The following is a 134,744-nucleotide window of genomic DNA, read 5'->3' as shown; positions in this document are numbered from 1 at the left end:
CAGATTTGTGACATCAGTGCCCACATGCTGGCTGAAAAGAACCCATGCCCCCCAGTCTCAAGTTATAACTAAGTGATTATGTGAAAGGGCACATGAGGCTGGGATGAGGGTCCCCCCTGTGCCTCTCAGTTCAGCTGACTCAGACCGGCCCCGCCCACCAGGCACTGATAGTCCGTGGGGCTCCCAGCTAGACTGGTACTGGCCTCAACTTGGCCTCCCAGAGTCCAGCCTCCTCCTGCTTTGTCCTATCCTCCTGCTTTTAAGGATAACTCCTCCTGTCCGAGTCCTGTTGTTCCCAGTTTCCAACTGGCCATCCCAGCCTGGACTGCAGGCAGACCTCTGGAGCCCGGAGCCTGTCAGGCCCCAGGGATATGTCCCAGCCCATCCTGACCCCTGAGCCACTCTGAGCTCCCTTTGGTTCCTTGAGAGCACCACGCTGTTCCCTCTGCTGAATGCTGCTCATCCACTAGCTGCAGCACAGAGGACACTGCCTCTGGGGGGCCTTCCCCGACTCCCCCAGGGCTGGGCGAGATGCCTCTTCCATATGCCTTCCCCCCATAACCCTGTGAGGGCAGGGCCCTTTCCGCCTCTGTGACCCCAGTGCCAGGTACAAAATAGGTGCCAATTAGAGCCAAATGAATAAGTGATGGGTGACCACAGCCTCGCTCACCCAGGGCAGCCCACCTCAGCCTGGGAGCCTGCAGTGATGTCCACCCACTGAGCTGTAGGGGCCAGGCTGCGTCCTGGAACTGATTTGTGTATTTTGCGTCCAGCGCACACTGACTGCTGCCTGTGAGATGTGGAGCTCCTCTGTGGACCACGTGGAGAAAAGAATGGATGGACAGACAGATGGACTAATGGGTGGGCCATGTGTCAGGGCCACAACCTCCCTCCTAGGGGCTCCCAGTACTTCTCAGCTCCTCTTGCCCACCCACCCCACCATGGGAATGGCCAGGCCAGGAAAGTGACCAGAGGGTGACCAGGAAGGTACACAACCCAGCCTGGGGCTGCCCAGCATGACAGAGCCCAGGACCCAGGCACAGTGGGAAAGGGCAGGATGGCCTGTGGGGACCAGACCTGGCACCCAGCCACACAGCCCTCAGTGGCTGGGCTTGTCTGTGAGTGTGTACACCTGGTCACCTGCCCCCTGTCTGCTCACACCTGGTGCCTGTCTAGGTTTGTAGCTGGATCTGTGTACATCTGCGTCCAGCTACATGTGTCCAAGCATGTGAGTGGGGCAGGAACCAGGCAGGTCCCGCTTTTGGGTCAGCCTGTGTGAGGGCAAATGTATGCCTGACGGCAGCGTGTCTCCACCTGCAGCTGGTCCCCACGCAGTGCAGATAGCTCTGCTGTTGATGGTTGTAGAAAAGTCAGCTCAGCTGAAGAGATATGGCCCTTGAAATAGCCAAATTCAGTTTGCATAAAGTACTAAACAAACACAAATAAGGACCGCTGGGTAAAAACTGGGCCAGTAGGACTTGAGTTTTGACAGAGGCCTCACGTATTGTCAGTGTCTGCTCCCCCTCCATGAACTACCTCAGGAGACACTGTTACATTAGGCAGGCCTTACTGTGGGCAACTTGCATTTGTGTCTAACTGCACAGAAGACTTAAGCCAGGGCTCTCTCCATTAATTTTGACTTAAGTGGTCTCTTGGGTAGAACTAGCGCTTTACTGACTAAGGGAGGAAAAACTTTTCTTCTTACCCTCTTAGGTTCTGTAAATGGGTCCTGCAAATTAAACTAACAAAAGACACATTAGCAGGAGAAAAGGCACACAATTTTTAATTTATGTGTATGGGAGCTTCACAGAAAAGAAGTGAAAACCCCCGAAGCTGTTAGACATGGGGGCTTATATTCCATTTTAATAAAGGGTGATATACTGTGAAGTTACTAGACAAAGAAGAGGGGTTTGGGCTCCTAGGGCTATAAATTGTGGGAAGGTGACTTGGAAATGCATGGTAAATAAGGATTGTTTAGTGAGGTCTGTCATGCAGGTTCACCTCTGCAGTCTCCAGTCTTCTTGTTACAGCAGAGAAAACACCTTTACACATGGAAATTTATGTCCTGCTTTTTGGCAGAAAGGGTAAGGGCAGAGAGCTCTTCCTGTGTCTGCTGTTTCTCACTTGCCTTCAGCTCAAAAGAATCCTTATGCCAAACTGGCATATTTTGGGGTGGCATACTTTGGACCCCTTCAACTGCATTAGCTGAATAGATCACTGGAAACACCACGTATTTTTGGCACCTTGTTTTTATGTGGTATAAAGCAGCTAAATATATTTGGGTCTATGAATAAACATGAAAAACTGTATTTTAAAGAAATATTTGCTTCTGAAGATTGTGAGATGATCTATGTTCATATAGTTTGCTAGTCTGCTCAAAGGATGCTAGTATGTGACAGTTTACTATTGTCTGCTTAGTTTCCTCTGGAAAAGAAAGTTTATAAATGGTTAAAAATTATAACCAATATACATAATTAAAACTACTAGAAATAATAAGAATGAAGGGAAACGATTATGGATGAAAAGTATGCAAGAAAGTAGGATGTGTTTTTTGATAAGGAAAGGTATGAGGTATGAAGGGTGTGTTTTTGTTAAGAGTAACTGAATTCTAAAGTCGTGTGACTGGTTTTTCCAGAATGACAAGAGGAAAACAAACGCCTGAATGAATATGAGAAAATTGTAAAAGGCTTGCAGAAAAGAGATTTTATCTCATGTAGTCAAGCTGAATAAGATTTCAATGGATTTATTTTAAAAGTTTACAAAAATGAGCCTTAATATCAAAAGTACACTGGTGCAAAACTAGAATTTGCTCTTCTGTCAGAATAAAAACGATGTCTTGGGTTATTGGTCTGCTCTTAATAAGAAATTGTAAATGATCTTTACTTTTTAAGTAGTCTGTCCGGGACACCAAGATCTTGTGTCTTACTAGAAAAATTTCCCATGCTTTATGCTAACCTTTATCACATCCTTGATTATTTAAGAGAACCAAGACTTCTCACTTTTAAAAGAGCTGAGGTTTCCTGTATTTTTGACGATTTTGTCTGCCCAAATCAAATTCTAAATGAAGTTTTTCTGACCTCTAACTTACTTTGGGATTTCCCAGGGGGCTCCTGGAAAATCTCAAAGGCTTTGTTCTTTCACCTTGTAAAAAAGGGAGACGTTAAATTAATTAGGTTTGTTTGGTATGCTACATTGCATGAAAAAGTATTATCAAATAAGAAGAAATGCTTTAACCTTTCCTAGGTTATCTTTGTCTGCGCAAACATTATTACTGTAACTATTTCAGACGTTGTATAACGTTCACAGAAATTTGTCAATATCCTGCTATCCATGATACGTCCCGGTAAAGTGCTATCAGTCATAACTTCTGGTTATTCTTTTTGTTGTGTCACAGAAACAACCAGATTTTCTCATCAGATAAACTCTCATCAGATCAAGCTAGGATCAAGAGTTGATTACACGGGAGTGAATAAATGATAAAGGGCGATTATGATTGTTGTTTTCCAGCATTGCTGGTTCTTTAATGTTCTATCTTCCAGACACAAGGACTACCGTTCACTTAGGCTACCTGTAACCTTTAACAGTTTAGCAGCTTATTACTTGTTAGCAGAAATAAAACGTTTCTCTTTTCTCCCTACCCGATCCCTCCAGAATTCAGAAACTCTTGAACATTTTTAGTTTCATGGCAATGTAGTTATCTGCACAAATTCAAAAAGAATCTGTTCCCCTTTTAATGGGACGTAATTGGAATACGGGTTAAATAACCAAGCCTTTGAGTGGAGTGTCATATTTCAGAACGATGCACAGGGTCAGAAAGGACCAGACAGTTCTAGGGAACCACGGTTGACTTCGTGGAGACAAGGCCTACAAAGCCCTCTTGGAAAAATTGGCTTGATACCTTGTTTACAGGTGAGTAAGGAAGGTCACTTCCTGGAGGGCCCAGGAACCTCAGGCTGTTTTCGGGACTCAAGAAGAGAGGAACACATCCAAATCTACAAGGGCTGCAAGGAGAACCTGCTACAGGTTCCTGGATTGGCTTCCTAGCTGCGAGATGGTTTTAAAACTTAGATTTCTTACAAAAAGTTCCAGCAAAGCAAACTCAAAACTGCCTATGTGGCCAATTATCATTCTTGCTGCACTTAACATAAAAAGTCAGACCCAAACTAAGGAGACCAGGTTTATTTTGTAAATGAGGATCAAAAGGGGGTGACTGTAGAGGAAATTTTTGTTTCAGTGGAAAACTATATTGCACCCTTGTGGGATCCACCTTGCACATTTTTCCCATTCTTACCCAATTCTCAATTTTTCTAGTTTCCTTCAATATCTGGCTACAACTCTCCAAACTAATGTTTCTAATTTGTCTCGCACCCTACTGATTTGGCATCATTAAGAATGGAAACTGCCCTTTTCCCGATGCCCTGCCAGCTATCGGGACTCAGAAACTGGGTTTCCAAACATTACCCTTTGTTTTTCTTTCATTTTCATAAAATCCTCCTCACTAGGTGCCCAAACGCTCGCACCATCCAGCAAATATCCTGCACTGCTCAGTCCAAACTGATAGTGCAGCTGAACCTTAAGGAACAAAAGGAGACGGAGGAGGAAACGGACTGATAGCGTTTGGAGGACAGAAGAATGTCTCTTCTTTCCTTGGACAAGAGGAGGAACTGACGAAGATTCTCTCCCTGACCAGACTCTAATCAGGCTCCCCTGAGCTCGTTTCAACTAGGTCTTGACTTTTGGACTTTCGTGTTTGTCTCTGCATTGTCCAGTTTTAGCAAGAACTCTGCTAAGTCAGTTTGGCAGAATCCCCCAGCCTCTATATCCGACCAGGTTTCTCACCCTCCACATCCCCCAGGTGATGTCCTGTTAGGTGGGTAGCCAGAATCCCCTCTACCTCCACCAAAAGGTTTCCTCTTAGTAATTTTCAATCCACGGATCCCTACCCAGCTCCTTGGTTTTAAATCCCCACTTGCCCGTGCTGCACTCAGAGCTGAGTCCAATCTCTCCCCCACTGCAAGGCCCCGCTGCAGTGGTCTCGATACCCTCACCCAGGGCCCCCCTTGAATAAAGTCTGCCTTACGGTCCTTTAACAAATGTCATAAATAAGTGTCTCTCTGACACTTCTTTGTCTTCCCTCTGAGGGAGGGACCCCCTTTGGTTCTTTTTCCTCCATTCCTGGGCAGACCCTGGTGCCCCAACCTGGGGAGGACACCAGGGGAGGAAAAGTGTTCCAGTTCTAAGTCAGGGGCCTTACATTCAAGTTCAGGAAAGGATTTTTTTTTCCCCCCCAGAATTCCTTCAACTTTAATCATGAGGGAAAATCAGGCAGCCACTGAGGATAAAATGCAGTCCCTGGGAGGAACTGCAATGCTGTTTTTTTGTAAAGTGGACATGATAAGAGTTATTTTTTTATGAGCACAAGTGGTCAGACTTAAGCATCAGTGAGTGGCACAGCCTCGGGCCTCTCCATCCACGGTTTTCTCCCTTTTTTGAAAGATACAAGGATGTCCTGCTCTCCCGGCCCTGGGCTCCTCCTCTGTGTCATACACAGAGAGGGAGCGTGGCCTCCTGGTCCAAGGCTGGCTCCCAGGAAGAGAATCCAAGGCATTCGCACAGAGGTTGCAAACTGGCAACCCCCGGGCTGATTCTGGCCCACGGACATGTTTTAATAGGTCTGCACTAGACCAAGCAGGGAATAAGGTTGCCATTAAAAAATTGGAAGGTTTTCCATATAAAACTGGACTTCCAGCTCTTCTTAAAACAAATTAAAAAAAAAAAAAAAAGATTTGGCAACATTGGGCTCTGATTCTGGCAACAGGTGTGTGGAGCTGAGCAGTGGCTGCCCTCAGTGTCCCCACAGACCCCTTCAGCCCAGGCACCTACCTGACAACGCTGTCACCCTACTCAGTTGCACTGCCCACCTGGACTCTGCGGCATCTGAGTTTGCTGCTCCAGCTGGGGCCTGGGTTGGGGCAGCAGCACCCAAGATCCTCGAGGAGACGTCCCCTTGGGCAGGGGTTTTGGAGCCCTGTGGCCGCCCCGCGCCCAGCGCTGCCGCCTTGCTTTGGCCAGAGGGTGGCAGTGCAGTGTATGGAATGGCATTCTGAGTGGAGGCACAAGACAAAGGGTTCTCCACCCCATCCCTGGTGGCGCGTGGCCCTGGGCAGGCTCCTCACCCAGGCTGCAGCTTCCCCTCAGGTGAAAAACAGTCCTTGCTGGATTTTTAGGAACAGCTTTGAGGTGTAACTGACAAACATTTCACTGCATATATTGACACTGTGCAATGTCACACGTATACACCTGAATGATCACGTCAAGATCGTGAGCACAGCAATTATTCCGTGAAGTTTCAGGAAACTTCTCCCTGAAAGGAAAATCCACCCCAAAAGATCTGTTGCCATTTTCTGGAAACTTCTGCATGTCTTCCTTCACTTGCCCTCATTATTTTCAGATTCCTCCATGTTGTTCTTAAAATAGATCATTCCTTCTTATTGCCTCGTGTCACTCTTATGTGTGGATGTACTTTAACTTGTACTTCACAGCAACTTGATTAAGCTTCTTTGTCAAAAACGTTGTAATCAGATCTTCACCTTTGCTTTTGAAAGTCTTTCCCCATTCATAGGCTGTCAAGCGGATGCTTTGCAAAACTGCTTCCTCTTCAGGAAGATTCAGAGAAAAACTTTTTGACAAGTACAGGATTCTTTTAAATCATACTGCTGAACTGGACAAGATATTTAAAAGGTCTAATGGAAACTGATTTTATAAAGCTGCTAGCAAAAAGAATTCATTACACAGGATTGAGGAAACTGATGAGTGTGCTTGTAATTTTTTGGAAATAATTACTGACTTTTAATCTGTTTTCCATATTGAGGGAGACCTTTCCCCTTAAGCCAATTATGATTTATAATAACTTGGTAAATTTTACCTTTGGAAGTAGAATTGAAACATTTACCTTTTCTCTTGACCTGATCCCTCCAGAAACTGGAAACTCTTAGGTTCCCAGTAAATCAGGAAGGCCACTTCCTAACAGGTGCAAGAATCTCAAGGCATTTTGGGGACCTCGGAAAGGGAGGAATTCACCCAAATCTGTAAGGCAAAACCTGTGACAAACCCTTGGTGTGGGTTTCCTGATCTTGAAAAGCCTTTTAAAAGTTCAATCTGAGATTTTTTTATGAAAAGTATCAGAGCAGCCAGTTTGAAAAACCCCACGTTATCTATTAACCAGACTTATTTTGCAAACAAATTAGCCTTAATTTGGCTATACTGGTAAAAATGAGGGTAAGTACAGACAGAAAAAAAGACTATGTTTTAATGGACATTTAAGTCTAGTTTTGTTCATTGGGGTCACAATTTACTGCCTAAGACTCACTCCCTAGAAGGCTCTTTGCTATTTTTTATATTATGGTAAAGTTTGGATATGCTAACTTTGTTTCTGAAGCTTATCACAGTGACCCATCTCTGGATGAATATCAGATGCCCCCGTGACCTGCAGCCAGGGAATTAGGCATGCTGGAAAAGGCGTCATTTAAAGGAAACTCCATCGAACTGACTCTTGGACTCTTATGTCCCACTTGAGAAGGGCTTCTGCATCGAACAGCTCTGTAAGACCTAATTGAACTGTTTACCAAATGTTTGTCTCCCTATCAGTACTTAAAGTTATTGTTTTACTTTTAACCACACTGCGTAGGACAGGAAGAGAATTCTCTAACAGAATTTTCACACAGTAGGACTACTCATAATGCGTAACATGTCTTGCTTTACGTCTGTGGCTGGGAGCACATGTACAATGTTTGCATGACAACAAGCTCCAAGACCCCTGAGGTCCAGGGGCTATGTGCTCATGATCATCAAGTAGTGAATTTCTTCCATTTGGGGGTGGTTTCAGCAGCTGTCAAACAACTCAGGACATGTGCATCAGATACTATTATCCAGGTATTTCAGAGAGGAGCCACGGCAGAGGATATGGGGGAGGGGTCTGTCCCGGGATGGCCCTCCAGGGTCCCGCTTGGTTACAGTTCCTCCCTTTTCTTTGATACTCCTCAGTCTTGAGAAGAACAGGTGTGGACAAGAAATGGAATAATGTTTTGGACAGAGAGTTTCACCATAAACTCGGCAGAGGAACGCGGTTTTAGCGGGGGACTCGGTTTCAATCCCTAATCCTGTTTCGTCTTTCCCCAAATCCTTCAGGAGATGGAATGATGACTGCTCTGGCTACTTCCTGCTGAAATGGGGTGTAGTCCTACCTCGATCTGGGAAACGGACATTGAGTTGGAAATATTCCCGAGCTTTAAGTCCTGGATCCGAATCTTGTACGATTAAGATCTCAGTCCCTTAGTCCACCCTTTCGGTGCCAAGAGACCCAATTAGAAGTAGTTACAACCAGAACTTTAATAGACAAAACAGATCTCATTCCCTGAGGAATTCAGGAGATTAAGCCTGAAAACCAGTCTGGACCTGGCACTTTGGGGAAGACTTGTAGCCAGGTAGCCAGCTGTCTACTTTTATCTAAGTAGGTTTTAATTTCCGATGTAGTATTAACACGTATATAACAGGAGCTATTAGCCACTATATTGTCACCTTTTTTCTGCTATCATCTCATCTAAAACAACTTTGTTGTCTAAAAATGTAAGTTACAAGAGGAGACTTTGAGGTCATAAAGTTGCAGCTGCCACCTGCCAATAGACACTACTTTAAGAATGGCTGGTGGCAACCCCCCCCCCCAAAAAAAGAAAGAAAGAAAAAAACAAGTTAAAAAAAAAAAAAAGGCTGGTACCACCCTGGGTATGACACAGCTCAGAAAACTAGAGTTCTCAGCAACACAGGAGCATGTCTGAAATCACGTCCACAGTGACCACCTCGTTTTACCTTGATGTCTGAACCACGGCTACTCCACTTTGACTTTCAAATGAATTCCCCTCTTCAAGGCCAAAGCCGATGTACAACGCATGTCCAAAAGACCATAAAACAAGCCGCTCTGGTCAGTAAAAGTTTAAATTAAACCATGCATAACCCAGAATGTCTTCCCTATAGCCCAATACGTGCAGATTTTGGCACCTAAGGACTGATAATGTTAACCCCTGTAACACTGCCCCGTGAACCTCACCATCAACCAATCAGAACTGTGCACGAGCTGATCGCATACCCTGGGACTCCTCTCTATCACGTTGCCTTTAAAAACGCTTTGCTGAAAACCTTCAGAGAGTTTAGGGGTTTTTTGTTTTTATTTTTTGTTTTTTGTTCAGCACTAGCTGTCCTGGACTACCTGTCAGGCACCTTATAATAAATGCTGCACTTTCCTCCACCACAACCTGGCGTCAGTAGATTGGCTTTCCTGCCCACGGGCAAGCAGACCCAAGTTTAGTTCCGTAATATAACGAATTTCAGTTTACATAACCTACACGCTCAAATTGAATATCATAAACTACTCAGACGTATCCCAGAGCTTTCCCAAACCTGTAGAGCGGTGAAAGATTCAGCAATGTAAGAAAGACCAAGTGAATCCATCCCAGATTACTAGGAGAGGTTCCAGAAAACTTTTAAACCATATTCAGGCACGACACCTGAATCCCTCTAACCACCAAAATGATCCTTTGCTTAACTCCACCTTTTTATAAGGCATAGATGAGGAACTGACTAATTAAAAGACAGTTTAAGTTGGTCCGCATTGCATACAAACGCCCTTGTCACACTGGCCAACCAACTTCCCAAAGCCATTAGGAGGGACAGGAATACATCTATAAAAATTATGAAACTTCAACTGTGCCAATTAAGCAATCAAGGTCGGTCAGTGGTTAACAAACCCCCGTTCAATCCACGACTGACAAAGAAACCTAGCATTTGCTTTTACTGTAAAAGACCAGGTCATCAAAGGAGGACTACAGAAAAATGAAAAAAGATTTCAAGGACAGACTAGATTTCAGACCAGAATACCAAGTTAAACAAGAATAGGGCTGCTCGAGGGGAACACCGGACATCTTTCCTCTTCTTTCTAACACATGGGAGAAGTAGAAATGAGAATACAAAGTAGAAATGAGAATACAGGGAGTAACAAAACTGTAATAGACACAGGAGCCACCCTGTCCGTCTTAAACCCTACCAAAATCAAAGGCTCTCTCCTCAGAGTAATACTTGAACACACATGGTGGGGGTTGCTAACGTGCCTCAAGGCTTTTAAGTCATTACCTTTAGAATTTTACTTAGAAGAACTTAAAGGAAGACACTCGTTTTTCTAGTGGAAAGTGTCCCTCTTCACTGAGAGGTAGAGCTGTGTTAGAATCTGATGAAGCCCCTATTTCTTTTACTCCTAAGGGAGAAATGCTTTTAGACCTGCAGTATCAATCAGATTTCCTTCATCACATAATGTCTGTGACCCATGCTGAGAGTGATGCAAAACAAGAAAAAAACTGCTAGGCTCAGTACCTGCAGAATTATGGGCACTTGATCCTACAGACACAGGGAAAATACATTCTGCACCACCCAATGAAATGACCATAGATTGAAATAAAACCCCTGCCCGCTATTCGTCAATACCCATTGAGGCAGGAAGCCACAGAAGGAATAAAACCTTTGATATCAGCTCACATTAAGAAAGGGTTTATCCTTGACTGGGACATGATGCTGTACGCCAGAAACTGACACATTATAACTGACTATACTTCAATTAAAGAAAAAAAAAAAAAAAAGGCTTAACCTGCCTTGCACCAGCCCTTGTAACATGCCCAAAACCTAACAGCAAAGGTCGGAGATTCGTACAAGATTTGAAATCTATCACTGCAATTATTATTCCTCGCCATCCTGTAGTACCCAACCCCCACACCTTACTGTCCTGCATCCCTAAAAACAATGACTTCTTTTCTGTGACAGACCTCTGCAGAGCATTCTTCAGCATCCTTGTACATCTGATGACCAGCATCTCTGTCTTCCCTTGGCATGAATGACAACATACGTGGACCGTGATGCCACCGGGCTGCACTGAAAGCCCCTCTGACTTTTCACAGATATTAGAAACAGACTTAGACGATCTGGTTTTTCCTCATAAGTCTGTTCTGACACAGTATGTAGATGATTTGCTATTGTGTTCAAATTCTTTGATAAATAGCAAGACAACCTGTACTTGCTTCAGAAGTTTGCTTCTAAGGGACATAAAGTATCCAAAGAAAAATTACAATTTTGTAAAGCTAATGTAAAATATATAGGATATACTATATCTGAAGAAGGACTTTTAATTGCTCTAGACAGAGTAACGGGCATTTTGGCTTTCCCTGCCCGCCTTAAAAAAAAAAAAAGGCAACTCAGGGGGTTTCTAAGCCTTACAAGCTACTGTAGTAATTGGATTCCAAACTTCTCTTTAGTGGCTCAACCATTATATAATTTACTTAAACAAGATCAACCTGAACCTCTTTGCTGGGAAACAGAACATTCTAAAGCCATGCAGACCCAAAAGGGCGTCCTGGCAAAGGCTCTAGCCTTGGGGCATCCAAATTATGATTTACCCTTTTTTTCCCCTTTGTACGTGAAAACAAGGGTGCTACACTAGGGGTATTAACCCAACAGCACGGTGTTACTACAGACTAACAGAATATTAGAGCCGGCGGCTAGATTCAGAGATCCACCCCCCTTATCTCCAGGCTGTCACAACAACAGCTAGGCTGTGTCAAACCACAGAAGAGACAGTTGTGAGTCACCCTCTCACTATTCCCCACTCCGTGGAAACTTCGCTAAACTCTCATTACACACATTACTCAGCAAGCCGTTTAATTTCCCATGAGATTGTCTTGCTCTCACCAAACATAACTCTCCACGGTGAAACAAACTTAACCCAGCCACCAAGCCAGCTTTAGGACAAATGTTCAAGGAACTTCTCTAGGTAAAAAAAAAAAAAAAAAATTGATAAATCTTTAGTCAGACTCATTAAGAGAAAAAGGGAGAGGGCCCAAATTAATAAAATCAGAAACGAACAAGGAGAAGTTACAACCGACACCACAGAAACACAAGGGATTGTAAGAGGCTACTATGAGCAACTAGACGCCAACAAAAAGGACAACCCAGGAGGAATGTACGATTTCTTAGAAAGGTACGATTCGCCAAGACGGATCCAGGAAGAAACAGAAAATATGAACAGACCAATTACCAGTACTGACATAGAATTGGTAATTTTAAAACCGTCAACAAACTAAAGTCCAGGACCAGAGAAGGGTGAACACCGATCCTTCTGAAACTATTCCAGAAACCTGCAGACAAAGGAACACTTCCAAACTCATTCCACAACGTCACCACCACCCTGGTACCAAAACCAGACTAAGATATCACACAAAAAAGAAGATTAAAGGCCAATATAACTGATGAACATAGATGCAAAAATCCTCAACAAAATACTAGCAAACTGACTCCAACAATAATTAAAAGGATCATACACCCTAACCAAGTGGGATTTACCCCAGCGATGCAAGGATTTTTCAATACCCTCAAATCAGTGTGATAAACCACATTGACAAATTGAAGAATAAGCACCATATGATCATATCAATAGATGCAGAAAAAGCTTTTGATAAAATTCAACATCCATTTGTGATAAAAACTCTCCACAAAGCAGGTGTAGAGGGAGCATACCTCAACATAATAAAGGCCGTATGTGAGAAACACAGCTAGCACCATCAGCGGTGAAAAGCTAAAAGCAAACATTCTCTCCAAGACCAAAAACGAGACAAGGATGCCCACTCTCACCACTTTTATTCAACATCGTTTTGGAAGTCCTAGCCACAGCAGTCAGAGAAGGAAAAGAAATAAAAGCAATCCACATTGGAAAGGAAGAAGAAAAATTGTCACTGTTTGCAGATGACATGATACTATACATAGAAAATCTTATGGATGCCACCAGAAAACTACTGGAGCTCACCAATGAAGTTGGTAAAGTTGCAGGATACAAAATTAATATACATGAGTCTGTTGCACTTCTATACACTAATAGCAAAATATCAGAAAGAGAAATTAAGGAAACAATCCCATTTACCACTGCAGCAAAAAGAATAAAATACGGAGGAATAAACCTAAGGAGGCAAAGGACCTGTACCCTGAAAACTGTGACACTGATAAAAGAAACTGAAGATGACACAAACAGGTGGAAAGATATACTGTGTTCTTGGATTGCAAGAATCAATGTTGTTAAAAATTATCATACTACCCAAGGCAATCTACAGATTCAATGCAATCCCTATCACGTTATTAATGACATTTTTCATAGAGCTGGAACAAAAAATGTTAAAATTTGTATGAAAACACAAAAGACCCCCAATAGCCAAAACAATCTTAAGAAAGGAGAATGGAGCTGGGGGACTCATGCTCCCTGACTTCAGACTATACTACAAAGCTAATCAAAATGGTACGGTACTGGCATAAAAAACAGACACATAAATCAATGTAACAGGATAGAGAGTCCAGAAATAAACCCACGCACTTATGGTCAATTAATCTATGACAAAGGAGGCAAGAATATACAATGGAGAAAAGACAGTCTCTTCAACAAGTGGTGCTGGGAAAACTGGACAGCTACCTGTAAAAGAGTGAAATTAGAACAATCTCTAACACCACACACAAAAATAAACTCAAAATAGATCAAAGAAGCAGGGCGGATGCAGCTCAGTGGTCCTGGGTTCAATCCCCAGTAACTCCATTAAAATACATACATAAATAAAAACCGAATTATCTCCCCCCAAAGGAAAATAAAAAAGATTAAAATGCATTAAAGACCTAAATGTAAGACTGGATACTATTAAACTCCTAGAGGAAAACAGGCAGGACACTCTTTGACATAAATCACAGCAATTTTTTTTCAGATAAGCTCCTAGAGTAATGGAAACAAAAACAAAAATAAACAAATGGGACCTAATTAAACTTAAAAGCTTTTGCACAGCTAAGGATACCATCAACAAAATGAAAAGACAACCTACAGAATGGGAGAAAATACTTGCAAATGATGCAACCGACAAGGGACTAATTTCCAAAATATACAAACAGCTTATACAGCTTAATATCAAAAAACAAGCAACACAATCAAAAGTGGGCAGAAGACCTAAATAGATATTTCTCCGAAGAAGACATCCAGATGGCCAACAGACACATGAAAAGATGCTCAACATTGCTAATTACTAGAGAAATGCAAAACAAAACTACAACGAGGTATCACCTCAAACCAGTTAGAATGGCCATCATTAAAAAGGCCACAAACCATAAATGCTGGAGAGGGTGTGGAGAAAAAGGAACCCTCCTACACTGTTGGTGGGAATGTAAATTGGTGCAGCCACTATGGAGGACAGTATGGGGGTTCCTTAAAAAAACTAAAAATAAACTTACCGTATGATCCAGCAATCCCACTCCTGGGCATATATCTGAAGAAAAATATAATTCAAAAAGACATGGGGGGAGGGTACAGCTTAAGTGGTAGAGTACATCCTTAGCATGTACAAGGTCCTGGGTTCAATCCCCAGTACCTCCTCTAAAAATAAATGAATAAGCCTAATTATCTCCCTCCCTCAAACCCCCCAAATCCTAAAAATGAAAAAGACACCTGCACCCTAATGTTCACAGCAACACTATTTACAATAGTCAAGACATGGAAACAACCCAAATGTCCATCGACAGATGACTGGATAAAGATGTTGTGGTATATTTATACAATGGAATACTACTCAGCCATAAAAAAGAATAAAATAATGCCATTTGCAGCAACATGGATGGACCTGGAGATCGTCATTCTAAGTGAATTAAGCCAGAAAAACAAAGAAAAACACCATATCACTTATATATAGAATCTAAAAAAAAAAAAGACAGAGATGCAAATCAGAAACAGACTCACAGACATAGAAAGTAAACTCATGGCTACCAGGGGTAACGGGGGTGGGAGGGATAAATTGGGAATTTGAAATTTGCAGATACCAACTATTACATATAAAATAGATAAACAGTAAGTTTATACTGTATAGCATAGGGAACTATATTCAGTATCTTGTAGTAACCTATAATTAAAAAGAATATGAAAATGAATATATGTATATATATGTATGACTAAACATTATGCTGTTCACCAGAAATTAACACAACATTGTAAACTGACTAGACTTCAGTTAAAAAAAGAATGAAAAAAAAAACCCCACCTGGAAGCGGGTAGGAGAGACTGAGACACAATCTTGTGATAACCTACGCCCCCAGTACGGCGACCCACAAGCAGGAGGGAACTCAAAACCCAGCGCTTCTCCCTGAGGAGCGAAGGACTTGAACCCCACATCTGGCACCCCAACTTTTAAGACCCGCCCCTGAGAGACGAGGCCTCCAAACATCAAGCTTCCAAAGCCAATGGGGCTTATGAGCTTTGCAGTTACAGCAAACAGAGAAATGGTTCTTAAAAAACTCCTGTGTGGACTCACCAGCATCGGGGAACGGAGCAGAGCAGGGGCAGCCGACTGAAAAGTGTGCAGGCTTCCTGTGAAAGACGTCTGTTTGCTGATCTTAAAGCTTTGGCCTGAGGGCAGGCATCTAATTTAACACACCTGGGGCCAATTGACATACTCTCCAAAGACAGAGGCCTGCACACCCCATCCTTGCGGGCTCCCTCTGCCTCACTCCAGGTAGCTGGAATCTTCTAACAAGAGTTTGTCTCTTGCCTGGTGCCCTGGTTTTTGCAGCTGCTGCCCAGGGGATGATCCTTGATTGCCTGGCTCCTTTCTCAGGGATTACTGATGTTCACTGCCTGCTGTCCAACATCTTGAAAAACATTGTTTTACATATTTTGTCTGGTTTTTTTTTTTTTCCCCAGTTGTCAGTCCGAAGGGTAATCTAATCAAGTCCTTGTTACTCTTGGAAGCACCAACCACTAATTGGTTTTAATCGGGACAACTAGGCTTGTAAGGAAATCATTCCAGGTGCAAATGAATAGCCCTGTTGGTCACGGAAGCCTTCTGTGCTGGGAATCAAGCCTCCAAGGCCTCCTTCTGTTCCATCTGCAGTCACTGCCTCCTTGAAGTTCAATTTCAAGGGCTCAGTAATGCCAGTGTTTAAGATTCAGAAATGAATCTGCATGATAGCCAACGATAGCTAACATCAGTTTGTTTTGATTCTGTTACCAACCTGGGTCCTTAGATTCTTTAATCAACAGAAATCTGTAAGAGGAATTCAGGAAAGGCTTCTTGGGGCTGCTGCTGTAGCAGGAAGGAATGAAAACAAGTACCTTGCTGGCTCCTTGAGGGCAGGCAAGGTGGCGTCTTAAATGGAGTGAGGGTAGGGGCGGGTCAGTGGGTTGGGCAGGAGGCGGAGCTTAGGTGGTCCGCCCACCCCCTTGGTGGAGCTGTGCGCAGGGATCATGCACGGGGCCCTGCCTTTGTTCTTGGCTCCTTGGAAGTGGCAGTTGGTTTGTGGCCGCTTTGTATCTTCTTGTTCATAATTTGCCCCAACTGCGCATGCAGGCAGTTATTTTTAGGCCTTTATAGTTTCTTTGTATTCTGCTGCTCCAGGAGACGTTCGTCCAGGTGCAGGCACTCCTGTAAAGGGTCCGAGGTCCGAGCCTATCTCAAGTCCATTCCTGTTAGAATTTTCACATGGACCCTCACAACATCCCCAAGGTTTAGGCCCTGCTATAATCTTTATTTTCATTTGAGAACACTGAGCCTCAGAGAGGCCATGTAATGTGGCCAAGTTACATGGCTGGCAATCCCAGATCTGCCACTTCCTAGCCGTGGGACCGTGGACACTCTCCTCACTGACCTCAGTGCCCTCAGCTGTGCAGGGACTTGATGACAATGGTACAAGCATCATGGGACTGTGAGGACACAGCTGACTCAGTGTCCGGCTCATAGTAGGTGCTCGGGAAATGCTGGATATATTATTACTGCGTGTGGCTGAAGGATCGAGCCCATTAGGTGGCCTGTTGGACTAAGGGGGCGTCTGTGCTGTTTGAAGGAGTCCTGCGGAGCCTTGCAACCTTGAGTGAGCCAGTGTTCCTCTGGGTACCTCCCTCCAGGACGTCAGAACCATGTTCTCTTCGCACCTTTTCACTCCCGTTTCATCCTCATGCGCCCCTTGAGGGTTCATTGCCCCTCCCCAGTCTAGACACAGCCCACACTGCTCTCCTGTGATCTGAGTCCCTTGCTCCTGGGCCTGACGGCCTTGACTGCCCTTTGAGAGCAGCTTCGGCCCAGGGCTCACTACATCTGTTCCCTGGCCAGCCTTCCACTGGCCAAACTCCAGTCTCAGGCATCCTTGCTGCTCGGTGCCTGGCACACAGGAGTGGCCTTCATAACAACGTTACTGAACAACTCAGTGGGCACATACGCACTGGGCACCATCACTGCTGGCTTAAGTCTCATGGTCTCATGGTCTCTGGGCCCCCACCTCCCCGATGCCCCTAACCTCCAGCTGGACACTTCCTCTGCAGCCAGAGCACTCAGCTTAGCAGAACCCAAGGGCAGGGACCCTGTGCTCCCTGGTGGACAGTCATGCTCAGCAGGCACTCTGTAGGAATGAAACTAGGTCACAGAAAGCACATGACTCCCTTAAGCTTCTGGGAAAGGGTCATGTGGGGTACTTAGCAGGGTACCTGGGGAGGCTGGTGAGAGGTCCAACGATCCTGGGGTGTTCCTGGTGACATTGCTGGGACACTGCCTCTGCGCTGTCGTATTCCAGGAGGAGGCTGCCAAGGAGGAGTGCCAGGCATACAAAGGACTTTGTAGTCTGACCCTGTGGTGAAGGCAGGCCAGGGGAGGGAACCCGTTACAGAAGGGAAAATGCCACGGCCTAGCTGTCATTTATCCAGGGCCTGCCCTCCTTCCTCCTTACACTCCTCTTGACCTTGACCTTGACCTTTGCCTATAGCTGCAGCATTGGTGGCTGCTGCTCAACGTGGATGCAAAGGGGGCTGAGACTGGGACAAGGTGGGGTTTCACTTCCACCAAACCTGCCCCTGAGCTCCCCCTGGGTGGGAATTGCACTCATCTCCAAGGGCAAACACCCCTCCCTGGGAGGGATACTGGTGGCCATGGGGGACGAGGGTCTCTCAATGAAGAAGGCTGTCAGAGAGGTGATGGAGGCAGGCTTACCGACCCCAGCTGATTAACAAGGGAAAGAAAGTGCCAGGCTGATGAAAGGCAGGGCATTTCTCTTATCCCACATCTGGCTCCTTAATTCCAAGGACTTAGTCCTACCGCAGGACGATTTATGTCCCACAGCTGCTGCATCAATCCCAAGGACACACCCCAGGCATCTCTTTCTTTGTTCCCGCGGAAGTTTCTGTTTCACGGCCGAGCTCCAGGGAGGGAAGAGCCTGTAACAGAAAGTAACCAGCACGACCACTGGAACAAAGCTAATGATGGCAGAGCCTTCCAGTAAAAGGCCCTGCGGCTGGAAAGGGCGGCTGGAGCTGTCTCGGCCGGCTGCCTGGTTGACGGCTTCCCGCTCGAATGTTTTTTCTTTCCCTCTCTCTGAGCAATAAGGGCAGCTCTTTTTTCACTTTGTCCCTCTGCCTCGATTGAGAATTCTTTCTCAGGCAGTGGGCAAGGACCCACACAGTTGGGAGGTGGGCTTTCCACTTTAAGGGTCCCTCTATCTGCTAACAGCTGGGCACCCATCTTGTTTACCTGCGGTGGGTTCTGACGCGCAGGTCTGCAGCGCAGGGAAGGACCCAAGAGGTTCCCGATGACCCTGCACGTGTTTTGGCTGCCAGGGAATTTAGAACAGAGGCAACAACAGGAAAGGAAGCAGCTCTTTCTCATTCCTGTTATGAGATTATTATTACCTGAGCAGATGAGGACATCACGAGACTAGAAAATGATAAGCCTCCTTCACTTATGAACATAGATCATAAGTCCTAAATAAAATACAGGTCCACAACCTGTTATCCAAGATTCTGAAATCTAAGAAGCTCTGAAATAACCACCCTTCCCATAAGTCATTTGGAGGCAGAACCTGAAGTAAAAAGAGGCCACTTACAGACCTTATTTATCCCACTTAGCTTAATATTCAAACGTTTGCAGCAGAAGCCTCATGATGTTTGACTACAGAGCTCTTCCCCAGACTCGGGTGATAAGAGATTATGCGGTGCAGTCACTGTTTCCCTTTGTAAAAGCTGAAAAAGTCCGAATTCCAGAACAGTTCTCCCCCACAAGTTCTCAGATGAGGGCTGCAGACTGACCTGCATCTCCTTCAAGTTCATATGTTGAAGCCCTACCCACCCCCATGTGACTGTATCTGGGAGTGGAGTCCTTAGGAGGTGATTATGGTTAAGTGAAGTCATGAGGGTGGGGTTCTAATCCGATAGGACTGTGGCCTTTTAAGAAGAGAAAGATTTCTCTGTCTTTCTCTCTCCCTCTCTCCCTGTCTCTGTTTCTCACAGTGAGATTCTTCACTTACTAGAGTCTGCAAGCCAGGAGCTGTGTCCACACAAGAGACTGACACTCTGATCTCTAACTTTCAGCCTCCAGAACTGTAAGAAAATACATTTCTGTCATTGAAGCCATCCAGTTTGTAGGTATGCTGTTATGGCAGCTGGGGCAGACCAAGATACATATCAAATTGTGTTTATCCCAGGAATTCAAAGATAATTTGGTATTAGACAGTCATGCCCTGTCAATCACCCATGACCAGACCACAGACCTCAGCCTCAGAGGGCCACCTCTGCCAGCCTCTCTGCAGGGACAAGGAGACATACCCCCACAGGGGCCAGCCCCTGGACGCTGGAAGTTCAAGCTCACACAGCCCCGTGCCTGCTGCCCAGTCCTTGCAGCCCTCTGCTCAGCATCCATCCTCCGAGGTGGACTGTGCTGCCAGAGGACATGTCCCTGTGCCAAGGGCCGCAGTTTGCAGGGTGGATGCTGTGTGACAGTGAGTGGGCTGGGTGTTCACATACAGGCATGAGGACTCCTCATGATGCAAGATGGAGTGGGGAGGCTGGGCCGTGGCCAAGGGCTGGGGCCAGCTCGCCCCACCCCAGCAGGTTCCAGTAAGGAAATCCAAAAATCCTAGATTGGACCTGGCCTTCCAGGCTGGCTGAAAAGGCATATCTGTCAAGGTTGGAGAAGCATGTATTTCAACAACTTGTCAGCTAGATATAAACCTTCTATACCGAGACTGAGGGCGCATGGGCCTGGGCCGCACAAATGTTAGGAGCAGGGCTGAGCCCAGGAAACTAGTATGGAGCCCAGGCAAGTTATGGCCCCTTTCTGCACCTCAGCAATAACAGGACTGACGCGTTGAGAGGACTGGGTTCATTTTCATAAAGTGCTTAACATGGTGCCTGGCACAGGGCAGGCTCTCAATAAATGGTCCTGCCTGATGGTCCCAGTGAAACCTGAGGCCAACCCGACCCCCAACTCCCAGGGACTGCACTGGTGGGTATGGGACACTGCCAGCCCAGGTTCCAGAACAGTCTCATACGGGACAGCTGAGAGGAGGTGGCCACAGCAAGGCTGATCAGGGGCAGTGCCAGGACAGTGAGGACAACATAGCAGCGTGTAGTTTTATTGAGAATTTTTACTTCCTGCCCTGATCCCTTCTGGCGGATGGCTGGTGAGCTTTCCATTCTCTGAAATGACAGCCTCAGTGATGGACTAGTCCCAGCAGGCTGCTCAGTGGCACCACGCCCCCCACCACAGGGACCCACTGCCCCCCGCAGGCTCGGAGGATGTACGATGAGAGGCACTGGTCCCCTGGGCCAGGACATCCTCCCCAAAGCTCCTGCTAATATAGTGCTTTATAGCCTTTGAAGGAGACGCTTACAAAAGGTGTTTTGTACCGATAAATACAGTCAACTTTCATTGTTCACAGTAGTTCTATCAAGTCCCCATGAACATTGAACTGTTGCCTTGACAGGAAGTACAAGGTCAGGTTCCTGCACACACGTTTTCATCAGCTGATCAATATATAACTTTGTTTGATGTGTGCTTTGGTGTGGAGACACCTTATCCAACACATACCTGATTAACACTGGATACACGGCCAACTGCACCTTAACTCACATCTGACAGATGATGATCTAACACAAGTATTTTCTCCGGGAGGCTGACCCACCCCAGCCTTCCTGAACTTAGGAACACTAGAGGGCACTTTGGCATTACTCTCGGGCTACTTCAAACAGCAAAATTACCAACACAAAGTATAAAAATGTGAAAAAAAACATAGCCCCAAATAGACCACGAAAAGGACGCTTGTTTATAGTCTGAGCTGAAGCAGGAAGGTAGAGCACTGCCTGGTTCAAACTCCATCTCAAATTTTCACCACTCTGCATGTACGTGTCCACGTAACACGCACACACCTTTTAAAGTGATTTTCAGAGGCTGGGTCTGGAGGTGAGGACAGTGAGCCACCTGGAGGGTGGAGCTCTCCGCACCCCACCCAGGATATGGTTGGCCTGAGGGAGACAGAGGAGGGCTGGACGTGGCCGTGATGCAAACAAGATCGGCGGCAGTGTTTGGTCCTGAGGGAAATTAACACAAGAGCAGGAAGGGAGTCTCGCCTTCCGGAGCAGAAGCGTGGTGTAAGGCTGCGGCAAGGGAGACAATGTGGTGTTGGTAGAGGAACAGACAGACCAGGATGATGACGCAAAGAACAGAAATAGACCCAGTCTTGCAAGAGCCTGACGGATAATCACATGTTTTGCACCCAGTCTCCTCATCATCCAGAACCTAAGGAGGCAGGGCAGAAGGACCAAGGTTGGGGGTCCTGGAGGCAGGGCTGGGACCCGGGGTCTAGGTAGGTCTCTGCTCGGGGTGAAGGGGAGGCTTCATTGATGGAAATTCCTCAAGATTCGTCTCCTCTCTTGGTTCAGATGATTTGTGCACTAAGCGACCTCCTGGAACCTAACTCACCTTCCCAGGTTCTCTGATTGATACCAAGCTGGTGCTCAGGGGGGGAACAAGCATAGAAAGACATGCTCTCCCCTGAAAACTAACACCTGGCCGGGTGGCTAACAGGCCTCACGCTTGGTATGACTGATCGGCCTGGACTCCCTGACCCAGCTGACCGTGGGCGTGGGCTGGGTGACTCATGTGGGACCTCAAGGAGAGGGTCGAGGGAGGATTAGGGCTCTCCTTTAGGAGTGAACTCAGAAAGTCCTTCAACTCTTCCACCTGCAAAGCCCCAGACAGCTCACGGCTCCAGCGCCCGCGCTGCCGGCCCAGCCCTCAGGGGTCCAGCAGGCAGCCATCTCCCGGCATCTGCCGGAGGACATCCCCTCCTACGGTGTCTGGGCCCTTTCACCCCAGGCTGGAGGAACTCCCTAGGGGCTGAGGGGTGGAGGGTTTCCTGGAGGAGAGGAGCCAGAGAGGGGACACAGGGGCAGAGGCCAGAGCCCCTAATTTCCTCATTCCTGCCTCTTGGGGAGTGGCAAGGCTCAGACCCCTGGTCTTCCCAATCCCAGCTTAGAATGAAAGAACATAAAAGCAGAGGGGCCCTCACATGCCCCGCCCTTGTGCGATCACCCCTTCCTTTGATCAATGGGACACGGGGCCCTGACATACGATCTACAAGACCAGGGTCAGACAGGGCTCTCCCTGCCCAGTTAAATGGCTTTCTGGGGTTGCTCCCACCCAGGGCTGGTAGATGAGTGAAGGACATCGCTGGAGCATGCTGGGGAATGGGCCTACCTCGACCCTTTTAAGGCTCATCTAAACTCTAGGAGCCAGAGCTGTCGGGGAAACTGAGGAATCGGGGAGATGACTTTTTGTGTTTTTTAATGCATACAAGCGCATACAAGCCCATACAAAAATACCTTCTTACTTTTCCTGTTATGACTGTGTTCTATACATTGGGAGACACACACAAGCATATATTTTGGACCTTCTGATGTGGTTCTAATTTCTCTTTTCTCAGTTTATGGCAAGTGAAGCAGAACCAAAATTTATATCTCACAGTGACAGGAACATTTTGGGGTTCGGTTGAACAGGGAATGTTCCAGAAGCTAATTATGGGAATGCTGAAGGCACTGATGCACTTTTTGATCCAAATGCCTCTCCCTCTCCCCTAAGTGCATATGAAGGAAGCAAGTTCCTAAACAGAAAAAGATTTCTGCACAAAGAAGGCTAATTGCAAGAGTGGAAGACAGCTGCTCGCTGCAACGCAAATCCAAACACTGGAAAATTGGCAACAGTCTTAAATTTCAACAACTACTTGGGGAGGATTGCTGGAAGATGCACAGACCACTGTTCTAGTTCAAGGTCAGCCAACACCCCAGTAATGTTGGTCATACGAAGTCTGGAGAATCTAAAGTTCACAGCCAAATCCAAATCTAAGAGACCCACATCCAGGGTCCTGCAGTTACCCCTGCAGAGCTGCTACCCTGAGCCCCTGCAGGCTCATGCCCCGGCCCTAGCTGCCTAATCCTGGAACATGAGATGCTCGAAAACATCTGCTTAATGAGTGGAGTTCCCGGTACCAGTAATTAGTGTCCTTTTATTAAGTCCTGTGGGAGAAAGTACTCTCACTGCCAGGCCCTGGGAAAACCTGCGACGAGGGCACTGTGGAAGGGGACTGGCCCAGTGCCACGGGCACAGCGGGGGCTCCTTCCTTCCTCCTGTTGGTCCCCAGCCCACCTGGCCGCCTCACCTCCTGGCCCTGGGCATCCCCTGCTTCCCTCCCCTAGAAAGCACACAAACAAGCTTTTCCCCCTTGTTTCCTTTCAGAGGACTGATGCCTCTGACATGGACTCGGTGCAGAATTCACAACTAGATCATGCCCCCAGCTCCCTGCCCTGCCCCAGCCACCCAATCTCCTCCAATTATCCTTTGCCAGCTTTTGTTAGCCTGAAGGACCTCAGAGTCAGGGAAAACCTCAAGAGAGATGCAGACACCAAGACAATGTCAAATATCTAAGGGAGGTGTGATCCCCTGGACAGAAAAATAGAATTAAATTTAAAAATGGTGCTGATAGGGGCTAACTCTATGGCAGGTACCATACTCAACGCGTTACACTGGTGGACTCTTCCCAGGGTCCTGTGAAGGAGGCATTATCGTCATCCCCTTTTTTAAGATGAGGAAATCGTGGTACAGAGAGGTGAGGCGATTTACCTGTTTCCTCATCTGTAAAATGGGGATGAGGATTGGCCCTCCTGCAGAATGTTGGTGTGAGCATCATATCCACGAACGCCTGTAAAGCACTTGGAACGGCTAGTGGGCTGGAGGCGGACTGAGCGCGAGCATCCTTCTGCAACGCGCTTTTCCCAATCAACATTATATTTTGGAGCCTTGTCTAGGTGACACCCGTAGCTCCAGCTCATCCATTGTGTGATCACAGCACAATTCAGCCATTCTCCTGTGAATGGACATTGTGGTGGTCAGGTCCGCCCAGGAGCAGATGCCAAGACACAGACATATAAGGCATTTATTGGGGGTTCCCCTGTGAAGGATAAAGTGGAGTGAGCTGGACCAGGAAGGAGCTGCTTCAGAGGTGATGCAGGCTTGATGCCTTGTGATTTGATGATTTTAGTGGTATGTTTGCTTCCTTTGTCTCTTGGTGTGTTTATATCTATTACAGATTTTTGGTTTGTGGTTACCATGAAGTTTATACACAACAGCATATATATGTATATAGCAGCATATATATACACATACATATACAGTAAGTTGATAATCTCTTAAGCATGAATGCATTTTAACAGCCCTGCATTTTTCACCTTCTCCTGACATGTTTAATATTTTTGACATCATATCTTGCATCTTTTTGTGTATCCCTTAACTGCTTATTATGGATAAAGATGATTTTACGACTTCTGTCTTTTAAGCTTCCTACTAGCTTTATAAGTGGTTGATCTAACTACTTTTATTACATATTTGCCTTAGTCAAGGGGATTTTTCCTTTCCTAATTTCCACATTTCTAGTTGTGGTCTCTCTTTTTGCTTAGAGAAGTCCGTTAACATTTCTTGTAAAGCCGGTCTAGCAGTGCTGAATTCCTTCAGCTTCTGCTTCTCTGTAAAAATTTTAATCTCGCCTTCAAATCTGAATGATAGTCTTGCCAGGCAGAATATTCTTTTTCTGTAGGTTTTTTCCTTTCATTGCTGTAAATATATTGGGCCAATCCCTTCTGCCCTACAGTTTCTGCTGCAAAGAGAGCTGATAATCTTATGGGAGTTCCCTTGTACATAACGAGTTGCTTTTCCCTTGCTGCTTTCAAGATTCTCTCTTCAGCTTTAATTTTTGCCATTTTAATGATGATGTGTCTTGCTGTGGACCTCTTTTGGTTCATCTTGTCTGGAACTGTCTCTGCTTCCTGGACCTGGATGTCTGTTTCCTTTCCTATGTCAGGCAAGTTTTCAGTTATTATTTCTTCAAATATGTTCTCTGATCCTTTTTCTCTTTCTGGGACTCCAATAATGTGAACGTTAGTATGCTTAATAGTGTCCCAGAGGTCTCTTAAACTATCCTCATTTTTTAAAATTATTTTTTCTTCTTTTTATTCAGCTTGGGTGATTTCCACTACTCTGTTTTCTAGCTCACTGATTCGTTCCTCTGCATCATTTAATCTACTGTTGCTTCCTTCCAGCGTATTTTTTATTTCCATTACTGTATTCTTCAGCTGTTGGGTTCTTCTTTATATTTTCTGACTCTTAGTTAAACTTCTCAGTGTGTTCTCCATTCTCCTCCCGAGCTCACTGAGCATCTTTACGATCATTACCTTGACCTCTTTATCAGGTAGACTGCTTATCGCCACCTTGCTTAGTACTTCTGCCGGGGTTTTATCTTGTTCCTTCATTTGCAACTTACTCCTCTGTTGCTTTATGCCGCCTAATTTTCAGAATTTATTTCTGTGTATTAGGTAGATGTGCCATGTTTCCTGACGCTGGAGAAGTGGACCGATGGAGGAGACGTCTTATGAGGCCCAGCAGCACAGTCCCCTTTGGTCACCAGAGCTGTATGCTCCAGGGGTGCCCCCTGCGTGGGCTGACCACTGTGGGTGCTCTGGGACGCAGAGCCAGCCCCCAGCCCGGCTGCCTGCCGGGCCCTGCCTTGTGTGGGGGCTGCCCTACTGCTGGTGGGTGCAGCTGGGCAAACTGCCCCCCTCTTGTTGGGAACTTTGGGGTATAGAGAGTTGGTATCTACTAGGTGATTTGCACTTATGTCAAGCCGTAAATGGCACAGCGTGAGGCAGAGGAGTCCCTGGGTTGGGATTCAGGGTCTGGGATCTAGTCCTGACAATTCCATGAACTGCTGAGTGGCTTTGGGCAAGTCAGACGCAGTCTCTGGGCCTCGGTTTTCTAGCTACAAAATGAGGATTTATCATCTGTTCATGCAGACCTGTCTGAGCCCCTCAGGCTGGCTGCACCAGAGGCTCACAGAGTCACCACCTCCAGGCTCATGAGGGGACCCCTGCCTTCTTCTCCTTCAAAGGAAGGGGCGGGGGGAGCAGGGCAGCTGTGAGACAGGACACTGCTCTGGCGTGTAGGACCATGGAGGGATGGGAGAGCACCTTGTTCTCCTCCCCCTGACCCAGGCTCAGGGATTATCCCCCTTTGCTCGTGGACTTCCTCCAAGTGGAATTTCCTCAACAGCTTCCCAACAGGCAGGTGGTCTCTGCTTGTGTGTGGGGGTATTAATCAGGCAATAATGCTTGGGGGGACCCCACTGAAGGCGGCATGCTGGGGCCATGCTGGAGGCAGACAGACAGGGGCCTGGTGGACCTGGTCCCTGGAGGAAGGCCTCGTTATCCCCCAGGCTGACGTCTCACACCCCAGTGGGTCGAACAGGAAGCTTTACCTGGAATTCACCTGAGCAAGGAATTTTTCTGGGTCTCTGGGAAAGCCCCGTAGCAAGTCCCTGGACCAGGTTGGCTTCCTGCTTAAGCAAAACACACGCTGACAATCCTTTTACTTTCCGTTCACTGTGTTATCCTCGTGATAATGACTCATTGCACACTCCGTCTGCTTTGATCCAGTGACTTCTTACCACCACAGCCTGTAAGTCTTGGACTTCTAGGAAAGTAAGACACAGCCGCAGTCGTGTCTCTCCTGAGGTGTCTTACAAGCAGAGCACGTTAGACTGAGGTGACAGATGACAGATGAGCCCTCCCGCGGCCAGCCTGCCAGCAAGGGTGCCCCCTGCAGCAGGGCTCTCCACGGCCAGCTCCAGCCCACCTTCCCCCAGGGCTCCTCTGCGCCTTCCTGCTCCTTCTGCTTCGGCCAGTATGACCTCTTCCTAATTCCTGCACTTGTACCCCTCTGCATGTGCTGCGCCCACTCTGTGGAGGACCTTCGCCCCCTCCTCTCTGCCTTCAGGACAGCCATGTGCCCTGTATGGCTGTTCGAACGTCACTTCCTCTTCAAAGCATTTCCTGCTCCCGGGGCTAAATGTCACCTTCCTCTTCTTCTTCCACCAGCACGTCTTTATTCATGTATTTTGGTGTGTGGGTATTTTTCCATAATTTAAAAATTGAGATATGATTCATATACCATAATATCCATCCCTTTAAAGTGTGCAGTCCAGTGGTTTTTATTTTGTATTCACAAAGCTGTGCAACCATCAGCCAAATCAACTTCAGAACATTTTAGAACTCACCCCCAAAAGAAATCCCATGTCCCTTAGCAGTCACTCCCTGTTCCTCCCTCCCCACAGCCCCTGGCCCCTACTAATCTACTTTCTGTCTCTATGGATTTGCCTCTTCTGGACATTTCATACACTATGCGGCCATTTGTTACCAGCTTCCCTCTTTTAGCATGTTTTCAAGGTTCATCCACGTGGTAGCATGAACCAGCACTGCGTTCCTTTTTTACGGTCAAATAATATCCCATTGTATGGAGAGACCACATTTGTTTATACGTTCATCCGCTGATGGACATTTGGACTGTTTTCCACTTTGGGGCAATCGTGAATAACTCTGCTATGCATATTTGCATTGTACAAATTTTTATATGAATGTATGTTTTCGATTCTCTTGGGTATATACCCAGAAGTAAAATTGCTAGGTCATAAGGTAATTCTATGTTTAACTATTTGAGGAACCACCAGATTGCTTTCCAAAGTAAATATTTTGGGTTTTTTCTTTAACCAATATAGATACTTGTTCTCATTGTAAAACAAAGTTCAAACATTGTAGCTAAATTTAAATTTCCTCTCAATCCCATCTCCCCTACTTTAGTCCTTTCCTTATTCCTTAACCTCTCTTATTCTTCCAGACCCTTTGTTATGTATTTACTAACACACACATTATTTTATACATATTTTTACATACATGAGATTCACTATGTATCACATTATGTCAAAAATACAGTGATCACTTAATTTTTATTTTTTTATTTTTATTTATATTTTTTTAACATTTTTTATTGATTTATAACCATTTTACAATGTGTCAAATTCCAGTGTAGAGCACAATTTTTCAGTTATACATGAACATATATATATTCATTGTCACATTTTTTTCTCTGTGAGCTACCATAAAATCTTGTGTATATTTCCCTGTGCTATACAGGATAATCTTGTTTATCTATTCTACGGTTTTGAAATCCCGTCTATCCCTTCCCACCCTCCGCCCCCTTGGCAACCACAAGTTTGCATTCTAAAAAATACAGTGATCACTTAATCTTTGTAACCACAGCACAGCGTTCCACACCCTAGTTGATGTAACTACTTATTGGTTGGTGAATGTACAGGGTATGTGCCCAAGTTTTTTTCTGTCACACGTACTGGTTCCGGGAATGTCCTTGCACACTCGCTCGTCACTCACACACTCCCTCTATTTCAATCCAACAACTTCCCATCCCACTTGTGTAAGTGACTTTCTAGAGTAGATACTTTCAGGGTCACAGGAGATGAATACTTTAAATTTTAGAAGTTAACGTCTACAGTTCTGTTATTGTTGTGGCTGTTCAGTTTCTATTCTGTTGGTATCACATTGCTGCCTTGATTTGCATTTCCCAGACCCTGGTGAACAAGATCACCTATTCACGTTTGTTGGCCACATGGACAGATTTCATCACATGTGATCTCAGCCGCTCTCATGGGGAGATGTTTGTGCTTTCCTTATTGATTGGAGGAGTGAGTGCCTCATATCCATTCTCTGTTATAAATGTTAAGAGACTCTACTTCCTATCTATTAACTTCCCTTTTAGTTGTACTTCTGGTATCTTTTGGTAATACAGAAACTTTTTTAAAAAAGTATATGTTATCAAAATTGTCAGTCTTGCTTTCATGGGTTTGTTTTTTGTATCTTGTTTTAAAAAGTCATCACTACTCTGAGGTCAAATGCTTTCCTATATTGTTTTCTAATTTTTTTTTTTTGTAGAAATGTGAGACTGTTCTTCCAATGTATACTGCAAAATATCTTGAACACATCAAATGTAATCCATAGGTACAAGTATACAACATCATTGTAAAAAAGTCATTCCACCAGTCAAATAAAATAAACTGTATCAGGAGACATATATTAGACATTTGCTCAGAAAAGTATATAAAAATAAATTAGTTGAAGTTTAAATATTAGCTATCAAATGGAAAAGTCATGTGTTATAATTCTGTAAAGATATAAACGCTAAGGAAATGCAATCTTCAGTAATAAGTGAATCCCACGATTTCAGTGGCTTGGCACAACAGAGGTTCACTTCTCAACCATGTTGCAGTCCAATGCTGCAACTCCTGGTCAGCATCGCCTTCTGTCTTATGCTTTAACCAGCCCTTAGAATCTCAGCACCCTCTGCATCCAGAAAGTAGATGGAGTGGAATGTGGGGAGCCTCAGCCTAGAAAGAACACGTATTGCTTTCGTTCACATTTCTTTGGTGAAGGTTTAACGAAATGTAGTCCCAGGCTGGGGAGCTGCTTTCCAGCAGCAAGTCTGTATTTCTACTGATTTCGAGTCTCGCTGAATACCCACACATTGTTGATCTGCTGAGTTCTATGCTGGTGGGACAGTGGGAAAACTGTATGTGAATGGAGCAGCTAGGAATGGTGGCCATGCATAAGGCGCTCACCTCGTGCTCCAGTGCCCCACTGACCTCACCATGTTTCTATTCTTTCCCTCCTTCTTTCCTCCTTTCTGATATTCCAAGAGTCCTTTTTAAATTATTCACTTCCTGTTTGGAAAACCTCCTTTAGCCATTCTTTAAGGTCTGCTGGTGACAAATTCTCTTAGATTTCCTTTGTCTGAAAAAATCCTGGTTTCTTCATTACTTCTAAAGGATAATTTCTCTGGATATAGAATTCTGAATTGACAGTTCTTTTTTTCCCCCTTGCTCTTGAAAAATGTTGACACTTCCTTCTGACTTCCATGGTATCTGATGAGAAATCTGCTGTCATTCCAATTGCCTTTTCTTTAAAGGTAAGGTGTTGTTTTTCACTGGCTGCTTTTAAGATGTTCTGTCTTTAGTTTTTAGAAGTTGATTATGATGTATCTTGGCCTGGATTTCTTTGGGTTCATCCCGTTTGGGGTTTACTCAGCTTCTTGAAGCTATAGCTTTACAACTCTGTCCTAGCCTTCGCTTCCTGCTTGCCCAGGGCCTGGCAGTCAGCCAGAGTGAGAGACTGGGGATCTCTCGTGTCTTTCCTGAGCATGCATGAGGTCTTTTAGGGCCCCAGAAACATGTCAGAACTTTTACGGTTTCATTTCTCACATCTTCCTTTGAAATTTTTGGCCGGGCCTTCGTTTGTCTCAGCTGGTATCACAGTCACAGGCAGCTGCAATATTCAACAACTGACACTGATTATGTTTGACAAACGCCCTGGGAATAGGGGTTTTCCTGTGGAGAGAGCACTGTGTTGGGTTCAATAATGATGACATCCTATAAACGAAGATTTTTCCAGGGAGCTGTGGTACAGGCCAACTAGTGATGATGCTCTAGTGACAGAGCTTTCTAAGGAGCTCCTGACCCAACCTGTTCCCTCTGGTGGCTGAAAAGTTGCTGGTTTTCAAGGCTACCCTGGAGCTGTGGTTAGAAGATGAGAGTAGGCCAAGTTAAAACACCACAAACCCTGTGGCTTTTACCAAAATTAAGTTGTTCTCTTGGATAAACCCTCTTCAGATTGTTGTTTGGTCAACATCCAGAGTTCTGGAAAAGCTGAATTTGATGATCTTGCCAAAATTTTTTGTGGCTTTTATGAAGAAGTGGATTTACAGAGATCCTTACTCCACCATTCCAGAAGTGCCCACTCCAGTTAGAGGTCATTGCTGAGATCAGGCCTGCCGAGGTGCTAACTAATAAGGAAGTATTCGCTGGAAAAGGGATTAAAGTGCTGCCCTCATCCTGGAGGTATCTGGGTTAAAAAAAAAAAACCACTTAAAATGAGAAAGTTGTTTTAGGAACCACAGGAATCATTCCAAAATAGTGGTGATGTGGGAGCCTTTAGTAAAAGTCAGTGAGCCTGGTGGACTCACACCCAGATCCCTGAAACCCAGCCCAGTGACCTTTTGGTTGCTTCCCCTGGGAGATGCCTTTTCCAGGGACAGGAAGCTACCACACTTTAAGTACTCCCTCTCAGTTACAAGTTTCATTCATACTTGTTATCCTCACAACACACCAGCAAAGAAAATCATCTCCCACTTGACAGGTGAAGAAAGTGAGGCTCACAGAAGTCAGGTCAGATGGCCAAGGTTAGAATGCTCCTGGGTGGCAGAGGGGGCCCCACTCAAGTGAACGCTACTCCAGGGTCACCAGACCCAATGTCCTGACCCTCTGGCTGACCAAAGCGTGGGCAGGGAGGCAGTTTGTGGAGGTGCCCATCATCATGATTCTGAGCACAACAGGGTCAAGCTCCCTCCTATCCCTCTCCCCACCAGTCACAAAGCAGGAACCACAGCAAAGTAACAGTATGGCTTGTCCTCCCCATGCCCCCACCACAAGCACCTGCTGGGCAGGGGGCAGGTCAACCCCTCCCTTCACTCAGGAGCCAGAGCCTCCAGGAAGTCCATCCAAGCCAAGCGTTGTGAGGGCAGAGCCTGGTTGTGACTTCAGGGCTGGGAGTGTAGGACATGCTCAGCAAAACAGAGTCCACAGGCCCGAGTGTCCCGGCCCTGCTGAGTCCACTGTAAGCCTAGGGTGTGTCTGTGGAGGGCAGGAAGGCATGTCCCCACACTCCTGCATCCTGACCAGCCCCCGCATGCTCACTCCCACTGACTGCAACAAATGGGACATACTCATTACAAAATCATTCATAAGAGACACACTTTATTTTGATATCTCAGAAACTGACAGGATATAAGCACAATGACAATGACAAATGCTCATGTGTTGAATCACCTTCAGATGCACAACCTCACTGGGACCTCACAGCCGCCTGCAAGGTAGGCAGGGCAGGTAACTGCTGATCCTCTTTACAGAAGACTTGTAGAAGTGACCCAGCTTTCAGGCTGGGGGCAAGCCAGCCTACCAGACTGCTCACACAGTCAGCCCACCACAACAGAAGGACCCACGCAACCCACTCAGAGGGAACCCCTAGAGCATAGAGCTTGGGTGACAAGAGGGGAGGGCACTGCTGGGACACAGAAGGTCACATCTCCAAGGTCAAGAAACGTAACCAACCTACCACATACAGAAAAATACAAATAGCAACTTAGACAAAATGAAGCGGCAGAGGAACGTGTTCCAGATGAAGGAACAAGATAAAGTCCCAAAGAAGAGTTAAGTGAAGTGGAGACAGGAAATCTACCCAAGAAAGAGTTCAGAGTAGTGATCATAAAGATGATTAAAGAACTTGGGAGAAGAATAGATGCACAGAGTGAGAAGTTAGAAGTTTTAACAGTGGGTTAGAAAATACAAAGAACAACCAAACAGAGATGAAGAATACAATAACTGAAATGAAAAACACACTAGAAGGAATCAACAGCAGACCAAATGCTACAGAGGAACAGATCAGTGAGCTGGAAGACAGAGCAGCGGGAATCACTGCCGCTGAACAGAAAAAAAAAAAAAAAAGAATGAAAAGAAATGAGGACCGTTTAAGAGCCCTCTGGGACAACATCAAACACACTAATATTCGCATTATAGAGGTCCCAGAAGGAGAAGAGAGAGAGAAAGGGGCTGAAAACACATTTGAAAGCATAATAGCTGAAAACTTTCCTAACCTGGGAAAGGAAACAGTCACCCAAGTTCAGGAAGCACAGAGCATCCCATACAGGATTAACCCAAAGAGGAACACATCAAGACACTGTAATTAAAATGTCAAAAATTAAAGATAAAGAGAGAATCTTAAAAGCAGCAAGGGAAAAGCAACTAGTTATGCACAAGAGAACTCCCGTAAGATTATCAGCTGTCTTTTTGGCAGAAACTCCGCAGGCCAGAAGGGAGTGGCAAGGTATATATTTAAAGTGATGATAGTTAAAAACCTTCAACCAAGAATACTCTACCCAGCAAGGCTCTCGACCAGATTTGATGGAGAAATCAAAAGCTTTACAGACAAGAAAAAGCCAGGAATTCAGCCACCAAACCAATCTTACAACAAACTAAAACAAAAACAAAAAAAACTTCACTAGGCGAAAGCGAAAAGGCCCCAACTAGAAACAAGGAAATTACAAAATGAAAAGCTCACCAATAAAGGCGAGCATACAATGAAGGCAGGAAATCATCCACATACAAAGCTAGCAGGGAGGTTAAAAGACAAAAAGTAGTAAAATCATCTATATTCATAATAAGCAGTTATGAATTAGATGCAAAATATGATGTCAAAAACAGTCATACATAGAACACAGACTTGTGGTTGCCGGGGGGGAGGAGGGTGGGAAAGGATAAACTGGGAGTTCGAGATTTGCAGATACTGACTGGTATGTATAAAATAGATAAACAACTTTATACTGTATAGCACAGGGAAATATATTCAATATCTTGTAGTCACTTATGTTGAAAAAGAATATGAAAATGAATATATGTATATCCATGTATGACACTGTGTTGTATACCAGAAACTGACACAACATTGTAAACTGACTATACCTCAATTAAAAAAAAAGATCACAGATCACCAAAACAAATATAATTATAATGAAAAAGTTTGAAATATTGAATTACCAAAATGTGACGCAGAGATATGAAGTGAGCAAATGCTGTTGGAAAAATGGTTCTGATAGACTTGCTTGAGACAGGGCGCCTCAAACCTTCAATTTGTAAAAAAATGCAATGTCTGTGAAATGCAATACAGTTAAACACAATAAAAAAAAGTCATATATATATGTGTGTGTGTGTATATACACATACACACACACACATACATATAAAATATAAAAATCTAATGGTAACCACAAACCAAAAATCTATAACAGATATACACCCAAAAAAGAAAAAGACATCCAAACATAACACTAAAGATCATTATCAAATCACAAGAGAAGAAGGGAAGAAAAGAGATCTATAAAAACGAACCCAAAACAGTTTAAAAAGTGGCAATAAGAACACATATCAATAATTATCTTAAATGTAAACGGACTAAATCTCCAGCCAAAAGACACAAAGTGTCTGAATGGATACAAAAACAAGACCCATATATAGCTACCTATAAGAGACTCACTTCAGATTTAGAGACACAGACCTTAACAATACATGCACCCCAATGCTCATAGTAGCATTATTTACAATTGCCAAGATACGGTAGCAACCTAATTGTCCATCAACAGATGAATGGATAAAGATGCGGTGCGTGCGTATGTATACACACAAATAAATTAAATTCTTTAGCCATAAAACCAGGGGTCAGCTTGCTGCCGCCCCCTCTCTACACAAAGGCCCTTCTCAGTGACACCCATGGGTTCTTGGGACTCCTGGGACTTAGTCATACCAGGGGTGGCTAGGTCCACGGTGGCTGAACCAGGTGGCCAGCCGAAAGCTTTGCCAGGCACAAATGAACCGAGAACTAAGCAGAGGGGCCAGAAGCCTGGTGGCCCAATGCTGAGCCACTTTCTCTAGCCAGGCACCCACCAGGGAGACAGTCCAGTGTGGGCAGAAAGGGGCGCCTCCTTGCTCCACTGGCCCCAACCTGCCGAGGAGGGGAAGAGTCACTGTGGCTCTGCCTCCCTCTCCCCACCTGGCCCTTGCTGACCAGCCTTTCTCTTTCCCAGAAAGAGGGCGGAGCTGCACCCACTCCCTCGGCCTGGGCCCGGCTCAGAGCTAGGTCCAATCTGCCACCGAAACCAAGAGGCCATCGCCAGTGCCCAGAGCAGGACGGCCCCGAGCCAGGGCCACTGCCTCGATCTCCCAGCGACACATGGGGCATTTGGCCGTGTCTCCGAAGACCCGCCAGGCACAGGAGCTGCAGAAGTGTTTGTGGCCGCAGGGGACAAAGCAGGTGTTGGCAGCCCGGTGGAAGCAGATGACACACTCCTCTCCTGCTGTGGCTGGGAAGGGGGACAACATTGGTCAGGGTCACTTGGGGGAAAGGGGTGGGCAGCTCACTCATGATATAACTACAGCATACAAGGCTATGCGGTTGGATTTTGAAGAATGTTACTTTGTTAGAAAATGCTTACAACATAATCAAGTGAAAAAAATTGGGAAGAAAATTATAAGGTACATACGTATATATAATAAAATTCTGATTTAGAAAAGACGGAAAACAAAGCACAAAAAATGCCCCATACATATACATGACTACAAAATACTGGGAGGAAATCCACCTAAGAGGTTATGGGAGATTTTGGGTTTTTTTTTTAACTTCCTTCTTTACCCCTTAATATTTCTTTTATTTCTATTTGGCAAAGCTTTTACTATGAACATGGATTGCTTTTTTAAAGTAGGGACAAAATAACACCTGTTCGTGAACATGCCCTCCACGAACCTGTTAAGTTAGCCAATGTTCTAGAAGGCAGAGCTGTTAAGTTGCTTTTAGGTTTCCAGTGGCAGAGTCTAATCTTTTTGGCCTAAAGCCTGTGGGAGACTTGATGGGACTTGAATAGACAACTGAGCTCCCAGGGCTGGGGCCTCGCCCAGCTGCCCTGGTGCTGGAGTCCTGGGGAGTCCCTGGTGCCGGGGAAGCCACTCACCTCCAGGCTCAGGCAGGATCTCACCACCAAGGACATGTGGCATGGTTGTGGGGAAGGTGCTGGCTGTAGGATCTAAGGCAGAGAGGGAAAGTCAGGGCCTGGGGAAAGCAAAGCCAGGGTGCTCCCATTCCACCCCTCACTTCCCTACACCGCAACCCCTGCCCCTAAAGCAAAGTGTCCGTCTCCTTTCTTTTCTGGGTTGCAGTCTGGAGCTCCCAGCTGGTTGTACAGCCCTGTCCTGACCACCCCTTCCCCAGTTTAACTCAGCAGAGGATTTGTGGAGCTGCAGAGTCCTCTTCCTAACCCACCATTCCTTCAGACAGCTCCTCTTTGCCCTGTTGCCGCTGCCTGAGTGGAGACCATCAGTGTGGCTCATGGTCCCAAACCAGGATGTGCATTAAAATCCCTCAGGAGGTGGGCAAAACAGGTGCTCGGGCCCCACTCCAGACCTGCCAAGTCAGGTGCTCCGGGGCTGAGGCCTCACAGCTGTGACAAGGAATTTTAAAAACAAAGGCGCTGGGGGGAATGGAATGCTCGCACAGGCCCACAGAGCACCACGTCAGGAATGCCAACATTTCCTTTTACGAGTGTTCCTGTATCTCGAAGCTCCCCTGAAACCCACTCTCCTTTCAGGTGGTCCTTGTTTCCCCACCCAGTACCTGAACATCTCACCTTTGCTTCTCACCCCTAGGCTGCCTCCTTGCTCACCTCTGACCCTCACACTTGTGTTCCTGTTGTTGCCACGTTGCCACCTTTGTCTCCAGCAAACTCCTACTTAGACTGCAAAGCCCAGTTCCCCAATTTCTTCTTTTGTGAACGCGATCAGCCCTCCAACAGATGTTTGGGGTGCTGAACACGCCTACTTATCATTCTTTAGAGACAAGGCTGCCCTCGACTGGGTCTTGTCCCCAGTGCCCATCTTCACACCTGACACCTGGCAGGATCTGAAGGAAAAACTGACCAAATATGAGCTAAAGAATGGCTCGCCCTGCAGCTCCCAATGAGGGTGAAGTACCACCGGAGTCTCCACCGACCCCCCCACCTCCCGGGGCGGTGCTTGGGTCCCCGCCCGTGGCCTCACCCAGCAGCTCAATGGCCTTGGTGGTCCCGTACACATCCATCACAGCCCAGAGCGGGGCGCCCATGGGCACGTCCTTGCGCAGCAGCAGCCGGGGACCCGCGTTGACCTGGGCGAAGAGCCGGCCGCGGCGGGTCACCCAGAAGCGCACCACGTCCCCCGTGCGCGCGCAGCCGTCGGGCAGCACAGCCGCCCACGTCGGGCTTTGCCACTCCAGGTCCGGGCACACGAAGGGCGGCAGGCTGCGCGCGGGCACGCGCGCGGGGTCCAGGCGCGTGAAGCCCAGGCGGAGGCCCCCACACCAGCCGCGCTCGTGACACAGCACGCGCAGCGCCACGCGCTCGCCCGGCCGCACGGGCCGCTGGCTGAACACGATGCCGTCGTGGAACGTGGCGCGCCTAAGCGCGGTGCTGCGCTCCGCGTCCAGACGCACTTGCGCGCCCAGGGCCTCGGCGTGGAAACGCAGTGTCTCTCCCGGCGCCTCGGCGTCTGCGGAGCGGGTGGGGCAGGGGCATCAGTGCTGGCGGGGCGGACCCGAGGGGTGCCCGGGGCTGCCTCCACCCCCCGGCACCCTGGGGCCGCCTCAGCCCTTCCCCAGCCCCGGGGGAGCAATATCACAAACCCCCGCCCCCCACGGCTACTGTCCCCCTTCTTCCCCCAGGGGACCTCCAGAGACCGTCTTAGAACCAGTAAAGAACACACTTCGCGTGTCCAGGAACAGAGTTCCCTCCATGAATCTCCCCAAGCCTCAGTTCCCTTCCTGTAGGGATGTTGTAAAAATTAAATGCCCTTGAAAGGAGGTGGGCCGACATGCTGTCTGTGGTCGGCTCCGGAGGTTGGGTTTCAATGGTGGTTCTGTGTCTTCCTCTGTACCTGCGTGACTTTATGATTTTCCCACAAAGAACCTGTGACACTTGTGAAGGCTATGTTCCCCAGTGAGGGTGACTTCCTTGTCCTGGGAGGGAAGGGGGACCTGGCAACACCCAACCCGGTGAGGGGCGGCAGGCTGGACTTGGGGTCCCAGGTCAGCCCCTCAGAATCGTGGGTGGAGCCCAGCCAAGGCCTAGGGTAGGCTTTGAAATCAGGGAACTTCCTGAACTGACTCCATTTGGCAGCCAGGAGGGAAAGTTCCTTGCTGGGCAGCCCCTCCTCTCAGCCCCAGAGGCCTGAGGAAGCTGCCAGAGCTTCCTGCCCCAGAATTGCCCTATGCCAGCTCCCCTGGCCTTATCTTTCTCCCCCTCCCCTCCTCCCTCCTCCTCCTCCTCCCTTCTTCTCTCCTCCTCTGTCCTCCTCCCCCCTCCCTCCTGGCCTTGCTCTTTCTGGGTTGGAGGAGGGAGGCTGAAAATAAAGAGGTGAATTCAATCAAAACTTGAGCCATAACACAATGTTGTAAATCGACTATATTTCAATAAAAATTGAAATAAAAATTAAAAACTTGAGCCAGACTCCAGCCCAGAGGAGCAAGGCCCCTGCCCTCTGGATCTTCCTGGAATGCCCTGGTCTTTCCCTCCCTTCCAGAGGGTCTTCCCACTACCCCTTGTTTCTCCAGGCTGTGCAAGCAAGAGGGAGGTCCAGAGTAGACACAGATGGTGACCAGGAGCCAGAGTTGAGGGTCCTGCCATCAGATGGACCTGTCCTTGCACCCACTGGGGTTGCTGGGATTCTAGCCCCGGTTTGGCGGCTGACCTAGGCAGGTCACTGCCCCTCTGGGTTTGGGCTCCTTACCAATGGGAACGATAAGCCTGCCAGGCCAGGCCCGAAGTCTCCGGGCACTTGCCAGGGGATCCTGAATGGGAGGGGTTAAGTGCCCACCACAGCCCACCCTGGAGGGTGGAGGCCACCCCACCTCACTTGGCTGGGTCGCAGCCCATCCCTGAGGTGGGGGAACAGGAGACCCATCAGGCTCTGCTCCTTGGTCCTAGATGGTACCCAGCAAAGATGAGCTCATTTTGGCCAAGAACTGGCTCCTCTCTTTGGAAAGGGGTGAGTGGATGGAGTTTCCACTCCATCCCCTGCACAGCTGCCCTGGACAGAGGCTAAATCAGGCAGGACCGGCTCTAGAGGCAGTGGGAGGTGGAGTGGGGGACGGGGAAGGAGAGGAGGCAGAGAACTGGCTGACTGGAAGGGAGAGCAGGAGGAGGCAGAGCACCCAGGAATGGCCTGGGTGGATGCATGAATCCCTCAGCAGCGCAGGGAGGCCCTGGGGACCTCAGGATAAACAGGCTTAGTCATGGCCAGGAATTTGACAGTCTGCAAAGCTCACCCTTTCCCTGCATCAGGAGCTTCCCAGTGGCCCGTGGGAGCTAAACCCTCATGTCACCAGTTAGAGGGGGGAGACTGCGCAGGACACCAGGGGCCAGGGGACTGTGCTCCCTTCTCCCAGCTGCACGCCCAGGCCCCATTCACTACCTCAGCAGCCCCCAGCAGCGGCCTGAGGGCCTGGGCATGGCCCTCACAAGGCGCACAGGGCTCCCTGGGCGTCAGCCTCTCCACACGTGCTCTCCTGTATGGCTGTGTTGGTTGTTCACCTGCACAAGGCTGAATTGAGTGGCACTGACACCCACCCTCGTCCTGTCAGCCAGGCAGAGAGCCCGCAGGACGGCATCGGCCCACGGGGCCCCTCCCCTGCTTTTCTTGGGGCTCTGCACAGCCCCTCCCAGTTTGGAGCTGACTCTTGGTGGCATCTCCTCCCATGGGGCTGCAGGGCTCCTCCCATTCTTTGACCTGGGCTACCGGCCCACCCTGTTCCGGGGGTGGGGAGTGGCAGAGGCGGGCCCAGGCCAAGTGTGGCTCTCCAAGTAGGCCTCTCCCCAGCCGGCTGGGCAGGGGATTCAGAGCGTCCGGGTGCTGGAGCACCTTATGCCCATGGTGACCGTTCTTATTATCAGCCCCATTCTCAGGCAGGACCCTGGGTTCCAGATGTGGAGGTGTCGGTGGAGGACCCTCCCTGATTACTCCACCTGCGTCCCTTGTGCCCCTACTCTGCACTAGCCTTAACCACAAGGACCCCCCGGGCTGCCGGGAGTTTAGGGAACACAGTCATGGCCTTTGGGATGTTCCACCCTCCGGACAGGTGGATTCTAATCAGAGAATCTTTGCAGCAAGGCCTTTGTGCAAATTGAAGAGGCCGAGGGTCAGCCTCTGGCTCAGCGGGGACCTCCCTGAGTCCTGATTATGATCATCACCACCCCTCCAGCCCTCAAGCCTCTCCTGGCGCTGGGCACCTGCCGAGTGCCTCACAGCCTCCCCACCACCCCTCAGCAAAGCACTCCAAGGGAACTGAGCCTGGGGAGGTGGTTGTGCAGCCAGAAGTGAGGGAGCCAGGGCCCAGCTCCTCGCCCGCATACCGGCGCTGCCTCTGTCTTGGCACCAACATTGCCCGGGATCCAAACCCAGTTGCTGCAGCAGCGGCAGTGGCAGTGGTGGCCAGGCCCAAGTGGTGCCTGTTGCTGGCACTTGAGCCTTCGGCCACTAGGGGCCAAGGGCCAAGGCTCCCTTTGTCTGGGAGGGAGAAAGGTCCAGGGATGCGTGGTCCAGATCGCTAGTGGTAAAAGATCGGGTTTTCCATCTCTCACTCCCGCACACTAAGGGAACACAGTGGCCTCAGGGGAGGCTCACAGAGGAGTATGGGGCCTGGTGACCTTCTGGCAGCTCTGTAACTGGCAGGGTGGGTGGCACTGGCCCCCAGCCTATGGATGAGGAAACTGAGGCCCCAGGGAGAATTGACTTGTCCAAGGTCCCACAGCTCAATCTGGCAGAGCTGGGAACCCATGTCTTCCACCAGGCCCCCTAAACTCTACCCTGTTTCCCACTCTATCCAGTCATCTCTCTGCACAGCAGGATCTGAAGGCAAATGGGTCATGCAGGTCACCACATCACTGCAGGGATTCTGGACCCGGGTCACCTGGCCTCTAGTGGATTCTTGCAAGGCCAGGAAGTGCACTGCTGTGGTGCCTCACAACAGCTCGCTATCAAAGGCGGCCCAGCCTGAATCACAGACTTCTTCTGAGCAGGATTTACACTGACATACCTCTACCTCCCGCCACCCGAGCAGTAGCACATAGCATCCCTCTGCTTCTTGCTTTCTTGGTCCAGGGAACGAGCTCAGGGCTCCCACTTACCAGCTTGGGAGCAGATCTGGGCCCCCATCAGCCTGGGGTTCTCGGGCACAGGTCCCTGGGTCTGGAGGAGGCCAGTAGACAGGTTTCCAAAGATTCAGCAAGTCCCCTAGTCACGGGCCAGGATCACATCACAGTGCTGATGATTAATTCAAGGTTGCAGTCACGGGTTACAATATCCAGGGAATTTCCTGATGACTCCTTCTGGTTTGCAACAGAACTGCTGCAGCTGGTTGGCCTGGGGGAAGTGGGGAGATGGCCTGGGCAAGATTTGGGGTAGACTTCTCTCTCACCCTGACCAGTTGCTCTCAAGCCAGCTGCGCATTCTAATTGCCTAAGTCACATTAATAATTACCTGTGCGCAGGCCTGCCCCCAGACACCTTGTTTCCAGTGGCCTGGGGTGGAGCCCAGCATCAGTAGTTTTAAAAAGCACCCCAGATGATTGTAATGTACAGCCAGGGTACAAATTCACTGCTACAGACCCCAGGATACAGGAGGCGCTTAATCAATGTGGCTGAATCGAATTGAATTAAATTAGCTGCGTCCCAGAACCTGTGAAGTTGCCCCAGGCCTGGGTCTCTGGCAGAGAGGAGAAAGGCCAAGCAGACAGAATGGGAGAAGTGTTCATTGCTCCCCAGCCTTGCTGGAGCTGGAATTCCATGTACCAGAACCCCCCACAAAACGCAACAGTCCCTCAGGAGGCCATGCCCGAGGCCTAGCTCCCAGTGTGTTCGCTGGGGCAAAGAGGTCGGAGGTCTGCCATTTCCCTTAGAGAGACTGAGGCTGGCGGGGGGAACGTGGCTTGTTCTAACCTAGTACCTCTCACGTTGCAATGTGCACACGAATCTCCCAGGGATCTTGTTAAGATGCAGATTGATCCAAAGTCTGGGGCCCTGTCTGGGATTCTGCTTTTCTAACAAGGTGGTTCTGTGGCCCTCACTTTAGGTAACAAGCCCTAGTTTAGCTGGACAGTTAGTGGGTACCTGGCCTTGACCTCAAGGCTAAGCCCTTCTCAGGACTCTGGATCAAGGCCATGAGCCGTGGCTACTCTGAACTCAGTGGAAGGGGTGCATATGCCCTGTACATGTCCCCGGAGGAGCTGGGGACAGTGGTGCTATTGACTGGGCTGGGAAGTTTGGTTGTGGGAGAAAGGATGGAGGGACTGGAGCCCCAGGTCCTGCCTCCTGGGTTAGCTTGCCCATCCTTACCCTCCCTGGGCCCTGGTGTCCCCATGTGTAAAACGGGAAGCCAGGATGAGCTGGTCTGTGGATCCCTTCCAGCCCCGACATGCCGTGACTTTGGTCCTGGTGACAGAGAAGTGATAGTGGCTTGGTCCCAGTTGACTCTGGAAGATGCTGTGTGACCCCAGACCTTCTCTTCCACACCAAGCCCCCTGCCAGGCTCTCTCAGTTTGTTCTCTAGCAGTTGTCTTCCAAAGGTCAAAGGCAAACTGGTGGAAGTCAACAGCAGTCACAGTGAGTTCACGGATGATGGTCCAGCTGGTCCAGCCTGAGGGACCGGGGCTTGGGCCTCCCCTCTCCAGGCAGCGCAGGAGCCAGAGAGCCCGCCTTCTCCCCCTCTTCCAGCCCGACTCCCTCCGCATGGCCGGCTGCCTGTTTCGAGTGGGCTGGAGCCAAGAGCACCTTGCTGATAAAACCACATTCCTATAAAAGAAATAGTTATGGAATCTTATCATGGAAGTCAGGCCTTGAGCCTCAGCCCATCTGAAATCTGGAAAATTACTGGACGAGCTGTGGACACCAATGTATGACTGAAGCATTATGCTGTACATCAGAAATTGATCCATTGTAAACTGACTAAACGTCAATGAAATACATATTAAAAAAAAAAAAAAAGATGTGGACACCAGGCTGCCTAGTGCCGGCAGGCTGATGTAAGGTGGTCTCGTCTTCAGGACCTCAGCAGGGTGGGCATTCTGAGAACTGAATCCTGCCCCCAGCCTGACCTCCAGGGGATGGAGATGCCCAGGCCGCTCCCCATCACACACTCACACGTTTATTTATTTAACAAACACTGCTCTCCTATCTCCAGTACTGTATTACCTTGCTAATCCTCATGGTAACTTCCCGAAAAGGTTCTATTCACTGTAATCCTCATTTTACAAATGCGGACACTGAGGCACGAAGAGGCAAAGTGACTTGTTCACAATCACCAGGCAGTAAGTGACAGACCAGGGCTTGGCCCAGGTAGTCTGGCTTGGGAGCGGGTGCTGGAACCAGTGCGCGGGGCCGCCTCCAGCATCCTCACTCAGGGGACTGCACTCCGGAGTATTTAGCTGCTACTAATGTCTTCCCCATTCAACTGACACGAGCAGGGGCTTTATGGATAGTTGCTGACTGGTTGCCTGAGTGTGAGGCAGAGTTAACCCCACAATGGAGACTGCACCCCTCTCTCCCCTCCGGGCCAGGCGCCTGGCCGCAAGGCTGTTGTAAATGTTTGTTCCAGGAAGGCAGGGACTGGTCCTCTGAGAGGAGGGCAGCCTCTGGACGGTGGTTGAGGCGGCCCCTGCTGGTTATAGTCGGTACTGCAGGAGGCGCTGAGGCCCCCTGAGCCCTCAGAGCTAGGAAGCGCGCGCCCCCAGGGCGGGGGCGGGGGGGGGGCGGTCAGAGGAGCTGAGGCTTTTCAGACCCACATCCCTCCTCCCCCTACCCTAAAGCTCCTCACAGTTCCTGCCTTCCTCCCCAGGGTCCCCTCACTGGCAGTCAACCCTCAGTTTGCCCAGAGCCCCATCTTTAAAAGGGCTAGCCCACAATTTCATCTCCTAAGATGCCTCAAGTGCTCTGGATGGCTGGATGGCTGTTTCAGTCCCCATCGCACAGCCGAGAAAGCGGAGGGCTTGCCTAGGGGTTCAAGCCAGCCTGCAGCCAAGCAGAAGTGGGAAGTCAGTGGGAACCCAGCCCAATCTCGGACCCAGCTAGGCAGCCCAGCCCTTGGCGTCTCCTGCCATCGGGGCCCTAGAATCCCTTTGCCTGCTCTCAACTTTTCCCTGCCGTGCTGAAACCTCCGAGGGCAGGGGGCTGCCAGGCCTGGAGACCAGCCCCTAGAAAAGCAACAGCAGGTGATCAGCAAGGATTTGTCTATGCCAAACAATACAGTATGGCAGTTTCTTTAAAAGTTGTCCATCAACCTACCTAACAACCCAGCGATCCCACTCCGGGTGAATATCCAACTCTGATTCTGAGTGAGGGAATGAATGGTGGAGCATCCAACCCTTAGAAAAAGCGGCCCTGGAAGCCAGAGTGCTTGCTAGCACTGCCCCCTGGTGGAGAGAGGTGGAACTGACCGTGGATCTGATCCCCTGGAAGGAAATGGTTGGGATCACAAAGGCTCTGCTTTCTGCCCACTCGTCGGCCCTCTAACAACTCTAGGGGTCCAGCCAGTCCTCTGGGTCGATACTGAACCCCTACGCAGGAGTCCAGAGGTCAGGAGAAGGAGGCTGGGGTGTGCCAGCAAAGGTGGGGTGTGCTGGCCCCTAGTTAGGTCTATGCGGTTACTTCCACCCTGTTTGCCCTGACCAGATCTTCCAGAGCCCAGATTCTGCTACAGCTTCCACTGCACTGGGCCCCCTGGCTCCTGTCCTGCCACCACTAGAGCACCCTCCACGGTGAGTGTGGAGCCTTCCAGAGAGGGAATCCAGGGGAGGGAGGCACCACTGAGGGGCCAGAGTAGCTGGTCAGAGGAGAGGGGCAGGGGAAGGGAGAGGCATGTCCTCTCCTCTTTTGGTTCCCTGGGTACCTTCCCCCTGTGCTCCATTCATCATACACACATCTGTCAGGGTGTCTGTCCTGGGAAGACTGTGGCACCTGCCCTGGGGATGTCATTTGTGTGTGTCTGTGAGTGTGTTCAACAGATCTTTTATTGAGTACCTACTATGTGCCAAGCACTGTCCTAATTTCCAGGGAACTGGAGATTGAAGAAAACTTTTGACCCATAGTCAATTCAAATATGCCCTAGTATATAGGTAAATGTTACAAGAGGGCCAGACTGAGGGCTGGCAAAATCATGGGTGCAGTAGGGAGCGGTTATGCCCAGAGAATGGATGAAAAATAGAGGGAGCAAGAGAGATTAAAATTGATGGGGGGAGGGTATAGTTCAGTGGTAGAGCACATATTTAGCATGCACAAGGTGCTGGATTCAACCCCCAGTACTGACACCTTAAAAGTAAATAGATAAACCTAATTACCTCATCCACACAAAAAAAATTTTTTTTAAAGACAAACAGTTGGGTGGGTATAGCTCAATGATAGAGCATATGCTTAGCATGCCAGAATCCTCTGTTCAATCCCTGGTACCTCCATTAAAAATATAATAAAATAAAATAGATCCCTGAAGGATCATTTCAACAGCAAGAAGGGAAAGAAAAGCACTCCAAGAAGAAGGATCCATATATGCAAAGGCATAGAAATATAAATTTTCACTGTGCTGTTTGGTTGTATCAGTTAAGGTTGCCTGCATATAACAGAATGTTCAAAAGAATTGTGGCTTAAATAAGAGTTGTTAATTTCTTCTTTACATAAAATAAGTTGAAAGCAAGAAGTCCAGGGTGACGATGACAGCTCTATGGCCATAAGGAACCCAGGTTCTACTTTTCTGCTCTACCATTCCATCACTGGCCTCCATACTCACGGTCATGTTACAAAAGGGCTGCTGGAGCTCCAGCCAGCACATCAGCATTCCAGGCAGCAGGAAGGAGAAAGACCCAAAAAGGCATTCTGCTCAGCTAAGTCAACTCTCTATTAAGCTGACTTACTGGAGGGCTCATGTAACACTTTCATTGACATCATATTGGCCAGAATTTTGTCATGTGGCCACAACGAGCTGCAAGGGAAGCTGAGAGATAGTCTTTATTAGGGAACAGCTGAAAATGTGGATTCTATTATTCAGGAAGAAGGAAAAAATTGATGTTGGATGGGCAGTGTCCAGCCTAGTGGCAGCGTGGAGCAGTGGTCCTCCAGTGTGTGGGAAGAGGTGACAGTAAGGAAGTGGATCACAAGGGCCATGCTAAGGAGGGTTTGGACTTTATTCCATAGAAAACAGGGACTTGCTGAAGGGTTCTGAGCAGGAGCGTTGGGTCAAGGGACCTGGAGCAAGCTGCTCGGGGAGAAGTTCCATCGGGCAGAGCAGCAGAGGGCTGAGTGCAGGTGAGGAGAGCTGTGAGCAGGTGATGGGTTGGCGACAGCAAGGCAGAGGTGATGCAGGATTGAACAGGGGCACAACAGGAGAGTCATAGCTGAGCCCTGGGGACAGTGGGAGGTGATGCCAGGTACCAGGGGAGAGACACAGACCTGCTAAGAGCAAGGCTGGGAGGAAGACTATGAGCTCAGGACACAAGAGTGTGAGGCACCAGCAAGCCATCAAGTTAGGTGACTTGAGGGCACTTGCAAATTCACAGTGCATTACAAAGGGGAAAACTGAGGCTTAAGGTTGAGTAGGTTAAACCAGGACTGATTCCAACATTCTCTACCCTTTTACTAATTCTAAAATAAAAAGAACTAGTCTCCTGAGTAAAAGCACCAAAGGCATTTAGAAAATGGGCAAACGTTCAGTACATGAACTTGGCAGCATATATATATTTTTTAAACCACATTTCCTTGACCTCAGGTGTGTTCCAGACAGGTGAGGTGGCTAAATCTGAGGCTTCTGGATAAGCGAGGTGCTGCCTCTTTGGATGGAACCTGTGTTTATGGGAGTCACTCTGAGTGTGGAGCCCATCTGTGAGCTCCCTCGACAACCCCCATCCTCACCCAGTGAGGTGCACTACTCTTAAGGCTGAAGTAAAAAGCCTGAGCTGTCTTTTTAGGTCCAAAGGGAAACCCGCTGCCTGCCCGCGGAGGCTGCAGGGACTCGGTGGGGGGGAAGGTTAACAAAGGTTCCCACGTTTCTTGCCCGTTGCTTCCTTCTGCTGAATCTTCCTCCCCTGCCTCCTTTCCTGTGCATGTTTTCTTCCCTGCAGTCCAGCACACCCAATATAGGCTTTTTTTCTTTGCTTTTACTCGAGTACCACTAACCCAGGCTCACACAGAGACTCACACTGAAGGTGCTGGTCACACAGTGTGGGAGGGAGAAGTGGGATTTCCAGTGTCACTGAAGCACAGAGAACGAAGTTAAATCAAAGCCCAACCAATCACTATTTTCAAGGTCCCAGAATGTTCATCAGGAAAGAACTGACCCACCAACCTAGGGAACTGACAGTGAATCTTGCCTTGGCTTATGGTTCTGGGTAGGGGAAAAGATGCCTGGGAAATATCAGAACTGAAAACCTGAAGTATCCACAGAGGTGGCATCCAAATTTACTCTCTCCATGGAGTAAAGAATTCCCAAGCTGAATCGTTAACACAAAATATTCCCCAGAGGAGTCTTTGGAGGGTTTGACATTAAAAAATACAAAACAGATCACTGAGGCCATTTTCCCAGTCAAGGACACATAGAACTCCCACAGAACAAAACAATCTCACTGAAGATGAGCTCACAAACACCAATTAAATTATATGGAGAAACAATCTACTGTGAAGGCAAGTCACCAACTACAACAAATAGAAAAATCATTTCCAAGAACTTGGGGTAATAGAACAGCTGGTAGAGATATCAAATCATCAGTATATTAAAAATAATTTAAATTATAAAGGGCAGAATACCAACAACAGTGAAAAAGCAGAACACTATGAAAAAGATTTGAAAATGATGAAACAGATCTGAAAAGGAACCAAGGAAATGAAAATTATAGACATTGAATTTGTAAACATAAAGGACAGGCAAGCCAGCAGATTAGACAGAGCTGAATAGACTGGAAGACAAATCTGAGAAAATTCATCAGAGTGCAACACTCTGGCAAAGGGCTAGAACATTTAAAAGAAAGGTTAAGAGACAGATGATAAAATGATATGGGTCAATATACAGCTAATAGAAATTCCAGAAGGCAAAAAATTAGAATGAATGGGAGAGGAATAATATTTGAAATATTCAAAGAAATAATGGATGAAAAATGTCTAGAATGGAAAAAAGACATGAATCTTCAGATTGAAGAGGCACACTGAGTCCTAAGCGGGATAAATAAAAATAAATCCACATAGGAGAAAAGGGAACTCTCGTGCACTGTTGGTGAAAATGTAAATTGGTGTAGTCACTATGAGAAACAATGGAGGTTCCTCCAAAAATTAAGAATAAAACTACCATCCGATCCAGCTATCCCACTTTTTGGTTTTTATCCAGAGAAAATGAAAACACTAATTCCAAAAGATATATGACCCCCATGTTCACTGCAGCATTATTTACAGTAGCTAAGATATAGAAACAACGTAAGTGCCTATCAACAGATGAATAGATAAAGATGTGGTTTATGTATACCATGGACTATTACTCAGCCATTAAAAGGAAAAAAGATGAAATCTTGCCATTTGTGACACATGGATGACCTTGAAGATATTATGCTAAGTGAAATTAGTCATATAGAGAAAGACAAATACCATACGATTTCACTTCTGTATGGAATCTAAAAACAAACAAAAACAAAATAAATGAACAAACAGAAACAAACAAAAACAAACGTGGATACACAGAACAGAGTGGTATTTACCAGAGGGGAAGTTTGCAGGGCGGGGGGGAAATGAGTTAATGGAGTCAGCTGTCTGGTGACAGATGGATTTTGGTGGTAAGCCTGCAGGACGGTAAACAGAAGTTGAAATCCATGTCACTATCACTGTTGGGTGGGCTGTGGGGAGAGAGAAGTGAAGAGGCAGGGACAGATTGCTGGAGCAGGACTTTGGAGGAAATGAAGATTGAAAATGAACTAGAGAAAGCCTTTGTCCCCAGCCCAGAAACCAAAGCCTACGGTGCTTCTCCCTGGATCTGTGAGACCCTGCCCACCCCTGGGCCGGATACAGCCCTGCCCAGCCCTGGGAGGAGGGCAGGTGGCAGGCTATAAGCCTAGTGACCCACACGAGGCTGAGTTCCCACACATTAACCTCACTGTCTTCACTTCAACACCAAGGGGAAATTGTGCCCATTTTACAGATGAGGAGAATGAAGACCAGAGGCTGAGCAGCATGCCCAAAACCACACAGTAAGGGGCTGATCCAACTCTGAGCTCATTCCCTCTCCCTAAAGATGGGAACTGTGCCTCTGACTCAGGGTGCCAGCAGCCCCCTTGGCCTCTTCCCGAGGGGGCAAGTGGCTGGAGCAGCAGAGGTCAGACCAGAGAGAAGAAGGCCCTGCAGGATGGGTGCCTGGCGGCCACCCTCCCTATCAACAGCTGCCCCCTTCTCCTCCACAGACGCTAAGAGTGATTCTACTCGGGGTCCCACGGACTCCCCACTTCAGGGCAGCCCCCCTCAACTCCTCAGTCTGAGAGCCAGTCAGAAGCTTCCCAGAATGCACCCGGCCAAGACAGCGACCTGAACCCCCACCCCCTCCAGACCCCCCTCCCGACCCCTCTTCACTTGCTGGGAGTCCAGAGCTTGCAGAACCTTCACCCCAGGCCTTCCGAGGCTCCCCAGTCCCTGTCTCTTTCCCACCGGACATGGAGCGGCCCCGGGTTGTGTGCGGGGAGGATGGGAGAGGATGCAGGTGTGGTGGGATGTGGGGAAGGCTGGGCCCCGGCCCTCCCCTTTATCTGCACACCCTTTCCCAGAGGCAGCGCAGCAAACTCAAATGAAGACGGCCGGCCGCACCTAGGCTCCGGACCGAGAGGCCCTGGTTCATCGCAGGCAGCCTTGACCGCACCAGCTTTTAGGAGAAAGCAGCGAATCATCAGAAAATCATCTCCTTGGGAGGACTTAGTTGGGACAGAAGCTGCAGATTGACGCCAGTTCTGGCCAATCTCCATGTCAATGTGTACAGAATGCAATGTGGATTCCAAACCATAATCCTAAATACCCGGTAAGACCCTCCATCCCCTGAGCAGCTCCTTTGACTCGCTCAGATCAAGGACAGCCGTGAGCGCAGATCCACACGTGCCTCTTTCTAGTGCTTTTCACAGCCTGGAGTGCTAGCGCTCTGTGCATTTTACAGATAAGGAAACTGAGGTTATTGAGGTTAAGTAACTTGACCAAGGTCACATATTTAGAAAGTGGTGGAACTTTTCAAAATACTAAGTTGGGGAAATGCTCATCATTTGTAGAGAAAATTTCAACAAGCCATATGAACACAGGTTTCCAGTTAACCCTCAGTCACCCAGAAAACTAATTTCCCCGGAACACCCTGACACAATTCTGCCTGTGTGTGTCTGCACGCACTTGAGTTTTCTGATTAACAGAGCTCTTGACGAACAGGCCAGAGCACAAGGGGACGGAAATGTAGGGAAACCAGCAACTGTATTCTCTGAATTCAGTCGTGTGCTTGGAGATCCCCAGGTAAAAGGTAACAAAACAGACCTCCCTCCATGCAATGGGCAGGGAAGGGATATGCCGAGTTCACTGCCATCAGGGGCACAGGCCTCCACCGGGGTCCTCTGTCCAACCTCTTGCTGTCATAGGTGGCGGACCCGGGACTGGCAGGCCACCTCACTGCAAGGCTGAAGGAAAAACAGGAGACTGGCAGGCACGGAGAACCTCAGCCACCAGCCAGCAGTATGGCCTTGAGTCCATCACTTTCCCTTTCTGGAGCCTAGTCCTCCCATCTGTAAACCCAGGAGTCAGTAAACTTTTTTGAAAAGGGCCCAAGAGTGAATATTTGGGGCTTCAGATCTCAGTCACATAATCTTTGTTTTTGTTCGTGTGTTTGTTTTTTATTTTTCACAACCCTTTAAAAATATAAAACTATAAAAATGGAACCAGGCCAGAGAGGCTTCCCAGAATGTACCAGAAGGCATCTCTGTTCCCCATCCTACCTCCAGGTTCTCACTCAGCTCCTTAAAATGGAGATGCTCCCAGTTTTCTCTCCGGAGCCAGGGCTCTCTTCACCTCTCAGGATTAACAGTTACTCCCGTGCTCTAAATCACTAATTGAACACAAAAACCAGCCAAGTCCTCAGTAAAGTGAAGGTCTAGTCCAAGGGGTGACCATTCTCAAATTCCTCTGGGGCCTGGCAGGTAAGAAAACTGACAAAGCCCAGTGACAGATGGGCTCAGAGTGGGCAGGCCATCCAGTGACTGAGGGAGCCACAGGGCACCTGGTACTGGGGCCCCACCATGGGACTGGAGCCGGTGAGACAGATCTGAGTTCAAGGTCCGGAATCTAGAATTTTACACAGTGCTTCCCTTTTTTGTTTTCATGTTGACAAACAAAACTGTTGAGAGTCACACGATAAAACTTCTCTGGGCCCTACTGGCCCAAGTCCTCCACAGCCACCGGATCCTCCAGCCGGCCCCTCCCCAGATAAAAGAGAAATCTCACGGAGTTAGATGATGTTCCTAGGACTCTGCCCTTGGGGAGGCGCCCCCTGTCCAGAAGGCTCTCGGAAGCAGGATCCCTCAGGGAAGGGATCCCGGAGGACCCCTTCTCCTCCCTCCACAAGGCTTCCTGGGCTGGGGGCAGCCAAGGCCCTGCAGCTGGCAGACAACCCGGTATTCTCTGCCACCCTTGATCTCCACTTCCTTTTTATGGTGTTAGAGTTAATCTGAAACAGTGACTGCTAAGCAAAGGGGAAAGATGCTCCCCGGCACAGAGGTGGGCCAGACAGTTGATGGGGAACATATCTGATGTGAAGATGTGTGCAGGCATCTGTCTCCACTGCCGGCCAGAGCACGGTGTTCTCAGGGGACCTTCAGGGACCCTGGACTTTCCCCCAGTACAGCAACCACAGGGCAATAATGCCAGGTTAATGCCAGGTGTTTTGATAGGTCAGGGGCCATGCCAACCCAGCCCTGCCAGCCCCCGCCACGAGCCTCTGTGTGTGTGTGTGTGTATGGGCATCTGTGTCCTCCTCATGTGCTCAGCTGACCCTACATGCTCCTGACCTTGGCCGTGTTCCGAGCCTGTCCTTGTGTGTGGTGCGCACCAGCCAGGCCCTCTGTGCCACAGTCCTCTTGCTGCCTACAGGGCTCTTCCGCGAAGGCAGCTGGCCCTGCCTGGGAGCTCACGACGGTCCTGCTTACAGGGCGAATTTTGTGCTGAGTTGACGAGCGAGGCAGAGGCAGCAGGCAGCCGACCCAGGCCAGGTGTTCAAGGTGGCCTGGGAAGACGAACCATCAGCATCTCTTTTCCACACCTGTCCTGAGGTCAGAATGGACTAGGGTCCAGCAGGGTCCCTGAGCCAGAGAGTTTCTGTGACTGCAAAGTCTGGGCAGCTGAATCAGGGTCTGGAGGGGTCAAAAATCCACACCCTGGCCCCGACCTGGTCCACTGCCTGCTGGGAGCCTAGCCTGAAAAAAAAAAAAAAAAAAGATTACCTACTACATTTAGATCAATGCTTCTCTCTCTGTTAACATCAATTTAAAAAAAACTCACTGTGCCCACTAGGATGCTGGCCAGAGGGCAAGCCCTGCGGAGCTAAGGGGCCTGAATGTGAACTCACTGAGGGCAGGGGTGGGTGCTGGAGATGCTGGACCTACTTTAATGGATCTTTTCACCTTGGTTTCACACAGGTCTCTATGATGGGAAAAGAGGCCTGTTCTAAGAGTGGGTAGAGGTCCCAGGAGAGTCAATATGAGACATCCAGAAATTTTTCTGAAAAGCTTCACATCTCGACCCCTAGGAGGGAGTGCAAGAATTTGCAAGCTGGTGGAGAGGGAACAGAGGGTGCAAATGCACAGAGGCATGAGGGATTTATTCAATGATCAAAGAAGGGCCTACTGGGGAAGGTGAGGGAGGCCGCACTCACCTCTGCCAGGAAGCCCCAATGAAGGAGGGTCAGGGACGCCCTGGGCACCCGGCAGAGCCTGTGGGGCTGGAGAAGCCACCCTCCCCTCAGTCAGCCCTTTCTGCCCTTGGCTCCTCCTCGCCCCTCTTCTGGGGAAAAGAGGAACTAAGTAGGGGCTCGGGGCTTTCGGGGAGGCCCGAGGGGCCAGCGATGCTCCGGTCCTGGAGCTCCCTGCCTGGCAGTAATTTGGGCCCCAGAGAAATATTGGCGGCCTTGGCTAACCGAATTATTCTTTCGGTTTGAACCAGCTCCCTCTTTTGACTCAGATCCGGCTGAGCAAGGAAAGCGCTTTCCGAAACCCCAGCCCGTCCTCTCCAGCTCAGCGAGCCCAGGGGGAGGGGGGCGGGCCGCGCGGCGGGTCCCGCTCCCGCAGGCGCTCCGGCCGCGCTCCCCGCCCCGCCTCGCGCCCCCACCTACCGGGGCCGGGGCTTCGGGCCCTGGGGCGGCGCCCCCCGCGAACCCCGCAGCTCCGCACCCGGACGCGAGCCGCGCCGAGGGTGAGCGGGCGCCGCGCGGACGCCGGCTTCCCGGAGCGGGCGAGGCAGCTCCTGCGCCGGGCGCCCTCCCGGGTGGGTGAGGACCCGCGCGCGAGCTGGGTTGGAAAGAGAAAGATGCCATCACTTCCCCAAAGCACGTGCTTCAGGCACCGAAATAGAAAAAGAAAAATGCTTGGAAAGAATCTGATATTTCCAAGCGAGCGTCGAAATCGCCGTTCCGGGAAAAGTCAGTCTTGTGGGACTTCCTTCCACTAAGTTAACCGCTCGGAGCTGTTTATTTCAAATGACGCGAGAGGGTGGGCATCGTGAAACTTTTCAGGGTTTAGTGCTCGCGACCTCCACCCCCATCCCCGGAGCCCTCAGTCCTCGGTGACTCTGCAGCGCGCCCTGAGATTTCCCAGCCCCCGATTTCAGATCCCTGGGGCCACACAGGGCTGCCCAGCTGTTATTCTGCAGTTTCTCGCGCAGCACCCACTAGCAGTTCTGCTTAATGCTCCTGCCACTGACTCACAAGGGCAAGAGGGGATTTCTGAGCTGTTTCAAAACTTAACCAGAATATTAGGAGTTTCAGGCAGCCCTTGTTTATTTAAAAAAAGAAAAAGAAAAGCCCCAAAGCCAACAAAATATGATACATTGACACACAGAGACAGAAGGAGGGAAGGTGGGGTGGGTAGGGACAGAATACCCTGTGGGCTGTGTTGGAGCTGGACCCAGAACCCAGGTTTCCTGTGCCCCTCCCCCGTGCTGGCTCACCCCGTGCCTTTTGCTCTGTGCTGGGCTGTGGATAAAAACTAATATTTATGGAGACCTTCCTCACGCCAGGCAGAGTTCTAAGCCCTTTTAACTCATCTAGTGCCCCATAACTGCACTAGCAGATGTGAGGGCTATTATTTCATCACACCCATCTTACAGATGAGAAAAGTGAACATGAAGAGATTGATCTGGGGCACTTGGTCTTCTTAGGGAGGGTGCCCATCACTTTCCCCATTCTGCAGAGGCAGACCCCACTCAACCACAAGGAGGCCTCACTCACCAGAGTGAGGCTAAGGGGTGTCTGGAACTTCCCTCTTGCAGAGACCAGTGGGTCAGGGTCTTGGAGATTCTGAGTTCCCAAGGGAACTGAGGAGCAGCTGCCCCCTGGAATCCAAGGCCCCAGATCCTACTCAGGGCCCCATCAGAGGGTCCAGCAGCAATGGGGAGACCCAGTGTAGGGCCTCTGATTCCAGCTGCCAGCCTGGGGCTGGAGGGATGGCATGATCATCAGACTGACAGAGTTACCTGGCTCTGGGACTCAGGGAAGAAGGGAACATATGTGATCTCAAGGCCAAAATATCCCAGAATATCCTGTCCTTGAAAAGTAGGAAGAGCTGCCCTGGGGAAGGGCTGGATGGTACATAGTGATGTAGGGGAGGCAGTGGGAGGAGGTGGGAGTGAATATCCTGCCCCTTCCTCTTCCCTTCCTTTCCTTGTGTGTCCTTCATCCCCCTTCTCCACTGAGCACCTACTCTGTGCCTGCCCTCCGAGGCCTCTTACTTCCCCCTCTTTCTTCTCAATTCTTTTATTCACCAGCTCTAGGATCTCTTGAACCTACCGTGGGACCTCAGACAAGTCCCTTCCATCTCTGAACCTGAGCCTCCTCTCTGGAAGAGCAGCAGCCTGGGGCTGTGGCCCTGCCAGCAGCATGGTGCTGGCGAGTAGGAAGCCTCTATCACTAGGGACAGAGTTATAGTTGAGCGTGTACGTGTGTGCTTCCATGTGTGAGCTCTGGGCTCCTCGGCATGCAGGTTGCACATGCAGATGCACAGGTGTGTGTCCATGGGTTTGCACGCACGCTCCTGGGTATGCAAGAGCAGAAAGGATGTACACTAAGTGTGGGGGAGAATTCAAGCTCTTGGTTGGCAGGGTGGGAAGGATGGAGGATCTGGGGTGTTGACAGGACCATTTAGACCTGTGTTCCAGCACCTGCCAGGTGCTGTTTCAAACATTGCTGAGGTGTCAGGAAGGGAGGGCAGGCCCCCCTGTGGCAGTCACAGGGTGGATGCACCGAGAAGATGAAAGCAGAGGCCTGGCCTTCAGGTATGAGATTGGCTGCGGGGAGAGGTGCAGGGAGAACATGAAATTTCTAAAGGATCTTGAATTCATGGAGCCAATGGTCCCCAAATTCAAGCCTGAAAGCTTTCATTCTGATATCAGCAAAGTCTCATGAGTTCATCCGGGGAACAGGAATTACAGCGGACCACCCTGCTCCCAGCCTAGGCTTCCAGTAATGAAGGGGTTAATGGGGCCCACTCAGGCTGAAGATGAATCACTTACCTCGCCCACAATTCCTCCCAGCATCCTGGCATCCTGGCCAGACCCTAAGACCCCACTGGGGACCTCAGGACCTTGAGGCTACTACCTGAAAACCTAAAAAAACTAATGAGGTCGAGGAGCGGTCTCAGGGCCCAGCCCAGGTCACTGAGGCCAGGGCTTGGGGGGTACACAGAATAGAGCTGTGCAGAGGGGCCAGCAGTGTGACCAGGGCCCTGTCCACTGGTACAGGGAGGATGCCTGTTGTGGTCACAGATGGTTGGGTTTGGGGGGATTTACTTAAGTATTTACTTCTTTCTTCCAAGGCTTAGAAGCCACAGAATGTGCTTGCTCAGAGGCTGTTTTCACATAATATCACCAACGCAACAGAATGACCATTTGTTGAAAGCCTACGTTATTTCTAACCCTCACAGTAATCTTGCAAGGTAGGTATTGCTAACCCCGTTTTACACGTGGGAAAATTGAGGACCAGAGATGGTGAGTCACTCATCTAAGGTCACCTGCAAGCGAGGGCTAGGACTGGGAAGCAGTCGGCCTGGTTCCAGAGCCTGGGAGGTTCCTGTTGCAGCGGACTGGTGAGACTGAGTGCAGCCTCCTGGGAAGTTGTGAACCTCTCTGTGCCTCCCTCTGCCCTTCGGTGAAAAGGGAATTTCAAAAGTGTCCAAATCATTGCAAGAGTGAACATGTATAAGGAGCTTAGAGCTGGGTCTGGCCAGCCTCAAGTGTTCAGCTGTAAGCTTGAGTTACTCTATACTGCCTTGGGGACTGGTGTGGAAAGCCAGTGGGAAGTCTCTGGGCCCCGGAGATTTAGGGTCGCGGAGGGTGGGATGACACCTGTGTCCAGCTCACAGCCAGGACCCAGCTCGTGTTGTTGGCCCTGGAGGGGAGCTGAGGGGGCAGGTTCTAGAGGCAGCTTCTGGATCGGCTTGCCCGCCTCAATCCATCACAACCCTGACCTCAGGACCCCCAAAGCCTTGATGACTCCTGCAAGTCTCGGGCAAAATCAGCAACTGCCTGGACGTTAGGTCCACCCGCACCCCCCAACTCCTCTCCAATGTCCCCAGGCCGGTCTCCAGCCCTTTGCTCCGACAGTGGGCCTGCAGCTGTCAAGATACGAACCTTGAAATCCAAGAGAAAAGGGGGACACTGAAGAAAAGGGAACCCCAATCCCGTCTGGCCTAGTCCCCTCTCCCTCATTCACCTCGATGGACACCGATTCTCTTGAGAGGAGGCAGCCCCAAACTTTTCCTCGAAGCCTCTAACAACGAGGTAAACTGAGGCCTGGCGGACCGCTCCCCCATCGCTCCGCTAGCTGGTTACCAGGCGGAGCCCAGGGCCCAGCTGTCAGGGAGCCGCCGTCCAGCCCCCGCCCTGGGGCAGGGCCGAGCGGCAGAGGCGCGCCCGCCGCGCCCCCTCCTGGCTGCGTTCCCGCTCCGGGCCCCTGGAGCCTGCCTCTCCCCCTCTGATGTAAGCTGATATTTTAATTCTCTTACAAGGAATGGTGTTTAGAGAAATGACTTAACCGGATTACTCATCGTCTATAATGACTTGGCCTGACTCCGAGGCTATTCCTAGACGTGACGCTTGAGGCTTTGATTCTTTTTCTTTTGCTACTTTTTTTTTTTTAATACCAAGAAATGAGTCTTGCGTTTGCGGCGGCCCCGCCCCTACACGCCCCTCGCACGGCATCCTGGGAGATGTAGTTCTCTCGGGACCCTGCGCTTGGCCCCCTCCCCCTGTCCCCGACCCCGCCCCAGGGCCGGTCCCCTGTAGTGCGGGTGTGGGGCAGGCAGAAACAAGGAGTCCTAGGAACCTGCCCGTGGTAAGCAACGGCGGCAGAAACCCTGGTTGTGCCGCCTTCGGACAACTCCCAACCGCTGTGTGCCTCGGTTTACTCATCAGTCAAATGGGAGACAGTCAACAACAGAAGACTGAAGGCTTTGCGGAGATCTTATTTTAAGTAAAAGCGCTACACAGACCCCACATTTAAAAACAAAAACAAAAACAAAAACAAAAACCAACAAACCCATGTCCAGTGCATTTGCACTGCCCTCCCATCTAGACTTACCATTTGGTGTCACAAAGAACCGGGCTTTGGTTATCCACGTCTCCAGGGTTTACTTACAGGGAGCTGGCCCAAGTTTGCCTTTCCTTGCTCCTTACTGTTTGCGCGGATAAGCCTAAAATCTTGTCCAGCGCTTAATCTTTGCTCCTCAGTGTCCTCAACTGTAATATGGGCATAAATCTAGTGCCCATTTCATAGGGCTGGGATGACACTAAAGGAAATAATGCTTGTGAGATGCTTGGTGCAATGGCTGATAAACACTGGTCGAAGGTACTGTCACCTCTCCCAGCACCAGGCCGTGCCTCAGGAATTGTTTGCAGAAGGAGTGGCTGATCCTCCGCACCTATGGGGTGGGCAGCGACGATAGCTTCTGCTCCACGAGATCAGAGCCTTGTTCTGGTCGTGGCTTCCTCCCCAGCGTCTAGCCCAGTGACAGCACATAGTCAGGCCACAACCAATGTCAGATAAATGAATAAAGCGTTACCCCTGTTTCACTGATGAGGAACCGGAGGCTGAGAGGTCGAGTGGCTTACACAAGGCCATTCTCCACGCCCCCTGCCCCACGGAAATTGACTTTTCGCCCTTCAGGCTTAAGAAGCTAGAATCTCGGGTTTCCACCCGGGTAGGACCCCCCCCTAGTGGGAGGGGCTCCCAACCCAGGCCAGGCCCAGCCCAACAGAGGATGTTGCTGCGGATTGGGCTGGAGGGCAGGGCTGGGGGGAGGGGTTAGTGGGAAGAGGCGCCGCCAGGTGTGGATGTGCCCCCAGAGTGGACAAAGCTGGGGAAGCTAGAGTTCGCATGCCCCAAGGGAAAGCTCTCAGATCCCCCTCCCAGCGCCACCTCCCCATTCCCTCACCCCCAGCAGTTCCCCAAAGGCCGAAAGCTATTCTTGGCCTTTTCTAAAAGAGGCATTTGAAGCCATGAGCCAATTTTTTCCATTCCTGAGCTTGGGTATCGTCTATTTCGGGCGTTTGTTGTTTTCCATGAGTTGCGAATGCCACTGTGAAGCCGGCCTTTCCTGGACAGCTAGCACGAGGGAGCGAGGCAGGAGCCAGGCGGGGCCAGCGGTTAAAAATACTTCCCGCTTCATTTCTCCTTTGAAAACAAAGCCCTGGAGGCCTTTTGCAACTGCCGAGCCTGGGAACGGAGCTTCCCAGAGATGAAAACTGGCTGTGCACTATTTCCCGAGTGTGCTGGATGGGTTATGTGGGTCCCAAAAGCAACAACACTGACTTGCTGTGTGACCTCGGGCAACTCGCTTAACATCTCTGGACCTGCTGGTCTTTCCAAAATGAGGCCAGGTGGAAAGATCTTGAATGGTTCCTCCAGCTCTGAGAGCTCAGGGATGAAGACCACCCCCACCCCACCCTGCACCAGGTTTTATTTCTAAAACTGGGCCCCAAAAGGGTGCTAGGACATGGAGGGAGGAGCAAGGAGAAAGCAACTTTTAAGCTCAGTTTTGAGAACACTTTGTGAGCTCTGGAGCCCTGAACATGTTCTAAGGGAGTCCAGAATGTTCTCAGAGGATCCACTTGATTGTAAAAAAAGACCGAACACCATGAAGAAGGAGTAAATAAAGGCTGTAGTAGATCCACACCAAGTCATGGAGCCTAGCAGCTATGAGAGATCTGTGTTCGGACAAGGAGGGATCTCCAAGACATACTGTGTAGTAAAAAAGCAAATTATAGAATGGAACAATTAGAATTGTATCACTTTTAAAAACACACACATAAAACAAAGTTACATATTTCTCTTCACTCTGTATTTATGAAAATGCATAGGGAAAGTTCTGGAAGATTTTGCCCCCTCTGCTAATAGTCCTTATCTCTGAGTTGGAGAGGGAACTGAATTTGGAATGGTATCAGAGAGGACTGATTTATTTGCAATGTCTTTACAGGAAAACATTTTACTAATGCATTTTACTAATGCATTCATTAGTGGTATGTATGTGTGTGTTTGTGTATGTGTGTTTAATTGAGACACAGACACAAAGACACTGAGGGCCTGGGTGACTCCTCTTGAGCCACCCTGGGCTGGGATCCGATGGTTGGAGGGTGCAGGAGGTGGGTGGCTGTGGGCGGGAGGTGGAGGTGTGTGAGACAGTGGCTTGAGCAAAAGACGTGTTTATGCTTTTAGGGAAGCAAATGGAGATGTCATTCCTCTGCAAGATTTATTGGCCGTTGTAAATTACTTTCTATTGCAAACAGTTGCCTCCGGAGGCAATTAAATTTAGATCATATTGTTCCCAGGTTAGCACAGGCAGGTGTTGACTTGCTGAGGCTTTGCATAACAGCCACTGTCTGTTAAGCTGAGAGTGTGCTCGGCTGCCTGGATGGCAGAATAACTCTGTCCCGTGGGGGATGAGCTGCTGCTTTTTCAGGTAGTGAGTTCCTCATCATAGCAGGTATCCATCCAGGACAGTGGGGTTGGCCTAGACTGTGACAATGGGCAGCGTCCAGGTCTCTATCCCAAACCTTGGGTGAGCAATCCTTATAGAATGGAAGAAGGTGAGACTCATAAAGCATCCTAATGGCATTCCACTGTAGCGTCTGCCCACAGCCTCAGCTTTCCTGGGGAGCTTGTAAGCTTGGAAGTGGGGTGCACTACTGTAATCACCATTATAACAATTGTTCTAACAATAAAAAGATCGTGGTTTCCAGGGGTTTAGGGAGAGGGAGGGAGGGAGGGAGGAATGAATAGATGGAGCACAAGGGATTTTTAGGGCAATGAAATTAATCTGTATGATACTATAGTGGTGGCTACATGTCATTACACATTTGTCAAAACCCATAGAATGTACAACATCAAGAGTGAACCCTAATGTAAACTATGGACTTTGGTTGATAATAATGTGTCCACGTTTGTTCATTGATTGTACCAAATATGCCACACTGATGAGGGATGTTGAGGGTAGAGGGGAGTACATATGTGTGGGTGGGAAGGGCTATGTGCAAACTCTGTATTTTCTGCTCAGTTCTGCTGTGAATCTGAAACCGCTCTAAAAAAATAAAGTCTATTAATAAAAAAAAATTGTTCTAGGCAGTTACTATTGTTGATGATGTGTCTGTTACCAAAAGCACAGGCACTGGTTTTTTACAAACCAACCCGTTATTAGGTAGACAAGGGAGCCCACAGCGTTGTCGGCTCTGGGCTGAGTCTGGGGAGATCTTCTATCCCAGAGCCAAAGAGTCACCAACCTACAACCCTGGTCCATTTGTTTAGGGTGATGGCCAGGCGGTAGTGGATGCAAACAGGGTTGGTGGGTGCCTGGGTACAAGGTCTCCTTAACCATCTGTGTTTCCAGTCTGCGCCAAACTCCCGGATTCCATGCCTCAGTTCCAGCTACCACTGGACATCTCGCTGGCCCACCACATCTTCACCAGCGCTCATGTCTTCCCCCTTACACTTTCTCCTCCTCAGATGCTAGTTCCTGATTCAGTTAACAGCCCTGCCAAGAGATGGCTGAGCGGAATGATTAACAGAGCCTGTTCTAGAACCCCAATGCCTGGGTTTAGCTCAGGCTCCACCACTTGCCAGCTGACTTATCTGAGCTAATAAACCCTCCAGAGGCTCAGCTTTATCCTGTAAAATTAGGAAATGCATAGAGAGCTGGTCGTATTAAAATTACTCAACAAAATTGTGTGTACCTACTGTGGGTTAGGAAATAGCTAGCCACATGCTGAGACTGTAGGCTCTTTTTTTCAAATTGTGGGAAAATATACATAGCATAATATTTACCATTTTAACCATTTTTAAGTGTATAGGTAAAGGACATTAAGTACATTCATGTTGTTATGCCACCATTACCACCATCCATCTCCCGACCTTTTCATCTTGCAAAACTGAGACTCTATACTTATTAAGCACTAACTTCCTAGTTCACCCTGCCCCCAGCCCCTGGCAAACACCATTCTATTTGTCTCTATGAATTTGACTCTAAGTATTTTATATAAATGGAATCATAAAGTACTTGTCGTTTGTGTCTTGTTTATTTCACTTAGGAGAATGTCTTCAAGGTTCATTTGTGTCGTGGCGTATGTCAGAATTTCCTTCCTTTTTAAGGCTGAGTGATACAACAATATTCCCTTGTATGTGCTTACCACTGTTTACCCATTCATCCATTAATGGATGCTGGGTTGCTTCCACCTTTTGGCTACTGTAAATGATGCTTTCAGATTTTGGGTTCTCAAAGCCTTGGTTTCCTCTTCTACTACGTGAGTATGCCCAAGTTACTTCTCCCTCCAGCAGAAGCCCTGCCGCAGCTGGCTCAGCATCTCCTCTGGCCCCTACTCCACCCGAAGCCTCCTCCTCATCTCCCCAGGCAGGGGTCATGCCGCCTCTTTAGACTGTTCACTTCGTAGCTGCCACTCTCTGTCTTGCGGACACTGGCTACTGCCAGCAGGCTTCCTGTCCAAGGCATTTCTGGGACCCTACAGAGCTTTGGCCAAGGACTTGCTACTTTGGGCCGGGGTCCTTGTTTGGCTAACACCAACCACCTCTACTTCTATGTTGGGCTGGGTAGGAGCTGGGAAATGCCTTCCAACCAGTCCAAGTCAGAAGTGCTTTGCTCACCCCACCCAGCCCCCAGTGTCCTGATGAAGAGCAACGATTTTTCCAAGACTTCCAAGAGTTTGGAGGCACAAGGCAGCAGTGACTCTTGGATGTCCTGCCTCAGCCCCTGCAGGTGATGAGCCTAGTTCAGCGGCCGTGGTCTCTGAGCCTGGGGAGGGGGAGAGCACACTACAACTCCCAGAGTTCCCCGGGCTCAGGGGGCGGCCCCTGCCCCTCGCGGAAGAATCGGACCCGCCAACCCGAACTCAGAGCGGGGCTAGGACAGGGGCGGGGGCCGGGAGGGGCGGGGCCGCGGGGAGGCGGCCGGCGAGCGGTGCGGCCGGCCAGTCGCGCGGAGAGCGGTGCGTGCCGAGGGTCTCCAGCGGGCGCCGCGGGACGTCGCCGGGCCATGGGTAAGCGGCTCTGCGGCCCGGCCCGGGACAGGGCTGGCGGCCTCGCGGGAGAGAGAGGTTGCGGCGCCAAGTCTCCCCGGCTCTCGTAGCCTCGGTGCTGCTTTGCGGGGCGGAGCGGGGCCGGGGGTGGACCTGGGGGCGAGGGCGCGGGGACCCAGCCCGGCCCGGGGCGCTCGCGCCCTCCGCCCGGCGCGGGAGGGTGAGGCCGGGTGTCGGCGCGCACTCTTCGAAAAAAGGAAAGACAAAAAGTTTTGGCGGCCAGGGGCTTCCCGGGCGTTTATCTCGAAACTCTTCTCGTCGTCTCTTGACTGAAATTTACCAAGTCCTGTACGGTTCTGTCATCCCACTTCCTGCTGTGGTTTCAATCTCGAGCTGGTCTCAGCTAATTTGTTGTGACAGCTGTCCGCAGCAGTTCTCTGCCTGCACCCCCCTGGCCCCCCCAACCCCCTCCCCCGGTCACATCCCGGCGGTTCTCAGAACCCGCTGGCGCCGCCGAGAAGAGGCACCCGGGTCCGCTGGGCGCGCGGGGCGCTTTCCACTGCGGCTGCCGTTTCCTGAAAGTGACTGCGCGGGTTTTGAAGAACTTGCTCAATGCATTTTGAAGAATCAACTGTTCCTCTTTCAGCCGAGGGGCGAGTTACCCTTCAGCGCTTACTGGCTCCTCGCCCCCTACCCTTTCTCTTTCTCTTTTCTCTTCCCTTTTTTTTTTTTTTTTTTACTCTAGTCTCTCCTCTTCACCCCTCCAGTCCACCCTCCTCTGCCCACCCCCCGCCCCCGGCAGAATGAAGTAGCTTCCCTCTTTGCTCTGCTCTTCTTCTCTCCCTTCGGGTCTCCAGAAGGGAGAGGGTGGCTGCCCCAGGAGTGGAGGGGGCGACAAGCGGAGGCGCGCGGGCTGCGAGCATGTAGAGTTTGACTTCCCGCTGAGTCCGAACCGCGGGCCCCCACCGGGTTGCCTCATCTGGGTCCCTGCGCAGTGTTCAGGAGCGCGGCCGGGCCGGGCTCGCGTCCTCCAACCCCGCGGACCCTGGGATAGGGGTGGGGGTCGCCGGATGCCCGACCCCTGAGGGCTCAGGGTGCAGGTCCAGCGGCACTGCGCTGACCAGACCGGGGTCCCTTTGTTTGCGGAGTCGTCAGCTAGCGCGCGCGGGGGGGTGGGGGGTCCGCGGGGCCGAGGGGAGGATAAAGGTGCTTCCTGTCACCTTCCGAGCACCACTTATGGGGGGCGCGGGGGCCTCTGCGCCCACAGGCTGTGCTAGGGCAGAGGAGGGGTGGGAGGTAGCAGCTAGTGGGTTGGGACCCCCGGAGTGGAGTTCCAGAGTCCATACAAGCACCGGGACTCCGTCTGGGGCCTAGAATTTGGAGTGGCAGTGGTAGAAAGAACCTCAGAGAATCAGATCCTCCTTTTCTGAGAAACGGGCTTAGAGACCAGCCCTGGTCTGGCAGTGAGGACATAAGGCCTCTAAGACCCCGCCCCTCTCTCCCTTCCCCATGGTCTCCGATTTCCCACGTGGGAAACTGGCCTGCGATGGCTCACACTCTCTCTTAGACCTTGCTTCATGGGTTTGGAGAGCCACCCCAGAGGTCTCTAGGAGGAGAGTGGAAAAGCTGAGAGGCAGAAGAGTGCCCCAGGCAGAGGTCAGGCAGCCTTCCTCCGCCCTGGCTGTGCCTTTACTGTTGGGCCACGTCTTGGACAAGCTGCCACCCAGCCTGGTTTCTCCATAGGTACAATGGGTACACAGAGTGTAGTTCATGGGACACAGGAAACAGTCCACAGATGGAGCTGTTACTCTTATTGTCAGATACTACCCAGACTTGGAGGGGAGGAACAGTGGGGATTCAGTCCCATCCTGGAATAAGGTCTTTTAGGAGATCCTAGAGCTGGCCAAAGAGGGACAGAATCCCAGCAGGGCTTGGGAGTTTGTAGCCTCACATTTGGTGCTCCCATGCCCCCACCTTTTTGTACTCAAGGCTGTCTTCTTGGCCCCAGCTGCTCCCAGACTCAGTCCCCCACCCCTCAGCTGAGACACTGAGACCAGGCTGGGACAGGAGCTGCATGCACCCTGTACCGTCAGGACTCCCATGTCCGGGTCTCCCATCTGTCCTGAGCTGGCTGGAGCACAGCCCTTGGCAGGTCCCCCCTCCCCAAACCACCCTGGAGTCTCATGCGGAGTGCCCACATGGAGACTCTGCCAGGCAGCCTGCTCTTGGGCCGGGCCACAGAGTGGACTGGCCGCTTCAAAGGCTGTCTTTGTTTCAGCTCCAGCTCCAGCTAAGAGAAACTTAAGCCAACGACCTCAGGCGAGGAGGTGTGGCTGTGTCTGCTGGTTGTTACTGCGGCTGCTGTTACCATTATTGTCGTAATTGACACGGTGCTCCCAGTGGGTGACTTTTTATGAAAGGAAGTGTCGCTTCCTTCCCGTCACACCAAGGGTGAATGAGCTGGGGCAGGCAGGGGGTTGGAGAGAGGGAGGGAAGAAAGAGAAACTGCGTGGCCTTGAACTAGTCACAGCCAAGCCCCTCTCAGCTTCAGCAGTATCTAAGGTCCAGTAGCTCATACCTCATCCATGTGGCTTGTATTTATGGAGCACCTGCTCCCTCCTAAGCACTGCTCTGGGCACTGAGACACAGCGGGGAGTGAGCAGGACAGGCAGACCACAGATCTCATTGAGGGGTGTGCACACGTGCACACATTGGGTGTGGTCTGTGGGGGAAGCCTCATGTCTCACTGTGTTTTGCTTAGGACGTTGGGCCCTTGGGGTCTAACACACCCACCTTACAGATGGGCAAACTGAGGTACAGAAGCACCCATGTGGTGTTAGAGACCCTTCCCCATCCTTCCTCCTGCCCCAATTTCATCTGCTTTCAGTTCATCAGGTAGGGCAGGCCCAGGTTCTTGTCAGCAGGTTAACTGGGAATTCTGTGATGGGAGACTGCACATCCTCTGGGGAGAGGAGGCAGGTTTTCACCCTCTGAGCACAGAGAAGGAACTTGGGGCCTCCCTGCTCCCATTAAAAAACTCGATCTCAGGGTTCAATGTCTTGGGACAGGCAGACTGCCCTGGTTTTAAGTCCTAGCTTTGCCTCTAGTAAGCTGTGTGATCTCAGGTGAGTTACTGACCCTCTCGGAACCTCAGATCTGGTTTCTGTAAAGAGAGGAACACAATACCCACCGGGTGCTGGAAGATGCAGTGAGCCAGTGTACAGAAGTGTTTAGTCCAGCGCCTAGCAGAGACTGATTTGAGTTGGTGGAGTAGGTAGAGTGGAAAGAGAGGGAGGGGGCGGCTTGAGAACAGGTGGGCTTCACTTCCGGAGCATCCTCTTTCGGAGTTAGCAACTGATATTAACCTCTTCACTGCCACAGTTTAAGGATCTAGGGTTAAGCTTGACTTCAACACGAGCCGAGCCCTGGAGTTGAACAGAAACAGATTTCTAACGTAGGAAGGGCCGGAGCCATCCTGTTGCCCAGCCCCTGGCCATGTCCACTCACTGTCTGGTGAGGGGCTGGGTCAGGTCACAGTGGCCCAGAGATGAGGAAATGGCAGGGGGCTGTGAGCAAAGCCCTGCTGTTGAGTGTCCAGGCTCTTCTCACGCTATTATCTGGCTGCACAAAACTCAGGGAATAAGCTCAACAGGGATGCACAGGCCCGGGAGCAGGAGCCTCTGAGCTCGTGCAGAGCACTGAATCTGCGGAGACACGAGGTCCTGCAGAGGGAGATGCCATATCAGAAAGGTGTTACTATTCTTCAAAGTAATTTCTAAATTTAAATGCAATTCAATCAAAATCTGAGTGTTTCTTCTTCCCCTTTTCTTTTTCTTTCTCTCTCTCTCTTTTTTGGCAATGTGATAAAATCATCCTAAAGTTCAGATGGAATTTTTTAAGAAGAGTAATGATGGGGGACTGAGGCTCTGGGTAGTAAGTAGTATTACAAAGCTCCAGAAATGAAAACTGTATGTGCACCCAGCATTCCACAGTGAGTGAGACAGAATAGAAGGTCCAAAACCAGCCCCTCAAAGTGTTCCTTACAAGTCTTTAGATTGTGGGAAAAGTAACATTTCAATTTATTGGGGGAGGGAGAGGGTCAGTCAGTCAATGCTGGGACCACCTAAACCATGGGGAAATACAGTGAAATCTCCATCTCAAACCTTACAGATCCCAGATGGATTAAGATAAACAGTCATCATCATCATTATTGTCATTATTGCTTCCTGGATGGAAAAGGCAATGTCTGAATGGTAATCCTCTGGAGATCAGAGGTTTTCTTTTTGGAATTGAATCCACCTCTGTTACAACAGGGCATCTGAGACTTTGTGCTCAGAAAGGATCTAAACCCATAAGCTCAGGGCAAGACAGTAGCTCAGTGGCTCGTGGGCAGCAGTGGTCACTCTGGGGCAGGTAGGTTTCTCCTGCCTCTGCAGCTGGATGTGGCTGGGAGACTGGGATGGCTGGTCTATAAGCCCCTTCCCTCCCCTGCAGAGCCAGGAGAGGAGCCTGGCCCCACTGTCATGGGCCCTGTATTGGGAGGTATGAGCTGGGAGCTGGGCAGGCAGGAGGACTCACCTGTCACCTGTGACAGGGGTTTCAAACTTACTTTTAATAGCAGAACTCTTTCCAAATGAAGATTTACCTGGAACCCTGATCTACCAATGACTGGGGAAGGGAGAGACAGGGCAGCTGGGACAGGACTGAGTGCACCCTGGGGAAGGAGGGCAAGAACTCTCCCCTCTCCTTCATCTAAGGCTGTGGGAGTGGGGGCCCAGAATGCCCCGACAGGACCAGAGAGCACAGTAGCCCCAGGCGAGAGGGAATGGAGGCCGAGTTCACTCAGGGACTTAGCTGCACACAGAGATAAAGAGTGTTTCCCTTTGTGGCTCTAGACAAGCTCTAATCCCTTTTCCGTCTGGGGTTAAATAGCTCAGATTGGTGACCTCCTTTCCAGGTAACCTGAGTGCCTGACTCCAGGAGATTTTCCTGGGAGAGTGTGGCCCCGGCAGAGCTCACCAACTCCGGAACCGAGCAGAAGGGACTAGAGATCTTCTGGCCGCGTGGTTCTGAACCTGGCCATCCTCAGGGATCCCCTGGGGAGCTTTAAACTGCGATGCCCCTTGCAGGACCTTAACTCAAACTCACTTGGGGGTGGAGTGGGTGGGGTAGGGAGACAGGCATCAGTGTCTTTTAAATGCTTCCCAGGTGATTCTAATTGGCCCCTGGTCCTACCGTCTTATTTCTCTGAGGCCTGAAGACAGCGACTTGCCAGGGTCACATAGCATATTTGCAGCAGGGCTCCAGTGAGAAGCTCCGTCACAGGAACAGATGGAGAGAGTCCTTCGGAGCTGAGCATCTGAGCCAGCAGGAAAGAAGGGAGAGAGGATGTGAAAGCAGAGCAGAGAAGTCAAGAAGGGAGAGGATAAAAGCTGGTGGAAGCTCCAGTGACCTGGAAGATTTCAGGATTCAAGGATGGTTAGCAAAGGACTCCAGCGTCTTTCTCTCCCATTTCACAGAAGGGAAGACTGAGCACAGAGTCCCCCAGGGACCTGGTTGGAAGGGCATTGTTAGCATAGTTATTTCTGGAGATTGGCCACATCTGTAATGGTCAGGAGCCAGCCTGCAAGGATGGCCTCACTTGCTCTTGACAAGCGTTAGGCTCGGTTTCTCTTCCAGGCTTATTTGGACTGTACATCAAGGCTTTGCAGACGTTGGCAATAAACACAGCAGCCGCAGTGGTGACGAGGCCAGGCCCCTGGACTGGTGGTCAGACAGACCTTGTTATGAATCCTGTTCCCTCAGGGAGACAAGCAACTTAACCTCTCTGGCTTCAGTACCCTCCCACCTCCTTAAAATGGGATCCTTTCTGGGACTAAATGAGAGAACAAGAGAATGTACATTAAAGGGCCTAGGGTCACGGCGCCTGTGTAAACAGCTACCCAAGGGGGTGCCGTCCAGCAGCTGGAGGTTCTATGGCTCGTGTTTCTGGGTACTGCTGGCCTCCTGGGTCATGCCGGCGTGGGTTTATTCTTGAGATTCTTTTTCTGTCTGGGATGAAGGGGGGATCTCACAGGTTCTCAGCAGTAAGGATTTCCTGAGCTGGAGCAAACCAGGAGTATAGGACAGTTCATGTGAGATTAACAAAAAGGAAAGGAAAGGAAAAAAGAAAGAAAAAGTAGTCAGAAGGTGTGGGCTCCTGGTGCTCCACGAGGCCAGAGTAGCTTCCAGCGGCAGTGTTTCTGCAGGGGCAGGGGTGTTGCATCTCTGCAGCCATCAGCTCCCTTGACACCCTTAGTAAAATCGAGCCTGTGGCTTCCCCCTGCCCTCCGTCAGGTGGTTGTTAGACCTGCTCATTCTCGCTCACCTGCCACCTACTGTACATGGGTGCCGGGCTGCCTCACTGAGCTGCCAGGAGGCCAGATGAGCCACAGGCTATTCAATCCTGAAGGCCCGCCTGAATGGGGTGAGTCACCAAGGATGACCAGAGAAAAGTGCTGTGCTTGGCTGGGGGCTGGGAAGGGCCATCCTGAGGAAGCAACTTGTCTCAACCTGAAGGGTCACCAGGACCCGCCCAGGTGAGGGGAAGGTGTGGCCTCATTTGGGGCAGTTAGGGCTTTGCTGGTGCGCGGGCTGCTTCACAAACAGGAACTTACTCTCTTCTTAATTATTCCTGGAGGATGTAGGTCCAAGCAGCCCCCAGGGTGCTTCGGGGCCCATAAACATGGGAGCCTCCACAGCTTTCCCAACTCGGCTGAGCTGCTGTGAAAACCTTCTGCCTGAAAGCGGGGCAGGTTTTGGAGACAGGATTTCCCCAAGCGCCATGGCCCCAGCCCCAGCCTCCTTTGACTTGACCCCAAGGTGATTTAGGGTTTCCATCAGAGTTATGGGGAGAGGGCAGGATCGGAGGAAGAGTGGCAGGTGTGGTGTGGGCAGGGCCTGGCGGGTCTGAGAGAGGAGGAGGGCAGAGTCAGGGCCGAACCCCCTCTGTGCGTTCAGAGGGCCACCCGCTGCAGCCAGGGACCGGGCAGAGGACACACTGCAGAGGGATGTTGAGGACTTGCCCCCGACCCAGCCTGCTCAACCTGCCACCTCCCCTCGCCACCTGCTCCTCCTGCCAGCATCTCATTCTCTCTCCTCCCCCGTCTCCCCCTCTTCTTCTCCTTGCAGCACCTCCTATCAAAGGAAAAAGGAAACAGTCAGAGGAGGGTGACCCCCTACACCCTCCTGTGTCCCCTCAACCCGATGGTGAGCAGAGCAGGAGCCAGAGCCCTGTCCAGCTGGAGGTGAGTTGGGTGATCCCCTGGGGGCCTCTTCCCTGCCCCTCCCCCTCCCCCACCTGTCTCCCAAGCCCCACCTGTATGCAGCCTCCCAGGTGAACTTGGAGACTCCCTGGAGATGTGTTCCCTACCCACCCCCCCACCATCCTGCAGAGCCAGGAGAGGGGCCCCGCTGTCTCAGGCCCTGCACTGGGTGCAGGGAGCTGGGCAGACAGGAGGGCTCTGGCAGGGGTTTCAGACTTGATGTTCATAGCAGAACCCTTTTATCAAATGAAGATTACCTGGAACTCTGATCTATAAAACAGATAAAAGCATTATTCTATGATTAAAACTACATTTACATCCATCCATCCATCTAAATTTATAACATGGACCTTACACGGTGAGATCAGCATGGCCTGTTGAAGGGCGCAGTCTGAGGGGGGCGCTGGCGGCATCTGTGCTCTTCGGCTATTTGCTTCGGTGGCACAGTCTGGAGTAAAAATCCTGATTCGTGTAGAAAAGTAGTTGCAACTTGGAACAGGTTTTAACAGCTTGCCTGGAACTCCGAGAAGAGGACAGAAGAGCACATTCACTTGAAGAGCGGTGGTCAGAGCGCCATCTTTCTAAGGCTGCATAGAACAGCTGCCTCGGTCTCCGTGTGTTCCGATTTCATAGGTAACATGTGAGTGGGCTTGTCTATTATCAGAAGGCTTTGATAAGTCAAAATCACAGACACGGTACTTGAATAGAATATTTTTGGAACGCTTGGCTCTCTGCATGGTTCTAGGCTCAGATGGTTTTCGTCCTTGTGGTGTTTGGGGCCTCCCCAGCCAGGACCTTAGCCCCAGCCCCAGCAGCTGTAGACCCCTGCCCTGAGCCACCAGCCACATGAGCAGCATCAGCAGAAACTGACCCTCTGCAAGCAGAAACCAAAAGACCTGTGCATCTGACGGAAGTGCTAGTCGGAGCCTGGGACAGGGGTCTCCCCTCCCTGAGTTCAGTGCGCAGACGGGTGGGTCACGGAGGCAGGCCTGGCAGAGCGGCCTTGCAGAACCAGAAAGCACCAAGCACCTTTGTTCCTTCAGCTTGGGCCACAGGGGCCGCTGGGAGCCCTGGGGACACTGAGCCTGCCGCCGGGAACTCACAGTCTGGTAGAGGAGCTGAGATGCAGATGTAACAAATCTAGAGCAAGATGGAAAAGTGATCAGAAGCTTGGAGAAAGTGCCCGACTGCTCCCATGGCCGCCTCTGGAGCCAGGCCCCGAGGGGCCCTGACCTGGGGTCCTGGGCACCAACAGCTAGTGTGCCTCTCTGACCCCAGGAACAACACTGCAGACCCAGAGCTGGGTCTGGGCGCCTGGCTCCCTCCTGTGGGAGCCTGGGGTTGAGGACCACGCACCTCTTTCCTCCCCCAGCAGCCAGTGGTCCCACTTGTCCCCAGTCTCCCACTGACTGGGGGCTCATCCCACTGCCTCGTGTTCTTTCCCCAGGACTCCCCCGAGGCAGGCAGGGAGCGGGAGGAGGCGCAGGAGCGGGAGGAGGAGCAGGCCTTCCTGGTCAGCCTCTACAAGTTCATGAAGGAGCGACACACGCCCATCGAGAGGGTGCCCCATCTCGGCTTCAAGCAGAGTGCGTCCCTGGGGTGCAGGCAGGGAGGGGGGGCCCAGCAGGGGACCCCACCCAGGCAGGGCAGCAGGGCAGCACCTCCACTCTGGGGGACCCTGGGTGCTGCCAGCCCACAGGGGTTGCACACAGAAAGGGTGCTCCCCTCCAGGCACAGGGCTGGCAATGGGTGGGACTGGATTTCCATCCTCACAGGCCATGGCCCCCAGTGCACAGGGCACAGCCCACCCGGCCATCACGGTGGCCCTGTCTGGGTATGTGCTGGTTCTGTGCCTGCCTGACAGGGCCATGGGGATGGGCTGCTGGCTGCCCCCTCCACCCACCAAGACTGACGGTGGCCCTGCCCTCTCTTTTCTCTAGTTAACCTGTGGAAGATCTACAAGGCAGTGGAGAAGCTAGGGGCCTATGAGCTGGTAAGGAAGGCACCTTTGAGTCCTCACCCTGCGGCATCTTCCGTCCCATCCCTCCTGCACCACTGGGGGAACTGGGGAAGACAGTGAGCCCAACAGAACTGCCCTTGCCCCTCGACAGGAGGATGAGGCAGGGTCCCAAGTTCTGCCCCTCCCCCTCCCCTGCGTGCTGGTGGGAGGAGGAGGAACCTGCCTTGCCTGCTGGTACTTTTGCTGCTCAAAGCAAGATTTCCTCTCTTCCCCATCTGTTCTGTGCTTGTGCTTAGAAAGCTGCTTGGGCCAGCAGTCGGGGCGGCCCCTGGGAGGGAGACCTGGCTGGTGGCCAGGCAAGCCCCCTCCCACCTGACTGCCCCCGCTGCTGGAGGAGCAGCTGCAAATCTGTCCTTGCCCCATTCCCATTGAGCGGGGACCCCGAGCTGTGAGGACCCCATGGCCAGGGGGCCCACACCGCCATGCCCTCACATGGCGCTCTTGCAGGTGACCGGCCGCCGCCTCTGGAAGAACGTGTATGACGAGCTGGGGGGCAGCCCGGGCAGCACCAGCGCCGCCACATGCACACGCCGCCACTACGAGAGGTACGGCCGGGGCCCCGGGGGCCGGAGCCTGGGCCTTCGCCTCCCAGGGTTGGACCTGCAGGGCTCTGGCAGGGGAGACCAGGCTGTGGGCCTCCTGGACAAGATGCGGAAGAGCGTGGGCCGTGAGGCCGCAGGCTGTCTGTGTGCCCTGCCTGGCATGGATGTTCATGATCGGGGCTTTGGGGAGGCCTGGTGGGCCTAGAGGTGGGTGGGAGGTGTGGCGCGTCCTGCCAGCCCTGGCCTCCTGGTGGACATGCCTGGCTCCTCCTCAGGTTGGTCCTCCCATACGTACGGCACCTGAAGGGCGAGGATGACAAGCCACTGCCTCCCTCCAAGCCCAGGAAGCAGTACAAGATGGCCAAGGAGCCTCGGGGAGATGACAGGGCCACTGAGAGGCCGAAGAAGGCCAAGGAAGAGAAGCAGGTGGACCAGGTGAGCTCTGAGCCCGGTCAGCTGGGCCCAACAGCTGACCCAGGGCCTCCCTGTGCCCTGCCTCCAACGGCGCCCCTACCTGTCATCATTGCAGGGCCCCCTGCCTTGGACACCCAGAACCCGCTCTGAGGGCAGCACTTGTGGGGGCCCCAGGACCCCTGTGATAGCTGTGCGGCTGTTCACTACTTGAGGGCCCTCAGAAGAGGCTACATGTGGGCTCTGAAATCCAGTCTGTACCCTAGTCACCAGGCCCTATGTCCTGATACCAGGATGTATCCATTTGGAGGACGTGATACCTTTTGAAAATTCTGCACAAAGGCACTGGAAGGACTAGCAGAGGCTCCTGTGTACCCCCTGGGGACCCCGTTGTCACCAGGTCCCCAGGTCAGGGTGCATGGTTCATGCCCAGTCCTGAGGCTTGGCCTTTTGTCATTCTAGATGATGCCAAGAAAGACCAAAACAGACACTCCTGACCTGGCCAGGCTTCCCAGCCAGGAGCCCTCCAGAGACAGCACAGAACAGCCAGGCCCAGCCCCCGGGCCCTCTCTGCCCTCCGTGGGTGCCAGCGGGTGCCCTGAGGCCTACAAGCGGCTCCTGTCCAACTTCTACTGCAAAGGGACACATGGTATCATGTCACCACTGGCCAAAAAGAAGCTCCTGGCCCAGGTGAGCAAGGTGGAGGCCTTGCAGTGCCAGGAGGAGGGCTGTCACCATGGGGCAGGTGGCCCTAACAGGGAGCCTCCGGTATCCCCAGCTGTTCAGCCCCTGGAGAGTCCCCGGAGCCCAGGAGGGCTGGCTGAGAACTCCAGGCACCAGCTGACACCTCAGGAGGGAACGCAGGCCCCTGGTGGCAGCCTCGGGGAGGAGGCTCAGGCCGGCCCTCGCCCGTCAGCCCCCATCTTCACTGGCTGTTTCCACGCCTACCCCACCGAGGTGCTGAAGCCTGTCAGCCAGCACCCCCGGGACTTCTTCCCCAGTCTTAAAGATGGGGTGTTATTGGGGCCGCTTGGCAAAGAGGAGGGGCTGCCAGCCAAAGAGCCCCAGTTGGTGTGGGGCGGGGATGCCGATCGCCCCTCTGCATTCCACAAGGGTGGCTCCCAAAAGGGCAGCCTCTACCCCAAGCCCAAAGCCTGCTGGGTGTCCCCCATGGCCAAGGTCCCTGCCGAGAGCCCTGTGCCCCTGCCCACCTTTACAAGCAGCCCAGGCCTGGGCAACAAGCGCAGCCTCGAGGAAGAGGGCTTGGCCCATGGTGGCAAAAAACTGAGGGCAGTGTCTCCCTTTCTTAAGGAGGTGGATGCCAAGGAGTGTGGGGCTAAGTCTCTGGGGCCTGGCTTGGCCGTCTCCTGCCTGCTGGGCCCGGCCCTGGGGCCTGCCCTTCCAGAGGCCTACAGGGGCACCATGCTGCGCTGCCCGCTGAACTTTGCTGGCACCCCGGACCCCTTAAAGGGCCAGGCCACACTCCCCTTCAGCCCCCTGGTCATCCCGGCCTTCCCGGCCCACCTTCTGGCCACTACAGCGCCCTCACCCATGGCTGCTGGCCTGATGCACTTCCCCCCAGCATCCTTCGACAGTGCCCTCCGCCACAGACTTTGCCCGGCCTCGTCTCCGTGGCACGTGCCGCCTGCCACAACCTATGCAGCGCCCCATTTCTCTTTCCACCTCAACACCAAGCTGTAGGTTTGAGTCCGCAGTGCTGTGTGGTGCTGTGCAGGGTCTGACATGGCCCGGGATGGGTGGGCACTGCCTGCGGGCTCTGAGCTGGAGCCCACTCCTCAGGAGAGCTCAGCTGTGCTCGATTCAGGATCGTGCCCCTGGCTGGGCACAAAGAGAGGCCGCGGACAAATGGTTTATCTCTCAAGGAGGGAGTCCAAGCCTGGGAACTGGGGGCCCAGTGGTTGCAAGGCCTTGGAAGAAGACAGTGCGAGGCTGGCAGCTCCTGGCCAGGGCCCCAGAACAGACCAAGGATGGGGTGAGGGGCCAAGGAGCTGGCTGGCAGCTTGAGGTGTCCAGGCTGCCCATGGAAAATCCAATAAAATACCTGTGAATCTACACAGCCTTGAGGTGTGCATGGTGTAGACTTCGCAGGTACAGGTGAGGCGGGGGCTTGCTTGTAGGTGGGGTCGCCAATGGGGTAACCTGGGGAGTAAAGGAGAGGGACCTAGAATGCCATCCCCACTCCCTCACACACACGGAAGAGCAGGACCCAGAGCAAAACCCAGCCTCCTGTTCATGCTTCAGCAGGCGTGACCATCCTGCGCCTTCAATCCACTGCACCAATTGAGCATCAGGACAACTGGCCATTACACCTCACCGTACAGGTGCAGGGCTGAGGTTCAGAGAGGGCCAGTGACATACCCAGGCCCCCCAGCAGGTAAGTGGTGGAGCAAAGCTAAGCCCCAGGCTCCCAGGCCAGGATGCACCCCGCAGCTGTTAGCAGCACTCCAAGCATGATTCACACGTATTCCTAGAAAGGCAGTGCCACTGTTGGCCCAGGATACGAGCAGGAAGTTGGTCTTCCCTGGTGGTGGCCTTGCAGGGCTGCTGCTGAATCCTCCCTGTGAGCCCCCACCCCACTTGTCTGCCACACAGCGGGCAGGGGGCACAGGAGAGCCCCACTGGGAGCACCTGGAGGGAAAGAGGGGCCTGAGGAGCCAGAATCTCAGCCTGGGCATCTGTGTTATTCTAGATGTGGTTGCTCCAGTTTAACGCCCTCCTTCCTGTGGCTCTGCCTAGGACACCATGCACCCCTACCTGTGTCGGTGGGAGCGGGTGGGAGCAGGTCGGGGGGCTCCTGTCAGAGGCATCACTCCCCTCCCCACCTCAGGCTGCCTGTTCTCAGAAGTCAGACACAGCTGCCTGCCAAGCATGATTCACACATGTTCCTAGAAAGGCAGTGCCACTATTGGCCCAGGGTCCAGACTTCTGGCCTCAGGTTGATCAGTGGGTGGCCTTTGACCCAAACCACTGGAATTTGTGCAGGTCAAAGGCCATCTCAGGCCAGGGGAGGGGCAATCTAGTGTGACCCCACCCCCACCCCCATTAGTTAACAGGTGAGCAGGCCGAGGCCACCACTGGGTGTGACGGAACCCAGATCAGGGTACTTGCAACACAGTCTGGCACCAGAGGGTGGGCTACCAGGGCTGAGGGCGATCCCATCCAGCCTCCTGCCTGCAGCTTTCAACTCAGGGAGCTGTCTGTGGACAGGAGCTCGGATGGGCACAGGCAAGATAGCTGCCCTCCAAGCTGGGGCTGGCGATGGGGTGGCTGGAGGGTGGTCCCTGCTGTTGTGAGCATTTGGGCTCTGTAGGGGCTTCTTTGGATTCCCGGCCTCCCTCCTTCCGGGAGATACCAGGAGATACAAGTAGCTGCGTGACCTCCAGCCCCGAGCTCTTAACTCCTGCATGCATCCACGTGCTCGCATCTCTCAGCCTCTTATGTCTCTGCAGTTGACAAGGCGGGGTGAGAGGACCAAATTCTGCCGCCACCCTCCTTGCAAGTGCCTTGGGTGCTGGGCCTCATGTCTTCCGGGTCAGATTCCTCTGGGTAGGGGGGAGGTGAGGGCTACCTTTGTGTGCGGGCCCCTGCCTGATACGGGGCAGAGTCACTGGGATCCCCTTCATCTGCAAAGCCACAGCAGCGTCACACTGGCATAGAGATGGGCAGAAGTGCCTCATGGTAGGACTTGAGCAAGGGACACTCACCGGTGTGATGGTGGTGCCCTCTGGAGGCTGCTCTGGGAAATACTCCTTTCCACGTGGGCGTCTGCATCCTGAACTGGTTCCATTAACAGGACTCTTGGTCCGCTTGGGCATCAGCAAACACCCAGGGCCGAATGGGGCGTGCTCCCTGGAAAATCTCTGTGCCCTGTGCCCTGTGCCCTGCAGCTCCGGTGTGCTAGCTTTCCATGATTTTTCTCCTTGGAATTCCCAGGGATGGCATCGTCCCTATCTACAAATGAAGAAACAGCTCTGAAAGATCCCGTAGCTTCAGACACCAGGCTGGGCTGAGTGGAGTACCTGGCTCCCCAGAAAGGCCTCCTGCATGTGCTTCCTGGCGCTGCTGCCCTAGGTGGGTGGATGCACCCATGTTGTCTTGTTTTTTATACTCATTATAAAGGGGGAGCAGGAGGGCACCGCACGGGGCCCTGGGGTTTCTGGAAAGCACCAAGTTCCCTCTTGAGGTTGGCAGCAGGAGTTTGGGTGAGCCCAGCAGCATCTTTCCCGCCACCTTGCGGGAGCTGGGTTAGGGAGCACTGAATGCTGCTGTGTGGCAGCTGTGCGGGAGAGTCTGGTGAGCACGAGGGTGACAACTGTGGTGGGTGGAGGATGGGAGGGAGGAGGTACCCAGGACACAGGTCCCTGTAGGCTCAGAGGACTGCGGGCACCTGAGGAGGTAGACTGGGAAGATGAGGGGGCAGCTAAAATCACTGTGGTTATTGGGGGAGTTCATGGGAGCAAGTGCTGGGAGGGTGGGAGAGAAATCTTTGGAGGAGAGGAGGTGGGGACTAGGACCAGAGAGGCCAGGATCGGGGGAGCCTTGAAATCAGCACAGATAGGATGGCAGCTGTTTGGGGTGAGGGCTGCCCTCTGCAAGGACTGGGGAGGAGGACTCGTGGGTTTGTGGGCGACTGCAGCAAGGACATGGTGGGGAGTCTAGTCTCTTGGCATGACCTTCAAAGGGGGGAGCCATGGGGTCTGGAAGTAGAGGGATCTTTCAGCCGGGGGTAGCATAGGAAGGGGCTCCAGGGAGTGGGCTCAGGGTGGGCTCAGGCTGGCAGTGGAGACTGGGGCTGGGAAGCCCCTACAGGTGAGAGATTTCCATTTAGGCTCAAGGCCAGAGGCTGCAGATGGTGGCCTGAAGATGTGTTTAGTTTGACCCATGTAATTTTTAAAAATATTTTTGTAACTAGTTGCCAGCATTTAAAAATCAGATCTCACTTAAAATTTTGGACTTTGGGCTTGTCTTTAAAAATCAGTTTCTGGTCACGTGAGGCCACTGCCTGGAGCTCAGTAGTGGCTGCTGCCCCTTGGTCAGAGTACATATGCCCATTCACTACAGCCATGCTTGTCCCCGACCCTGAGGGACCCAGCCCCGGCCAGCCCACCACCGGGTCTCCTGTGGGCACGGGCACTTCCAAGCTGGAGCCCTGCAGCCCCTCACGCTAGGCGGCAACTTTCACTCTGCTGTCATAAGATCCACCAGGCCAGCTTCCTAAGCAAATGACTCCAGGAATGTCCTGATGGAAAACTCAACAGGGCTTCCAGATGGGAGGGCAGGGAAGAATTGGGTCACTTCAGAGTCGCCTCTGCAGTGTCCCCTGGTTTCCGGGCTGCAGCGGCAGGTGGTGGTGGGCTGAATGGGGCATGGGCACAGGTTCCCACCCTGCCTGACTCCCGGGTATCAAAAGCCTTTGCCCTACCCTGGCTCACATCTGTGAAACGAGTGCGGCCACTTCTGGGTTCTGCACTGTGACCCTGAGTGAGAGGCAGATAGGGTTTAGTGACTAGCGAAGGCCAGGTACCATTCCTTTGAACACACCTGGGTCCTGAGAGGACCTTCCCAGCTCCTCTGGGCCCCTGGCCCCTCCTGTGACCAGCAAGTGGCGCCACTGCCCAGCCCTGTTTGTGAGGCCACCTGGGAAAAGAGGGGGCCGTTGGAGGGAGAGCAGGAAGAAGGGGCTCCCAGGGAGGGAGGGGCTGCCACTGCCCTCCTCTCCACCCCTTCCAGGAGGATCCTGACTGTCAGGTTCTTAGCTGGGTGCTTGGAATTCCTACCACCTGCCCGGCCTTGTCACCCCTCCCTTGAGGGAGCAGGGGGGTGGGGAAGAAAGAGCAAGGAGGTGGAAGGCAGAACCCTGGCCCTGAAACCAACTCCCCCACCAGTTCAGGGAGGATTCTCAGGCCCTTTACTACAAGCCACAGAAATGCAGTGCCCTGGGGGAGCCGCAGCTGCCTCCCACTGGCTCCTCTCTTCCCAAGCCCGCATTTGATGGAACCACACTGGTAGCCCAAACTAGGTGAAAATGAGAGGATGCGCACCCCAAACCCCCATGGGAGTCCACAGATGCTACAGATCAGGGTTCCCCCACCCCCGTCACCCGCCCCCTACACCAGCGCTCCAGCCCTTACCCCACACCAGCACCACCTGGCTCAGCTCCGCTGCCGGACAGATGCTCAGGACAGTCTGATCGCCCGTCCTTTCCTTACCTGTGTTCCCGAAGCACGGGCCTGTGACCTCAGAGGAAGTGTGTCAGCCAGGTAGACCAAAACAGTAGCTGCCACACTGGTGACACCAGGGGAATAGGCTTCACTGGGCCTCCATTTCCTCATCTACAACAAGGAAGTAAGTAATTTCTACCTCAAGAGTCATGGGCATTTAGTGAAAGTGCTTTGTAAACTGAAGTTCTGGACAAATGTGAACCATCAGCTCCTTCCCTGCACTTTTGCTTGGCCAGCCTGACCGCTGCCTGCCCTGCCCTTTACCTCAGGGCTTTTGAAATTCCTGGTGTACTGACCACCACTCTCCTGCCTGGCTTCTGACTCAGAGTCACCCTGACCTTTGAATCCTGTCTAGTCTGGGACAAGAATAGCAAATCAGCTTCACCCCAGGTTCCAGCTCTGATTGATGGTGGTTTGTCTGCAGCTTTGGGCTGACTCAGCGTGAAGGTGATGTAGTTGATTAGTAATGTCTGCCAAGGGCCCAGGAGGGAGGGCTGCTCACCTGTTACAGAGTTGCCATCCCCGTCTGAATATACGCATGACTAGCTGGTGACTACACAATAATGGGCTGTTTAACTTAAATTTAGGTCCCTGACCTCACTGCCACATCTCAGCCGCAGGTCCTGTGTGGAGCTGTGTGGTTTCCCTCCCACATGAGCGAGGATTGTGGGGGAGCAGGATTTGGGCTGCGGCGCCAAATCCTAGAAGCCTGGGTTGCACATCACTTGCCCGGGAGCTACCGAGTTGGATGCCTGGGTAGTGATCAGGGAGGCAGCTTCTTGGGAGAAACCCAGGTAGGCTGCCCCCAACCACCCCCCCACCACACACACACACAAAAAGGTCTCTCCACACCAGTTCTGTGGAGAGGGACTATCTACGATCAAGAGTGAAAAGTTCTAGTCTCACTTGTAGAGTAATTGCAGTGCATCTGAGATGGTGCCTGTGGCCGTGGGAGTGGGGGAAATCAGGAGATGACAAATTAAAAGAGTCATTCCAAATTCTAACTCTGATCAGCTCACCCCGCTGCATAAACCTGGCCTGTGCCTCTCACTGCCCTCAAGTTAAACCCCAAATGTCTTAGTGTGGAGGGCTCTTTTACTGGTCCTGCTTCCTCCCCGTCGCCTGCCTCCCCCTCCCCGTGGCATCTCCACCTGCACAGCCTCCGTCCAGGCTGAGCCCTGAGGCACCACTTCAGCTCCCCAGCACGTCCCACCCTCCCTCAGACCTGGAAGCACAGAAAACATTGTCCTGAAAAACATTCTCTCCACTGCTCCCACTCTTCCTTCCAGCCTCACTCAGAAGTCTTCTGAGGAAGCCTTGCTGGCCCAGGTACCATCCCATGTGCCCTCACAGCACCCAGTGCAGGACCTATTACAAGTCTGCACGTGCGCCCCAGACAGTAGGCTCCCTGAGGGCAGGCAGTGTTTCCTGTTCACCACCAATCCTCATGTCTCCCTAGCTCCACAGGACAGGTGTCCTACATTCACTCAGTCTTTTACCCAAATTATTTATGGTGCTTGTGCCTACTAACCAACAACACAAACACCCTCCTTGGAATGTTCCTCAGCTGCCTCTGAGTGGCTCCCAGAGGGCTCGTACACGTGCAAGAGCCACCCCCAGGTTATTTGTGGAGAACTGTTCCTCACCCCATCAGCCCAGAAAGCTGGTAGCCCTGGAGAGGAGGAGCTCTTCCCACCAGTGACCTTGGCCAATGCCTCACCCGGCTCAGGAGAGGGGGTAGAGCCCACTGTTGACTGCTGCTTCACAAATATGGGCCAAGCCCCATCCCCTTCCTGCTACACACACACACACACACACACACACACACACACACACACACACAGTAATAAGGTTTTATTAAAGTTTCAGGAAAAACAGAAGGGAGGCACAACAGAGACACAAGCCATAACTGCTTCTTGAAGTTGCTACTCAACCCACCCACGTGGCAGGTGCCGCTCCCAGTTCCTGATGTAGGTCTGTGTCAGGGTTCAGACCATCTGCAGCTCCAGGCAGCTCTACACCTTGGGATTTAGCCAAATTCACTCACTGCCTCAGAGAAAGGAAGGTTTGCCTTCACCCTCTCCTGAGGCCTGTCTCTCCAAATCCTCATTTCTAGTCCTAGAATCAACTTCTGCTCCTGGACTAGTGGTTAAAACTTTGGGAGCCAGGAGCAGCAGGGACTTTGGGTCAAGGACAAAGGAATACGGGGAGGGTATAGCTCAGGTGCAGAGTGCACGCGTAGCATACATAAGGTCCTGGGTTCAATAAAAGGCATCCAGGTTAGAAAGGTAAAAGTAAAGTTTTGCAAATAATATGATCTTATACATAGAAAACCCTAAAGACTTCCCCCAAAGCTGTTACAACTAATAAATGAAATCAGCAAAGTGGCAGGATATAAAAATCAGTTGCATTTCTATACACGAACAATGAACAGACTGAAAAGGAAATTACAGAAACAATTCCATTTAAAAACAGCATCAGAAAGAATACTTAGGAATTAACCAAAGAGGTAAACATTTACACAGTGAAAATTACAGAACATTACTGGAAGAGATTACAGAGGACCTAAGTAAATGGAAACACACCCCGTGTTCATAGATTGGAAGATGGATTGTTAAAAAGTCAACACTACCCGAAGCAATCTACAGATTCAGTGCAATCCTTATCAAAATCCCTACGATGGTTTTTGCATAAATAGCAAAACCCATCCTAACATTCACATGGAAACTCAAGGGACCCCAAATAGCCAAACAATCTTGAAAAAGAACAAAACGAGGATTCACACTGCCTCATTTCAAAACTTACTACACAGCTATAATAATCAACACAGTATGGTACTGGTAAAGACAAGACATATATTCCAATGGAATACAATAAAGAGCCCAGAGATAAAGAAACCCTCATATATATGGTCACACAATTTCTGACAAAGGTGCCAAGACCATTCAGTGGGGAAAGGCCAGTCTTCCACAAATGGTGCTGTTAAAACTGGATATCCATATGCAAAAGAATGAAGTTAGTCCTTACCTAAAACCATATACAAAAATTAATTCAAAATGGATCACGGACCTAAATGTAAGACTCAAAACAATAAAACTCTTAGAGATAACATAGGACAAAAGCTCCACAACACTGGACTCGGCAGTAATTTATTGGCTATGACACCAAAGCACAGGTAGCAAAGAAAAAACAGACAAATTGGACTTCGTGAAAAATTTTAAATTTTGTGCATGAAAAGACATTAACCACAGAGTAAAAAGGCAGCCCACAGAATGGGAGAAAATATTTGCAAATCATGTATCTGATAAGGGATTAATACTCAGAATATATAGAGAATTTCCAGAACTCAACAGCAAAAAAAAAAAAAGAAAAGAAAAAGGGCAAAGAACTTGAATAGACATTTCTCCAAAGAAGATGTACAAATGGCCAATAAGCACAGGAGATGCTCAACATCATTATCACTGGGAAATGCAAATCAAAACTACAATGAAATACCGCCTTACACCCATTAGGATGGCTACTATTTAAAACAACAACAGAAACTAGCAAGTGTTGGTTAAAGAGGATGTGGAGAAATTGGAAAACTTGTTCACTGTTTGTAGGCATGTAAAATGGCATGGACACTGGCGAAAGCAGTGTGGTGGTTCCTCAAAAAGTTAAAAATGGAACGGCCATATGATTCAGCAATACCACTTTTGGGTTTATGCCCTAAGGAACTGAAAGCAAGATCTTGAAGAAATATTTACAAATTCATGTTCATAGCAGCATTACTGTCAATACTAAACAGCTAAAAAGTGGAAGCAACCCAGGTGTCCATTAATGGATGAGTGGATAAGCAAAAAAAAAAAAATATATATATATACACACACACACACACACATATATACAACAGGATATTATTCAACCTTAAAAAAAGAAGGAAATTCTGCAATATGTACAACATAGAAGAACTCAAGGACATCATGCTAAGTGAAATAAGCCAGCCACAAAAAAATAAATACTGTAAGATTCCACTTATATGAGACACTTATTAGAGTAGTCAAAACCATAAATCAATAGAGAAAGCATAGTGGTGGTTGTCAGGCGCTGGAGGGAGGGAAGAATGGGGAGTTACTGTTTAATAGGTATGGAGTTTCAGTTTTACAAGATGAAAACAGTTAGAGGGATGAATGGTGGTGATGGCTGCACAACAATGAATAATTAATACCACTGAACTGTACAGTTAAAAATTGTTAAGATGGTCAATTTTATGTGCATTTTACAATAAGGAAAACGAACAGCCTGGGGAAATGCTTGAATGCAAGCACTAAGTGTTTGCTATTATTCCCCCTACTTAGGGGAACGAATCAAAGCCAAGATGCAAGCAGAACTCAGCATCAACAAGTGATGCAGAGGCAGAGCTCCGATGGGGGCCAGAATCCTGATTCTTAATCTCGCGCGGCCCCTAACAATAACTCGGTGCTGTTTTGGCCTTTTCCTCCTGGTTGCAAGATGGCTGCAGCAGCTCCAACAGTTATGCCCTTTGATGGCAGGGAACAGAGGTCAATGTAGGGCAGAGAATTTCTCCTCAAATGCCTCTCCCCTTTTATCAGAGGGAAAACCCTTTCTATAGCCCCTGGCATATTCCTTGCATAATTTACAAGCCAGGACTGGACTACATGCCTACCCTTCAGTAAGGGCTGAGTCCTCTTTTCCTGAGAAAGTAATTTCCCCCAATTCTTCAACAAAACTACAATTTTACTAGTATGGAAAATGGGGGCATAGCCATCAGTTTTGCTATACTGTTCCCAAAGCATCTCTTGGCCACCCTACCATTAAGACTCTTAGTCCCGACCACCTCAGAAGCACAAGTGAATATAAATTAATTCACTTTATCCTGCACAAATGAATATAAATTAATTCCTCACTCTTCGTTTGCTTGAGATTTTGCTAATACTTATGTAGTCAGAGCCACACCATCTATTTCAGTTTCTTGAACTTTCCCTGAACAAAAATCTCTCCCCAGGAGAAATTCTGATGCCAGCTCATTACAAACGAGAAACTACCTGTATGGTGTGATTTCAACTCTTCAGAAACAAACACACCAGCATGTGAATGATGGATGTAACTGGCTGTGAGATTATAAGCATTCTTTTTTTTTTTATATACTTTTCTGTACTTGCCAAAATCTCTACTCTGAGTATGTAAGCATTTGATAGTTGAAAAAATATATCTACAGTGTTGGTTATTCTGTTTTGCTCCTCCAGATTCATCCTTCTCCCTCTCTGCCCTTCTGTGTCCTAGGACACTACCCCAGGAGGCTGACCTACATGAACTTGTGCTTTGTCTTCTGGCTTAACCTGGGAAGCCCCAGCAGGAGACAAGAGGCAGGACAAGAGACTGAAGGGGGATAGTTTGGGAGTGTTCATGTGTTGTTTGCGAAAACTCATCATATTGTATACTCTTCTGCATGTACATTGTATTTGAATAAAAAGTTCACATTTTAGAAAGTGCCATGTAGAATCTGTGTGTCAGGGACACTCTTGGCCCAGAAAATTACGTTTTAGGGCTCCCTGCGCCTGGAGTGGGCTCCACAGGAGGTAGAAGATTTTTCTCCCTGTCCCCTGGTATCCAGCATCCCAGTCCATGAGACAACTAGCACTCCCAGAGTGAGGCCGCGGTCTAGAGAAGCAGTAGCAAGTCCTGCTCAGAACCAGTTCTGCCGCCGGCTGTCAAGCCAGGGCCAGTGGAACAAAATGAGCCCTTCTGGGGGACATTTTGGTCTTTCCCAGGCATCCACCATAAGCTGTGTGGCCCTGGCAAATTCTCCTCCTCTCTCCAGGACTCTGATCTCTCCTCTGGAAAGTGAGAGAGGGAACCAGGGGCCAGAGATCCCCAAAGCTCACCTAAAGCACTTATTAAAATGCAGATTTTGCGGCACTAACCCAGAGCTGAATCAGAAGCTGTGAGAATGGGATTTGGTCATATTTTAAGTCCCAAAATAATTCAGTGAAGTCAGGTTTGTGAAAAATATGGCATGGCATCATCTTCAAGGACCCTTCCAGCTGTTATTTACCTGACATTTTACCCCCGTGGTTCTTGGGACCCAGGGTTCTGGATCACAAAGACTGAGACCAAACAGCCCTTATCAGATGCCAGTTACCTTGGACTCTAGTCTTCTTTCATTGGTAAATTTAATCCATTTATATTTACCATAATTACTGTGATAGGACTCATTTTGTATATTCTGTTTAGAGTATTTCCTTTTTTCCCCCTTCTTTCTTACTTTACAACAGATTTAGCAAGTTTTCTTTTGTTGGTTTAAAAGGATTATATTCTATGTTTGTTGCTATGGTGGTTACCATTACCTTAATATCCATTCTGATGCTCCTATACCTTTATTCTCATCTTAATATCCCTCTGGAACAGAGTAAGTACTTCAGCATGCTTTACATTTCCTATTTCGTATCTCTTGATCTCTGCCCCTGCCCATCATATTAACGTTATCTAGAACTTTAGTTCTAGATGGTTCTAGATTATATTTCATACCCAACCTTTTTTGTCCTTTTGACAATAAATTTTATAGAGATATTTAATCACCCTCACTTCCTATATTTCTTGCTACTTTGTCTGGATTTGTTTCCAAGTACTTTTTTTTTAAGTGAAGTGTAGTTGATTTACAATGTTATATCAGTTTCAGGCATACAACACAGTGATTCAATATTTGTATAGAGTATATACTCCATTTAAAGTTGTTATAAAATACTGGCTATATTCGCTGTACTGTACAATATATCCTTGTAGCTGACTTATTTTATACATAGTATTTTGTAGCTCTTAATCCCCAACCCCGATCTTGCCCCTCCTTCCCTTCCCTCTCCCTTCTGGTAACCGCTAGTTTGTTCTCTATACCTGTGAATCTGTTTCAGTTTTATCATATTTGTTCATTTCCTTTATCTTTCAGATTCATATATAAGTGATAACATGCACTATTTGTCTTTCTCTGACTTATTTCACTTAACATAAGACCCTCTAGGTTCATCCATGTTGTTGCAAATGGCAGAATTTCATTATTTTTTATGACTAATAGTCCACTGTGAGTGTGTGTGTGTGTGTGTGTGTGTGTGGTATATCTTCTTTATCCATTCATCTGCTGATGGACACCTAGGTCGCTTCCATTTCTTGGCTACTGTAAATAATGCTATTAACATTAGGGTATATGTATCTTTTCAAATTAGTATTTTCATTTTCTTTAGGTATATACCCAGGAGTGACATTGCTGGATGATATGGTAGCTCTATTCTTAGTTTTTTGAGGAACATCCATATTCTGCTGCACCAATTTACATTCCCACTGACAGCATACTATAGTTCCATTTTCTCAATATCCTGGCTAATATTTGTTATTCGCAGACTTTTTGATGATAGACACTCTGTCAGGTGTGAGGCGATATCTCATTGTGGTTTTGATTTGCATTTCTCTGATGATTACAGACGTTGAGTATCTTTTCGTGTGCTTGTTGCCCATCTCTATATCTTCCTTGGAAAAAAGTTTATTCAGGCCTCTGTCCATTTTTCAATCAGGTTGTTTTTTTGATACTAGGTTGCATGAGCTGTTTATATATTTTGGATACTAGCCCCTTGTCAGTCATATCATTTGCAAATACTTTCTTCCATTCAGTAGGTTGTCTTTTCATTTTGTTGAGGTTCCCTTTGCTGTGCAAAAGTGTTTAAGTTTAATTAGGTCCCTACTGTTTATTTTTGCTTTTGTTTCCTTTGCCTTAGGAGACAGATCCAAAAAATATTGCTACCATTTGTCTTTATATGTTTGGTAGACTTCCCCTGCAAAGCTGTCCATTCCTGGAGTTTCATTTGCAGGAGTTTTTTTTTTTTTTTAACTAACAAATTCAATTTCACTACTAGTGATTGGTCTGTTCAGGCTGTCTACTTCGTGATTCAGTCTAGGAAGATTGCATGTTTGTAGAAATTTATCCATTTCTTATAGGCTGTCCAATTTGCCGGCATATACCTGTTCATAGTATTTTTATGATTTTTTTGTCTCTGTAATTTCTCCTCTTTCTTTTATTATTTGGACCCTCTTTTTGTTCTTGATGAGCCTGGCTAAAGGCTTATCAATTTTGGTTTACTTTTCAAAAAACCAGCTCTTGGTTTCATTGATTTTTTTTGTCTCTATTTTAATTTCCTCTCTTGTCTTATTATTTCCTTCCTTCTGCTGACCTTGGGCTTTGTTTGTTCTTCTTTTTCTAATTCCTTTAGATGGTAGGCTGGGTTGTTTGGGATTTTTCTTGTTTCTTGAGGTAAGGCTGTATTGCTCTAAACGTCTCTCTTTGAACAGCTTTTGCTGCATCCCATAGATTTTAGAAAGTTGTGCTTTTATTTTCATTTGTCCCAAGGCATTATATGATTTCTTCTTCGATTCCTTCATTGACCCACTGGTTTTTAGTAGCATGTTGTTTAGTCTCCACATGTTTGTTTGTGTTTTTCCCATTTTCTTCCTGTAATTGACTTCTAATTTCATACCATTGCAGTTGGGAAAAAAGCTTGGTATCATTCCCATCCTCTTTAATTTGGTGAGACTTGTTTTGTGGCCTGGTATGTGATCTATCCTGGAGAAAGTTCCATGTGCACTTGAAAAGAATGTGTATTCTGTTGTTTTGGGATGTAATCTGTCCTGTAGATAGCTATTAAGTCCAACTGGTCCAATGTACCATTTAACACTACTGTTTCCCTATTGATTTTTTGTCTGGATGATCTGTCCGTTGCTGTAAGTAGGGTGTTAAAGATCCTTACTGCTATTGTATTACTGTCAATTTCTCACTTTATGTCTGTTAATGTTTGCTTTATATATTTAGGTGCTCCTATGTTAGGTGCATACATGTTAACAAGTGTTACATCCTCTCCTTGTATTGATCCTTTTATCATTACATAATGCTTTTGTCTTTTGCTATAAACCTTGTCTGATATGAGTATTGCCACCCCAGCTTTCTTGTCATTTCCATTTGTGTGAAACATCTTTTCCCATACCCCTCACTTTCAGTCTCTGTGTGTCTTTAGCTCTAAGTGAGTCTCTTGTAAGCAGGATCTTGTTGGGTTTTTAATCCAATTAGCCACCCTATGTATTTTGATTGAAGCATTTGGCCCATTGACACTTAAAGTGATTGTTGATAGGTATGTACTTATTGCAGTTTTGTTACTTGCTTTCTGGTTGTTTTTGTAGTTCTCTGTTCTCTTCCTTCTTTATTTTCAATCCTTGTGGTTTAATGGTTTTCTTTAGTGATATGTTTGTGTTCCTTTCTTTCAAGTTTTTGTGTATCTATTGAGCTTTTTTGATTTGTGGTTACCATGAGGTTCACATATGTTGACCTATAACTGTATCTACCTGTTTTAAACTGGTAGTTCTTTAAATTCAAACACATTCTAAAAGATCTACATTTTTCCCCCTCATGTTTTGTTTTTGGTGCTATATCTTACATCTTCATGTTTATCCCTTAACTGTTTATTGTAGTTATAGTTAATTTTATAATTATCTTTTAATCTTCATATTAGCTATTTTAAGTGGTTGATCCACAGCCTTTATTTGCGTTTACTAATGAGATATTCATTTTCCTATAGATTCTTATTTCTATTGTAGCCTTTTCTTTTCCACTTAAAGAAGACCTTCTAACACTTCTTTTAGGGTTAGTTTAATACTGATGAACTTACCTGAGTTCTTTCTCTTTCAATTCTAAATGCTAATCTTGCTGGATAGAATATTCTAGGTTGTAGGTTTTCTCCTTTCAATACTTTAAATGCACCATGTCACTCCCTTCTTGCCTGGTTTCTTCAGAAAAATCAGCTGATTGTCTTATGGAGATTCTCTTGTAAATGACTCTTTGTCTCTTGCCACCTTTAGAATTCTATCTTTCACGTTTGTCATTTTAATTATATGTCTTGGTGTGGGTCTGTCTGGGTTCATCCTTGTTTGTTCATCCTTGTGCTTCCTGTACCTGGATATGTCTCCTTCTTCAGGCTGGGGAAGCTTTCAGGCATAATTTCATCAAATACATTTTTGACCCCTTTGTGTCACTCTCTTCTCTTTCTTGAAACCCCTATAATGTGAATGTTGGTACCCCAAAATTGTCCCAGAGGTTCTTTAAAATGGTACTGTTTTTTAAAATGTTTTTCTTTTTGCTCTCCTGATTGGCTCATTTCCATTATCCTGTCTTCCAGATCACTTAGGTATTCTTCTGCATCACCTAGTATGGTGTTTTTATTCTAATGCATTTTTTCATTTCAGTTATTATATTCTTCAGTTCTGACTGGTTCTATTTTATATTTCCTTATTCTTTGTTAAAATTCTCACAATTCATCTATTTTTTTCCCTAATTCATTTAGCATTCTTATTATTGTTTTGAATCCTTATCTGGTAAGTTCTTCCATTTGTGGGGTTTTTGTTTTTTTTTTTTTTTGAGTTTTTTTCCTTGTTCTTTTATTCAAAACAAATACCTCAGTTTTCTCATTTTGTTTAACTTTCTCTTTCTGTATGAAATTAAGTGAAAGTTATCTATTCCAGTCTTGAAAGTGTCCTTAGGTGGGAGCATCCCTGTATAGTATGCATGTGCCCAATGGCTTTGGTGGGAGAGCTGTATCTAATGTGAGCAAGAGTCACATATTCCCCCAGGGTGTGCTGGCAGCAATCACCTTGGTAGGAGGTGGAGCTAGAGCTGGAGGGGATAGAGCCAGAGTCAAGTGTGAGCCAGGGCTTCTCCTCTGCCCAGTGGCCAATATCACACTATTGGGGTGGCAGTGGGTCCAAAGTTGTTGGAGCAGAAGTCCTGAGAGTCAAGTACAAGCTGGCTCTCTTCCCTCTAAGTGTGTGCTCTCCCCCATCCCAGCATTGATATCTTCACCCCAAAAAGGATCAGTGCTGGAGCAAGAGGGGCTGGAGAAGGCCCTTGGCAAGTGTCAGGGCATAGGCTGGGGTGGTCCTGGTGCCAGTCAGAATTCCAGACCACTCTCGATCTGCTGCCTCAGCAAGCACCAGTAATGGCTGTCCTCTTCCTGCTCAGATGCCATGTCAGTTCTGAACCAACTCCATCTCCTACAGCCGTGCACCTTCCTCTGCCCCAGCAGCTTTCACCCTAGTGTAGAACTGTGCTGTGCAGCAAGCCAGGCCAGAGTGGGAACCCAGCTGGGGCTGGGTGTGCACTGGAGCAGTCATGGGAAACTGGCCAGAATCCCGGGCAGTTTCAATTTGCTTCCTATGCCTTGTTTTGAGAGTAAGCAAGCACGTGCACACTCTTCACAAGTGGAGACTGTTTCTTACAGCCTTGCTGTCAGTCCCACCGGCTTTCAAACCAGCTAAGGGTATTTATCCTCCTGGTGTCAAGACCCCAGTGGCAACTAATATGTAGTTCAAAATGCTCCCTCCTCAGGGAGGATCTCTAAGGCCGTGTAATCCCCCTTCTCGTCTGTGTCCCCTTCCAGGGGCACAGGTCCCAACATGACCACTACTCTTCCCCCCCTACTCAGTTCCATGTAGATCCTTCTTAACAGTGTCAGTTGTGTAAGTCTTTCTGCCAGTCTCCAGTTTCCAGTGAGAACTGCTCCACATGTAGATGTATTTTTAATGTGTTTGGGGAGGTGGGGAGGTGAGTTCTGTGTCCTCCTATTCCGCCATCTTGGTATCTCTATTTCTAGGTACTTTAAAATGTTTCTTTCAATATGAGTCTGTATGTGGCAGACTTCTGAAGCCTTGTATGCCTGAGAATATTTTTATTATCCACTTACATTTAAATTCTGTGCTCTTTTCCTTCAACACCTAAAAAGACTACTGAATGACTCTTGAATCTAAGATTCATGTTGAGATGTGTCACATCAGTCTGATTCTGATTCAAATCTTGTGGTGAATCTGCATTTTCTCCACAGAAACCTTTACAATTTTCTGCTTGACTACAATATGTCTAGATGTGAGTTTTCTTTATTGCTCCCTTTTGGGACTCCATGTGAACCCTTTCAAATTGAGGCCTGTTTTCTCTTAATTCCTGAAAATTCTCCATTCTTATAAAAATTATTTCCTGTTTTATTTTCACTTTTTTCTCTCCAAGACATTTGCGTTGTACTATTTCTACTTCTATTCTCCGTATTTTTTGGCTTTACTTGATACCTCCCGGAAGAGTTCCTAACTGTAATCTTCCAAACCACTAATTCATTCTTTAGCCATATTCCTCCTACTTTGTATCCATTATCTTGTTTTAATTTTATCTTTTTTTCCATATCCCATATACTATACTTTCCAAAACTAGTATTTCTACCTGGTTCATTTTTGATGTTTTCATAGTGTTGTCTCATCTTCATAATTTCTAATCTTAACTTCTTACATATATTCATTATATATTAACTTGTTGGTCCATCTCTTTCAACAATTCTGCTTCAGAAGGCATATGTTGTCCTGTGTGATTGCCTTTTTATGAGGTGGCTGTTTCTTCAGCTGTCTAGTTATTTGGGGGTTGGTGTCAAAGAAGGCCAAGTGGGAATCAAGACTCATTCCAATGAATGCCATGAGGCCTCCAACCTCCATCCCTGCCTGGTCAACAACCTCACCTCGAGGTAACAAGGCACTCCTCCTCCCAACTGAAGCAGTGTCAGCAAGGGCCTACTGGAGAGTCAGAATATTCACCACTACCAAGGAGTAATATGGACAGATAACTCCTGCAGTATAAACTGTGGCCACACGGGAGAGAGTAGTGGGGCACCGCTTCCCAGCTGGGCTGGCACCAGCAGAGGCTTAGTGGGGAGCTGAAACTCCCACCTCCACCCAGCAGTAAGGAGGAGTCCCCCTCTCTCCCCAGCTCCAGCGTCAATAAGGCTGAGTGGGAATCCCAGACTTCCATCTCACCTAGCAGTAACAAAGCAGCTCCTTCTTTCTCCTGCCAGAGCAGTCTCAAACAAGGCCTGCTAAAACAGATGATTTAATTAAGACTTAAGAGTTTCAGAAATAATACCCAAGATGTCTAGATTTCAATAAAAATCACTCAGTAAACATACCAAGAACCAGCAAAAACTCAGCTTGAATGAGAAAAGGTAACAAACAGATGGTAGACACCATGATGTCACAGATATTAGAACTGTCTTAACAAGAATTTTAAAGCAGTGATCATAAAAATGCTTCAGTGAGCAATTACAAACACACTTAAGACAAATGAAAAACATTCTAAGCAAGGAAACAGAAGATATAAAGAACAAAACAAACTTTAGAACTAAAAAATATAATCACCTAAGTGAAAAACTCAGTGGATGGCCTCAATAGCAGAAGAGAGGGGACAGAGGAAAAAAATCAAGTGAACTTAAAAACAGAACAATATAACTTAAACAAGTAAGTCACTTGAAGGCAGGAAGAACAAATACAGAAACAAAAACCAGAGAATAGAAAACAAAAACTTACATGGCCGACTTAAGCCCTAACATATCTATAATTACATTAAATAGAAAATGTCCTGAAAACACCAATTAAAAACCAGAGATTGACATCAGATGTGACATCTGAATGTCAGATAAAATAAACTTCAGGGCAAAGAAAATTACCAGGTACAGAGAGACATTTCATAATGATAAAAGAGTCAATCCACCAAAAAGACATAGAAAGCCTAAATGGTATGCACCAGATAACAGAACTACAAAATATGTGAAGCAAAAACTGACAGAACTGAAAGGAGACACAGACAATTCCACAATTACAGTTGGAAATTTCAACATCATTCTTTCAAAAGCCGGTAAGACAACTTCACAGAAAATCAGCAAGGATATAAGAACTCAATAATAGCATTAACCAACTGAATTTTATCAACGTTTACAAAACACTCCACCCAATAGCAAAATACCCATTCTTTTCAAGTGCCTACAGAAAATATACCAAGATAGACCACCAGATCCTGGACCATATACAAACCTCAACAAATTTTAAAGATCATAATGTAGTGTCACTACACACTTAGAATGGCTAAACAAAAAACAGAGACAGTATCCAATGCTGGTAAGGATGCAGAGAAACTGGATCTCTCCTACATTACTGGTGGGAATGTAAAATGGTATGGCTCCTCAGGAAAACAGTTTGACATTTTCTTTAAAAAAAATAAAAACTTACTCTGTGACCCAATAACCACACTCCTGGGCATTTATTCCAGAAAAATGAAAACTGATATACACACAAAAACCTGCTTACAAATGCTCACAGAAGCTTTATTTATACTAGTGCCAAACTGGAAACAATCAAGATGTCCCTCAATAGGTGAATGGTTACAAAAACTGGTACATCCATTCCATGGAACATTAATATTCAGCAGTAAAAAGAAAATAGACTACTGAAACACACAACAACTTGGATGGACACTGAGGGAATTGTGCTGAGTGGAAAAAAGCCAGGAAAAAAGCAAATCTCAAAAAGTCAGTACTGTAGGATTCTATTTATACATAATTCTACACACAGAGATGTAGAAAAGATTAGTGATTGTTACAGGCTGGAAATGGTGAAGAGCAGGGGATGGATGTGACTATAACGGAGTAACTTAAGGGAGATCTTCATGGTGATGGAATAGTCTGTATCTTGATTATGGTTACTGGACTAAAATGACATAGAACTATACACACACATTGTACCAGTGTAATTTTTGGTTTTGATATTGTACTATAGTTATGTGAGTTTTAAGTACTAGAGGAAACTGGATGAAGGGAACACACAAGTTAAAAAACTAAACCATCACTGCAAGTTAAAAAAACAAACACATACATACACACATCTAAGTAGCCCAACAGTTTTGTTTTGTTTTTTAAATCCCTTCTCTCTCAGAAAGGTAATAATATGAATCCTATGACTTCATCCTTGGGACATTATTATTAGATTGGGGTGAGAGGATAAGAAGAACCAACTCATAAGCGGTAACCAACCCACTGTGTTCAGAATTTGAACTGAAAGGCAGAAATCGACCATACACAAATGGTTGGGAAAAAACCCTGTGACAACAGGATCAAAACCAGTTCCTGGCAATTCCAAGTCAGTTGATGTCATGAGGCAAGCAGCAGAAACTGTCAGGCTCCCTGTCACTGAAAATACCTATTGAGAGAATACTGCCTTTTAGAGCTAATTTGGGTGATGAATAGTTTCTGCTCCTTGTAACCATCAACCCTGACTAAAACTTATGTTTTAGAAAGGGAGATAAAAAGGTAAAGTTTTTTCTGCATCATACTTTGCTATGGCCTTGCCCCTGTTCTGCAATCTAATCCTGATCTCTCACTTCACCTGTCTCAACCAAGTCAGTGAGGCCAGAGCTGAAAGTGAGGGAATGGACACATCAGGTCTCTACCAAGGATGGTAACAGGATGAGGTCCTGCGTACCAGACCCTCCAAGCAGTCTACCAGAACTACAGCTTCCACCCATGGGGGCTCCAATGCTACATGTACGGACCTGGAATTTAAGGATGGGAAGGAAGGTTCCCTTGGATACAAGTCCACAAATAATGTGGAGGTTGGAATTTCATCCATCTCTAAGTCTTTATTTTTTGGAGGGTGGTAGAGGTATAGGATATGCAAAAGGATTTCAATCTCTCAGGACCAAGGGCAGGGGACCCCCACCTACTGACTCAGGCCCATCCAAGAGCCCAGCAGGACAGCAGCAATCACTCTAGGTCTGGTGGGTAGTAAACTGAAAGGGGTCACATGAAGGCCAAGTCACCATCTCCTCACCTCCTGTGCTAATCTCCACTTCCGGTCTCCCATCTCAGAACCCCAGCACAGCGCAGAGTAGAAGAGAGACACTGGCATCAGATTGCCTGGGTTCAGTCCTGCTTCTGCCACTTCCTGCTGTGGGACTTCTCTGTGCCTCAGTTTCCTCACCTGTAAAAAGGGAATTACAGTACCCACCTCATGGCACCAGGCATCAGTAAGATGATCATTGGCACTACAACAATATTTTAGCTTTTATTTCTGGGCCACTTCAATGTGTGGCTACCACAATAAACATAAGAAGTCAACTGAAAACAAGCTGAAGAATTGTTTTTATTTTTAATTGTTTTGGCTAATGTAAGAACAGAACCATCACAGCAGCTCAGCTCTATAACCCACCTAGCCCAAGACGGTTCTGGTGGTGGAGCCCAAGAACAAACAGGGTCTTCCTCTATCAGTGACCTCTTCTCAAAGCACAAGGACATCTTCCATAGGGCATCAACACACATCTGTCACCCAAGAATTTAACTAAAGCCCTCTTGATCCTTCCACATTTTCAGCCAGTAGCATCACATTCTGAAGCTACGGACCCTGGGTCTGCTATGTGATAGAGGAAAGCTTCCTTTTCACACTTCAAGAAGTGTGGCTGGAGAAGCATGGAACTGGGGAACATGATTCTATAGACTTTAATAAACACTTCCCCGTTTAGCCTGTCCCTCCACGGTACAGAAGAATCAGTGTTCTCTCAACTCCTCTCCTCCAGTTTTCGCATTCTTCAAGGTGTACAACCCAAGCCTCAGAAAACCACCCATGGGAAGCACACTAGGATTTACACAAATGCAAGACAACGCATTAGTTTTTCCTCTGGCCCCAGCACATGCTGGGCCAACATCTTTCAAAAGCAGCCCATCCAGCACTAACTCGGCTGCACTCCTAAATCGTAAGTCGGTTGTTCAGGAACTTGTCTTAAAGAATTCCTAAAAGCTTTATATAGTCTCACAGTCTTACTGTCCTTAGTTCCTACTGGTGTGTTATTATCCTACCTGTGAAGTTATCAAACCCCTGACCCATGGATGTCTTTCAGATTTCATATCTTCCTCAAACTACTAAATGCCTCCTCAATTTCAGAAAGCAGTCACTTAACAGCTAATGCAAGAATGTGGCCTAATTTTGTGTGAATCACTGTTGAGACCAGCTCTGCAGGAGGTCAGGGAGGTAGGGTATGGTGTATAAGACGCCCTCTCCACTCCTACCGTATACATCTCCCTGCCCCTGCCTGTACCACCCTAATCTGCCTTGTCTGATACTGCTGCACACTGTGTGCTCCCTCCTGGCTGCCACTCATACTGGAGGTGAGGCTCCTGGACTGAAAGCAGGTGGCCTGGATTGGATACACGCTGCGCCATGGGTCAGGACCCTGGATCACAAGTCCAGCCATGGCATGCTGTGGGCCCTGCCTGCCTACAGATACTGAAGAGTCACATTTGAGTTGCCTTATTTATCACCTTGGTTGGAAATATTCTAAAGTATGGAAGGGAAGGGAGCCTGCTCTGGAGGATAGGTTCTAAGCCAAATCTAAAAATACCTTTGCACACAAGTATTGTGAAGCCATAAGGAAGGGCTCAGAGCTCCGTCTTCAGTGATCACTTTTCCAGGGACCTCTACCTCCAGGGCTCAGACTGGTACCAAGAGCCTTGCACGGCAGAGTCAATGTCAATAATCGTTCTGCTTCTAAGCAGGAAGACACAAAAGTCACATGGAACAGAAATACTGAAGCACGGCTTTCGTTGTCCTGATGCCTCCGCTTCCTGGGATGGCCGTGGTGTTAACTTAGCGGTTATCCCTGTTTCACTTCCAAGCACTGGAGACAGAAATGTCAGGGGCTGAGGTTTCTTCCCTCTGGTTGGGCAAATCCTTCTCATCTCCAGTTGAATCAACAGCTCCTCAGGTACCAGAAGCGAAGCCTCAAGCTCAAACTGTTTTCACCACAGGAGTTACTGGCAAGCCCTTCAAGCCACGTCACTTGCTGTTCCTTTCCTCTTCTTCAGCTTTTCTGGACCTGCAGGGTTTCTGGATGCAGGAACTACGCAAAGCATGATGGAAAAAGGAAAGAAGCCAGCTTTCACCGCCTGGAGACTGCTGCTCCCCACATCTCCAAGTGGCCAGAGGGACTGAAAGATAACGGCCCAGTTCTCTCTGCCCTGTCATGGGTCTGAAGCAAGGAGTTCCCAGGTCGCAGCAGGCTACCCAGTATCCAGCGTGGTTCCTAAGAGGGAGCTGCCTGGGGAGCACTCTCCCATGGCTGCTTGGTGAAGGCAACAGCAATGCACAAAACAAGCCCTTCTGGCGCTGAACCACCGGCCAGCGGGCCAGGATGGTCCCACTCCTCAGCAAAGGGCTCTCAGTCCCAACGCCTGCAGCCCCAGACCACACGGACATCTCTTCCCAATTTGGCATGGGCAGCACAGACTATGAAAAGGAACTCCTTTATGAAATGCAGAGAGCAGTCCCGCATCGCTACTTGGGTCAAGTCACAGCTAATGCTGGGGAAGAGGTGCCTCCGATCCACACATGGCCAGATCTGCTGAGGAGCCTGGGGATTCTGGGAACCAGACTCACAGATGCTAGAGGACAAAGCCCCCTTTGCTGGCACTATATCACCTTGCCCAATGGTTTCACAAGACGCAGAGGCCCAACCCTCAAGACAGTTGGCAGAGAGGCAAAAATGACTGTCTTAAAGAGGTCCTCAGACAAGTGGCCAGCTCAGCAGGACAGCACATGTGCCCTAGCCTCACCGTGCAGCAGCCATCACCAACCTGGTAAAGGAGGACATATCACTCGGCATCTTCAGGGTGCTGGAGGCAGGCGCTGTGGCAGGAGAGGTAGTGAACAAGAGTCAAAACTTAGCCAGGTTAACACATCCAGACCCTCTGACCCAATTATCCCACTCCTGAGAATTTATTCCAAAGAAGTAATTCTCAATAGGGAAAAAGCTGGATGCACAAGGACATGTGTCCCAGCAGCCAAATGATTAACAAAACGTGGACTCTGGCCTCAGAGACCCACCTCTACCGCTTTTTAATGCAAGTGACTTATGCTCTCTGAGCCTCCTTTCCCTCCTCTGTAAGACAGAGGTGACAGCACCTACTTCCCAGGGTTGTTGTGAGATTAAATGGGACAATCTGCATAAAGCATTTACAGTTTGTGTTTGACCACAAATATGAGCTCTTATTATCATGCATAAAAACAAGAAGAGAATGCAGGGAAAAGGAAACAAGTGAATTGTTAAGGGTGATAAGAGTCAAAGGGAAGTTTTCCATGACTGTACTGACAATATCATTGTTTTAGGTCTCACCCATTTTTTAAGTGCTGTGGAAGATGCCATGAATTGTTGAGCCCAGCAGCTCAGGAAGAAGGAAACAAGGTAGAGAGAGTTCGCCTTTTTTCAGAAAGGTATTCCCCACTTTTTTAGATTTACCCTTTAGAAAACTCTGAAGCGGTCTCTGAGAATGCAGCAAAGAGGGGCAGATGGAGGACACAGGAGAGGAGGAAGGAAGAAGGGTTTGGCAATCAAAACTTAAAAGGACCCATCTTGCATCTGCTCACCTTGCCCAAAGGCAGGGCGGTGCACAGATGAGTACCCTGTCCTGACTAGAAGCACACTGCAGCGAGAGAGCCCTCCCACGGCTGCTTCAAGGGCTACAGCAAGGGCTACCCCCTGGCTGGCTGGACTGACAAGGTCACTATATGGCCAGAGAGGAGAGAGACCTTGTGGCCACAGGCAAGCAGTCTATTCTCAGGACCCTGATTGAGGGCACAACAATCTCTGTCTCTCCCCTTCCTCTTGCAGCTTCTCAGCTGGAGGGCATACATAATGGTCCAGTTCCATAAAGGAAACACACAGTGAACATTCATCACTGCCAAAAAAAGAGCAGATAACTAAGAGCTTGCACAGCCCTTAGAGAAGTCTAGAACCAGTGCTGACAACCTTTTTTCTTTCTAAATTCATTCTATCCATACAGATTGCAGTATGCAATCCAGAAATTAAAAAGGATTCTTTTTCAAACTTAAAACCATCATCACACATTAAAAAGGTTAACAATGCCTTAACATCAATAATTATCCAGTCAGTGTTCAAACTTCCAATTGTCTTATAAACATCATAAACGGATGCTTTGTTTCTCAACCTTTAAAAATGCATCTTCCCAGAGCCTACGGAGATTTTGAGACAGCCCCTACTCGTCCCACCACTACAACAGTCACTGACTTAGGCCAACCTCCTCACTAGACTAGATGAGAAAACCAATGCCCAGAGAGGTCAGGTGATTCTCCCAGGATCACACAGCTAGCTGAAGGCAGAGGGCCTGACCAGGAGCCCAGTGCTTTCCCTGATATCATATTATCTGGCAGTCTGAACACAGAGGTAACTGTTAGATGCTTTTGAGTCAGCAAGTCTTAACCTAATAACACCTCCTTTGTCTGAAAGAAAACAATCAACACTAGAACCCTCACAGTAATTACACACCCATTTTACTGAGATAAAAACTAAGCTCTCAAGTTAATACCATCAGGTAGAAATCAGATTTTGCTGTTTACTCTGTACTTCAATTCAGCCATGGAAAAGGATCCTCAGTCACCTCTATCCTCTCTCAACTCTAGCTCCCACCCCCACCGGCCAGACCAAGCTGAAGAGATGTCTTCCAAGCGAGGAAGACATCTCATGGTGGGGATCTGTGCTCTCCGTTGTGCACTAATGTGACATCCGCAACAGTTAAGTCTGCCTAAAAATAGGCCCAAGTGGCTTTATAGGTCATTTCCATCAAATCATCAAGAAACTGACCGTTTCTCTGCTATACAAATGTTTTACAATATGAGAAAAAAAAAAAGTTTTCCATTTCATTCTACAAGAATAGAATTATCCCAGGGGAAAAAAAAAGAATAGAATTATCCCTTTTACACAACTGGACAAGGAAAGGACACACACAAAAAAGCAGGGGCAGATGGGAGGAAAACCATAAGCCCACCTTCCTAGTAAACATAGAGGTCAAAACCCTAAGTAAAATAAACGCAAATCAAAAGTAGACATGCAGTTCCTCTGAAGCACCTGGCTTCTTCCTTCCTTTTTTTGTTTTGTTCTCCTTTGATAGGGTCTTGTTTCCTAAGTGTACGCAATAAAATTCAGGCATGTGCAAAAAAGAGAATAGGACATACTGAACAATCTACTGAATCTGAAATTCAGACAGTTCAATATCAGGACAGCTTTTAAGGTAATCCATCATTTTAATTGACTAAAAGGAAATGTTTATGCTCATTCAGCTCATTTGATTTCAAAAGGACAATGAACAAAATTTAAAACCCATTATTTATCAAGAGAAAGGAAAACAATAAAGATAATCTTAGCAAACTAGAAACATAATTGATACTTCCTTGAGAACCTGCATTGTCAAATTATAGTAGTAAGCTAGTGTAGAAACAGACAGGTCAAGGGAACTGTAATCCACAATGTGAGAGCACCTGATTTCAAATGAATGGAGGAAGGATGGACTCTTGAATTAAGTTAGATCCTAACCTCACTTAGCATTAAAAATACATTCCAAGTGGACTGAACAACTAAAGGTAAGCAAACAAAATCAATACAAGAAGACAAAACAAAACAGAGTTTCAGTACGGATGATGGGAAATTCCAGAGGTGGATGGTGGTGATGGTTGCACGACGGTGTGAATGTACTTAATGCCTCTGAACTATAAGTCTAAAAAAAGATAAGACGGTAAGTTATATGTATCTTTTACCACAGTTGGAAAAAAAACAACAAAAAGATTACATTCTTGCAATAAGAAGAGGTTTCTTAAGACACAAAACTTTGGAGCCATAAAGGGAAGAATTTGAAGATTTTACCACATAAAAATGTTTTAATGTCTGTTTGACAAAAGATCCAGAAACAAAAATTAAAGACAAGCACTTAATACTTCAACAGAAAGAAAAAGAAATATAAGCAATTGACTACAATAAAGTATATACGATTTATGTAACAGATAAAGGATTAACACCTGCATATATAAAGCTCTCATGAATTAAATAGATACAGAACATGACAAGCAATTCACAAAAGAAGACAATCTCGTAAGTAATGAAGAAAATGCATATTAAAACACCTTCATTTTTCACCTAACAAATTAATAAAATTAAAAATGTTATTTTGATAAACAGTAAGTTTATACCGTATAGCACAAGAAACTATACTCAATATCTTGGTGAAAAAGAGTATGAAACGAATATATGTACGTTCCTATATGACTGAAGCATTGCGCTGTACGCCAGAAATTGACACAACATTGTAAACTAACTATATTTCAAAAAAAAATTAAAAAATGAAAGTAAAATTTAAAAAAATACTGAGTTCCACAATTGACAAAGGTATAGGAAAGCAGGTATTCTCATCACTGTGGCTTAACTGTACGTGAGCAAACTTTCTGAAGGGCCATTAGTCAGCGGCTGGCCAGATGTTAGATGCACAGACCCTCCGCTTACTGGTCTCTAGCCTGAGGAAATCTCCCAGGAGCACACAAAAATCATGAACAGGGGTGTTCACTGTACCATTATTTACCATATGAAAAACACAAAACATAACCCAACTCTCTAATGGGAGAGAGAGTACACCCACCCAGTGAAATACTAGTAGGCACTGGCAAAAACCAGACAGGTCTCTATGAAATGAACATGGAAACATGTCACAACACGTTTTGTAAACAAAGGCTAGTTAAGAAATAGTCCATATTCTGTGATCCAATTTTTGTCAAAAAAATAAAATAATGTGCTTTGTATGGAAAGGAAAATCTAGAAGACTGCACATCAAGTCACCAACAGTGGGTACCACCTAAGAGTGCCACCACGGGAAACTTTCACTTTCTAAATTGTATTATTTCTGTAATGTTTGTACTACTTAAAACAAATATAATAATTACATTTTTAATTTAAAAAATAGGGAATAAAATAAAGAAAGAAAAACACCTCAACCTCTCTGCAGAAAGGCAGGTAGGGGTAGCTATGATCCCGATGAATGCTGGGGAATAATCTCTGTGCAGTACTTTCCCCTACAGAGGAAGAGGCAGAAGAGCTTCTGAAACAGCTGCGAACAGACAGGTGCCCAGACCCCGGGCAGGGCTGGTGTGGTGGGAATGAGGGCTCAGGGCCAAGCCCTCGGTCATAGCAGCCTGCTTAGCACCCTGTTCCCGCAGACGGCAGGCCTCGGCTGAAAAGTGGACACTGAAGGAAAGCACATTCATTACTGGACTCAAACTATTTTTCTCTTTAACCTCTGATCTTTGGGTGACTCTCAGATTACCATTTAAGGTTAGAAACATTTTACTTGAAACGATCATAATGTAAATCAAATCAGCTAAGGGAAATTGATGGTGACTGCCTGGGTAAGAGCTATAGAAAGCTAACTGTGCCCTGAAAAGACAGCAATGAATGCCAAGCTCTGGAATGGTACTACACTGGAAAGGTGGTCATAAAACGACTATTAGCCAGTTGGCTTCTACCCAACCTCTGGATGATGGAACTGAGAATGGGAGGAGAAAAGGACAGAGAAGAGAAGAAAACAGAAACATTAAATAGGCATTGCTACAACTTGGAAATATCGACATAGTTAGTCCTCACAACAATCCAGGGAGCGTTACAGAGAAGGAGACTCAGAGAGGTCCATGACTTGCTCAGTCACGAAGCTACAGACCCTGAGTGATTTGCATCAGGTCTGCCTACAGGTCCAGCTCCTCCAATCAGCCAGTCAGCCGGCCCCAAGCTTCCCAACACTGGAGACTGTGTCCTCGGTCTTCCCAGGCAGACTCACCTGTGAGCTGGAGGGAAGCGCCTGGGAGGTGGGCTCCTCTGGGGCTGCTCCTGAACCCATGGGGCTCAGCGTGGTGATTCGGCTGGGCTGGCCACGCAGTGTCAGAGTAATGGTGGTGGGGACCTTCAAGCCTGAGAGAGAGGGAGCAGGCTTTTTTGTCACAGCCTCCACTTTCCTGGAGCATTTCTTTCCCATATAACACACCCCTCTCAGCCTCCCGCCTCGGCCTCCTCCCCAGCTGGGTCATCTGTGCCCTGTCTGTCTGTCTGAAAGGCAACAGGAACAGCCTGTGTTCTCTCAGCCTCTCTGAGGGATGGACCCATATGGCTGAATCCCTGAGGGTCAAGGCCAGGACCCTGTGGGGGTTGGGCTCAACATCATACCTTGCCCATGTGAGATGGGAAGGTCTTGGGGGAAGATCCCATATCTGGGAGTCCCCACAGTACTCATGAGACTCACCTGATGCTTGGTTAGAGATCTGAGCCAGGCCAGGGAGGCTGCTTGCCAACTTAGCGAGGCCCCCATTGGTCAGCAGCTGGTGGATGGCTGTGGGCTTCCCACCAGGAGTGGCACCCAAGGAGGAGAGAGTGGTGGCCACAGGAATGGTACGGACAATGGTGCTGGTGCCCGTGGTGATGGCACCCAGGCTCTGCATGGGGGTGGGCAACTTCACACTGGTGGCCTGTGGGACACACAAGCCCAGGTGATCAGAAGCTGTTGCCCAACAGCAACGGTCGAGTGCGGAGGGCCCATACTGTGAAAGGCTACCAGGTACTGAGTGCCTACCACATGCAAGGTTCTCCGCCAGGCACTTTCCATATATGTTCTTACTTAACTCTCAAAACAACTCTGCAAGGGAGATACTACCATTATCCTCATTTTATAAACAAGAAAACAAAGGTACAGAGAGATCAAGAAACTGGCCCAAGATCACTTAGTAAGTGGTGGAGCCTTAACCTATGATCGTTCTAATAGTGAAGTCAGAAGGCTATTTGTCCAGACTCCAGACCCAGCGTCCCTGCCAGAACCAGCTAAGCTGAGGAGGCCTCCTCCCACACCTGCCCAGCCCAGTGGAAGGCAGATGTGCACCTGTGGGGGTGGCCCCGGGGAGGGGCTTGCTGGGAGGCCAGAGGTCTTGCTGCTGATATCCTGCAAGCTGAAGCTGAGGCCTTGGAGGAGGCTGCTGGCTGATGTGGCCCCTAGGAGAGGATACAGCGACATCAGCACAGGCTCAGTCCCTTAGCCCAGAGGAGCCGTGCCCGTCCACCCTCAGCAGCTGACTAAAACACCAACGCTCTCTCCCTCAGACGCTCCCAGTACTCTCACAGAGATGCCAAAGGGGCTCCCCAAGCATGCACGCCAGATGCTCACATGAGGAAAGGTACTACGCCTGACACACTGCCTCAGATTCACTCTGCACATCCCAACTTGCTCCAGATCACCTGTCCTACATTTTGGACAGTTTTAGGAAAACCAAGGAGAGCATGAATCCCACTTTTCAGAAATCTAAATTCTTGCCTTTCTTTCAGAAGAGGAAGGACTTTTTAAGCCAAAGAATCCCAAATATCTGGCTTACACTTCACTTTACACACAGTCCAGTCACCTCAAAGCAAAGAGGAAGGTCCTCTCAAAGGAGCAGGGCATCTACAGTGCCCTGGCCCTGCTGGGCTCAGGCAACTAGCGTTTCGTGTAGTGTCGGGGAGGCGGGGAGAAAGTGAGGAGACAAGCACAGGCGGAAAAACGTGTCACTGTGCTAATGCCCAGCACAGCACCATTTCCAGTTTCATTCAACCAGATGTGTTTAAAAACACCAAAATGAAACCAGGACATACCTTTCCCACCAGTGCTTTCTTCTCCTATAATACAAGACACACTACTTGCAGACTAGGACATTTACTCACAGCAGATATTAAGGCCCCAAACTCCCCCACCTCAAAGCTAATTCCAGCTTCACACCAAGTCTCTATGAAAAGCCTGAGGCCCAGAGGACGCTTTCCCAGGACCACCCTCTACAAGCCGCCCTAAGAGGTTTTGCTGGGAGGCAGGGAATGCTGGGCAATCAGATACCTGGGAGGGAGCTGCCAGGAGAGGTGGCCACGAGGCGGCTCTGGAGTGTGTGCAAGGCACTGGGTGCAGTGCTGCTGGAGACCACTGAGGACACTGGGCTGGCTGAGACTCCCCCTTCAGAAGCACTTGACCTGCAGATAAAGGCAGGAGCTCCATTATCCAAAGGTCAGAGGGCAGCAGACCCTGGCAACACAGGGAAGGTCCACAGTGGGGCCCAGCAAGGCTCTTAGCAATGAGCATAAGGCTAGAACCTTCCGTTTCCTTTTCCCACCTTCTAAATCCAGCCTCTAATCTTTCCAAAGTCAGGCCTAAAGTAAAGACATTAGGCCTTGAAGCAAGAGCTACAGGACGTTTTGCAAACTTTAAGTAAAAATGAACTCCTAGTTGACCCAGACAAAGATGCCACTCAGAAAAGTCACATTCTCAAAATGGACGGAATCCAGAATCAACCATCTCCCCAAAGCACTAAATGGAGTGGAGAAAATGTGAAGACAAAGAAAGCAACAGACCGAGAGAGGCCAGGAAGCAGACTCACTTGCTGGTAGCGAGAAGCCCTGCGAGCTCCTTGGCCCCGGCTGAAGCTTGCCCCAGCGCCACGGTGATGGGCTTCCCTCCTGTGGCTGCAGGACAGAAAACCGGTCAGTCCTATTTGGCCCTGACCTTTCAGAGCCCAAGCTAAATGCAACATACTATGGAAAAGACTGGAAGATGAAAAATGATGAATAACTACATTAGAGCAGGAAGATCTAGGGTTACTTTTTTCCTTCTATTTTCTAAACTTTCTGGGATATTTCATTATCATTAATTAAAACCAAAAAAGAACAAAATGCATGAAGCTTTGAATAATCCCACAGCTTCCTCTGATCCTCGTTCTGCCTCCCTGATCCTAGTTTAGCCCAGGTTACTGCCCACCATCCCCCCAGGAGCAATCATGTGCCATCTCTGCCCCAGGCACCTCTCACACCAAGGGAGAGGCTCAGATGCCCAATAAGGGGCCACCAAAAGGGCAATGCTGTGTGCCTGGGAGGGTGCAGTCAGTTTTTATTTAAATAGACCTGGAGGAACTTACCTTCTGGAGCTCCTCCTTGGGGGGGAGTACAAGGCCCCCCAGCTGTGTCCCCCTGGGAGATAAGGGACACCTTGATCTTGGGTCGCTTGGGAGTCTTACTGCCAGAAAGAGGGCTGGAGGGATGGTGCCGCTTCAGCTGGACCCTGAGATCCTCTTTCTCAGCTTCTTCCGTTTGTTCTGATGAAATAGGAACTAAAAATAAAGTTGTGGTGAAGTTCTCCACAATCCAAAAAAGCCCAACAGACAGTGACAGTACCAGTACGGGCAAGGCTGTGAGGGAACACGCAGAAGAACCACCCCACGCAGAGTCACCACACGTCCAAGGAGAACGCCGATGCTTCAGTCCCACCTCACTCAGGCCCCCCTGTGGTGCAGCTCCACCTTGGCCCTCTCAGAGGATGGCTCCAGCCCCATCCCTTACCCTGTCCTGGAGTCGGAAGGAAGGGGGTTCTGAGTTGGAGGGAACAAAAAGCAAGAAGACACCCTGACCCTGCCTAGCAAAGGCCAATCAAAAACCAGAGGACTCACCACGGTAGGTATGAACAGGGTTTCTTGAACTCAAAAGAATGTGACAATTCTCAAGTCCTCCCCAACATCACACAGCTGGAGGATGGTAACCATTTTATGAAGAAGCAATAGAGGAGCAGGCTATTCAGTTCTCCCCAAAAGGGAAATTTCTACCAAGCTTGGAGTCCCACCCTGCCCTCAGGGCCCAAGGCTGAGGGCTTGCTGGCCAAACGGAGACAGTGAGGAGGATTGTCCCTGGGACTTCAGGCTGGCTTGGAGTGAATACTGGGCAAGGGAGCATCTCAGCCAAGACAACCTTACAGCTCCTGCCCAGAAGTAATACGGCAACAGTGGCCCACGTCACAGCCTAGTCCCTAGGTCATTTGTACTAGCACAGAGAAAGGCCGTCTCTTCACACATGGGCTTCCCCATCCACTGAATCAAACAGATTCATCCTGCACATGGCCATGCCTCCTAGACTCTTAAGTGATCCTTCAGGTTTCCTCAGAGAACCCCTCCTCTTTAAACCTAGAAGCCCTTCCCAGTTGTTCTTAGCACAGGCGATGGGGACGGGGTGGGGAGAGGCAGGAGTCACACAAGGAAAGGGAGGTGGGGGGAAGGAAGCTGGCACGGGGCTACAGGGAGCTACTCCAGATCACAATCAGGCCACAACCACCTGAAAGGACTGCCTAGCAGATAAAGGCACTGACTAAGATCAGAACAGGAGGAGGGCAAACGGGAAAGGAGTATGGGTTTTATGCTGATAAGTGGTTGCAGCAGCTCGGATGGAAGCAGGAAACCAGAGGCAGGGAGAAAAACACAGGGAAATTCAGACTCACAGGCAATGGACCACAGACACACACAGGACAAGCAGAGTCAAGAAACGCAAGAAGAGACAAAAGGAGAAAAACACCGTGAGAAGCAAACAGAAAGAATGGGGGGGAAAGCAAAGACTATGGAGTGAGGAGGACCAGCAAAGACAAGAATCAGAAGGTAGAAGAATGCAGAGAGGAAAGAATAGGAGGAAACCAGACAAATGAGAGGCAGGGATGGGGAAGAAATAAGAGGGAGAAGGGGAGAGAAGCAGACAGCAGAGGGTGAAAAGGTGAGAGAAAGAACAATACTCACCAAAGAGACAGGAGGAGGTGCCGGGAGGAAGAGCTTTCCTCACCAGCATATTTTGTTTCAGAAAAGCAGCAAACTGTGCTGGAATGAATCAGAAAGAATTACAGAATCACAGCCAGCCAGAGAAAGGAGAAAAAGAGGAGTAAGAAAAAGATATGAAAATGTTCTAGGAAATGGTCAACAGATACTTCTTCTGGAATTACTGCACGGGTTTGAAACCTGACTCTGCCATTTACCATCCATAAACTGAAAATCCTAACTGTACCTGCCTCACAGGGCCACTGCCCAGATTCCAAAAGCAAGAGCAAGTCCAGTGACAGGAAGGGGCGGGCCCGCAGCGAGGGCCCGTGAATGTTAGCTAGGATCATCCCCTGCAGTCTGTGAGCTCTGCCAAAGCCAGGGTGCTAGGGCTGCGGCTCTCCCCCATCAAACTCTGGGTCCCATTTCAAACTCAGCTCACCAATCAGCCTTCCAGAACTCCTTACATTCTTGACTAATTATCTCCTCCAGAAGCATGGCAAACTGATGGCTCTCTCTTCATCAAAAGCCCACTACCCACTCGGAACTTGGCTCTGGCCACCACTTAAGCTACTGGTCACAGAGCATCCACGTGGACCCTAAGGGCCAGGCCTCTTTTCTGTCTTCACCCATCCACTCATACTTCTGCTTCTTGTTAGCACCACGCTACGGGCAACCTTGTAAGAGGCCTGAGTCTAAGTCCTGACCATTTGGCTCCACTAAAAGAAACACGGGGAAGAGAGCAGACGAGCCTCCTGTCACCTCCATGTCTCTCTACTTGACAACCAGCTCCAGCTGCTGCCCCTTCCCAGGCGCCTGAGAACCTCAGATGACACCTGCTCCTGGATACATCACCAAACGCCCAAGAGGCCTCACCTCAGGGTCCCCCAACTGGATCAAAGTGACGGCAGGGGGAGAGCCACTGCTGCCTCCCTCCCCACCCCTGAAGGCTCCCTTCTCCAGAGCTTCTTACATAGCACTCACTGTTCTCCAAACTCCATTCAACCACACAAATACTTCCCAACCTAATCTAAAAATCTATCTGCAGAGACCCCTGAAAAACTTCACTGGAAGTCCCAATGTGGGAATCTTAACTCTTCAAGGGCAAAACAAAGGGAGGGCACGATGCCAGTGGAGTTGCCCTAGAATCTGACGATCACGGCCAATTACCCTGTCTGCGGGACCTGAAAAGCTCCCTGGCTGCAGGAGTGGCTGGGCAGGCCTGGAACAGAAGATGGAGCTTCCCCAGTTGGCAGTTAGAAAAAAGTTTGAGGGCAATATACACACAGTCAGTTCATAAAGCCTAACTTCCTCGGAAAACCAAGACAGCTATAATTAGTGGAACTATACAGAGCACTAATGCAGAGACCTTCTGTGATATTTCACCCTTGGAAACAGCCCTCAGTATTCATTTCAACCTAATTTTGCCTGGACAGAAATGTGGGAAAGGGTGCCTTTCACACACCCCTGGAAAAGCTGGAGACACCAATACTTTCCAACTGCCTAATGACGTCAACTGCAGAGGACAGAGCCCGAGAGGCCACGGGGCCAGGCGGCTGTACCTTGGGCTTGTTTGTGGGTCAGCACAGCCTCCGTCCGCTGGACGTGTCTCTTCAGCAACTGAGTGCTTCCAACCTGACTGGACTTCTGGGCAGAAGCCACCGTGGTCACTTTGGTCTTGGGACTGGAGGTGGGGCTGCTGGACACACTGGAGAGATCCTGAGTAGGTTAAGAAGGACAAGAGCCAAGCCAATGTTGTTTGGACTGACTGTCAATCAGCAAGTCCTCTTGGAACTCCCTGGCCAGGAATTCTCCTCGTAGGCATTCACAGGCCTGGCGAGGCCACCAGGCATCCCCACGAAGCGAAGAACCCCCAGCAAAAGTGCTCCCTCCCTGCGTGCATTACCTCTGAGCCCGAGGGTGAGGCAGGCAGCTTGGCAGCTGGTGAGGCAGGTCGACTGCCCCGCTCAGGGACCTCAAAGGCCAGGTCTCTGCGGGCCACATCCCGGGGCTTCTTTTTCTTCTCAGCATCCTGGTCCCGAGGCTCAGAGCCCACGTGCCCCTCAGCGCGAGTGAGCACTCCAGTCAGGAAGTCCACAATCTCATCCTAGTGTAAGAAGGGTCAAGGCCGCTGAGTCCTTATCTGGAGAATAGGAACCTCCCCGACAGTTCCTACTAAAATGGATTTCACCTCGGCGTTGCCATCAGTGTGTTGGTCCCTCCCACGCACCCAAAGCCTGGTACAAACCCCAGCCTCAGCCAAAGGCCAGCTGGAGCCAGCAGCCCTGTGAGGTGGCACTCTGGGGTGACTGCCCTTCATCATGCCTCCAATAAACCCTTTCTCCCCTCATGCTTTGCTTCCATCTTAGGTCGGTACTCTCCTTCTCCCTCTTCCTCCCTCTCTCCATGCCCTTTGTCTCTGCTCATGATTTGGGCCTACCAGAGGCCCCAGGGGATATCCGTTCCCCTTAGAGCCAAGAGGCTGCTGCCAACAAGACCCAGCCTAAAAGGTTACAGAAAGGCAAGCCTGGTTGAGAAAACCATGTAAAGCAACTGTGTACCTGAATACATCTGTCCACCATGCTCTGAGTCAACCCTTCTGATTTCTTCTTTGCTTTGCTTATTCTAAGAGACAGAAAAGAGGAAATGTTTACTTTCTAAACATTCCATGGCAACATATGAAAATAAGAATCGATTTCTCTTCTACATTGGTTATTTCTAGGCCCCAGAAGGAAGACTATGTTAGCCCTCAGGCAGGTCTCACAATCTCTCTGAACTTCAGTTTCCACATCTGCAAAATGGGGACTCGCAACACCTCACACATGGAGTTGTGGGGATGACACAACACAAGGTACGTAAAGAATCAAAGAACACATGGAAAGTACCTGGGACTGTACCTCCAGAAGCCCTATGCCTATGGTCTCACAGGTAAATGCTATTCGATTACTAAGACCTCACCTCGAGGAAACTCAACACAGACCCAAGCCCTGAGATTACTGGCTGCTGCTGAAATGAGATCAGCAGGAGGGAAGGAAAGGTGACCACAGGTTAGCTCTACAGCGGTAAGAGAAAGAGACCACAGCTGGCTGCATTCTCCTCTTTGAAAGCTAGCCTTAAACCCCTTGCCTTCCGACTAAGGGTCTCAGCAGAAAGAGAAACAAGGTGTCAGTTGACAGGGTGGAGAACAACGTTCTGAGCCTCCAAATCCTGAGACCCCAATTTACTGGTTGTTGGCCTCTGCCCTTGTGTAACACACTCATTTTATGGATGAGGACATGGATTGCCAGAAGTTAAGCAACTTACCCAACGTTCTCAGCAAAGGTGCCAAGACTAAACTGAGGCCTCCCAATTCTCAGCCCATTGCTCTTCTTGGCACCAGGCAAGTATGTCTCATACGTAGCCTCACAATATAACTCTCACTAAGGGTATTTTCATCTCTCCCGCTCCCTCACGGCAACTCAACACACACAATCTATTCTCCTATAGACAAGAATGCCTGAATTAGAAAGAAAGACAATGTATTTACAAGCAAACATTGTCTTGAGCATCAAAGAATTAGATTCTAGGTCCACAAGAAGCTGTCAAATGACAAAGGCCAGAAGGACTTCTCCAAAGCATCTCTGGGTATGAAACCGACAAGGCAAGTGGGAACTCACTTTAAGCCCTCCACTTAGAGCACACCAGTGAGCACCTAAGATTGAGCGTATGAAAAAGGAGGCCCAGTGAAGGACACAATCTTGCCTTCAGTACATTTCATGAAAACGTAACTAAAGGCCACACAGGCAGCCAGCCTTGCAGTCGGAGAATGGCCATCTCAGTGACTAAGGGGGATTTATTTTCCTAAATCCCTTCTGGACTTTCACTGTTCAAACTTCAAAATATACAAAAGGATGCTTAAAACAAATAAATCTATGTTTACATTTATCCTCAGTAAGGAATCAAATGTAAAGAAACACCTACCAGAGTAAAAGCACAATGACTATACTTACAGCATCTCAAAGCATCTTCTCCTCACAAGATGACTACTAACTACAAAGAGGAAAACAGTAACCGTATAGTAGAGAAATCTGGCAGGTGCTACCCTAATCACGTGGTCAAGGTTCACATCACCAGTGACAAGACGTAGCAACGTCACGTATTCCCGGAGGGGTGCACTGAGGGCACATCGGCTCTGCATTTCTGCCAAAATGTGTACCCTCACCCTAATCGTAAGATGTCGGAAACCTAAATTGAAGGACAGTCTACAAAATAACTGGCCAGAAGTCTTCAAAAGGGTTAAGATCATGAAAGACAAAGACAGACTGAGGAAAAGTATCAAATTAAAGGAGACTGAGGAGACACAGTAACCAGCAGCAATGTGTGATCCTGGATTTGATGCTGGACCAGAAAAGGGCATTAGTAAGACGACCGATGAAACGCGAGTCTGTACATTGGATAACAGTATCATATCCACGTTAATGTCTTGATTTTTTGATAATTATACTTTGGTTATGTAAGATGTTAATATTCGGGAAATCTGAGTGAACAGTACAGAAAATCTTCTATACTATTTTTGCAACTTTTTAATAAATCTGTATTAGTTAAAAATGTAAAAAAAAAATTTTAACATCCCCTTTTCACTGAACCAGGTTAGCCTACAGTTACATCACCACCTTACAGGCACCCCTCCAACATGGCTCTCTTGCAGCAATGGGGGAACCTACCCACCTGAGATTATCATCAGCTCCCCCAACCACCACCAAGCTGTTCTCAGCCCGAATCTTCTCCCGGAAGTCCTCCATGGCTTCAGGGTGACACTGCAGGGAATTCTGACCAATGACAAAGAGGACTGGAGTCTTCATATCCAAGAGAGGATCATCCACATCCTAAAACAGACCCAGGTTTTACCATCAGCCAGTTCATATCCACTGAGCACTGCCCTGGCAAGTCGAGAGTCAGCTGGGCAACTGCAGTCACTGAGCACCGGCTTGGACGAGGCACGCACTCCCTTACTCTCACCTGCCGGTGACCCAGCAATCAGCTGCACCCCGTGCTTACCCCTCTGGGGCCATCCACGGTAAGCAGAGGAAACCCGAGGCAGACAACTGCAGTGACGTATTCCATCACCGACACCTGGAAATAATGGCACAGTTTGTCTCAAGGTCAACTGACTTCACTGCAGCTACATCCTACCCAGAATCCAGGGGTGTAGTCTAGACCTACCAGCCAGTCCCACCCCCTCCCTCCCTGTCATAACCCCTAGGTGTACCAGCCATAGTGGCAGCAGTAAGAGCACAGAACACAAGATGTGCCATTCCATCAGCAGAGAGAACTGGGGCCCTGAGCATACCCCAGTAGAGGATGGAGCCATAGGATGGGAGGTTTAATACTTCCATCCTGTCAGTTGCTAGACTAGAGGCCTCCCTTTTTCCTCCACTAATACCAAGTGCAATCAAAGGAATACAAATATTGCTCTTTTCCCTTAAGTGAAGATCTCTCCCTTTTGAGCTTAATAGATAGCTCCCAGACACCCCAAATTTCTCAGAGTAGTTGCTGACTACATACTGCCATTCCTGGGCCCAGGGAATGCACGGAGGCAGCCTTTTTCCTCTCACACCCCTGGATGTCACACCTGACTACACCACTCACAGCAGCACAGACTTTGCTGACTTGGTCCACTTGAGAACTAGGGCTTTGGACAGGTCAGGGACACTTAGGCAAACTGATACACATACAAATGAATGTAAAATAACAAAAAGGTTCCTTGATGTCTTGGAAAGGGACAGAACATGAACACAACATCAAATTCCAGGGCTATTAAGATTTTTGCTGGCTAAATTATTGTTTGTTTAGGTGGCAGAACAGTACTTACTTTTAAGGGGAAAAAAATTTGCAGGGATACATGCTGAAATATATATAAAGAAAATGAAACGATATTTGGGATTTTCCTCAAAATAATTGGAGAAGAAAGTGGGCAGAGGTAAGATAAAAAAAAAGCCTGGCCATGAGCTGATCACTGGGATTATGCTGGGCAAGGGGCCCAAGGGGCTTATTATACTAATCTATTGTCCCTTTAAGTTTCTTTTTAAAATTTTACTCAATAAAGCTAAAAAATAAAATTTGTCTTCTACAGTTTAAAATGCAAGCATGCAGGTAAAGCATGTAGCACAGTGCCTGGAGCATAAAAAAGGACTCAACGGGAGCTAGCAGCAGCAGTCTATCCCAGGGTAACCTCCAAGTAAGATGAGGATTACTTACATGACAGGCCACCAAAGCTCCTGTATTCCAGCCAATCAAGATGATGGGTTTGTGGGGAAAATGGCTGTGAATCTTTGTGAGAAGAGAAAGAAGACAGTAAGACACGAGGCCACATTACTGGTGCAGAACAAACCCAGAATGCGGGGTGTGCCACAGTGGACTGAGATGGAGTCTCACCTCCAGCACTTTGCTTCTCACTGCCCCAATCATGTGCTCAAGACACTGCAGAACTCCTACCCCACTCCCATTGTTCAGCAGATGGGTGGCTACAGGGATGACCTAAAGGAAAGACAGTGGCAGCCATGACAGCAGAGGTAAGTTTCAAATCTCTCAAGTCTGCTTAACCTACCCTAGATCCCTTCAACATTGGGTAAACACCATTTGAAATCCAAACATAGAGTTGCAGATGCTCCACATTTAAGGTCATTCATCTAACCCCTCTTCCTTTTTGTCTGCTCAATCCTCCAAGACTATCCTCCCATCCAGGAGGGAGTTCCTCTGGCCCCGTCCATACCTTGCCTAAGCAGGACAGCTGCGACTGCCAGAAGCGGTGGCGGCGTGAGGTGGGGAACACGGAGCTGGAGGGTCCGGAGGAGGCAATGAGAATGAGAGGAGAGCCGGGGAGTTTGCTCTAAGGAGAAACACCCCACCAGAGAGCCAGTGAGGGAGAGGTGTTCCTCCATGAAATCCCAAGTACCCCAATACCTTTCTTATCCCAACAAATGCTGATTTGCTTATGGAACTATATTAAGCACTATATATAGCCAGTTATTAATGAAAGAAGTTGAACAAGCCATTTCTTCTCCTCTTGCCGAGGTTCTAAGAATGGATTCTACAAAAACTTCATGGTCCACAGGTAAGTCCAACTTACTGGTTTGTTATGAGAAAGCACCCCCACGGCAGGGTCCCAGGGCCTCTTCAACAGGAGGGACAAGGCCTCGGCTCCTGCAGCTCCGGTCTTCGTGTTGGATGACACAAGCATCCGGTCAATCAAGGTGGGGATCTAGAAGCAAGGAAGAGCAAAGATGCTTCCAGTGTGAAGCAGGAGATCCCACCACCAGTAATCAGGTGGGAGGACACAGCCCCACGGTGAGCCACGGACAGATTTCTCCAACTTTCCTCAAGAGCAAAAGCACAAATGAGTGAATGGCTGAAAATATGCCTCCCATCATTAAGGGTATGTGGCTACAGTCATCTGGAAACCAATATGGTGACACACATCAAGAGACTTAAATTTATTTCCATCCCTTTCCTAACAAATTGTATCAGAAGTACATACACACACAGACACACAAACATCACACATAGAGGGGTTGGGGGGCATACAAAAGACAAATTCACTCTCAGTAATAATCAAAAGCTGGAAACAACATAAATGCATATATAAGGAAGTAGTTAAGCAAGTTATCTACATAATTAGATATAATTTAAAATATTTTTAAAATTTTATAATAACAAAAGGAAATAATTTGTTAAAATGTTAAAGATAAAATAGAAAATATAGAAATTATTTCTACTCAGAAAAAATACTACAGGAAAATATGCAAAATGTTAATAGTGATCTTTATGGAGTTATGAGTAACTTCTTTCTTTTTAAACTTCTGTATTTTCTAAATTTTCTTAATAAGTATCAACTGATTCTATAAATTAAAAAAACCCCTGCATTTTCTTCTAGAGTACTGCCTTCAAGCTGTGAAGTATTAAAGAAATCTGTTACTGTGTCCCAAATAATAGATCCTACTATACTATGTATACAGTTGACCCTTGAACAATGTGGGGTTGGGGAAAAGATGTGTGGGCTGACTCTCCACACAGTTGAAAATCTGTATATAACTTTACGGTTGGCCCTCCACATTTGTGGGTCCACATCACACCATTATAATTCTTCAAAAATGTGACCTCATAGATGCGTAAATACAGGTTTCAGATATGCTGATGCTTACACTGAGAAGAAATACCTGTGTGAATCCCACACCAACCACAAAAGGTCAAAACGACCTAGGAGAAAGGAAAGATTTTTAAATGTTTGAGGTAGTTTTCAGAAAAACAAAATTTTTTTGAGAAACTGAAGAATAAAAAGCACTGTGGTGATGCAGGCTGTAAAAGTTCAGTCCATAGCGAACATCACATTCAGAGTAAAAAACTGAAAGCTTTTTCTCTAAGATCAGGAACAAGACAAGGATGCCCACTCTCACCACTTCTTAGAGCAATTAGGCAAGAAAAAGATATAAAAAGCATCCAAATTAAAAAGGAAGAAGTAAAACTGTCACTATCTGCAAATGACATGAAATTATATATAGAAAACCCTAGATTCCACCAAAAAACTGTTACAATAAACAAATTCAATGGAGTTGCAGGATACAAAATCAATATATAAAAATCTGTTGCATTTCTATACCAACAGAAAGAGAAACTAAGAAATTCTTATTCACAACTGCATCAAAAAGAAAAAAATACCTAGCAATAAATTTAACCAAGAAGGTAAAGGATCTGTACACTGAAAACTATAATACATCAATAAAGAAACTGAGTAAGACACAAATGAATAGAAAGATATGTCATGCTCACAGACTGGAAAAATTAATTTTGTTCAAATGTCCATACTACTCCCTCAAAAATCTACTATACAAATTCAATGCAATCTCTACCAAAATTCCAATGGCATTTTTCACAGAAATAGAACCGACAATGCTAAAATTTGTATGGAACCACAAAAGATTCTGAATAGCCAAAGCAATCTGGAGAAAGAAGAACAAGGCTAGAGGCATCATGCTTCCTGGTTTCAAACTATTTTACAAAGTTACAGTAACCAAAACAGTATGGTACCAGCATAAAAACAGACACAAAGATGGATGGAACAGAATAGAGCCCAGAAGTAAATCCATATATGTTCAATTAATTTATGACAAAGGAGCCAAGAACATACTGTGGGGAAAGGACAGTCTCCTCAATAAATGATGTTGGGAAAACTGGACAGCTATATGCAAAGGACTGAAACTAGACCAATATATGATGTCATGCACAAAATTAACTCAGAATGGATCAAAGACATGAATGTAAGACCTGAAACCATAAAACTCCTAGAAGAAAACACAGGTGGTAAGCTCTCTGACATCAGTCTTGGCGATGATTTTTTGGATCTGACCTCAAAAGCAGCAAAAACAAAAATAAACAAGTGGGACTACATCAAACTAAAAAGCTTCTGCACAGCAAAGGAAACCATCAACAAAATGAAAAGGCAACCTACTGAATGGGAGAAAATATTTGAAAATCATGTTATCTCTTAAGGGATATATAAAGATATAAAGAACTCAAAATATATAAAGAACTCATACAACTCAACATCAACAAAATTAACAAACTGATTAAAAAATAAGCAGAACTGAATAGGCATTTTTCCAAAGAAGATTTACAGATGGCCAACAGGTACATGAAAAGATGCTCAACATCACTAATCACTGGGGATATAAAAATCAAAACCACAAGAGACATCACTTCACACCTGTTAGAATGGCTATTACCAAAAAAAACAAGCATTAACAAATGTTGGAAAGATGTGGAGAAAACGGAACACTTGTGCACTGTTGGTGAGAACATAAATTGGTGCAGTCACTATTAAAAATAGTATGGAGGTTCCTCACAAAATTAAAAGTAGAACTACCATATGATCCAGCAATTCCACTTTTGGGTATTTATCAGAAGAAAAAGAAAAGACAAACTCAAAAAGATACCTGCACCCCCATGTTCAATGCAGCATTATTTACAACAGCCAAGATATGGAAACAACCTAAAAGTGTCTACTGATGGATAAATAGATCAAGAAAATACGGCTTACTGTTCAGCCACTAAAAAAAGAAGGAAATCCTGCCATGTGCAACAACATGGAAGGACTCTGAGAGTATTATGCTAAGTGAAGTAAGTCAGAAGAGAAAAATATCATATGATTTCACTCATATGTGGAATCTGAAACAAACAAAAACAAAACAAAACAAATTCATAGATACAAAGGACAGACTAGCAGTTGACAGAGGGAGTGGGTGAGGGATAGGTGAAATGCATAAAAGGGACCAAAAAATACAAAATAAGTAAGTCATAGGATGCAACATACAGCATGGTGACTATAGTTAATAATACTGTGTTCCATATTTGAAAGTTGCTGAGAGTAAATCTTAAAAATTCTTAACACAAGAAAGAAAATTTTTGTAACCATGATGTTAACATGATTTAACTTATTGTGGTGATCATTTTGCAATACATATAAATATCAAGTCATCATATTGTATACTTGAAACCAATATACTATATGTCAATTACACCTCAATTAAATAAATATAAAAAGTTCAAAGGCAGCACAAGAAGATAAGCTGCTCCAAGACAAGACAAGAAAGGACAGTGTTCCTAATTTTAAAAGAGCAAGACTGAAAAGATTTCTACATAAGAAATGAGGTAAATATAACCATGAGACTTTCTCAGTTTAATTCAGGAAATAAATGTTTATGCAACATTGCTGTTACAAGGCACTAGGCTAGTACTTACTGCAAAGGAATTTAATCTACAAGGGTTAATGAAGCACGCAAATAACAAAGTTGGGGGGGAGGGCGCTAAGTGCCATAGAGAAGCAGAAGCCTCACACTGCTATGATTCAAACTGTCCAACAGAGAAGGAAGGAAACAGGCAATTTTAATCTCTACACACAGCATGTGAAGTGAGATGAGCTCTGAAGAAATTCCAACAGAAGAAGATAGGAAAAAAGCTTTCCAACCAGATGTAAGCAAGAATGTACAGGGCTTATTCTAGGCACAGATGCTCTGAAGTCAAGGATTTAAGTAAGGAAGTAGGGAGGACATGAGGCCAGTAACAAAGGCTACATCCAAATTGCAAAGATCTTCACCCTCAACTGGCCATCTCTTTGCAACTTACTGTGTAACTGTAAGCCACTGAGCACCCTGAGGTAGAGGATCTGACCAATTAGTCTCTAGAAGTTTTTATCTGGCAGGAGTAGAGTACACCTCTGAAATGACAAAGCCATGAAACTCACTTTCTGTCAATACAGATACTTAGAACTAATTGATCAGTAACCAACTTCTCTGCGTGGAGCTAGGCAGACCAAGCGTCCCTGGTCTCTCCAGCACTGCATCGCTCTCAGCAGACAATGAAGGGGCTAGGGGCTATACTCTCTCTGCTCCCTTTGTAATAGGTCTAATGGTGAAAGCGGCTGGGCCAAGAGCATCATCCCAATCCACCTGCATTTTCATCCACCAGGTATGTTACAAGTTTTAGGAAACAACCTAAGTATTTGTTGTGAATCTGACAGTCATCCGAAAATGAGTCTGATGGCAGGGGAACCACTGCTGAGAGAAGAACCTCGAGCAGACAGCACCTTGCAGTCTGCACCCTTGCTGACTGGTGCACTAGCGTGTCCTCCATCATTTCAGCTAACCCGCACCAGGACCAAGCAGCAGGGCTGAGTAGCACGCGCTATGCCGCGGAGTCCCGCCAGCGGTGCGTCATACTCAAAAAACCTGAGCCCCACTTCATTCACCAGGGAACATCCAGACAGTAACTTCAATGGGGAAGCAGTGCAAACTTCTTCATGAGGGAAAGTACCTCCCAGGCATACTGGCCAGGCAAAGTAAGGCAGAGAAGTGGGCTCTGGGCACTACCAACACTCACCCCCTATAGCATACTCACCAGTGTTATATCTTCCCATAAGTAGAGTGCTGTGGAGAACATTCAAAATGCCTGGAATACTCAGAGGCCACCATTCTCTGCCAGGGTCCTATCCTGACCCCACACCCACCTTGTGCCCATGCCTGTCCACCCTTTAGCTCCCGGGCCGGGGTTTCCATTGCAGAGGAGCAATGGAAGGTGGAAGTCTGGGACTATTTTTCATCTGTCTTTTTCTCCACTAGAGAACAAGTTCTATGAGGAGAGAGAATTTCTGTTTTGCTCACCCCAGTGCCTGGCACACTGTAGGCACAAAATAATATTTGTTGAATGTATAAATTAGTGTCAAATTTCCTACTATGCATTTCATTAATACACCTAGTCCTGAGTTTTGTTTTACTGCTGCACTAAACCAAACTCCTCTTGCTTTCAAATAAATTTAGCATTCTTCAACTTACAAACAGGGATATGGCTGGGGGAAGCTGGTGGCCAGGCAAATTATAGCAACAATATGGGCCAGCTTCCTGCAAAGGAGAAGAAAGAGAAACCATTGAAAAAAACAAAAAAAGAAGTCAAAGACTGAATTAATCCAAGTTGTCTGAGACCACCATTCTGTATCGGAGCAAAACACTAAAAATTATGGTACCACTTATAAATCATTAAGTTACTGTGGGTTTCCTATGTGTCGAACTTTGTGCCGAGCATTCTTTTTGGATTAACTAATTTTCACAAAAATCCTGGATAGGTATTATTATTAACCACTTTTCAGAGATGAGGAAATTGAGTCATTAATTCAAGATCAAAGTTTATTAGTGATCAAGATGAGATCACCCAGGCACTCTGCCCCCAGAACCCATACTCCACCGCACCGAACACAGTCCAGGGCAATAACTGAAATCACAATAAACTGGAATCATGAAGAAAAACGGTTTAACTTTCTGCAATACTGTCAAAGTAAGAAAGCAGGGAAATGTAATAATATGCTTTACAAAGAATGACTGAAGTCAAAGTGTTGCTACCGAAGGCTCACCACGATGAGGAGAGATTGAGGCATCGCGTCACTGTGCCCCTCCTGCTCTGGAACCCCTCCCAGTCCCACCCCCACACCCTGAGCACCACAGGTCTGCTTCTTGCCCCCTCTCAACACTCCTCCCTGTAAACCCTTCATCTTCTCCTTTCTCACCTCACCTCAGAAGTGACTCAAACCACAAGCTGCATGGCTGTACAGGCCCACATGTTCTCTGGTTTGGGGGCCCTACACCTCACCTGGAGACAGGAGACTGAAGACGTTTACACTGGACAAAAATGTGAAATGATACCATGTCTCCTGTTTTTAATAGCAAATCTGTTAGTTTCAGTAATGCCCTCCAGGCTGACGAGGCAACAACCTTGCCCAATCCCACGTCCTGAACCCACAGCAAAGGCGGGCTACCCAGGACGGGGCAGATGCCAGTCAGAGCCTCACCTTCCCTTTCAGTGTCTGCAAAGCATCCAGGTAGGCCGCCAGCATGGGTAGGCTCAAGGTCTCCACTAGGGTGGTGTGCAGCCACTGGATCAGCTTGGTGTCCCAGCTCACGCTTGCCAGAGCCTGCCGCACTCTCCTCGCACACTTGTCCACAGCAACACGGCGCAGCACGGGCTCGTTACAAGCCTGAAAGGTGTAAGTGGAATGACACAGCATGAGGACCACCTGGTTAGCAACTGGGGTTGGGGTGGGGGTGAGGGCCCAACAAGTTAGCCAGCCGTTGAGGCCCGAACTAGGGAGAGCCCACCGTGGCCACATTTCTGGAGTCTTACCCCTTCGTTGGCCAAGCGGGCCAGCCGGTCAGACTGTAGGGCTTTGAGGATCTTGTTGAATAGCTTGTTCTGGGCCATTGTCCAGCCAGTCCTACAAGAGAAATTCTGAGGAATTAAAGCCAAACCCAGAGGATGCGACCCATGCATGTACATTGTACAAAGAAGATTATGTCCTGTTTTTTGTCCCCACTATGAAAAGGTATAACTCAGGGTAGCTCAGTCTCAGACCACTGAGTTGAAGCACACCTAGATTCTGGTCCTAATCCTGCCAATGAATCACCTCAGCACACATTTGTATTAATACACACAGTACAAGTCAAAACCAGTCACAAATGAAGTTTTTTGGTGCTAGCAAAGCTAATTACTTACCTAGTAACTAAAACAATCCATTAGTAAATAAAAGCATGGCATCGTTGCACAGACATATTTGAACTTCACAAGTTTAGTATTTGACACAAAAAGGTAGACAGGATGAGGAAGTATTGTAGTACTAAAACCCAACTAAGAGGCCAATTTCAATCAGCTTTAGCAACAAAAATATAACAAATGAAGTGGCAGTTCTCTCACCCCTTAGTATTACCCCTTACTAACCTTTCTTCCTTTTCCACATATATTTTTTCTGTCTATCACACAACAAACTTACTGTTGAATGGTCTGTTCCATGTAAGTTGACACTGTATCATCCCAGCATAAGACACCTGCAGACACACTTTTATCTTGCTTACGGAAGGCTCCTCCAACTCAGGTGTAAACTCCCTGCAATTAAGACACCTGTCCCACTGCTCTTGTTCCCACCTCATCACAGCCGGCACAGGAGTGCTGAACTGACTAAAGCCCCACTCTTGGCAACCTTAATTCTCTTGTACTCCAACTCTGGCCAGTAATCTTCCTAAAGATAATAAGAGAAAGGTAATAGAAGATGTCTGATTAAGATCTGCTTACCAACTCTCCCTAAAATAAACAGGTGATTAAATTACCTTTTAAAAAATGTAAGTGGATGCCAGACCCAAATGAAAACCTGGAATGACATCAAGGTAGCGCTTCGTATCAGAAGGGATAAAGTAAATAGGGCTGAGACAACTGCTAGCCAAATGGAAAAAGAAAATCTGGATTCCCACGTATCACTTTATACAAAAATTAATTTCAAGTGGAATAAAAAGTGAAATATTAAAAAATAAAACTACCAAAGTGCGAGGAAAAAATAGTGATTAAAAAAATCTATCTATGTAATCTATATCTTAGAATAAGGCCATTATAAGTACAACCTAAAACTCAGAAGCCATAAAAAGAAGGACGAGAAACGTAACTACATAAAAATTTCAAATTTCTGTAAAGGAAAAAAATAAAATATCATAAACAAAGTCATAACACAATGAAAAAATAACTACCATTCCATTAAAATAGAAAAAGCCTCTAGAAATTATTAAGAAAAAGACAAAATACTCAAAACAAAAACACTGGGCAAAGAATATGAAAAGACAGTTTAGGAAAAATGTATAGTCAATCCCCTTCAAAACCAAACATGTAAGTTAAAATAATATTACTTTTTACCTATCAAATGGGTAAAAATTAAGAAGTTCAATAATATTTTGTATTGTGAGGATGTAAGAAGATAGGTCCCTCCAAACTTTGTTGATGAAAATATAAATTTGTACAACCTTTTGGAAATCCAATTTGGAAAATCAATTTTGGGAAAAAAATCAATCAAAAAACCTAAGTGAGATCATGTCACTCCGCTCATAGCCCTTTAATGGCCCCATTTCAATCGGCTGAATGCCAAAGTCCTTGCAATAGGCTGTCTGGATCCCCACCTGCGCAACCTCACTGTCCATAACTGCCCCCAGCTCACTGTGTTTCACCACACTGCCCCGCCCCTACCCCCCATGCACACCCAGCGTGCTCCCACATCACAGACTGGGCCCTAGCCATCCACTCCCTGCGAAACACCAGCTGGCTCCCTCTCCAATCTCCAAGTTGTCTGTCAAATGTCACCTTCCACTGAGGCTTCCCCTGACTCACCCTATTTAAAACTGCCAACACCTCACTCCCACCCCGGCATTTCCTATCCCCCTTTCTAGCCACATCACCTCACATTCTATCCATTTTATTTATTTGTTTGGTCTGTCTCCCTCTGCCGGAATGTAAAGGCCAAGATGGCAGAGATTTTTGTCTGTCTGTGTCAGTGCTATTCCTAACACATAAAGCAACGTCTAACACAAGAGTAGGGACTTGAACGTCTGCTGAATAAATAAACGGATGAATTATGTGCATACTACTTTCTAAGACCTGTAAACAGCTGAGCACAAATTTGAACCGTCACACTCCCTACTACATTAAGTGCACAGGTGCTGGGCAGCAGGAGAACAAACTCGAAATGGGACTTAGGCTCAGCTGTAAATTGAGCTGTCACCATACCAGGGTGCTCGAACTGCAGGAAAGCTGCTTCAGACAACTTCAATAATCTCTATTTCTCTTTATAACAGACTAGCATCCTTCCCATCATGGCCCACCAACCAGATTCCCTCTTTTCTATAGTTCATCTCTCTAAGAACACCAATAACATGGCCCAGTACGTATGCAGATGGAGGACAAATTACCCTTTCTTATTCACATTGTACAGTTATCCCACTGTCTTGGAAAGAGGAAAAACCCTCCAGAAAGGAGGAAAATAACGGTCCAACTTCCTTTCCTTCTGTAAAATAAAGTCTCTACCTACCACATCTCCAGTGTTACAACTTACCACAGTCACAGGCCAGAATGCTATGAGCCAGGAGCTGGCTGTGTGCCCTCAGTCTCCTTGACTGTGAAAGACAGGGCCTAGATGAGCGCTAAGGTTCCTTCTAGCAATAAAACAATTTCAGGTGAGCTATGATTACTGATGGCAGCCTAAGCTCTATGAGAGCAGACCAGTTCTTCAGAAGTGCCCTCTGCCTCTGGCAGCTTTCATTGCCACAGCTAAATCCCTTCTCAACCTCCAAAGCCTCTCATCCTTTTATAATCCCCTTGTGGGGTACTAGAAGCAGTCTTAGGTTTTTTGGAATTGTCCTTTGACTTATTTTCCCATCGCTCTCTTGGCTTAACTTTTGCTAACTTCATCAGGATCTAGTCAGTTTTTGTTGTGGTTGGATATTTAGAGAGATTTTAAACTTGGGAGACAGGGGAGTGGACACTTTTACTCAAAGTTGGGACTCTGGATACCCTGGGACCAGGAAGGCTTGTGGGAACCAGTATCTCCAGCCCATCGGTTCATAATCTCATTTTCCTTCATATTATTTAAATATATATCACATTAACATGAGTAGCATCTCTCTTAATGTACAATGATTCTTGGAAAGCTCTCTGGAGGTACATAGATATTTCTGTATTAATAAACCTCTTTGCTTTTAATGGCTGGTTCTACCCTACTGGTGGACATTTAGGCTGTGTCCCTTCATTACTATTATAAACAGTCACAGTGACTACCCCTCCTTTTCCCAAAACACACGTGCATACAGCTCTCTGTATCTTTACATGGTCATGCAACTATCTCTGCAGGGTAAATCTCTTGAAGTGGAAGTGAAAGATCTGTGTTAAAATTTTAGAATTTCCAGTTCTGTGAAAATATGTATAAAGACATCCTGAAAGTGGTATTACACTGCGGCCTTATCCCCAGCAACGATGCTCAGTGATAATCAAACAGGTTAAGCAACAAATACAATTTCTTCATGTTCAACAATCTCCTGAGCTTTCTCAAAGCCTACAGACCATGTGGCAAACACTAATTCCAAGGACTGAGGATGAGGTATAATTCCTATTTACGAGGTATCAACAGCATTTCAAAAATTATCCTGTTCTTTATTATAAAACAGGATGTTTCCTCTGTTTTTCTTACTCTGTATTTATTCTGAAACCCAAAATGATGGGAGCAAGGAAAATGATGTGAACAAAATGGGGGGGGGGGGGACTAGAAAGCTATTTAGAAATTACTACCATACACCAATGACAGCTGAAATTAAACTCAAAAACCACAATGCTGAGAGTCTAAAATCCCCAGAAGAAGTTCTTAGGATTGTTGCTGGATATATAACGAAGTGATTTCAAGAATTAAAATATGTTCTCTGTATTTTGTCAGCTTCGTGGGAGGCTGGAGAATTAAGTGGGCAGAAAAAATGATCTAACCCAAGATTAAGATAAAGAGCATGCAAAAGATATAATTAAGGAAAAATTTAAAAACAGGAGACAATTTTAAATACAAGTCTAAACAGTCAGATAGCTGATGGGAACTGTGGTGAGTCAACACGCTCCCCCCACCGCAAGCTATTCAATTTTCATGAGTGCAAAAATGCCTTCTCTCCACTGCTTGGATGAGATCAGATTCATCTTATGTTCTCCATGCTCCCACTGAACCTGAATGATGTTCTGACTTCTGGCTCATCTTATCCAAAACAGCCAAAAAGTCACACTGGTCCTAGAAAAGCCTGATATTTTCAAAGGTAATTCTTTCTCTGATACTAACTCCGTATTAAAATGCCTAATAGGAAGTCAAGCAGAGAGAGACATCAGAGAGATGAAATAGGTCACACTTACTTTTTCAGATTACAAAATTCTTTGCTTAAACACCAGGAGAAAGGAAGAGAGGAATGAAGGAGAAAGAGAGAGGAAAGAGAGGGAAGGAGAGAGGGAGAGGGAGGGAAAATAAACAACTCAAAGATCTTGAACTCAAAATTTCAAACACCCATCTAAGATTAACACAAAGATACATACAATACTGAGAGCTATAATTAGAACAAATTTGGAAAAGGAGAATTTTTTTTAATTGAATTCAGAATTCTGATTTCTAAGATAAGACACCCTGCTTCAGGACACTAAATTCTTTTACTGAAATGTTGGCAACATCCTAAAATCCATTTGAGCAATGCCCCAAAGTATCCTATGTCAGGAGTACTTTTCAAAATGTCTTTCAAAAGCCGTGCATCTAATTAAACTGGACACTTGACAAACATCTGGGGGGGGGGGTGGGGAAGCTGCTCCAAACTCTGGGACAACGTTACTCCACCAGCAAATGTAAGTCATTTTCAAAGGTTCTCCAAGTCACATGACTTTGACATGCAGACACAAGGACATAATCAAGACCAGAGGTCGGTAAACTTCTGTAAAGGATTGGATTGTAAATATTTTAGAGTTTGAGGGCCACATGGTTTCTGTCACAACTAGCCAACTCCACAGCTATAGTGCAAAAGCAGCTATAGACAATATCTAAATGAGTGGGCATGTCTGTGTTCCACTAAAACTGTATTTATGGACACTGAAATCTGAATTTCACGTGTCTTCTTTTGATTTTTTTTTTTTCAGCCACTTGAAAATGTAAAAACCATTCTTAGCTCACAGGCCATATAAAAACAAGTAATGGGCCAGATTTGGCACACAGGCCATAGTTTGCCAACCCTTGATCTAGAAAATTAAATCAAGCACAGAAGAATATTTAAACTGTTTCATGAAATATCAGGCACACCTAGAGTCAGCTGCAGGGGTTAGGGGGCTTCATTTTCTAAATACAGAGAGTTATCTGAAGGCAGTTGCTAATAAAATAATTCAAGAGGGGGAAACAGGGTACTAAAAAACAAAATTAACTTTGACTCCATTGATACAGAGATCAGTAATCTCTCTGAGGAAAAACAGATTTCTAGGGAGCTGTCCTATAGTCCATGAGTTCTTGATGTGGGAAACTGTAATTTTACATGATTTTATAGAGGAAGAAAAGAAGCAGCAATTTAACAATCAAGTCAAGGGAAAGAATGGCAACAAGATGATTATAATCTGAGCAGAGGGAACTAACTTCAATCTCCAAACAGGCTACAGATCCAGAATTTGCAGCAAGGTCATAAAACGGTGACCTCTGAAATTGAAGCCAATAAATATCGTTAAATAATGAAATTAGCTGTGTGCAAAAGTGACCTACCTGAAGAGATGGTTTGTAAGCCTGTTGCTAATGAGAGAAGGACGCCTCCAAAATCTCATCAGACACTAAAAAACAAATAATCTGAGATAAACTGAGCGCTAATTAATCATATCAATCTGTGGCAATGTCATAACAGAAGGATGGAGGTCCACATGGGGAAAGACAAGCCAAAGGTAAGAATCTGTCAGTGCTTCTCTGCAGGACTAGGCAGGTGGAGGTGTGCCCTGGCCTAGTCTGTGGGCTCTTCTTGTTGAGGAAGGATGGGTGTGTCCAGCTACCTTGCTGAAGGAGGGCGCCTCCTGTGCAGGGTCTCCCCTCGCCATCCACTTCTGGAACACAGTGGCTTCCCAGACTCTCCTACTGAGTCAGCGCTCTGGGCCAGGCCACCCCAGTGTCTCATCTGCCCATATCCCTCCTTGTAAACTAAGAAACTGGTATTCATATGTATTATTAAGTCTCTGATGACTTTGGGAAGCATGAAGAGTCCCCCAAATCCTCTTGATTATGACCATGGGTGAACTGACAGAAAAATTCATGCAGTTCTCCCACGTAGTTTCTGAAACTGCAAACTGAGGACAAGGCAACCAACACCACCATAAAGGACACATGTGAGGCCACCTTGTTCAGCCACTACTAGCTGGCCTCTCTCCTCACTGCCCTTAAAGAGAAGGTATCGTAGTTGAGATCACTGAGCTCCAGAGTCAGACTGCTTGCTTTGAACAAATCTCTGCTCCACTATTTCCTAACTAAGGTTTCTTTAACTCCCTGAACTCAGTTTTTTCATTCGTAAAATACAGAGGAAGAAGGGATATGCCCAGGAAAGCTGCAAGGTTTAAAAGAGACAATGCATATGAAGCGCTTGGCACAATGCCTGGCACCTAGAAAGCACTCAGCAAATGGTAGTTCTTTCTGTTACTACCATTTTCACTATTTTTATTATTATGAACTGTAACAATAGTGATAAACTGTTCTGCTGAATTGACTCCACTACCATTCCAGTAGTTATCTTCTTCCACAGCAGTTTTCCTCTCTATGTGAAGCTCTAGAGAGCATTTCCCCTTCTTGGGGCACGACATGAATTCCAGTTCAAGACCCCAAATGACTTCTTTATAAGCTCTTCAACCAAAGGCAAAACTGCTCCTCCTTCAACAGCCACCAACCTGATCACCCAAGCACACCAGCTCAATCTCATTCCCTGCTCCAGCCAGACTCACAACTCAGGCCAATAGCCTCGAACTTTCCTACCCTTCTTCCTACCAAATTACCACTTTTTCTTCCATTATGATAAAATAAGAGTGCTCCAACATTATGACAAGTTTACCACTTATCAACTCCTGATGTAAGGATTTTAATACTCCCTTACAGATGGTAGATAAATACATACAGAGAGAGCCATCAGGGAAATGCAAATTAAAACCATGAGATGTCACTTCACACCCACTAGAAGGGTCATAAAAAAAAAGATTAGAAACAAGTGTTGGCAAAGATGTGGAGAGACTGGAACTCTCACATGTTGCTGCTGGGAATGTAAACTGATGTAGTCCTTTTGGAAAACAATCTGAAAACTTCTCACAAGTTAAACAGTTATCATATGACCTGGCAATTCCACTCCTAGGTATATATGCAAGAGAAACAAAGATATATGTCCACACAAAAGCAAGTACATGAATATTTGTAGCAACATTATTCATAATAGCCAAAAATGCCAGCAACTCAAGTATCTACCAACAGATGAAAGGATAAACAAAATGTGATAAATCCATACAATGCAATATCATTTACTAACATGCTTCAACATGAATGAATTGTGAAAACGTTATGCTAAATGAAAGAAGCCAGACACAAAAAGACCACATCCTATGTGACTTCATCTATACGAAATGTTCAGAAGAGGCAAGTTTAGAGAGACAGAAAGTAGACTGGTGGTTGCTAGGAGTTGGAGGTGTTGGGAGGAAATGAGAAGTGACTGTTACTGGGTGCAGAGTCTCTTTTGGGGGTAAGGAAAATGTTCATCAAATTGACTGAATATACTAAAAACCACTGACTGTTCACATTAAATAAGTGAACTATATGGTATGTAAATTTTGTCTTCATCAGGTTTTATGCAGTAAGTAAAAGATAAATAAATGTATGCCAAATGAACAATGACAAATGACCTAAAAAGGAGTGTTGAGTCCCCAGGGCCAGCAGGATGCATAGGAACAAAACTAGCCAGCAAACTCAATGAAAATGGACTGAAGTGTTCCCCCAAAACCACAGACTACAAATCTATTTTTAAAAGCCACTCAAATCAAACACCTGTTAGCTTTTCACACGACTCCAAAACATTTTCCCTACCCTAGTTATAGACCATGTAAATACTATCATACAAATGGACATTTATTTTAATGGGGTTATTTTGGTAGTCTAGGTAACTCCCATATCATAACATGTACTACATAAGCTACAGAACTAGTCATACCTATCAGATTTAATTCATTTATTTGATCAACATTTATTACATGCCTACTATGTGCCAGGCAGTGTCCTAGGTGTCAGGGATGCAAAGATGGCTGTGACACAAGCCCTCCTCCTGAGGAGCTCACTGCACAGTGAGCTGAGAGTTAGGAGAACATTCTGGCTCATGTGGCTGCAGATGAAATAAGCTCCTAATAAAAATGTTTCAGTGAAGATGATGATACAAAATATTTACAGCGCGGTGACCAGTAACCCCGTAGTGACCAGTCCTCGGGAGAAGCGGCCCACCTGTTGACATGCTCCTCCCAGTCCTCCGGCGGGGGAGGGGCATCCGCATCGGTCCTGGCGAAGATGACGTGCCGCTCACACTCGTTCATCACGCTGCGTGCCTTCTGATTGTCGTACAGTGGCACAGGGGTCGATGTGATTGTCTCCACGTCTATTGGGACGTCCGACTCACTGTGAACAGGTGAGGAAATAGGACCAGACACATATACTTCACACCATACAGGTATTTCATGGTCATCTCGTTGCCAAAAAAAACTTTTGGATACAATCAGCTTTAAAGTACACTTAAAGCACATTATATCCACAAGAAAATTATGATCCAGAGTCATCTTTCCCACACTCGTCTAGATCTCTGCCCTCGGACGTGCGGCTGATACACGCTGGGGGAACACAACATTGTTTTAAAACGAGCCTTTGCGAAAAATGAAAAACAGCTATTTTTTTAAAAAGACAAATATATTCCATAGGCAAATAGCTGATTGCTTAGATGTGCTTTCCAATACAATAGCTATAAGCCAACATGCAAATATTTAAATTAAAAAAATTTAAAAAAATTTAAAACTCAGTTCCTCAGTTGCACTAGCCACATTTCAAGCACTCAACAGACATATCTGCCTAATGCTACCACACTGGACAGACCGACAAAACATTTCTATCACCGCAGAGAGTTCTGTGGGACAGTGTTGGTCTAGAGTTTTAAATTATTCATACAAACTTTTCCTTTCCTTAGCAAGTCAACTGGCAGTTAATTACATGCTGTAAAAGCCTATGACTGTCTAAGACAGATCACCTGGGGTGCAGACGCCTTTGCTTACTCACTGTGTAAGGAGCCTAGAACATAAACAAACAGAAAAGAATACCCGAAGAACCTTTCATATTTTAAAATGCTGATGAAAAGCTAGTGTCACAAGGGTCCTTCACTGCACCAAATTGGTAACCCCAAAAATGATGCCAATCAAACTGGTCTACTGGCTGTCTAACAAACACACCTTAACTTTTTGACCTCAGTGACGTTATTGGTTCCATTCCCAATGGCTGGAATAATTACATCATTATGAAACAAAGTGAAATAACATGCAGCTAGATGTGGTGGTGGGAGAAAGAGCTGATTATCTTCTGTGGACCAGACAGTGGGCTAGGTACTTGGACCTGTATGCCTAAAAGAGAATTCTCAATTTCACCATCCCAGACCTGTCCTCCCCCAGCTGTCCCCAACTCATGGCACCACCCAGCTGCTCAAGCCAGAAATACAAGTCATCCTAATTTCACCTTTTCCCTTAACCCTGGTCGCTCTTTCCAACTCACCACAGCGGGTCATGTTGGCTCTACCTACATGAAATACACCTCAAGGCCATCCATCTGTCTCCGCCTGTACTATTCCTGCCCCATCAGGATACCATGACCTCTGGCCCCACTACTGCAGTGGCCTTCTAGCAGACCTTCTCTATTCCACTCCTGCACTATAATCCATTCAACAGAAATTCAAAGCGATCTTTTTCAAATATAACTCCAATCTGTAGCTTAAAATCTTTCAATGACTTAACAAATTCTTACCAATTTGACTTCTTAAAATCAAATTCCTACACGAGGGAGCCTCTGTTGACTTCTCCCCCAGCTCCCAACGCCACCATATTCCAAACCCAATGGCCTAAAAAGAGTTCCTAGAACATAACAAACTCCCACTTCAGGGCCTATACATGGAGTCAGTCTATAAGAGAAAATAATTTTCTGAGTACTGAAATGTCCAAGTCCACAGAATTTCATTTTAGGAAAATAGCATGAGATATGAATGCAGGAGCTTCTATATTTGCAAGAAGCTATTACATAACTAACAGAAAAAAACCCTCCAAATTCTGTTTAAAGGAGCTCTTCATTTATGCTCTAAACCAAAGGCATCAAGATTATGCTGGATTATTTCCTAAAGTCATAGATCCTGTGCACTGTACAACCAAAAAAAGCCAACAAAATGCTGCCCTCATTGAGAAATGAAATAAAAACCACTATTCTACCCGTGTTTAAAACACACACATCACAGCACTTCTATCTCATTAAGGCTCAGTGGGGATCTAAAGAAGCAAAACACAAAATCTCTATTCTCCAATAAACCCCAAACCTGAACTAAAAGAAATATTAAACATCAGGTTAGATTAAAACAAAGCAAAACAAAAAAAACCTCTTCCCAAAAAAGTTCATAAAATTATTAAAGGTGTGATTTGATTTTCAAAACAGAATATATCGATTTTAATAAAAGTAATCAGAACATCTTAAAGCTCAAAAAAATTGCTAAACAAGTTTTAGCAAATGTAATTGCATGCATATTATGTGGTAAATTCATGAAAAAATTCCTTACCCTGAAAAGTAGGCAGGCTGAAAACATAACCAGACCTAAGAAGGAATTGGATCAACCCTTGGTGACAGGTTTGTTTAAGTTAAAAGAGAAAGCAAAGTGTCAGATACATGCTCCTAAACTTTGCAGGTGAAGCCAGGAAAAGCAAACTGAATTACCATTAAAAGGTTATTGTTGCCAGTGTTGGAGCCAGAACATTGGACTAAAAGGAATGAGTCCAGTCCTGTGTGGTAGTTTTTAAAAATCAACTCTCCCAGCTTTTTCTTCACAGTTTAAATAACCCTCTCCAATTCCTCTTTCCACACAAGTGCTATTATCTAAGTGCAATAGGCTGTTTGCTTTCCTTTGAACATCTTGCTTTCCTAACTCATTAGATGTCTTGAATGCAGATGTCCACATATAGGCCTGATATCCTCAAGCTGCTTAACAGAGATGCCTGAATTAAACATCTGAGCCCCTGGTACAATCTCCCACAATAAAATCCCCTCTAATCCTCACCATCTGATCACTGCCCAGTTAGGGCAACGTCAGCCCTTAAAGAGAGAAGCCCAAACTCACATGGGACTTTCGTGTTGCCTCCGGGGAGTAACAAAGAGCATGCGGGTGGGGCGGGCACTACTGGCATCTGGGTGGGCACTCCACGGCTTGGCATAGCTGTGATCCAGAAACACCAGGTCCAGCTCCCGCTCATGCACTGAAAGCTGGAAGAGCAGCGAGGTGCCCATGCGCCGCGCTGAAGTCTGGAAGTCCCTCTCCCCACCGCGGTGGGCCATGTCAGAAGAGGGGCTGCAGGTCAAAGAATGGTTATCTGCATGCTAGTCACCTGCAGTAAAAAGTTTCAGTTTAAGTCAATTCAAATGCTCTAAATTTTTTTCAACCTAGAACAACTAATATGCTTCTATCTGAGTATCTATTGCACTGCAGACCCCTGCCCACGTAGACAGGGTGCCTGAGATCCCCCAGAAGGCTATGGCACCACCTCCATCCTCAAGCTATAAAATTTGGTTCACTAGAAAGCTGAGGAACTCCACTATTCATCAAGGCCTCACGTGGACAGACACTAAACTTGCCTGGCCAGCGCCACAACTTCCCACGTGGACAGGACGGGTTTTGGTGAACAATGAGAAATCACAAATATTAATTCTTCCAAAGCTAAGGATCTCTACGACTTCACACCATCCTCAGAAGCTTCACAGAGCCGTCTCCGACCAGAGCATGAGCATCCCAGTAACAGCTGTGCAAAGCGAGCCTCAAAGAAGCCCTTGTTTACGTTAAACGAAAGTTTTGCAACTACTCCATGATGCTCTGGAGTTTTAAAAATATACAGAGAGCTCGTCCCCAAAGCTTGCAACAAAATGCTATCCCAGGAAGCCCTCTCTCCCTCACCGAAGGGGTGGTCCCTGGGGAATTGCCCGGTACCCCAGGTACCCCTCGAGGGTCCCGCCATTGAGCCTCAAAACCGCCCCAGCTAGCAGGCAGGGCTTATAATTCGCACTTTACAGACGCCGGCTCAGGGAGACGGAGTGACTTGGCCAAGGTCACCGAGAGTTCGCGACGAGGAGGGGCCGCCTCGCACCCGCCTCCCGCCTCCCCCCCCCCCCCCCCCGGGCCCCGCTCAGCGCCCGCGTCACGGCGGCCCGAGTCCGCCCACGGCCCCACACGGCCGTCCGACCCAGGCCACCCGGGCCGCGGGCTTCAGCACCCGGCTCCCCCATGCCCCGGGAGTCCGGAGGTCCTCGCCGAGACCCCGGCCCACTCCGACTCGGGCCGCGACCCCTGGGACCCGCCATCCCCGCCAGGGCCGATCCTTCCCTCACCCGCAATCGTCGGGCCGCGCGCTCGGCCCGGGCCGGATCCCAACGCGCGTGCGCGTTACCGCCTCCACGCCCCGGCTCTCCGGGCGCCGAGCAAAACGCGGAAGTGGATTCCGGCCTGGGAAGGGAGGGGCGGGGAGCCGCAAAACCCGGAAAGATGCAGCTGCAGCCGCAAGAGGAGAAGAGAAGAGCCCGGAACGCGCGTGGCCTCCGGCATCCTCAGCAGAAAAGCTAGGGCAAGGGAGGAGGCTGGCTCCTGCAGCCGCTGTTCTCTCTGCCCCGCACTGTTGCTTTGTCGGGTGCCTGGCCAGGGCTGGGAGGACGCGCAGCCTACTTTCCAATCCGCCAAAGGAGCTCCCCTCTCCCCCCCGAAAGTGTTCGTTAAGAATGTATCACGCATGCTGTACGCCTGAAACTAACGCAATATTGTAAAGCAACTATACCTCAATTTAAAAAAATGTATTCTCAGGAAACAACCACAATAAAAATAAATGTAAATAAAGTTGCTGTGAGCCTAAACCTGCTCTAAAAAATAAAATCTATTAAAAATAAATAAAAATTCATTCAGAGCTTTGCGGAGCGCAGCTGGTCCCTGCAGAGA

At 47.8% G+C, this 134,744-nt stretch overlaps 3 protein-coding genes and 1 long non-coding RNA gene across 21 annotated transcripts; 1 reads left to right on the top strand and 3 right to left on the bottom strand.

Annotated features, from left to right (window-relative positions):
* Positions 1-34,921: 34,921 nt before the first annotated feature.
* NEURL3 (neuralized E3 ubiquitin protein ligase 3) lies at positions 34,922-41,293 on the bottom strand. Its single transcript, XM_010959145.3, has 4 exons — positions 41,121-41,293; positions 37,003-37,488; positions 35,922-35,993; positions 34,922-35,276 (listed from the first exon to the last, which is right to left on the bottom strand). Exons 1-4 carry the CDS (start codon positions 41,146-41,148, stop codon positions 35,050-35,052), a joined length of 813 nt encoding a protein of 270 aa, XP_010957447.2. The 5' UTR covers positions 41,149-41,293; the 3' UTR covers positions 34,922-35,049.
* A 21,353-nt stretch (positions 41,294-62,646) lies between these two features.
* On the top strand, positions 62,647-74,889 carry ARID5A (AT-rich interaction domain 5A). 7 transcript variants are annotated; one of them, XM_074354644.1, is made up of 7 exons: positions 62,647-62,768; positions 69,918-70,033; positions 71,499-71,637; positions 71,992-72,044; positions 72,519-72,616; positions 72,889-73,048; positions 73,487-74,889. In XM_074354644.1, exons 1-7 carry the CDS (start codon positions 62,765-62,767, stop codon positions 74,723-74,725), a joined length of 1,809 nt encoding a protein of 602 aa, XP_074210745.1. In that variant the 5' UTR covers positions 62,647-62,764; the 3' UTR covers positions 74,726-74,889. The 7 variants fall into 7 exon arrangements, with proteins under 7 accessions (XP_074210745.1, XP_045375562.1, XP_074210744.1 ...); XM_045519606.2 differs by lacking the exon at positions 62,647-62,768 and adding an exon at positions 63,938-68,225; XM_074354643.1 differs by lacking the exon at positions 62,647-62,768 and adding an exon at positions 69,195-69,213.
* On the bottom strand, positions 71,055-78,701 carry LOC123618050 (uncharacterized). Of its 2 annotated transcripts, XR_006726398.2 has the most exons (4): positions 78,587-78,701; positions 76,750-76,996; positions 75,087-75,184; positions 71,055-71,191 (listed from the first exon to the last, which is right to left on the bottom strand). It is a non-coding gene; the product is annotated as an uncharacterized LOC123618050 (long non-coding RNA). The 2 variants fall into 2 exon arrangements; XR_006726397.2 differs by having other exon boundaries at positions 76,750-78,692.
* A 14,757-nt stretch (positions 78,702-93,458) lies between these two features.
* Positions 93,459-134,242, bottom strand: KANSL3 (KAT8 regulatory NSL complex subunit 3). Of its 11 annotated transcripts, none has more exons than XR_012503043.1 (23): positions 134,147-134,242; positions 132,888-133,152; positions 129,983-130,153; positions 121,300-121,390; positions 120,968-121,153; positions 114,707-114,838; positions 114,350-114,466; positions 114,013-114,114; positions 113,836-113,907; positions 112,636-112,710; positions 112,306-112,463; positions 110,160-110,223; positions 109,505-109,705; positions 109,161-109,317; positions 107,584-107,661; positions 105,949-106,140; positions 105,415-105,499; positions 104,880-105,010; positions 103,902-104,011; positions 103,272-103,494; positions 102,813-102,943; positions 96,548-97,830; positions 93,459-95,133 (listed from the first exon to the last, which is right to left on the bottom strand). XR_012503043.1 is itself a non-coding variant. In XM_074354638.1 (23 exons), the coding sequence occupies exons 2-22, from the start codon at positions 133,100-133,102 to the stop codon at positions 97,810-97,812; spliced, it is 2,712 nt and encodes a 903-aa protein (XP_074210739.1). In that variant the 5' UTR covers positions 133,103-133,152; positions 134,147-134,242; the 3' UTR covers positions 93,459-95,133; positions 97,779-97,809. The 11 variants fall into 11 exon arrangements, 8 of the variants coding, with proteins under 8 accessions (XP_074210739.1, XP_074210737.1, XP_074210736.1 ...); XM_074354638.1 differs by having other exon boundaries at positions 97,779-97,830; XM_074354636.1 differs by lacking the exon at positions 93,459-95,133 and having other exon boundaries at positions 95,277-97,045; positions 97,779-97,830.
* Between the last annotated feature and the right edge of the window lie 502 nt (positions 134,243-134,744).

This window comes from Camelus bactrianus, chromosome 28, assembly GCF_048773025.1.
Source record: "Camelus bactrianus isolate YW-2024 breed Bactrian camel chromosome 28, ASM4877302v1, whole genome shotgun sequence".
In the NCBI taxonomy this organism is placed as follows: domain Eukaryota; kingdom Metazoa; phylum Chordata; class Mammalia; order Artiodactyla; family Camelidae; genus Camelus; species Camelus bactrianus.
Note: the sequence above shows the minus strand (reverse complement) of the source record. Positions and strands in the feature narration are given on the sequence as shown.

Excerpts from the sequence above, each read along its gene's own strand:
- NEURL3 (XM_010959145.3), bottom strand. The coding sequence starts at position 41,148 with ATGGGGGCCCAGATCTGCTCCCAAGCTG. Across the intron at positions 35,994-37,002 it reads CAAGGCCATTGAGCTGCTGG|ATCCTACAGCCAGCACCTTC; the intron begins GTGAGGCCACGG and ends TCTCTGCCTTAG. Across the intron at positions 35,277-35,921 it reads GATCCTGCCTGAGCCTGGAG|CCACAGCAGGAGAGGAGTGT; the intron begins GTGAGTGGCTTC and ends CCCCCTTCCCAG.
- ARID5A (XM_074354644.1), top strand. Across the intron at positions 71,638-71,991 it reads CCATCTCGGCTTCAAGCAGA|TTAACCTGTGGAAGATCTAC; the intron begins GTGCGTCCCTGG and ends TCTTTTCTCTAG. Across the intron at positions 72,045-72,518 it reads AGCTAGGGGCCTATGAGCTG|GTGACCGGCCGCCGCCTCTG; the intron begins GTAAGGAAGGCA and ends GCGCTCTTGCAG.
- KANSL3 (XM_074354638.1), bottom strand. The coding sequence starts at position 133,102 with ATGGCCCACCGCGGTGGGGAGAGGGACTTCCAGACTTCAGCGCGGCGC. Across the intron at positions 121,154-121,299 it reads CCCGCTTGGCCAACGAAGGG|GCTTGTAACGAGCCCGTGCT; the intron begins GTAAGACTCCAG and ends TACACCTTTCAG. Across the intron at positions 107,662-109,160 it reads GACCCACAAACAAGCCCAAG|CACAGTTTGCTGCTTTTCTG; the intron begins GTACAGCCGCCT and ends GATTCATTCCAG.